The sequence below is a fragment of the Antennarius striatus genome, chromosome 3, assembly GCF_040054535.1.
Source record: "Antennarius striatus isolate MH-2024 chromosome 3, ASM4005453v1, whole genome shotgun sequence".
In the NCBI taxonomy this organism is placed as follows: Eukaryota; Metazoa; Chordata; class Actinopteri; order Lophiiformes; family Antennariidae; genus Antennarius; species Antennarius striatus.
Genome location: NC_090778.1, coordinates 3307377 through 3450076, shown reverse-complemented (window position 1 = coordinate 3450076; position 142700 = coordinate 3307377). Strand labels below are relative to the sequence as shown.

The 142700-nt window shown below is 43.8% G+C and overlaps 4 protein-coding genes across 4 annotated transcripts; all 4 read right to left on the bottom strand.

The window, feature by feature from the left end:
- Window positions 1-29860: 29860 nt before the first annotated feature.
- On the bottom strand, window positions 29861-64992 carry LOC137592137 (sialate:O-sulfotransferase 2-like). Its single transcript, XM_068310062.1, has 5 exons — window positions 64743-64992; window positions 64465-64650; window positions 61092-61202; window positions 60805-61005; window positions 29861-30213 (listed from the first exon to the last, which is right to left on the bottom strand). Exons 1-5 carry the CDS (start codon window positions 64990-64992, stop codon window positions 29861-29863), a joined length of 1101 nt encoding a protein of 366 aa, XP_068166163.1.
- A 2479-nt stretch (window positions 64993-67471) lies between these two features.
- LOC137592136 (sialate:O-sulfotransferase 2-like) lies at window positions 67472-73013 on the bottom strand. The gene is made up of 4 exons (XM_068310061.1): window positions 72971-73013; window positions 70817-70981; window positions 70213-70413; window positions 67472-68371 (listed from the first exon to the last, which is right to left on the bottom strand). The coding sequence occupies exons 1-4, from the start codon at window positions 73011-73013 to the stop codon at window positions 67956-67958; spliced, it is 825 nt and encodes a 274-aa protein (XP_068166162.1). The 3' UTR covers window positions 67472-67955.
- An 18663-nt stretch (window positions 73014-91676) lies between these two features.
- LOC137592135 (sialate:O-sulfotransferase 2-like) lies at window positions 91677-124534 on the bottom strand. The gene is made up of 11 exons (XM_068310059.1): window positions 124431-124534; window positions 123482-123620; window positions 122976-123232; window positions 122581-122712; window positions 111789-111981; window positions 110731-110821; window positions 105976-106097; window positions 105718-105892; window positions 99777-99941; window positions 99498-99698; window positions 91677-92029 (listed from the first exon to the last, which is right to left on the bottom strand). The coding sequence occupies exons 1-11, from the start codon at window positions 124532-124534 to the stop codon at window positions 91677-91679; spliced, it is 1932 nt and encodes a 643-aa protein (XP_068166160.1).
- A 1230-nt stretch (window positions 124535-125764) lies between these two features.
- On the bottom strand, window positions 125765-141523 carry LOC137592134 (sialate:O-sulfotransferase 2-like). The gene is made up of 8 exons (XM_068310058.1): window positions 141325-141523; window positions 140983-141094; window positions 139467-139630; window positions 135681-135802; window positions 135423-135597; window positions 131173-131337; window positions 130894-131094; window positions 125765-126117 (listed from the first exon to the last, which is right to left on the bottom strand). Exons 1-8 carry the CDS (start codon window positions 141521-141523, stop codon window positions 125765-125767), a joined length of 1491 nt encoding a protein of 496 aa, XP_068166159.1.
- Window positions 141524-142700: the final 1177 nt, after the last annotated feature.

The following is a 142700-nucleotide window of genomic DNA, read 5'->3' as shown; positions in this document are numbered from 1 at the left end:
GCTGGAAAAGTTGATTATGAATGCTTTTTATGAAAGACATCATATCTTAGGTTGCTTCCAGGATTAAATATGCTAAGAAGTACTAAACTAATGTAACCCTGTATTGTAACATAGATAGATAGATAGATACTTTATTAATCCCGGAGGAAATTGTACATATCCACTGCTCAGGCATTACATAACAAATAAATACTGGATAAACACCAGGAGAAAAAGAAACACTGACATCACAGGACATACCACAAGACATACACTACACTAACAGACACATGCAGCACTAACAGGATTTAAGACAATCCCAACCCACAAATGACGCTAGTCATCACAACACAAGTGCTCATGAGGTTTGAGTACTTCCTATATGGGTTCCAGAAAGACAACCTGCAGACAAAAGCTGAGTTCCATCCTGTTTGTCCCACAGTGGACATCTGGCCCACAGAACCCACTGACCTAAAGGCATTAAATGCATCTTTAATGTGATGGTTGAGACGGATCCATGTCACAGAATACATAGTGAGTGTGTGATGTGTGACAGTTGTGTTACTGTCCTCTGTGTTCATATGAAGGTGTTTAGAACCGCTTACATCAACGTTTGCTAGTTTGGCATCTCTGAATGTAAAGTGTGTGTGTGTGTCTGTGTGCAGGTGCTCAGGAAGAGAGGGGCTCCGGGGGAGGAAGGTGAAGTACCAGAGAAGCAGAGGACAGTTAAAGGTCCTGAAGAACTCACAGTGCTGCTCAGAGTTAAGGGAGCTAAACCGGGGGATGCGGGGTTCAAGGCAATCAACCCTTTACAAATTGACACGTCACTACGGAGTCAGATAGGCAAGGGTTTTGAGGCCAAGATTCTATTTAGTAGAGTGTTGAAGATCAATTGTGTGAATAGGAAGCAGTATGAGGACGCTATCAGCATGGGGAAAGTGGTGGCCAAAGTAGAGAAGATAAACTTAACTCCTAAAGGGAATCAAGGAGTTAAGGGAGTGGTCTATGGAATGTTTGCTGGTATGTCGGAAAAAGAAATACTGGACAACATTAGAGGGGGACAGGTAACAGATGTACGGAGGCTTAAGAGTAGGGAGGGAGCTAGGGGGGGACACTCCGCTTCTGCTAACATTTCAATCAATCTAATTTTATTTATTTAGCACTTAATCATGGCAACAGATATTTCAAAGCGCTTTAACAGACAGAGAAACCCAACTGAACCCTCCAGGGCAAGCATAAGCAAAAGTGGCGGGGAAAAACTCCCTCGATGAGGAAGAAACTCTGGGCAGGACCCAGACTCTTTTGGGCGGTCATCCACCTTGACCGGTTGGGTGGAAAAGAAATCAAAGGAAGACAAGAACAGGGAAAGAGAAAGAGAGACATATAGAGGGTGGCAGATAGGCCAGATAGAGTCAGTGTCAATGTGGTTAAGGTTATGTTTCCCATTGCTAAAGTCAAGGCACAATTACAGCTGTGTGGATGACTGTATGGCGGCATGGAGGAAGAAGGAAGCAGGGCCCCAGCTGATGGATAGATGAGGGGTGTTAGTGGTGGGCTTGGAGGAGAAGGTCCACAGCACATGGATAGATGGGGCTGACACTGGTGGGCTTGGAGGTGCAGATTGACAGAGGAAGGTCCATAGCGGATGGGTGGATGAGGGGTGAACCTGAGAAAAACCTGTGAGGACATAGAGCACAGAGACTCCAGGGAAGAAGTTTAGTTAGTAGGGTGTGGTTGGAGACTTGGAGAGTGAAATCGGAGAGGAGGAGGAGTAACAGAGATGGTTGGAGAGAAGGAGGAGGAGAGAGGAACTCAGTGAGTCTGGATGTTGAATCTCCAGCAGTGTAGGATTATAAGAGAGAGAGAGAAAAAAGTAGTCTCCTTAGTTGCCTTAATTGTAAAATTTGTGATTTTTTGTTTTAAGTCTAGTCTTAAATAGTGCGTGGGTGTCTGCCTCCTGAACTGAGGTAGGGAGGTGGTTCCACAATAGAGGGGCTTGATAGCAAAAGGCTCTAGCCCCCATCCTACTTTTGTAAATTCTAGGAACCACCAGTAGGCCAGTATGTTGAGAACGTAATGCTCTAGATGGATTATATGGAACTAAAAGTTCCTTCAGATAGGTCAGTGCCTGGCCATGAAGGGCTTTGTAAGTGAGGAGGAGTATTTTAAAATCTATCCTAGCTTTCACAGGAAGCCAGTGCAAAGAAGCCAACGCAGGAGAAATATGGTCTCTGGCACTGGACCTGGTCAGAACATGGGCAGCACCATTCTGAATTAGTTGAAGAGTCTTCAGCAACTTTTTGGGGCAGCCTTAAAGAGTGCGTTACAATAATTTAAACCGGAAATGATGAAAGCGTGGATTCATTTCTCTGCATCACTGCCTGATTTTAGCAATGTTTGGGAGATGGAAAAAGGCCGTTCTAGAAACCTGCTTAATGTGCGTGTTAAACGAGAGCTCCTGATCATAGATGACACCTAGGTTCCTCAGTGGTTTTGGCCTCAAAAGTGATGCCATCCAAGGCTATTACATCACTTGGCACTACATCCCTAACAGTTTTTGGGCCGAGCACAATGACCTCAGTGTTAGCCGAATTGAAATGCAAAAAGTTATTGGTCATCCAATCTTTAATCTCTTTGATACACGCCTGTAATTTGCACAGCTGATTGACTTCATCAGGTTTAATCGGGAGATATAAATGCGTATCATCGGCATAACAATGGAAGTTGATGGAGTGTTTCCTTATCAAATTACCCAGAGGAAGCATGTATAAGACAAACAGTATTGGACTAAAAACCGAGCCTTGAGGAACTCCATAGCTAACTGTAGTTGACTGGGAGGAGTCGTTATGAACGTTAACAAACTGGGAACGGTCAGTTAAATAGGACTTAAACCACTTCAATGCTGATCCCTTAATACCAATTGTTTTGTCCAGTCGTGGCAGAAGAATATTGTGGTCAATTGTGTCAAACGCCGCACTAAGGTCCAAGAGAACCAGTATAGAAACAAGTCTTCTGTCTGAAGCGGTTAGAAGGTCGTTGCTAACCTTGACAAGTGCTGTTTCCGTACTATGTTGTTCCCTAAATCCTGACTGGAAATTCTCAAATAAACTGTTGGATTTAAGGAAATCACATAACTGATTAGCGACTATTTTCTCCAAGATCTTAGATAAAAACGGGAGATTTGAGATGGGTCGATAATTATTTAGAACAGTAGGGTCGCCCTACGAACGCCCCACAAATCCCCTCCTGCCAACATTGATGGGCATACATTGTGCCTTTCAGCCCTGTTGACAACATCCGATGACCAGATGTTCAGGGGAGAGGGGGATGAGGAGGTGTTGGAGGGGGGCAGGGGGAGGGGGCTGCAGCGTGGAGGGATGGGCAAGGGGAGGGGTGGATACCTGATCGAATCTGTTGAAGAATTCATTCAGGTTATCTGCCCACTTAAGGTCCCTAGCGACTTGATGGTCGGGTCATTTATGGCCTGAGATGGTCTTCAAAACCAACATTTTTGAGGTTGCAAGACTGCAAGTCCCTACTGGTGCTTTCGCCCATTAATTGCATGTTCATTTTCAAAGAATGCCAATGTGTGCAAACGCACCATCATGTAGCCAAGTGTGGCCAATATCCAACAACCTTTGCAGTCACTGAAGTATTGTGAGCAGAGCAGCAGTCACACCTCCTTTATTCACCTGCTGTATTACAGATTCCACACAAGCCCAGGTTTCATACCTAGTGAGCAGTGACATGCATTAAGGGAAGCAAGTGGGGCACGGCTTCTGTTTAACTTATGTGCTAATGTGGGTTTGAGCACTTGCTGTGTGAAACATTTTTTCATCTGGACAAACTGGTTCACACATGTTACGCTCGGTCTAGGAGTGCCTGAGCATAACATGAACAGACCCCATCGTCAGCAAGTCCCAAGGAGCCACCAGACGAATGGTTGTGGTATATAATGAAAACCAAGTTTTTATTTACAAGGACTAAATATCAAATAATATGTTGAGCTCACTTCAGGGTGGACTAATGTCAAAATAACAAACAAAACAATCCTATCTGCAAAAGAATAATAACTGACCTAACAGAAAAACAAATGACAGGATCTAACCTTCCTAAATAAATTACACAGGAGAAAAGTACGACCAAATAAACGGCAGTCTAACCCTACTTCTCAACCGAGACTAAGCAGTTCATTTGAAACAAAATGTGGCTGGTTGGAAGCTGGAGAGGATGAGGATCCGCTGCCTGCTGACCCTGCCGCCCGCGAATGACTGACAACTTGAATCTTATATACCTGATGAGGCCTTGGCACAGCCAATCAGGAGAGGGAACAGGTCTGTTTCGCCCAATCACCGTCGAGCGATGGCACAGGCTACTCTGCATACATAAGGAGCAGAAAGAAAAACAGGGAGCAAAAAGACAATCCCAACCCACAAACGACGCTAGTCATCACAACACAAGTGCTCATGAGGTTTGAGTACTTCCTATATGGGTTCCAGAAAGACAACCTGCAGACAAAAGCTGAGTTCCATCCTGTTTGTCCCACAGTGGACATCTGGCCCACAGAACCCACTGACCTAAAGGCATTAAATGCATCTTTAATGTGATGGTTGGGACGGATCCATGTCACAGAATACATAGTGAGTGTGTGATGTGTGACAGTTGTGTTACTGTCCTCTGTGTTCATATGAAGGTGTTTAGAACCGCTTACATCAACATTTGCTAGTTTGGCATCTCTGAACGTAAAGTGTGTGTGTGTGTGTCTGTGTGCAGGTGCTCAGGAAGAGAGGGGCTCCAGGGGAGGAAGGTGAAGTACCAGAGAAGCAGAGGAGAGTTAAAGGTCTTGAAGAACTCACAGTGCTGCTCAGAGTTACGGGGGGGCAAAACCGGGGGATGCGGGGTTCAAGGCAATCAACCCTTTACAAATTAACACGTCACTACAGAGTCAGATAGGCAAGGGTTTTGAGGCCAAGATTCTATTTAATAGAGTGTTGAAGATCAATTGTGTGAATAGGAAGCAGTATGAGGACGCTATCAGCATGGGGAAAGTGGTGGCCAAAGTAGAGAAGATGAACTTAACTCCTAAAGGGAATCAAGGAGTTAAGGGAGTGGTCTATGGAATGTTTGCTGGTATGTCGGAAAAAGAAATACTGGACAACATTAGAGGGGGACAGGTAACAGATGTACGGAGGCTTAAGAGTAGGGAGGGAGCTAGGGGGGGACACTCCGCTTCTGCTAACATTTCAATCAATCTAATTTTATTTATTTAGCACTTAATCATGGCAACAGATATTTCAAAGCGCTTTAACAGACAGAGAAACCCAACTGAACCCTCCAGAGCAAGCATAAGCAAAAGTGGCGGGGAAAAACTCCCTCGATGAGGAAGAAACTCTGGGCAGGACCCAGACTCTTTTGGGCGGTCATCCACCTTGACCGGTTTGGTGGAAAAGAAATCAAAGGAAGACAAGAACAGGGAAAGAGAAAGAGAGACAGACAGAGGGTGGCAGATAGGCCAGATAGAGTCAGTGTCAATGTGGTTAAGGTTATGTTTCCCATTGCTAAAGTCAAGGCACAATTACAGCTGTGTGGATGACTGTATGGCGGCATGGAGGAAGAAGGAAGCAGGGCCCCAGCTGATGGATAGATGAGGGGTGTTAGTGGTGGGCTTGGAGGAGAAGGTCCACAGCACATGGATAGATGGGGCTGACACTGGTGGGCTTGGCGGTGCAGATTGACAGAGGAAGGTCCATAGCGGAAGGGCAGATGAGGGGTTGAACAGTATGATGACTTGAAGGAAGCGAGGCAGCCGGACCCCAGTCAATGGTTAGGTGAGGGGTGATACTGGTGGATGGGAGGTGCAGGTCCACAGCAGATGGTCCACAGCAGATGGTCTACAGCAGATGGGTGGATAAGGGGGGGATCAGTATGGTGGCGCGGAGGCAAAAAGGAAGCCGGACCCCAGCCGATGATTAGGTAAGCGGTGATACTGGTGGGATGAGAAGAGCAGGTCCATAGCGGATGGGTGGATGAGGGGTGAACCTGAGAAAAACCTGTGAGGACATAGAGCACATAGACTCCAGGGAAGAAGTTGAGTTAGAATGGTGTGATTGGAGACTTGCAGAGTGAAATCGGAGAGGAGGAGGAGTAACAGAGATGGTTGGAGAGAAGGAGGAGGAGAGAGGAACTCAGTGAGTCTGGATGTTGAATCTCCAGCAGTGTAGGATTATAAGAGAGAGAGAGAGAGAGAAAAAAGTAGTATCCTAAGTTGCCTTAATTGTAAAATTTGTGATTTTTTGTTTTAAGTCTAGTCTTAAATAGTGCGAGGGTGTCTGCCTCCCGAACTGAGGTAGGGAGGTGGTTCCACAATAGAGGGGCTTGATAGCAAAAGGCTCTAGCCCCCATCCTACTTTTGTAAATTCTAGGAACCACCAGTAGGCCAGTATGTTGAGAACGTAATGCTCTAGATGGATTATATGGAACTAAAAGTTCCTTCAGATAGGTCAGTGCCTGGCCATGAAGGGCTTTGTAAGTGAGGAGGAGTATTTTAAAATCTATCCTAGCTTTCACAGGAAGCCAGTGCAGAGAAGCCAACACAGGATAAATATGGTGTCTGGCACTGGTCCTGGTCAGAACATGGGTGGCAGCATTCTGACTTAGTTGAAGAGTCTTCAGCAACTTTTTGGGGCAGCCTGAAAGAGTGCGTTACAGTAATCTAGTCTGGAAGTGATGAAAGCGTGGATTAATTTCTCTGTTTCATTCAGTTTTGAAATATGCCTGATTTTAGCAATGTTTGGGAGATGGAAAAAGGCCGTTCTAGAAACCTGCTTAATGTGTGTGTTAAACGAGAGCTCCTGATCAAAGATGACACCTAGGTTCCTCAGTGGTTTTGGCCTCAAAAGTGATGCCATCCAAGGCTATTACATCACTTGGCACTACATCCCTAACAGTTTTTGGGCCGAGCACAATGACCTCAGTGTTAGCCGAATTGAGATGCAAAAAGTTATTGGTCATCCAATCTTTAATCTCTTTGATACACGCCTGTAATTTGCACAGCTGATTGACTTCATCAGGTTTAATCGAGGGATATAATTGTGTATCATCGGCATAACAATGGAAGTTGATGGAGTGTTTCCTTATCAAATTACCCAGAGGAAGCATGTATAAGATAAACAGTATTGGACTAAAAACCGAGCCTTGAGGAACTTCATAGCTAACTGTAGTTGACTGGGAGGAGTCGTTATGAACGTTAACAAACTGGGAACGGTCAGTTAAATCGGACTTAAACCACATCAGTGCTGATCCCTTAATACCAATTGTTTTGTCCAGTCGTGGCAGAAGAATATTGTGGTCAATTGTGTCAAACGCCACAATAAGGTCCAAGAGAACCAGTATAGAAACAAGTCTTCTGTCTGAGGCAGTTAGAAGGTCATTGCTAACCTTGACAAGTGCTGTTTCCGTACTATGATGTTCCCTAAATCCTGACTGGAAATTCTCAAATAAACTGTTGGATTTAAGGAAATCACATAACTGATTAGCGACTATTTTCTCCAAGATCTTAGATATAAACGGGAGATTTGAGATGGGTCGATAATTATTTAGAACAGTAGGGTCGCCCTACGAACGCCCCACAAATCCCCTCCTGCCAACATTGATGGGCATACATTGTGCCTTTCAGCCCTGTTGACAACATCCGATGACCAGATGTTCAGGGGAGAGGGGGATGAGGAGGTGTTGGAGGGGGGCAGGGGGAGGGGGCTGCAGCGTGGAGGGATGGGCAAGGGGAGGGGTGGATACCTGATCGAATCTGTTGAAGAATTCATTCAGGTTATCTGCCCACTTAAGGTCCCTAGCGACTTGATGGTCGGGTCATTTATGGCCTGAGATGGTCTTCAAAACCAACATTTTTGAGGTTGCAAGACTGCAAGTCCCTACTGGTGCTTTCGCCCATTAATTGCATGTTCATTTTCAAAGAATGCCAATGTGTGCAAACGCACCATCATGTAGCCAAGTGTGGCCAATATCCAACAACCTTTGCAGTCACTGAAGTATTGTGAGCAGAGCAGCAGTCACACCTCCTTTATTCACCTGCTGTATTACAGATTCCACACAAGCCCAGGTTTCATACCTAGTGAGCAGTGACATGCATTAAGGGAAGCAAGTGGGGCACGGCTTCTGTTTAACTTATGTGCTAATGTGGGTTTGAGCACTTGCTGTGTGAAACATTTTTTCATCTGGACAAACTGGTTCACACATGTTACGCTCGGTCTAGGAGTGCCTGGGCATAACATGAACAGACCCCATCGTCAGCAAGTCCCAAGGAGCCACCAGACGAATGGTTGTGGTATATAATGAAAACCAAGTTTTTATTTACAAGGACTAAATATCAAATAATATGTTGAGCTCACTTCAGGGTGGACTAATGTCAAAATAACAAACAAAACAATCCTATCTGCAAAAGAATAATAACTGACCTAACAGAAAAACAAATGACAGGATCTAACCTTCCTAAATAAATTACACAGGAGAAAAGTACGACCAAATAAACGGCAGTCTAACCCTACTTCTCAACCGAGACTAAGCAGTTCATTTGAAACAAAATGTGGCTGGTTGGAAGCTGGAGAGGATGAGGATCCGCTGCCTGCTGACCCTGCCGCCCACGAATGACTGACAACTTGAATCTTATATACCTGATGAGGCCTTGGCACAGCCAATCAGGAGAGGGAACAGGTCTGTTTCGCCCAATCACCGTCGAGCGATGGCACAGGCTACTCTGCATACATAAGGAGCAGAAAGAAAATCAGGGAGCAAAAAGACAATCCCAACCCACAAACGACGCTAGTCATCACAACACAAGTGCTCATGAGGTTTGAGTACTTCCTATATGGGTTCCAGAAAGACAACCTGCAGACAAAAGCTGAGTTCCATCCTGTTTGTCCCACAGTGGACATCTGGCCCACAGAACCCACTGACCTAAAGGCATTAAATGCATCTTTAATGTGATGGTTGGGACGGATCCATGTCACAGAATACATAGTGAGTGTGTGATGTGTGACAGTTGTGTTACTGTCCTCTGTGTTCATATGAAGGTGTTTAGAACCGCTTACATCAACATTTGCTAGTTTGGCATCTCTGAACGTAAAGTGTGTGTGTGTGTGTCTGTGTGCAGGTGCTCAGGAAGAGAGGGGCTCCAGGGGAGGAAGGTGAAGTACCAGAGAAGCAGAGGAGAGTTAAAGGTCTTGAAGAACTCACAGTGCTGCTCAGAGTTACGGGGGGGCAAAACCGGGGGATGCGGGGTTCAAGGCAATCAACCCTTTACAAATTAACACGTCACTACAGAGTCAGATAGGCAAGGGTTTTGAGGCCAAGATTCTATTTAATAGAGTGTTGAAGATCAATTGTGTGAATAGGAAGCAGTATGAGGACGCTATCAGCATGGGGAAAGTGGTGGCCAAAGTAGAGAAGATGAACTTAACTCCTAAAGGGAATCAAGGAGTTAAGGGAGTGGTCTATGGAATGTTTGCTGGTATGTCGGAAAAAGAAATACTGGACAACATTAGAGGGGGACAGGTAACAGATGTACGGAGGCTTAAGAGTAGGGAGGGAGCTAGGGGGGGACACTCCGCTTCTGCTAACATTTCAATCAATCTAATTTTATTTATTTAGCACTTAATCATGGCAACAGATATTTCAAAGCGCTTTAACAGACAGAGAAACCCAACTGAACCCTCCAGAGCAAGCATAAGCAAAAGTGGCGGGGAAAAACTCCCTCGATGAGGAAGAAACTCTGGGCAGGACCCAGACTCTTTTGGGCGGTCATCCACCTTGACCGGTTGGGTGGAAAAGAAATCAAAGGAAGACAAGAACAGGGAAAGAGAAAGAGAGACAGACAGAGGGTGGCAGATAGGCCAGATAGAGTCAGTGTCAATGTGGTTAAGGTTATGTTTCCCATTGCTAAAGTCAAGGCACAATTACAGCTGTGTGGATGACTGTATGGCGGCATGGAGGAAGAAGGAAGCAGGGCCCCAGCTGATGGATAGATGAGGGGTGTTAGTGGTGGGCTTGGAGGAGAAGGTCCACAGCACATGGATAGATGGGGCTGACACTGGTGGGCTTGGCGGTGCAGATTGACAGAGGAAGGTCCATAGCGGAAGGGCAGATGAGGGGTTGAACAGTATGATGACTTGAAGGAAGCGAGGCAGCCGGACCCCAGTCAATGGTTAGGTGAGGGGTGATACTGGTGGATGGGAGGTGCAGGTCCACAGCAGATGGTCCACAGCAGATGGTCTACAGCAGATGGGTGGATAAGGGGGGGATCAGTATGGTGGCGCGGAGGCAAAAAGGAAGCCGGACCCCAGCCGATGATTAGGTAAGCGGTGATACTGGTGGGATGAGAAGAGCAGGTCCATAGCGGATGGGTGGATGAGGGGTGAACCTGAGAAAAACCTGTGAGGACATAGAGCACATAGACTCCAGGGAAGAAGTTGAGTTAGAATGGTGTGATTGGAGACTTGCAGAGTGAAATCGGAGAGGAGGAGGAGTAACAGAGATGGTTGGAGAGAAGGAGGAGGAGAGAGGAACTCAGTGAGTCTGGATGTTGAATCTCCAGCAGTGTAGGATTATAAGAGAGAGAGAGAGAGAGAAAAAAGTAGTATCCTAAGTTGCCTTAATTGTAAAATTTGTGATTTTTTGTTTTAAGTCTAGTCTTAAATAGTGCGAGGGTGTCTGCCTCCCGAACTGAGGTAGGGAGGTGGTTCCACAATAGAGGGGCTTGATAGCAAAAGGCTCTAGCCCCCATCCTACTTTTGTAAATTCTAGGAACCACCAGTAGGCCAGTATGTTGAGAACGTAATGCTCTAGATGGATTATATGGAACTAAAAGTTCCTTCAGATAGGTCAGTGCCTGGCCATGAAGGGCTTTGTAAGTGAGGAGGAGTATTTTAAAATCTATCCTAGCTTTCACAGGAAGCCAGTGCAGAGAAGCCAACACAGGATAAATATGGTGTCTGGCACTGGTCCTGGTCAGAACATGGGTGGCAGCATTCTGACTTAGTTGAAGAGTCTTCAGCAACTTTTTGGGGCAGCCTGAAAGAGTGCGTTACAGTAATCTAGTCTGGAAGTGATGAAAGCGTGGATTAATTTCTCTGTATCATTCAGTTTTGAAATATGCCTGATTTTAGCAATGTTTGGGAGATGGAAAAAGGCCGTTCTAGAAACCTGCTTAATGTGTGTGTTAAACGAGAGCTCCTGATCAAAGATGACACCTAGGTTCCTCAGTGGTTTTGGCCTCAAAAGTGATGCCATCCAAGGCTATTACATCACTTGGCACTACATCCCTAACAGTTTTTGGGCCGAGCACAATGACCTCAGTGTTAGCCGAATTGAGATGCAAAAAGTTATTGGTCATCCAATCTTTAATCTCTTTGATACACGCCTGTAATTTGCACAGCTGATTGACTTCATCAGGTTTAATCGAGGGATATAATTGTGTATCATCGGCATAACAATGGAAGTTGATGGAGTGTTTCCTTATCAAATTACCCAGAGGAAGCATGTATAAGATAAACAGTATTGGACTAAAAACCGAGCCTTGAGGAACTTCATAGCTAACTGTAGTTGACTGGGAGGAGTCGTTATGAACGTTAACAAACTGGGAACGGTCAGTTAAATAGGACTTAAACCACATCAGTGCTGATCCCTTAATACCAATTGTTTTGTCCAGTCGTGGCAGAAGAATATTGTGGTCAATTGTGTCAAACGCCACAATAAGGTCCAAGAGAACCAGTATAGAAACAAGTCTTCTGTCTGAGGCAGTTAGAAGGTCATTGCTAACCTTGACAAGTGCTGTTTCCGTACTATGATGTTCCCTAAATCCTGACTGGAAATTCTCAAATAAACTGTTGGATTTAAGGAAATCACATAACTGATTAGCGACTATTTTCTCCAAGATCTTAGATATAAACGGGAGATTTGAGATGGGTCGATAATTATTTAGAACAGTAGGGTCGCCCTACGAACGCCCCACAAATCCCCTCCTGCCAACATTGATGGGCATACATTGTGCCTTTCAGCCCTGTTGACAACATCCGATGACCAGATGTTCAGGGGAGAGGGGGATGAGGAGGTGTTGGAGGGGGGCAGGGGGAGGGGGCTGCAGCGTGGAGGGATGGGCAAGGGGAGGGGTGGATACCTGATCGAATCTGTTGAAGAATTCATTCAGGTTATCTGCCCACTTAAGGTCCCCAGCGACTTGATGGTCGGGTCATTTATGGCCTGAGATGGTCTTCAAAACCAACATTTTTGAGGTTGCAAGACTGCAAGTCCCTACTGGTGCTTTCGCCCATTAATTGCATGTTCATTTTCAAAGAATGCCAATGTGTGCAAACGCACCATCATGTAGCCAAGTGTGGCCAATATCCAACAACCTTTGCAGTCACTGAAGTATTGTGAGCAGAGCAGCAGTCACACCTCCTTTATTCACCTGCTGTATTACAGATTCCACACAAGCCCAGGTTTCATACCTAGTGAGCAGTGACATGCATTAAGGGAAGCAAGTGGGGCACGGCTTCTGTTTAACTTATGTGCTAATGTGGGTTTGAGCACTTGCTGTGTGAAACATTTTTTCATCTGGACAAACTGGTTCACACATGTTACGCTCGGTCTAGGAGTGCCTGAGCATAACATGAACAGACCCCATCGTCAGCAAGTCCCAAGGAGCCACCAGACGAATGGTTGTGGTATATAATGAAAACCAAGTTTTTATTTACAAGGACTAAATATCAAATAATATGTTGAGCTCACTTCAGGGTGGACTAATGTCAAAATAACAAACAAAACAATCCTATCTGCAAAAGAATAATAACTGACCTAACAGAAAAACAAATGACAGGATCTAACCTTCCTAAATAAATTACACAGGAGAAAAGTACGACCAAATAAACGGCAGTCTAACCCTACTTCTCAACCGAGACTAAGCAGTTCATTTGAAACAAAATGTGGCTGGTTGGAAGCTGGAGAGGATGAGGATCCGCTGCCTGCTGACCCTGCCGCCCGCGAATGACTGACAACTTGAATCTTATATACCTGATGAGGCCTTGGCACAGCCAATCAGGAGAGGGAACAGGTCTGTTTCGCCCAATCACCGTCGAGCGATGGCACAGGCTACTCTGCATACATAAGGAGCAGAAAGAAAAACAGGGAGCAAAAAGACAATCCCAACCCACAAACGACGCTAGTCATCACAACACAAGTGCTCATGAGGTTTGAGTACTTCCTATATGGGTTCCAGAAAGACAACCTGCAGACAAAAGCTGAGTTCCATCCTGTTTGTCCCACAGTGGACATCTGGCCCACAGAACCCACTGACCTAAAGGCATTAAATGCATCTTTAATGTGATGGTTGGGACGGATCCATGTCACAGAATACATAGTGAGTGTGTGATGTGTGACAGTTGTGTTACTGTCCTCTGTGTTCATATGAAGGTGTTTAGAACCGCTTACATCAACATTTGCTAGTTTGGCATCTCTGAACGTAAAGTGTGTGTGTGTGTGTCTGTGTGCAGGTGCTCAGGAAGAGAGGGGCTCCAGGGGAGGAAGGTGAAGTACCAGAGAAGCAGAGGAGAGTTAAAGGTCTTGAAGAACTCACAGTGCTGCTCAGAGTTACGGGGGGGCAAAACCGGGGGATGCGGGGTTCAAGGCAATCAACCCTTTACAAATTAACACGTCACTACAGAGTCAGATAGGCAAGGGTTTTGAGGCCAAGATTCTATTTAATAGAGTGTTGAAGATCAATTGTGTGAATAGGAAGCAGTATGAGGACGCTATCAGCATGGGGAAAGTGGTGGCCAAAGTAGAGAAGATGAACTTAACTCCTAAAGGGAATCAAGGAGTTAAGGGAGTGGTCTATGGAATGTTTGCTGGTATGTCGGAAAAAGAAATACTGGACAACATTAGAGGGGGACAGGTAACAGATGTACGGAGGCTTAAGAGTAGGGAGGGAGCTAGGGGGGGACACTCCGCTTCTGCTAACATTTCAATCAATCTAATTTTATTTATTTAGCACTTAATCATGGCAACAGATATTTCAAAGCGCTTTAACAGACAGAGAAACCCAACTGAACCCTCCAGAGCAAGCATAAGCAAAAGTGGCGGGGAAAAACTCCCTCGATGAGGAAGAAACTCTGGGCAGGACCCAGACTCTTTTGGGCGGTCATCCACCTTGACCGGTTGGGTGGAAAAGAAATCAAAGGAAGACAAGAACAGGGAAAGAGAAAGAGAGACAGACAGAGGGTGGCAGATAGGCCAGATAGAGTCAGTGTCAATGTGGTTAAGGTTATGTTTCCCATTGCTAAAGTCAAGGCACAATTACAGCTGTGTGGATGACTGTATGGCGGCATGGAGGAAGAAGGAAGCAGGGCCCCAGCTGATGGATAGATGAGGGGTGTTAGTGGTGGGCTTGGAGGAGAAGGTCCACAGCACATGGATAGATGGGGCTGACACTGGTGGGCTTGGCGGTGCAGATTGACAGAGGAAGGTCCATAGCGGAAGGGCAGATGAGGGGTTGAACAGTATGATGACTTGAAGGAAGCGAGGCAGCCGGACCCCAGTCAATGGTTAGGTGAGGGGTGATACTGGTGGATGGGAGGTGCAGGTCCACAGCAGATGGTCCACAGCAGATGGTCTACAGCAGATGGGTGGATAAGGGGGGGATCAGTATGGTGGCGCGGAGGCAAAAAGGAAGCCGGACCCCAGCCGATGATTAGGTAAGCGGTGATACTGGTGGGATGAGAAGAGCAGGTCCATAGCGGATGGGTGGATGAGGGGTGAACCTGAGAAAAACCTGTGAGGACATAGAGCACATAGACTCCAGGGAAGAAGTTGAGTTAGAATGGTGTGATTGGAGACTTGCAGAGTGAAATCGGAGAGGAGGAGGAGTAACAGAGATGGTTGGAGAGAAGGAGGAGGAGAGAGGAACTCAGTGAGTCTGGATGTTGAATCTCCAGCAGTGTAGGATTATAAGAGAGAGAGAGAGAGAGAAAAAAGTAGTATCCTAAGTTGCCTTAATTGTAAAATTTGTGATTTTTTGTTTTAAGTCTAGTCTTAAATAGTGCGAGGGTGTCTGCCTCCCGAACTGAGGTAGGGAGGTGGTTCCACAATAGAGGGGCTTGATAGCAAAAGGCTCTAGCCCCCATCCTACTTTTGTAAATTCTAGGAACCACCAGTAGGCCAGTATGTTGAGAACGTAATGCTCTAGATGGATTATATGGAACTAAAAGTTCCTTCAGATAGGTCAGTGCCTGGCCATGAAGGGCTTTGTAAGTGAGGAGGAGTATTTTAAAATCTATCCTAGCTTTCACAGGAAGCCAGTGCAGAGAAGCCAACACAGGATAAATATGGTGTCTGGCACTGGTCCTGGTCAGAACATGGGTGGCAGCATTCTGACTTAGTTGAAGAGTCTTCAGCAACTTTTTGGGGCAGCCTGAAAGAGTGCGTTACAGTAATCTAGTCTGGAAGTGATGAAAGCGTGGATTAATTTCTCTGTATCATTCAGTTTTGAAATATGCCTGATTTTAGCAATGTTTGGGAGATGGAAAAAGGCCGTTCTAGAAACCTGCTTAATGTGTGTGTTAAACGAGAGCTCCTGATCAAAGATGACACCTAGGTTCCTCAGTGGTTTTGGCCTCAAAAGTGATGCCATCCAAGGCTATTACATCACTTGGCACTACATCCCTAACAGTTTTTGGGCCGAGCACAATGACCTCAGTGTTAGCCGAATTGAGATGCAAAAAGTTATTGGTCATCCAATCTTTAATCTCTTTGATACACGCCTGTAATTTGCACAGCTGATTGACTTCATCAGGTTTAATCGAGGGATATAATTGTGTATCATCGGCATAACAATGGAAGTTGATGGAGTGTTTCCTTATCAAATTACCCAGAGGAAGCATGTATAAGATAAACAGTATTGGACTAAAAACCGAGCCTTGAGGAACTTCATAGCTAACTGTAGTTGACTGGGAGGAGTCGTTATGAACGTTAACAAACTGGGAACGGTCAGTTAAATAGGACTTAAACCACATCAGTGCTGATCCCTTAATACCAATTGTTTTGTCCAGTCGTGGCAGAAGAATATTGTGGTCAATTGTGTCAAACGCCACAATAAGGTCCAAGAGAACCAGTATAGAAACAAGTCTTCTGTCTGAGGCAGTTAGAAGGTCATTGCTAACCTTGACAAGTGCTGTTTCCGTACTATGATGTTCCCTAAATCCTGACTGGAAATTCTCAAATAAACTGTTGGATTTAAGGAAATCACATAACTGATTAGCGACTATTTTCTCCAAGATCTTAGATATAAACGGGAGATTTGAGATGGGTCGATAATTATTTAGAACAGTAGGGTCGCCCTACGAACGCCCCACAAATCCCCTCCTGCCAACATTGATGGGCATACATTGTGCCTTTCAGCCCTGTTGACAACATCCGATGACCAGATGTTCAGGGGAGAGGGGGATGAGGAGGTGTTGGAGGGGGGCAGGGGGAGGGGGCTGCAGCGTGGAGGGATGGGCAAGGGGAGGGGTGGATACCTGATCGAATCTGTTGAAGAATTCATTCAGGTTATCTGCCCACTTAAGGTCCCTAGCGACTTGATGGTCGGGTCATTTATGGCCTGAGATGGTCTTCAAAACCAACATTTTTGAGGTTGCAAGACTGCAAGTCCCTACTGGTGCTTTCGCCCATTAATTGCATGTTCATTTTCAAAGAATGCCAATGTGTGCAAACGCACCATCATGTAGCCAAGTGTGGCCAATATCCAACAACCTTTGCAGTCACTGAAGTATTGTGAGCAGAGCAGCAGTCACACCTCCTTTATTCACCTGCTGTATTACAGATTCCACACAAGCCCAGGTTTCATACCTAGTGAGCAGTGACATGCATTAAGGGAAGCAAGTGGGGCACGGCTTCTGTTTAACTTATGTGCTAATGTGGGTTTGAGCACTTGCTGTGTGAAACATTTTTTCATCTGGACAAACTGGTTCACACATGTTACGCTCGGTCTAGGAGTGCCTGGGCATAACATGAACAGACCCCATCGTCAGCAAGTCCCAAGGAGCCACCAGACGAATGGTTGTGGTATATAATGAAAACCAAGTTTTTATTTACAAGGACTAAATATCAAATAATATGTTGAGCTCACTTCAGGGTGGACTAATGTCAAAATAACAAACAAAACAATCCTATCTGCAAAAGAATAATAACTGACCTAACAGAAAAACAAATGACAGGATCTAACCTTCCTAAATAAATTACACAGGAGAAAAGTACGACCAAATAAACGGCAGTCCAACCCTACTTCTCAACCGAGACTAAGCAGTTCATTTGAAACAAAATGTGGCTGGTTGGAAGCTGGAGAGGATGAGGATCCGCTGCCTGCTGACCCTGCCGCCCGCAAATGACTGACAACTTGAATCTTATATACCTGATGAGGCCTTGGCACAGCCAATCAGGAGAGGGAACAGGTCTGTTTCGCCCAATCACCGTCGAGCGATGGCACAGGCTACTCTGCATACATAAGGAGCACAAAGAAAAACAGGGAGCAAAAAGACAATCCCAACCCACAAACGACGCTAGTCATCACAACACAAGTGCTCATGAGGTTTGAGTACTTCCTATATGGGTTCCAGAAAGACAACCTGCAGACAAAAGCTGAGTTCCATCCTGTTTGTCCCACAGTGGACATCTGGCCCACAGAACCCACTGACCTAAAGGCATTAAATGCATCTTTAATGTGATGGTTGAGACGGATCCATGTCACAGAATACATAGTGAGTGTGTGATGTGTGACAGTTGTGTTACTGTCCTCTGTGTTCATATGAAGGTGTTTAGAACCGCTGACATCAACGTTTGCTAGTTTGGCATCTCTGAATGTAAAGTGTGTGTGTGTGTGTCTGTGTGCAGGTGCTCAGGAAGAGAGGGGCTCCAGGGGAGGAAGGTGAAGTACCAGAGAAGCAGAGGACAGTTAAAGGTCCTGAAGAACTCACAGTGCTGCTCAGAGTTAAGGGAGCTAAACCGGGGGATGCGGGGTTCAAGGCAATCAACCCTTTACAAATTGACACGTCACTACGGAGTCAGATAGGCAAGAGTTTTGAGGCCAAGATTCTATTTAGTAGAGTGTTGAAGATCAATTGTGTGAACAGGAAGCAGTATGAGGACGCTATCAGCATGGGGAAAGTGGTGGCCAAAGTAGAGAAGATAAACTTAACTCCTAAAGGGAATCAAGGAGTTAAGGGAGTGGTCTATGGAATGTTTGCTGGTATGTCGGAAAAAGACATACTGGACAACATTAGAGGGGGACAGGTAACAGATGTACAGAGGCTTAAGAGTAGGGAGGGAGCTAGGGGGGGACACTCCGCTTCTGCTAACATTTCAATCAATCCAATTTTATTTATATAGCACTTAATCATGGCAACACACATTTCAAAGTGCTTTAACAGACAGAGAAACCCAACTGAACCCTCCAGAGCAAGTATAAGCAAAAGTGGTGGGGAAAAACTCCCTCGATGAGGAAGAAACTCTGGGCAGGACCCAGACTCTTTTGGGCGGTCATCCTCCTTGACCGTTTGGGTGGAAAAGAAATCAAAGGAATACAAGAACAGGGAAAGAGAAAGAGAGACAGACAGAGGGTGGCAGATAGGCCAGATAGAGTCAGTGTCAATGTGGTTAAGGTTATGTTTCCCATTGCCAAAGTCAAGGCACAACTACAGCTGTGTGGATGACTGTATGGCGGCATGGAGGAAGAAGGAAGCAGGGCCCCAGCTGATGGATAGATGAGGGGTGTTACTGGTGGGCTAGGATGAGATGGTCCACAGCACATGGATAGATGGGGCTGACACTGGTGGGCTTGGAGGTGCAGGTTGACAGAGGAAGGTCCATAGCGGAAGGGCAGATGAGGGGTTGAACAGTATGATGACTTGAAGGAAGCGAGGCAGCCGGACCCCAGTCAATGGTTAGGTGAGGGGTGATACTGGTGGATGGGAGGTGCAGGTCCACAGCAGATGGTCCACAGCAGATGGTCTACAGCAGATGGGTGGATAAGGGGGGGATCAGTATGGTGGCGCAGAGGCAAAAAGGAAGCCGGACCCCAGCCGATGATTAGGTAAGCGGTGATACTGGTGGGATGAGAAGAGCAGGTCCATAGCGGATGGGTGGATGAGGGGTGAACCTGAGAAAAACCTGTGAGGACATAGAGCACATAGACTCCAGGGAAGAAGTTGAGTTAGTATGGTGTGATTGGAGACTTGGAGAGTGAAATCGGAGAGGAGGAGGAGTAACAGAGATGGTTGGAGAGAAGGAGGAGGAGGAGAGAGGAACTCAGTGAGTCTGGATGTTGAATCTCTAGCAGAGTAGGATTATAAGAGAGAGAGAAAAAAAGTAGTATCCTAAGTTGCCTTAATTGTAAAATTTGTGATTTTTTGTTTTAAGTCTAGTCTTAAATAGTGCGAGGGTGTCTGCCTCCCGAACTGAGGTAGGGAGGTGGTTCCACAATAGAGGGGCTTGATAGCAAAAGGCTCTAGCCCCCATCCTACTTTTGTAAATTCTAGGAACCACCAGTAGGCCAGTATGTTGAGAACGTAATGCTCTAGATGGATTATATGGAACTAAAAGTTCCTTCAGATAGGTCAGTGCCTGGCCATGAAGGGCTTTGTAAGTGAGGAGGAGTATTTTAAAATCTATCCTAGCTTTCACAGGAAGCCAGTGCAGAGAAGCCAACACAGGATAAATATGGTGTCTGGCACTGGTCCTGGTCAGAACATGGGTGGCAACATTCTGACTTAGTTGAAGAGTCTTCAGCGACTTTTTGGGGCAGCCTGAAAGAGTGCGTTACAGTAATCTAGTCTGGAAGTGATGAAAGCGTGGATTAATTTCTCTGTATCATTCAGTTTTGAAATATGCCTGATTTTAGCAATGTTTGGGAGATGGAAAAAGGCCGTTCTAGAAACCTGCTTAATGTGTGTGTTAAACGAGAGCTCCTGATCAAAGATGACACCTAGGTTCCTCAGTGGTTTTGGCCTCAAAAGTGATGCCATCCAAGGCTATTACATCACTTGGCACTACATCCCTAACAGTTTTTGGGCCGAGCACAATGACCTCAGTGTTAGCCGAATTGAGATGCAAAAAGTTATTGGTCATCCAATCTTTAATCTCTTTGATACACGCCTGTAATTTGCACAGCTGATTGACTTCATCAGGTTTAATCGAGGGATATAATTGTGTATCATCGGCATAACAATGGAAGTTGATGGAGTGTTTCCTTATCAAATTACCCAGAGGAAGCATGTATAAGATAAACAGTATTGGACTAAAAACCGAGCCTTGAGGAACTTCATAGCTAACTGTAGTTGACTGGGAGGAGTCGTTATGAACGTTAACAAACTGGGAACGGTCAGTTAAATAGGACTTAAACCACATCAGTGCTGATCCCTTAATACCAATTGTTTTGTCCAGTCGTGGCAGAAGAATATTGTGGTCAATTGTGTCAAACGCCACAATAAGGTCCAAGAGAACCAGTATAGAAACAAGTCTTCTGTCTGAGGCAGTTAGAAGGTCATTGCTAACCTTGACAAGTGCTGTTTCCGTACTATGATGTTCCCTAAATCCTGACTGGAAATTCTCAAATAAACTGTTGTATTTAAGGTAATCACATAACTGATTAGCGACTATTTTCTCCAAGATCTTAGATATAAACGGGAGATTTGAGATGGGTCGATAATTATTTAGAACAGTAGGGTCCAGATTACGTTTTTTGAGAAGTGGCTTAATTACAGCTACTTTAAAGGACCGTGGTACATATCCAGTTGATAATGACAGGTTAATTATATTAAGGAAGTGGTTGCTAAGTAAAGGTAGGGCTTCTTTGATGAGTTTAGTTAGTATTGGATCTAACAGACAGGATGATGCTTTAGCTGAGGAGATTATTTTAATCAGCTGACTGATCTGTATTGGAGAAAAGACATCCATAGAACCAAAGGGTTCAGGAGTCAGCTGTTTGTTTTCCGGAACTAAGGGACCTAAAGAAGGACCAGAGTTTGAGGACAGGATGCCATTAATCTTTTCTCTGATGAGCCGGATCTTATTATTGAAGAAATTCATAAAATCATTGCTGTGGAGACTTGATGGAATACTAGGCTCAAATGCACTGTGGTTCTTTGTCAGTCTGGATAAAGTACTGAACAAGAATCTGTGATTGTTTGTATTTTCCTCGATTAATGATGAATAATAGGCTACTCTAGCGGAACGAAGTGCCTTCCTGTATTTATGTAAACCATCTTGCCACGCAGAGCGGTGTTCTCCTACTTTAGTAGAACGCCATTTCCTCTCAAGTTTTCGGGATTCTTGCTTTAATTGGTGGGTATGAGAATTAAACCAGGGAGCTCGCATCCCCAGCTTTATAGTGTTGTTTTTTAGTGGAACAATTAAATCTAAGGATTTTCACAGAGAGTCTGAAGTAACATCAACAGACTCATCAATTTGAGATGGACTAACATTAACTGAGTTTGGAAAATGACCCACTGTGTAGTTCAGTAGTGGGATTAGATTAAGCATACTTAGGATTTCTTCCCTGAATTTAGAAATAGTATGATCTGACAAATTTCTAGTACAAACTTATTTTGCAGGAAGGGAATTACACAATAGCCGAATGTTGAAAGTTATCAGGCAGTGGTCAGAAAGGATAGGATTATGTGGAAAGATGACTAACTCTTCAATTTCAATCCCATAAATCAGGACTAAATCCAGAGTATGCTTGAACTGGTGGGTAGATTCCTGTACACACTGACTAAAGCCTATGGAGTCTAGTAATGACATAAATGCCCTACTGAGATTAACATTACTGTCGTCCACGTGATTATTGAAATCACCAACAATAATGACCTTATCAGTTTTAAGAATTAAACTAGTTAAGAAATGGGCAAAAAAGTGCTTCACCGAACATGCCACCTACGGACATGTTGGTTATGAGTAAGGAGTCATTTTTGTCATTTGTGGTTGATGTATTGGTTGGAGCTAAGCGCATCTTTCTGTCAAAGACCGCAAATAGATCAGAAATTACGGGAAAGTGGTGGGGGCAGCTGAAAGGTTCCTTGGGGCAAAGCAGGTTCCAGAAAAGTTACATCAGCACATGTCGGAGGTACAGAATAGAGCACAGAGGATGAGGGAAAACAGTGAGGATGAGGATTCAAACATAGCAGATGATGTGGAGGATTGTTAGCATCATAATGTTTTGTATCCTCCAATGGAATGCACGGAGCCTAATTAAAAATGGTCAGGAGTTAAAAAAGTTTGTTGACAAGCTTGAGAATGAGCCAGAGCTGATTTGTATTCAGGAGACATGGTTAAAGCCCAGCTTGGATTTTGTAATCCCAGGATTTGAGTGCCTGAGGTTGGATCGGGCAGAATTGGTAGGTAGAGAGATAGAGGGGATTGATAAATCTCATGGGGGCTGTGTGACCTTTGTTAAAAATGGGCTGCAGTACAGGAGAGTGAATTTAAGTGCTAGTCTTGAGTGTATAGCTGTGGAGGTGTGGGGCAGCAACAGGTACAGTAATAATAGTTGTAAAAATAAAGATAGAGTTCCTGTGATTAACTTCTATAACCCCTGTAATTGTTTGTTATTGTCAGATTTTGATGAGATAATGGAGAAAGTACGGTGCCCTGTTGTATGGACAGATTTTAATGCACACAATCCTTTATGGGGTAGTAAGAAAAGGGACAGCAATGGGGTAGTAGTTGAAGACTTTCTGGATAAGCATGGGTTGGTAGCGATAAATGATGGTAGTCCAACAAGATATGATATTGCTAGAAACACCTCTAGTAACATAGATTTAGCAATAGTGTCCCCCAATTTAGCTAGAATAGGGTAGTGGGAGGTAATGGATAGTTGTACGCGGGGTAGTGATCATTTCCCAATTTTGTGTAGGTTTGGGAGAGAGTTGAGGAAGGAAAGTGGAGAGAGGGTACCCAGATATAACTTTTCCCAGGCCAAGTGGGATGAGTTTCAGGAAAGAACAAATAGCTTAGTAGGAGAGGTTGGCAGTGAGGGCTCTGTGGACAGGTGGAATAGCTCCATTAGTTCCATGATTCATGAAGCAGCTTGTGGCACCATTCCTGAGAAGCGAGAGCTTAAGGCCCAGAAGCGTGCACCGTGGTGGAACAAAAAGTGTGATGAAGCTGTAAGGAACAGGAATAGAGCGTATAGAATATTAAGGAAATATACAATGTTGGTTAATGTTATTGAATTTAAGCGATTGAGGGCCTTGGCAAGGAAAGTCATAAAAGAGCAAAAGAGGAATAGCTAGAGGAAATTTTGTGACACAATAAGTCCAGAGATGCCAGCAGGGCAGTTATGGTCAGCTGTGCACAAAATGTCAGAGGCTTATAGGAGAAGATCTATCCCAGAAAGGTAAGGTTGAGGCAGTGTCAAATAAGGAAGAGGCATTATGTTTGTAGATACTTTTCAGGAGGTGCATAAATCAGAGAATTTGGGGGTTGAGGGGTCTAGGAGGAGGGGAGAGGTGATGTCAGCTAATCGGTGGAAACGGGAGAGGAGCATGGAAAATGAGAGTCCAATTAATTTATTTTTCTCTATTAAGGAACTGAGGGATGCCATTACGGCTGGGGCAAATACCACTCCAGGGCGAGACAGACTGTCATACGAGCTCTTTAAACATCTAGACGACTTTGTGTTGGATGAGATCCTTGCTTTAATGAACACAGTATGGGCAGAGGGATGTCTACCGAAGGAATGGAAGCATGCAGTGGTGGTCCCGATTTTAAAGCAAGGCAAAGAGGTGTCGGATCCAAGTTCTTACCGGCCCATAGCACTTACATCAGTCCTCTGCAAAATAATGGAGAGGATGGTTACAAATAGGTTAGAGTATTTCTTGGAATCAAGAGGGCTTTTTCTTAATTTCCAGAATGGCTTTAGGAGGGGTCGCTCTACAATGGAGTCAGTTGCTTTGTTAGATCAAGAGGTAACACTTTATAATGAGTACACAATATTAAGCATTACTTAAGCATTAATAAATATTGAATTTATCATCTATAACGCATGAATACTCATTAGTATGTAGTTTATAAACGCAGCTATAAATGTTTTACTCATCATTTAGAAGCACAGTAGTTATGGATTAGTAAACACTGAATTCATCATTTATAAAACACGATTCTGACGTAAATACTCATTAGCATGTGGTTTATTAATCACAGTTATAAATGTTTTACTCTTCATTAATAAGCTCATCTATATAAATGATGAATTCAGCATTTCTAAATTAAGTATTACATCACTTACCCACCAGTTAGTTAGGATTTCTCAGTTGTTTGTTGGATCATTTAGAAAGCCTTTACATCACTTACCCACCAGTTAAGATTTCTCAGCTGTTTGTAGGATCATTTAGAAAGCCTATGTAAATAATGAACAATATATTCAGATGTTCATGTCTGCATGCTCTTACATGCCCACTATTCAGACATGTATGTGTGTCTAGTGTGTTAGTAGATGCTTTATAAAATCTCACAAATTCCATTTCCAATGGATGGCTTATAAAGTTATTAATTAAGGAATTTGTGAATTCAGGCTGTTACAAAGTACTTACTACTCGTTAATTAAGCATTTTGTGTGAGCTCATCTAAAGTGGAGATTATCTATGCCTTATAAAGTATTTACAAATGAGATTTTAAGGCTGGCAATGCCTCAAAACTCGCAGAAGTTCCAGACCAAGGAGAGACAAAACACTGGGACATAGAACTTATTGCATTGATATTTATTGGAACTTCCCAACATTGTACCTGTACAATTGAAAAATAGGATAAGCTTAACTAACCATAACTCGAATTGTCATGTAGATGACATGGATATTCCCAGAGCCTGTGCCTTGCTAATGGGGCTAATATATGCACACAACCTCAGTTACCGTAAAAAACCCTTTGGAAGTCTTTCAAAAGATTTTCCTCGAGCTGGATGATCTCTAAGCAAGACCTAAGGTAACGACACTTAAAAATAAGCTGCTGTGCTAAAAAAAATCCAAAAGTTAGAGGTGGTCAAGATATTAAAATTAAAAATTGTGTTTTTATGATAAATATTGTTCTGTAATGTTAATTCTTACGACGCTAGCATCTGCACTAGGAGCTGGCAAATGTGCGAATGTGCACACATATGGTTCAGTACAGTAGTCGCAACCGCGCATAAATGACATTCAAGGCAAAACACAGGAAGTATTGTGAGATTTCTCAATACCGTAAGGCCTTGAAAGTTTTCTCAAACTAAACAATCAGCACTGACAGAGAGCTGAAAATCTGTGCTCTCTGTTTTTTAGCAAACTTTTGAGGAATTACAGTACTCAAGTTACTCAAAAGCTTCCTTAAAAATCAGAGGGCACAGATTTTCAGCTCTCTGTCAGTGTTGGAATTGTTTAGTTTGAGAAAACTTTCGAGGACTTACGGTATTGAGAAGCTGTGTGACAATCTTGCGGTATACTTGCAGTGTTTTGTCTTGACTGTCATTTATGCACGATTGTGACTGTACTGAACCATACGTATGCACATATACCCACATTTGCCAGCTCCTAGCCCGTATATGCTAGCACTTTAGTTAATTGGTTTGGAGACATTTGTCATCCTCAAATTCAGACGACATGTATTTTTGTAGTTCTTAAAGTTTTCTGTATAGGTGTACAGCTGATTTTGCACCTAGTTCAATGGAATGTACAAAAATTTTCACATCTAAATGAGATGTTGGTTGTTTGAATAAACAGGTAAAAAAATTGATTTTTTGTGTGTGGTATATTCTGACTTAGATAAGTTCTTGTACCAAAAAAAAAATTGACGTAACAATTTCCATGGACATTATTTAGTCATAGAATGAAAGGATAATAAGTTAGATTAACGTCAGTCTGTCGCTGAAAGTGCTCCTCTGCTGGGAGACGGTGGCGTGCGGGGGGGGGGGGGGGGGGCTGGTGTTGTTCATGATGGCCCTGAATTTAGACATGGTCCTGATCCCCATAAACTGTCTCCACAGAGTCCAGGCTCAGCCGGACCACTGAGCCCGCTCTGCGGATGAGTCTGTTGAGACGATCCATATCTCTATTCCTGGCTCCGCCACCCCAACACACAATGGCGTATGACAGCACAGTGGAGATTACGGACTGATAGAACATGAGAAGGAGCTTAGGGCAGATGTTGAAGGAGGCCAGCCTCCTCAGGAAGTACATCCTGCTCTGCCCCTTCTTGTACACCCAGTCCGAGTTGAGTGACCAGTCCAGTCTGCTGTCTAGCTGCAGTCCCAGGTACTTATAGTTTCCTACCGCCTCCACCTCACTGCCCTCAATGATCACTGGTTGTGGAGAGGGAGGTGCCCGCCGGAAATCCAGCACCATCTCCTTCATCTTAGAGACGTTGAGCTGGAGCTGGTTCTGTTGGCACCACTCCACGAAGTCAGCCACCAATGCCCTGTATTCCCCCTCATCACCCTCCCGGATACATGCCACAATCGCAGTATCATCAGAGTACTTCTGTATGTGGCATGTATCCGAGATGTGCTTGAAGTCCAATGTGTAGAGGGTGGAGAGAATGGGGGAGAGCACGGTCCCCTGTGGCGCCCCCGTGCTGCTGGTCACCATAGAAGAAAAACAGTCCCCCATTCGGACGTACAGGGGTCTGTCCATTAGGTAGTCCATGATCCAACTCACAAGGTAGGGGTCCACAGCCATGGAGGTCAGTTTGTCCTGTAGGAGCCGGGGCTGGATGGTGTTGAAGGCGCTCGAAAAGTCAAAGAAGAGCACCCTGATTGCACAGCCCCCGGTGTCCAGGTAGGAGAGCACACGGTGGAGGAGGTACAAGACAGCGTCGTGAACCCCAACCTTGGCCTCATAGGCGAACTAGAGAGGGTCCATTGCACCCTGCACCTGTGGACGCATGAGCTCCAGGACCAGTCGCTCTGGGGTCTTCACTACGTGGGAGGTAAGAGCGACCGGTCGGTGGTCGTTAAGCTCAGTAGGGCGTCTTTTCTTGGGTACCGGGACGATGCAGGAGGTCTTCCACAGTGACGGGACCCTCCCCAGCCGCAGACTGAGGTTGAACAGTCGCTGCAGGGGGTCCCCTAGTTCCGAAGCACAGGCTTGGAGGAGTCTTGTGGAGATCTTATCCGGTCCAGCTGCCTTATAGGGACAGAGCCTCCGCAGCGTTGTCGTCACCAGGTCTGCAGTGATGACGGTCTCGGTCGTGGTGGGAGCAGGAAGTTGTGGCGAGGTTGGAAGTCCAGTGGTTGAGGTGGGGCCGTTGAGTTTCGCAGCGCTTGGAGTGGGCTCGGGAGAAGTGGCAGGGGCAGGGGTGGAAGGGGAAGTGGCAGGAGTGGAAGGAGAGGAAGCACAGAAGGAGGGAGCATCAGTGGATCAGTCTGCAGGGTCGGGAGAGGCCTGGGACGAGTAGCTGGGAGTGGTGGGGGAGCTGAACCGATTGATAAAGCTGTTTAGTTCATTCGCTCGTTCACTGTTTCCCTCCACAGTGCTGCGCCCTTTCCCGTGTCCGGTGATGGTTCTCATCCCATTCCAGACCTCCTGCACCTGCTTGTGCCCCAGTTGCTTCTCCAGCTTCCTCCCATACGCGTCCTTGGCCTTCCTCAGGCAGAGTGTCACCTGCTGGGCCTTCTTCATCTCCTCCTCGTTCTTGCTCCTGAACGCCCGCTTCTTCCTGTTCAGGACAGCCTTGACTTCCTTGGTTACCCAGGGTTTGTTGTTTGGGTAACACCTGACTGTCCTGACAGGGGCCACGGTGTCCACACAGAAGTTCATGTATTCTGTAAAACACTGAGCTGCCCCCTCAATGTCCTCCCCATGTGAGCCCGCGATGACATCCCAGTTGGTGGTCTGGAAGCAGTCCCTCAGTGTTTCCTCTGCTTCCGGGGACCACCTCCTGACCTGCCGTGTTGTTGCTGGCAGCCGTTTCAACAGCAGGATTTAGGTGGGCTGTAGGTACACTAGGTTGTGGTCTGGTTTACCTAGTCGAGGGAGGGGGGTGGCGGTGTATGCCTCCTTAGCATTAGTGTAGAACAGATAGATGGTTCTGTTCTTCCGTGTGGGACAGTCTACACACTGGACCATTGTGGGGAGAGATGAGTCCAAGGTGACGTGATTAAAGTCACCAGTGATAATGACGAGCGCCTCCGGGTGCTGGGTCCGAAGAGCGGAGGTGGTGCCACAGATGGTCTCTCGTGCCGTCTCAGGGTCCGCCCGTGGAGGGATGTAGACGGCGAGGACAATAACGTGTGAAAATTCACGTGCCAGGTAGTAGGGTCTGATGCTAACAGCTGTTAACTCCAGATCGCGGTTACACAGTATTGATTTCATCGTCACATGTCCCGGATAGCACCATCTATTGTTGGTATAAATGATTAATCCACCTCCTTTCTTCTTACCGGCGATGTTCGTGTCCCGGTCCGCTCGTACGGAGGAGAAGCCGGTTAGTCCGAAGTTAGCGTCTGGCACGTCGCCAGTTAGCCACGTCTCTGAGAACACAAACAGGCTGGTCTCCCGGTAGCGCTGTTCAGTCCTGCAAAGCGCCGTCAGTTCAGTCAACTTGTTCGGTAGCGAGTTCACGTCCCCCATGATGATGGAGGGGATGGAGGGCTTGACTCGCCTCTGGTTAGTGGCTCTAGCCGTTAGTCTAGTCCTTTCAACGCGACCCGCTCGGCATCCGCAATATCTCCGTTGGAGCTCAGCGGGGATGAGATCGCGTGTTGCTGGGTCTCCTTTGACCCTCATAGACATCAACTCCTCCCTGGAGTACACTAGCATATTACTATACATTATCTAAATTTATGTTCAAATAATATACACAGAAACATAGAAAAAAAAGGCAAAGTCAAGCATAAGAAACTCGCTCAGAGCAGAGGAAACTGCAGCCTGCTTGTGCATGCACAGAGAAACAATGTTCTGATTTTGGATAAGGAGGACAGACCTATGTGCGTTGTCGCTATGACGCCGAACAAACAATCAACTAACAAGTGCGAGCACACACGCAATACACAAACGCAAAACAAAGCACATTTCCCTACATAGCCTAGCATAAGGTGACTTTATTCATGCAGACAGATAATAGGAACGAAAATGTGAGCCCAACTTACGTGTGTTGTAGCTAGAGTTTTTTTGTCCGTACAAACAAAGCAAGAGATCATAGAAAAGCATGAAATAGGGATGCGTTTGGTTGATCTTACCAAAGAATATGGCCGTAATGCATCTACAATCACCACGTTATTAAAACAAAAGGAAGTTTAAGGAGTGTAAGGCATCGCGTGGGTGGTTGGAGAAGTTCAAAAGGAGGACTGGAATTCACTCTGTTGTTCATGGTGAGGCAAGAGGGCATGAGTGAGGACAAACAAGGACAACAAACAATGAGGACAGCAGTTAAAAGGTAACTGACCATCATTTTTATTCTTTATTCTGTTTTTTACGTTATGCACAACTCTCATTTATTGTGTAATAATCTAATTGTAACATGTATTTGTTACATGTTTTGATGCATTTTTATGCTTTATAAAACATGTCTGAATTTTGGGGGGCTTGGAATGGATTAGGGCATTTTCATGCAAAACGTGTCTCTCCTTACAAAATGTTCTACTTACGAAATTTCTTCCAGAACCAATTAATTTTGCAAGTAGAGGTACCACTGTATATCTTTTTTTCTTCTTCTTCTTTTTTTAAATAGAGCAGGTGCGGCTTATTGTCCAGAAATTACGGTACATCACATCACCGTTTTGAAGAGTGATGTAATTACAGTCATTTCTAACCGTTAACAGTCTGTTAGCAGAACAATCCAAACTCAACCAACACATGGATCATTTTGCCATATATTCCTCTGGAAGTCCAGGTTGCTGTTTTTCCTTCAAGGCAGCATCTACTATTCTAATGTATTCACTGATGTTGGCATGCATTTCAGGAGTATAAGGGTTGTATTCAAGGTTTCCTTTCTTTGATCGTTTAAACTCTTCATCTATCTCGCCTTCGACACACAGCAGGCGGTCCTCAGAAACCTTCAATCCCAGGAACTGGACTATTTTCCTCAGTTGGGGGAGCAGATTCCTCTGAAGGTCCTCATAGTAGATCACCTTGATGTTTTTTCCATAACTCAGCCAATTCAATATGTGGGAATGCCACGAATGAGCACCATTCTTCACATACACAGACCATCCTGCAGGACAAAACACAAGACAGAACAGAGTAGTACTTAGAGATGTGAGTCTATTTTGGTGACTGAGCTCGTAAGTCACACAACTCATGACTGAAACATATTTTCCCCATTTAAAATAAGTAAAATTGTTTTAATCCATTGCAGCTTTGTAAAAAGACACATATCCCTCAAAATTTTGAAAAAAAACAACAGCATATTTTGATCAACCAAAAGACATGCATACATTGCCTGTTCATAATTATAAGTTATGTAAGCAATGATAAAGTATGAAAAGAAATGCAAAAGTCATTCAGTTAAACAATCATCCAGTTAACTCAGGATAACTTTTTAAAACTCTGTATGGAGTTATTGAAGCTCCACATTACATTACATTGTAGGTCTTTAATGTCTGAAAAAATCTCTGAGAATAACACAGCAGGAATACCCTGCCATTGACCCTGTTTTTACCTGTAAAAACTATTTTATTGCTCATTGTTACTGTCAAATAATCCATGATGTGAAACCAAAACCATTCTAATACATATATGACGTTTAACTATAGAAGGATTTAATGATATCCTTGAGATGGAGACAAAAACAAATCCAAACTAGAATCAATGCAGTCATGGACTTCGACATCGCCGTGACAGCCCTGACAATAAAGTTAAAATGAACCGGGTCTGTATTTAAAGTACATAAGTAAAAAAAAAAAGTCTTGGTGGCATTTTTATTTTTTTTGTTTTCTCAACGGGGACTTAGAAAAATGAAATTTATCCTAAATTATGGAGTGCGCCATGACATCGGAAGTGACGCAACCGTAGACAACGGGGTGACGCCATATCAATGCAGAAAAAGCTAGCGACAAGGTGAGAGCTGGCATTTTCGTAAAAATTTATCTGAATATCGCCAAAAATAACGTCGTTGTCATCGGAAACTGAAGACGAGTTCCCAGTGAACCCACCTGGGGGTGTGATTATTCCATATAATTACCACCCGATGTACAAGGAGGTTGAGTGTTTGGACATCTAGCGATTGATCCCAGATGTCTTCATCTTAATCACATTCTGACAGAGATATCCAACTAGTTATAATGTCCTGTTTTGGTTACTGTGTGTATGGAAAAGTTAAGCTACCGACCTGGTTTATCCGTGCTCTCAATCTCCTTCGTAGCTTCCCAGAAGGTATTTTAAAGAAGGATAGGTCCTTGTCTTTGTGTTTTCTTGCTGTTGTGTTGACACAACCATTCACATCACAGGTAACCATGATGTTTATTGGGTTAATCGCATCGTTGATCGCATTGTGTTCTATGGCTGCCAAGCTTAGTTTGTCACCAGTGACGTATGACGCCCACGTGACCACTGAATGTGTAAGCTGCTGTGGCACAGATTTTAAAGTTTTCTGACCAAAGGGATGATGCTACACATATAAAATGTATTTTAGATAAATAGTAAATTCATTCTGACTCTTGTAACTATCCTCAATTTATTCTTGTAAGTCACCAGTTCATTAACTTTTTGTACAATGGGACGACACATGCACATCACAGACAGAAGGGGAACATGCAGAGTCCACACACAAAGATTCAGAGTCAGGATTTGAAATTCTGGCTTTGAGGCGACAGTGCCATCTACTGTACTGTACCTCTATTATCATTCTATTATGACATTATTAACACATCAGAAGTCACTATACCTGAGATTGAAATCTTACTTTCATACATCAAAAGTTCCTGAGTTGGAAAAAGAAACAAATACCAAAAAAAATAATGTCACAGGTCCTCACCTGTCCCTATCCAGTCATCCTCGGAAGCAAATCCAGTGTGGTCTGATATGATGGCTTTGTAGGGATTTCGGATCAATTATTGTTAAAAAGACAAAGTAGTTATTTTAAAATTTTGCATCCTTCTGTTCAGCTGTCCATCAGCAAATCCATTGAAAATGATCGCACATCCAATCATGTTATTCCTGGGTCATGTTATGAACTTTTTGTATACAAAAAACTTTAATAAGGCTTAACTATAAGATGGGCCAGTCAGCAAACATAACCTCACGTTACACTTGCTGTTTACATTACACATACCTCGAGGGACAATAGGACTGAGGATGCTGAGACATAGCCGAGGAATCCTGTGGAATGTTCAAAGCCATTTATTCTCACTTTTAACCTTTTGACATATGGTATGGTAGATTAAAATGCTCATGACTTTTGATCTGAAATGGCTATCAGTCACAGTTATGATTAGATGAGAACTTTTATATATTTAACGATACATACATACATATATATATATATGTATACTCTATATATACTGTATATACTGTATATATGAAAAATAAATGTCCCTCTCACCCTTTTGGGGTGGTATCTGTGTGTCATCCTCAAGCTCGGGTCCTCTACCAGAGGCCTGGGAGTCTGAAGGTTCTGTCAGTATCTTAGCTGTTCCTAGGACTGCGCTCTTCTGCACTGAGGCTTCAGATGTTGTTCCAGGAATCTGCTGGAGCCACTCTTCCAGTTTGGGGGTCACTGCCCCAAGTGCTCCTACTACCACGGGGACCACATTAACCTTGACCTTCCTCATCTGTTCCAGCTGTTCTTTCAACCCTTGGTACTTCCTCATCTTTTCGTGTTCCTTCTTCCTGATGTTGGAGTCAGCTGGAATCACCACATCTATCACCACTGCTCTCTTCTGCTCTTTGTCCAGCACCACTATGTCCGGTTTGTTAGCCATTAGCTGTTTGTCGGTCTGGAAGCTGAAGTCCCACAGGATCTTAGCCTTGTCATTCTCAACCACCTAGGGTGGTATGTCCCATTGGGATTTGGGTACTTCTAGTCCATACTGGGTACAGATGTTCCTGTACACTATCACAGCTACTTGGTTGTGCCTTTCCATGTATGCTGAGCTGGCGAGCATCTTACACCCTGCTAGCACGTGCTGGACTGACTCTGGGGCATCTTTACATAGCCTGCACCTTGGGTCAGATCTACTGTGGTAGATATTGGCCTCTATTGCTCTTGTACTTAGGGCCTGTTCTTGTGCTGCCATGATCAGTGCCTCTGTGCTGTCTGTCAGTCCAGCTTTATTCAGCCATTGGTAGGTTTTCTTGATATCAGCCACTTCCTCCATCTGACGGTGGTACATGCAGTGTAGGGGCTTGTCCCTCCATGTTGTCCCCTCCTCCTCCTCTTCCTCCTCAGGTTTCTGCTGTCTAAGGCATTCACTGAGCAGTTCATCTGTTGGGGCCATCTTCTTGATGTACTCTTGGATTTTTGATGTCTCATCCTGGACAGTGGCCCTGATGCTCACTAGTCCTCAGCCTCCCTCTTTCCGCTTAGTGTACAGCCTCAGGATGCTGGACTTGGGGTGAAACCCTCCGTACATGGTGAGGAGCTTTCTCGTCTTGATGTCTGTGGCTTCTATCTCCTCCTTTGGCCAGCTTATGATCCCAGCGGGGTATCTGATGACAGGCAGTGCATACATGTTGATGGATTGGACCTTGTTTTGCCATTCAGCTGACTTCTCAGGACTTGCCTTACTCTCTGGAGGTATTTGGCTGTGGATGACTTCCTTGCGTCCTCCTCATGGTTGCCAATAGCCTGTGGGATTCCAAGGTATTTGTAGCTGTCCTTGATGTCTTCAATCGTGCCCCCTGGTAGGTCGACGTCTTCAGTTCTGATCATCTTGCCTCTTCTTGATACCATCTGGCCACATTTGTCTAATCCGAATGACATCCCTATGTCGTCGCTGTAGATCCTGGTGGTGTGGATCAGTGAGTCAATTTCTCGCTCATTCCTGGCATACAGCTTGATGTCATCCATGTAGAAGAGATGACTAATTGTTGTCCCACTTCGGAATCGGTATGCATAGCCACTCTTTGTGATGATGTGACTGAGGGGGTTCAGGCCTATACAGAACAGCAGTGGTGATAGTGCATCCCCTTGGTATATGCCGCACTTGATGTTAACTTGGGCAATTGGCTTGGAGTTAGTCTCCAGGTTGTCTTCCACTTCCCCATTGAGTTCTTGATGAAGGCTCTTAGTGTCCTGTTGATCTTATGCAGTTCCAGACATTCCAGTATCCACGTGTGTGGCATTGAGTCGTGGATCAGGTTGTTGGTCTCAGTTATGTTCCCTGTGGGGATGGTTCTTATTGGATTATTCAGATCTTCTAGCAGATCTTCTGAAGGTACTTGACAACTTAGCTTCGGGATTTGTTGGAGGCTCCAGGTTTCCATTTGGGTCACGATCTTCTTTCTCAGGTCAGCAGGTCTTGTATTGAAGCTGTGTATGTCTCTTGGGGCTTAGTACCCAATCTCGGATTGTGGGGGGGTGATACCCCCCACAATATATATATATATATATATATATATATATATATATATATATATATATATATATATATATATATATATATTCCTTCTCTCCTTAAGACATTGATTTTAAGAATAATTCACTTTATGTTGAGATGAAAGTGATTTCATCACATTCACCTGATGCACACAATCATCATCATGTAGTTACAGTAATGCATGTATATTACATTTTGAAAATTGTAATATACAGTGATTACAGCTATGATGTCCTCTTTGTGTTAAGGCGTGTTCACGTGCTGATAGACTATGTGCATAGAGCATGATGAGAAGTGCTTTATGGTGAGAAAAACAAGGCTGATAATTAGAGAATAACAAAATAAGGGTATGGGACTTATTTTTTTCTGACTACAACTTCAACTTCATAAAAGCATAATTACAAAAAAACAAGAACCAAAGCAGTCAGAGATTACAACATTCCGCAACATCCAAAATTTTACCTTGACTTACTTGCATAGACCAAAGATCAAAGCTAGTGTTCTGACCTACTTTCATAGATCAAAGCACGCGAAGAGAGCGGCGCACCTTCAGAGCCAACTTGCCCGGAGGATGACAGTGAAACAGAGAGCGAGACTGACGGAGACGGATGTGATGAAGCGCTTTTGGGGCTGTTCAAATCAGACACTGAAGAAGAGGACTTCATGGGTTTGAGCGAAGATAATTAAAGTGACTTGTGATTTCAAACACAGGAGGAATTAAGGTAAATAAATGCTGATCATTTTCTTTACTCCGTGACTGAGGCGTATATCACACAATTCTTGACTGAAACACATTTTCCCTATTTAAAATACGTAAAATTGTTTAATCCATTGCAGCTTTGTAAAAAGACACAAATCCCTCAAAATTTTGGAAAAACAACAGCATATTTTTATCAACCTATAGACATGCATACATTGCCTGTTCATAATTATAAGTTATGTAAGCAATGATAAAGTATGAAAATAAATGCAAAAGTCATTCAGTTAAGCAATCATCCAGTTAACTCAGCATAACTTTTTAAAACTGTATGGAGTTATAGAAGCTCCACTTTACATTACAGTGTGGGTCTGTAATGTCTGAAGTTTCTGAGAATAACACAGCAGGAATACCCTGCCATTGACCCTGTTTTTCTCTGTTAAAACTATTTTATTGCTCATTGTTACTGTCAAATAATTCAAAATTCACTCAGATCATGCTACCGTTCAGCTCATGCCCATGTAGAAAACTGCTCTTAAATCCAGTAAGTCTGTTTAGAAAACTGTCCTGCAGTGGACGGAGGACAGTTTTGAGACTCTGAAAGGTTGCTTCCTAAACACAAATTGGAGCATCTGCCATGACCTTCCTTCACTTTCCTAACAACAAACCATATATCACCAAGGAGGTTAAAGACTGTTAAAACAGCAAGAAAGTGGCTTTTAAAAATGGGGACAGGGGATGTGCGGTTGCGGCCCAAAAGGATCTAAATCGGCTGCTGAGGCAAGCCAGACGTAACCATCGTTCTGCTTTAGAGGATAGTGTCAGATCTATGAACTCCTAAGGTTTGTGGGATTTCATGAAAAAAAAAAAAAAACTTACATGAACCCAAAGCGAAATGATGTCACTCTTGATGAACGTGCTTGTGCAAATGAGTTAAGCGACACTGGTTCGGTTTCTCAGGTACTGGTTGAGCCCTTTGATTTTATTCGTAAGTGTAATGCTTCACATCCCACCATTATTGATCCGTTACAGGTCAAGGGAATTTTGAGCAGGGCTGATGAAAAAAAATCCATGGGGCCAGATGGTTTGCCCGCCATGCTGCTGAAAATTGTGCTCTGAAGAGCTCACGGCAGCCTGGTGCCCTATATTTCAGCAGTCAATTGATACGCACATGGTTCCTGATATCTGGAAAAAATCTATTGTAATTCCTGTTCCTAAAGTGTCTTGTCCTTCAGAGAACAGGGATTATAGGCCGATTGCCTTAACTTGTAGTGTTATGAAATGCTTCGAGAGGGTAATTGTGAACCATCTCAAGTCTGATGTAGCTCCTTTTTTGGACCCACTACAATTCGCTTAAGAGCTGGGAAAAGCACTGAGGATGCTGTAGTCAGCATCGTTCATTTAATTATTAAGCATTTGGAAGACCCAAAAGCCTACGCTCGGGTTCTCTTTGCTGACTTCAGCTCCGCCTTTGATACTGTTTGTCCTCAGCTACTGGTAAAGAAGCTATCAAACATGAATGTCAACCTTTACTCGCTGATTACAAACAGATCCTTAGACAGTCCCAGACTGTTTAGCACTGGTGTACCACAAGGGGGAGTGAGCTCACCTTTTCTGTTTACACTAATGATTGTAGAAGTCAGTTAGTCAGTCATCTTCAGATTACCACCGCTATATTCGCCGCAGCGGGGTCACAGGGAGCCGGAGCTTATCTTGGCGGCATAGGGCGTTAGACACTCCGGGCACGACGCCAGTGCATCGCGGAGCGATTGTAGAAGTAGTCTCCCTAATAACTACATTTTTAAATTTTCTGATGACACTGTTAAACTGAGTCTTCTGAGGGATGACAAGTCTGGTGGGCTATATGCAGAAGATTAAAGGTCCCATATTATGTATGTTTAACTTCAAGGGGCCCTATTATGAAAATCACACTTTTTCATGTCTCTACATATACATAGTGGCCCTTCCTAACCCGACCAACTCCTAGAATCTGGTAAACAAACGGTCCCTGCATCAATAGATATTTGGAGATTTAGGAAGTCATGGCTCTGAATGAATGACTCAAATCGATCATATAGCGCTAGAATAGCCATTCTTGACGTCAGACTATGCACTCTGTGCTATTGAACAGAGTATTAGACGATATGGATTGGTTGACATGCCCAAGGGCGTGGCAATCCCCAAGACGGAGTTCTTTGCGTCAGACGTGAGGCAGCAGTCTGTTAAAATAGCGTCCGTCAGAGGGAGACATGGTAGTTGCTCAGTTGTTGATTGTACAAATCAACACCAGTGTTTATTTTTCATCCCATCCAAAGAAGAACAGGAGAGAGCGTGGTTGCATTTCATTTTTAATGGCACTGTGCCGGCTTCATCGCCTGCACATTTGTTTGTGCGAACCACTCCAGCCTGTTTTAGCAATGAGGGTCAGTACAGACGGGGCTTTGCCTTGAGACTGATCCTCATTCAAGGACCACTCCAAACCATACGGGACCAAGGAACTGCACCCCGGTTACAGGTATGTCTCACCACATTTATCTTTCTTGCAGTTGTCTGTCAGCATGAGTGATCGAGTGCTATTTGGCTAATTAGGTAGTACTGCTTTGTTTCGTATTTGCGTGTGTGTGCGCTCAAAAATGTATGTACATGCTGAACGTACAGTATGTAGGTACAACGCACATAAGTTGGACTCACATTTTATCTTTTATCCTGTTGTCTGTTAGCATGAATGAAGTCACGTTATGCTAGGCTATGTATGGAGGTCTCCTTTGTTTCGCGTTTGCGTATTGCGTATGTGTGCGTCCACGCCCGATCACGTGTGCGTGCTGGATCTACAGTAGGTACAACACACAGAAGTTGGTCTCATATTTTCTCATTGTTTGTTAGCATGAAGTCATTTTATGCTAGGTTATGCAGGCCAATGTGCTTTTTGCGCGTTTGCGTATTGCGTGTGTGTGCGTGCCACACCTACAGTATAAAGCTAAAACGCACGTAAGTTGATCTAATATTTTCTTACTTTTTGTTAGCACTAATGAAGTCATGTTATGCTAGGCTATGTAGGGAGGTCTCCTTTTGTTTCGCGTTTGCGTATTGCATGTGTGCGCACGCTCCAACACGAGTGTGTGTGCTGGCCTACAGTATAAAGTTAAAACACACCTAAGTTGGTCTCATATTTTCTTTCTTATTATCTGTCAGCATAAATAAAGTCAACTTATGCTAGGCTAAGGAGGGAGTTGTGCTTTGTTTCCTATTGTGTGTGTGCGCGCACATGTTAGAGTCTATTGTTTGTTCGGCGTCATAGCGACAACACACACAGGTCTGTCCTCCTTATCCAAAATCAGAAAATTGGTGTCCTGAAATTAGTGTCCCTCTTCCTTGTGCATCCATTCAGCCTACAGCTTCAAGTGTCGTGGCGTGCCAAACTGACCCAGTGGACACCCATACTGTTCATACACAGCTGTCCTTCAGGACTCTTCATTCCCACTATAGAAGTAAAGGTATGTACAAGTCATATTCCATACAATATGTTTTAATAAAATTAAAACTACTTTTAAAATGTTAAAATTACTTTTTGGTGTGAGTTCAGGAGTTATGTCTATTTTCTATGTCCTTGGGAGCATTATTAGACATGGCATGGCTGCCTGCTTTTATTGTCCATTCTTTGGACGATAAAATGGACATGCTTCTTCACAGAGGCTGTTAGACAGCTGAACTCCTGTGGTGCTCTGTAGTCACCCTCACGACGCCCTGAGTGTCACCACAGAGACACGGGGATTCAGTGCAATATGGTGCTTCATCAGGTGCAATAGATTCTGGGCTTGCACTAGGAGCTAGTATGACTAAGCCACTGTGGCTCAGTGTAAAAGAATTGAGCAAGCCACAAAAAGCCACACTCTGTGTCGAAGACAGTGGCGCACGGGCGGACGAGCAACGCTGGGCGTGGGGGGTCCGGGGGCCTCCCCCGGGGAATTTTTTAGAAAATGGGGTTGTTTTCCTGAATTCTGAGGGCAAAATCTTCTGTTCAGTTCACCTACAAAAATACACTAAAGTCAACAGTTCAAGCTGAACTACCTTTATTTCTGTCCTACTTTATGCAGCTATGCATGTGATATTCAACAATTGAAAACTTCCATTCACTATGTGAAGATAGTCATACAAAATATTACTCAATGTTTACTTGTAAGTTTTACTTAGACTAGAAGACATTTCAACTTTGACCACCACCAACACCATTGGTATGCCATAGTTTATTTTATTTTTTTAAATTCAATAACATGATTTTTCATTTCAATTTAAAAAGGCATGAAAAATATCAAGCAAGGTGAATACACATTTACATCATCGCTGGTTATTCCTGTCGGTCATAGGGAACAAAAGTCTAAGACTACAAACGAGTATTGATAATGGGTCCGTTTAGCAAAGCCAGTTTAGTGGAAAACCTGGGTAAGTTAACCCTGAAATCAGGGAAAACCAGGGCTTTCGGTGTCACAAAGGGAGGTAACTTAACCCAGAGTCAGAGGAGTAAACCTAGCCTGTGTGAATCTCTGGGTTTGTTACCACAGTAACAGACTCTCTGAACATTACCTGGTCGGGAGCAGGTTTTATTCCACAAACCCAGGGTTTCTTTTGACTCCGCCCCCTTTCACCGCCACTCGCGCGGCTTCATTTCCTGGTTCTGTCAGACGGAGAGTCTGACCGAAGTAAGGTTTAATAAATAACTCTGTATTTTAGAGGTGTTTTAGAGGTGAACATGTCATGTCCGTTTGACGTGGAGCCCCTTGATGGAGTTTCCGCATTCATTCACAGAGAATTAAATATGTTTGAATCGCGTTCAGATGTACCGTCATATCCAGACAGTTCTCTTTATGATCGGTAAACACACACAAACACATCCATCGTCACATCTGCAGCAGCACTGCGTGTAGCGCTCCGTTCAGTTTTTCATTTTTTATTTGCAAACGGTAATTTTGGTCCCAAGCCCGGATAAATACAGAGGGTTGTGTCAGGAAGGGCATCCGGCGTAAAACTTTTGCCAAATCAAAGATGCGAATCAAACCTATGACTTCCATACCGGATCGGTCAAGGCCCGGGTTAACAACGACCGCCATCGGCGCTGTTGACCTACAGGGCGCTGGTGGAAATTGGATTACTGTTGGTCGAAGAAGGAGAGGAGGAAAGTGCGTTCGCTCGAAGAAAGAGAAGAGGAACACCAAGAGTATAGGACTAAGAGTAGGGACGTTGAATGTTGGAACTATGACAGGAAAAGGTAGAGAGTTGGTTGACAATATGCAGAGGAGGAAGGTAGACATACTGTGTGTACAAGAGACCAGGTGGAAAGGTAGCAAGGCTAGAAGTTTAGGAGCAGGGTTCAAGTTGTTCTATCATGGTATAGATGGGAAGAGAAATGGAGTAGGAGTTATCTTGAAGGAGGAGTTTGTTAGGAATGTCCTGGAGGTAAAAAGAGTGTCGGATAGAGTGATGAGTCTGAAGCTAGAAATAGAAGGTGTGATGTTCAATGTTGTTAGCGGGTATGCTCCACAGGTAGGATGTGAGCTGTAGGAGAAGGAGAAATTCTAGTCGGACTTTGATGAAGTGATGCAGAGCATGCCTAGAAGTGAGAGAGTTGTCATTGGAGCAGACTTCAATGGACATGTTGGTGCAGGAAACAGGTGATGAGGAGGTGATGGACAGGTTTGGTATCCAGGAGAGGAACACAGACGGACAGATGATAGTTGACTTTGCAAAAAGGATGGAAATGGCTGTAGTGAATACTTTCTTCCAGAAGAGGCAGGAACATAGAGTGACCTATAAGAGTGGCAGTAGGAGCACACAGGTAGACTATATCTTGTGTAGACGGTGTAACCTGAAGGAGATCAGTGACTAAAGTAGTGATAGGTGAGAGTGTAGCCAAACAGCATAGGATGGTGGTGTGTAGGATGACTCTAGTGGTGAGGAAGATCAAGAGGGCAAAGGCATAGCAGAAGACGAAATGGTGGAAGCTGAAAAAGGAAGAGTGTTGCATGACTTTTAGGAAAGAGTTAAGACAGGCTCTGGGTGTCAGGAGGTGCTTCCAGATGACTGGACAACTACAGCTAATGTGATCAGGGAGACAGGTAGGAGAGTACTTGGTGTGTCATCTGGAAGGAAAGTAGATAAGGAGACTTGGTGGTGGAATGAGGAGGTACAGGAGTGTATACTGAGAAAGAGGTTAGCCAAGAGGAAGTGGGACACTGAGAGGACTGAGGAGAGTAGACAGGAGTAAAGGGATATGCAGAGTAAGGTGAAGGTAGAGGTAGCAAAGGCCAAACAAGAAGCTTATGATGACTTGTATGCTAGGTTGGACAGTAAGGAGGGAGAGACTGATCTATACCGGTTGGCAAGACAGAGAGATGGAGATGGGAAGGACGTGCAGCAGGTTAGGGTGATTAAGGATAGGGACGGAAGTCTATTGACAGGTGCCAGTAGTGTGATGGGAAGATGGAAAGAGTACTTTGAAGAGTTGATGAACGTGGAAAATGAGAGAGAACAAAGACTAGAAGAGGTGACTATTGTGGACCAGGATGTAGCAAAGATTAGTCAGGATGAAGTGAGGAGGACATTGAAGAGGATGAAGAGTGGAAAGGCAGTCGGTCCTGATGATATACCCTGTGGAGGTATGGAAGTGTCTAGGAGAGGTGGCAGTAGAGTTTCTGACTGGGTTTTTCAACAGGATCTTAGATCATGAGAAGATGCCTGAGGAATGGAGGAGAAGTGCGGTGGTGCCCATTTTTAAGAACAAGGGAGATGTGCAGAGTTGTGGCAACTACAGAGGAATAAAGCTGATGAGCCATACAATGAAGTTATGGGAGAGAGTAGTGGAAGCTAGACTAGGGGGCAGAAGTGAACATTTGTGAGCAGCAGTATGGTTTCATGCCAAAAAAGAGTACTACATATGCAGTATTTGCTTTGAGGATGTTGATAGAGAAGTACAGAGAAGGCCAGAGGGAGCTGCATTGTAGATCTGGAGAAAGCTTATGACAGGGTGCCCAGAGAGGAACTGCGGTATTGTATGAGGAAGTCTTGAGTGGCAGAGAAGTATGTTAGAGCGGTGCAGGACATGTATGAGGACTGTAAGACAGAGGTGAGATGTGCTGTAGGTGTGACAGAGGAGTTCAAGGTGGAGGTGGGACTACATCAGGGATCAGTTCTGAGCCCCTTCTTGTTAGCTATGGTGATGGACAGACTGACAGAGGAGGTTAGACAGGAATCTCCATGGACTATGATGTTTGCAGATGACATTGTGATCTGCAGTGAGAGCAGGGAACAGGTGGAGGAGAAGCTAGAGAGGTGGAGGTTTGTCCTGGAAAGGAGAGGAATGAAGGTTAGCTGCAGTAAGACAGAGTACATGTGTGTGAATGAGAGGGACCCAAGTGGAAGAGTGAGGTTACAGGGAGAAGAGATGAAGAAGGTGGAGGATTTTAAGTACTTAGGCTCAACAGTCCAGAGCAATGGAGAGTGTGGAAAAGAGGTGAAGAAGCGTGTCCAGGCAGGATGGAACGGGTGAAGGAAAGTGTCAGGTGTGATGTGTGATAGAAGAGTTTCAGCTAAAATGAAGGGAAAGGTGTACAAAACTGTGGTGAGACCAGCGATGTTGTTTGGTCTAGAGACAGTGTCCCTGAGGAAAAGACAGGAGACAGAGCTGGAGGGGGCAGAGATGAAGATGCTGAGGTACTCACTGGGAGTGACCAGGAAGTATAGGATCAGGAATGAGTACATCAGAGGGACAGCACATGTTAGAGGTTTTGGAGATAAAGTCAGAGAGGCCAGATTGAGATGGCTTGGACATGTCCAGAGGAGAGATAGTGAATATATTGGCAGAAGGATGCTGAGTTTTGAACTGCCAGGCAGGAGGCCTAGAGGAAGACCAAAGAGGAGGTTTATGGATGTAATGAGGGAAGACATGAAGGTAGTTGGTGTGAGAGAAGAGGATTCAAAGGACAGGGCTAGATGGAGGAAATTGATTCGGTGTGGCGACCCCTGAAGGGAAAAGCCGAAAGGAAAAGAAGAAGAAGATTTAGGTGCGATCCAGTGGGGGGAGAAGGGCACGTCACCAGCTGAGAATGAAAATAAAAACATCGTTCACACAGATAGATAGATAGATAGATAGATAGATAGATAGATAGATAGATAGATAGATAGATAGATAGATAGATAGATAGATAGATAGATAGATAGATAGATAGATAGATAGATAGATAGATAGATAGATAGATAGATAGATAGATAGATAGATAGATAGATAGATAGATAGATAGATAGATAGATAGATAGATAGATACTTTATTAATCCCGGAGGAAATTGTAGATATCCACTGCTCAGGCATTACATAACAAATAAATACTGGATAAACACCAGGTGAAAAAGAAACACTGACATCACAGGACATACCACAAGACATACACTACACTAACAGACAGACACATGCAGCACTAAAAGGTCTTATATACTAAACTGTAACTAAAATATAAACAGTACAAAATTAAAATATAAACAGTATAAAATTTAAAAAATATTACAGTATTAAAATATAAACAGTATAAAATAAAATATAAACAGTATAAAATTGAATTAAAATATAAAACAGTATAAAAAATAAATATATATATAAATATATAAACAGTATAAAATTAAATTAAATTAAATCCATTCAACCCCGTGCTGACCTCGCCACCTCCCCCCCGCTCCTTCTGAGAGAGTCATTGTACCCCCTGATGGCACGGGGCACGAAGGAGGACCTCAGCCTCTCTGTGGAGGTGCTGTGTGACAGTAGTCTGCCGATGATGGTGCTTCTCTGCTGGGAGAAGGTGGTGTGTAGGGGGTGCCTGGTGTTGTTCATGATAGCCTTAATTTTAGACATGGTCCTGCTCTCCAGAAGCATATCCACAGAGTCCAGGCTCAGCCCGACCACTGAGCCCGCTCTGCGGATGAGTCTGTTCAGACGGTCCATATCTCTTTTCCTGGCCCCCCCACCCCAACACACAATGGCGTATGACAGCACACTGGAGACTACGGACTGATAGAACATGAGAAGGAGCTTAGGACAGATGTTGAAGGAGGCCAGCCTCCTCAGGAAGTACATCCTGCTCTGCCCCTTCTTGTACACACAGTTCGAGTTGAGTGACCAGTCCAGTCTGCTGTGTAGCTGCAGTCCCAGGTACTTGTAGTTTTGTACCACCTCCACCTCTCAGCCTTTGATGATCACCGGCTGTGGAGAGGGAGGTGCCCGCCGGAAATCCAGAACCATCTCCTTTGTCTTGGAGACGTTGAGCCGGAGCTGGTTCTGTTGGCACCACTCCACGAAGTCAGCCACCAATGCCCTGTACCCCCCCTCATCACCCTCCCGGATACATGCCACTATCGCGGTGTCATCGGAGTACTTCTGTATGTGGCATGTATCCGAGTTGTGCTTGAAGTCTGATGTGTAGAGGGTGAAGAGAATGGGGGATAGAACGGTCCCCTGTGGCGCCCCCGTGCTGCTGGTCACCATAGAAGACAAACAGTCCCCCATACGGACGTACTGGGGTTGTCCGTTAGGTAGTTCGTAATCCAGCTCACGAGGTAGGGGTCCACAGCCATGGAGGTCAGTTTATCCTGCAGGAGCCGGGGCTGGATGGTGTTGAAGGCACTCGAAAAGTCGAAGAAGAGCACTCTGACGGCACAGCCCCCGGCGTCCAGGTAGGAGAGTATGCGGTGGATGAGGTACAAGACAGCGTTGTCAACCCCAACCTTGGCCTGATAGGCGAACTGGAGAGGGTCCATAACACCCTGCACCTGTGGACGCATGAGCTCCAGGACCAGTCGCTCTAGGGTCTTCATTACGTCCCTCAGGCGAGTCTTACTTCCTGCTGGGCCTTCCTCATCTCCTCCTCATTCTTGCTCCTGAACGCCCGCTTCTTCCTGTTCAGGACAGCCTTGACTTCCTTGGTTACCCATGGTTTGTTGTTGGGGTAACACCTGATTGTCCTGACAGGGGCCACGGTGTCCACACAGAAGTTCATGTAATCTGTAAAACACTGAGCTGCCCCCTCAATGTCCTCCCCATGTGAGCCCACAATAACATCCCAGTCGGTGGTCTGGAAAGAGTCCCTCAGCATCTCCTCTGCTTCCGGGGACCACCTCCTGACCTGTCGTGTTGTTGCTGGCAGCCGTTTCACCAGCGGGATGTAGGTGGGCTGTAGGTGCACTAGGTTGTGGTCTGATTTACCTAGTGGAGGGAGGGGGGTGGCGGGGTATGCCTCCTTAGCATTAGCGTAGAACAGATCGATGGTTCTGTTCTTTTGTGTGGGGCAGTCTACACACTGGACCATTGTGGGGAGAGATGAGTCCAAGGTGACGTGGTTAAAGGCACCGGTGATAGTGACGAGCGCCTCCGGGTGCCGGGTCCGAAGAGCAGAGGTGGTGCCACAGTTGGTCTCTCGTGCCGTTTCAGGGTCCGCCCATGGAGGGATGTAGACAGCAAGGACAATAAAGTGTGAGAATTCATGCGCCAGGTAGTAGGGTCTGATGCTAACAGCTGTTAGCTCCAGATCACGGTTACACAGTGTTGATTTCACCGTCACATGTCCCGGATGGCACCATCTATCGTTGGTGTAGATGATTAATCCACCTCCTTGATGATGAAGTCTGACCACAGGTCAGACTTCATCGTCTCGTTATGGATCCTCCTCATCCTCATTATGTTTGATATTGTACAATAAATATTAAGTGGACGTTTGACTGTTCAGTTGTGTCATGGCCAACATAACGCTCTTTTCACGCACATAAATGCGCTCTCATCTATATCAGGTTCTGTTAAAAAATGAAATACATTAAAACGTTTTATTGTTGTGTAGATGAAACAGTAAATCGACATATGAAAATTTCAAAAACAGTTGAGAAGGATATTCACACCATTGCGTACACCTATATTATCTAAGAACTGAAATCAAGACCTGACATGTAGCTCGTTTGATACAGTAATAGCCAAAACTGCTTTAGTTAATACAACAGTGGCTGTGGCATTGTACTGCTTATAACCGCTTTAAGGTATTCCAGGTTTTATTTTCTGTCTGTTTTAGTCACATGATACACACAGGAGTTAATAATGATTAAAAAAAAGAAAGAAATTAACAAGAAATTGAAGAAAACAAAGGTGGAATAATATTTTATGTTACTGATTGTTCTCTTCCCATTGCTTCACATTCTGGTGGAATACAGAGTGACATTTATCCGCTACTGAAGTATTAACAGATTCTCATCCCTATTTATCAGAGAACTGATAAAGAGAACTGTCCAACAGGATATGACTGGACATCTGAACGCGATACAAAAAAAAAAAATCTCTGTGAATTAATGCGGAAACTCCATCAATGGGCTCCCCGTCAAACGGACATGACATGTTCACCTCTGAAATACGGAGTTATTTATTAGACATTACTTCGGTCAGACTCTCCGTCTGACAGAACCAGGAAATGAAGCCGCGTGAGCGGCGGTGAAAGGGGGCGGAGTCAGAGGAAACCCTGGGTTTGTTGAATGAAACCTGCTCCCGACCAGGTTAAGTTCAGAGAGTCTGTTACTGCAGTAACAAACCCAGAGGTTCAGTTCACCTCGCGTCATGAAACAAGTCAGGGTTACTGCTCTAACCCTGGGTTAAGTTCCCTCTCTTTGTGAAAATGAAAGTCCTGGTTTTCCCTGATTTCAGGGTTAACTCACCCTGGTTGTCCACTAAACCTGCTTTTTGAACGGCCCCATGTCACGAAGCAGGGCTAACGACCCCCGAGTACAACCAGTGGTTCTGGGTTGCCTTACCCTGAACTTGGAAACCCAGGGTTTCCTGTTTCACAAGCGCTTCTCGGGGTTAGTTTCTGTAACCCAGGGTAAGTTGACCTGCAGTTTAACAGGCGCGACGCCACTTTAAAAAGCCCAAATGGAGCCCAGATTCGACGAGTTACCATGACGACGGACGAGACGCGCTCCGCGTTACTTCACACAGTTGAAGTGCAGATTGTAATCTACGTGTATGAAGACTTTGAGGACATGTTATGAAAAGAGGAACAGCGTTACAGCTGTAAAGAAGAATGAGATGACTTTAAACTGCTGCTCAAGTCGATGCGTACGTCTAAACGTAGTCCATCGGACTCACGGTACAATTACGGCTTGAATAATAGTTTATTAAATTATTTTATTAGATGCAATCCAGCGGGGGAGAAGCGCACATGTCAACAGCTGAGAATGAAGTTTAAAAACATCGTTCACACAGGTCAGACTTCTGCATCATCTTGTTAAGGATCCTCTTCCTCATTATAACATAATGACATTGTACAATAAATAATAAGTGGACGTTCGGCTTTTCAGTTGTTTTATCGCCAACAGAATGCTCTTGTCACACACATAAATGTGCTCTCATCTATAGGCATTCCATGTTCAATTCTCTGTGTCTTTTAGTAAAATAATACATAATTGATAAAAAGAAAAAGAAATTAACAGGAAATTGAAGTTAAGAAAGCGGGTCAAATATTTTCTGTTACCGATTGTTCCTATTGCTTAACATTCTGGTGCAATTCAGAGTGACATTTAGCCTCCACTGAAGGATCAACACTTTCTCACCCTTTTTTAACAGAGCAAGCAGGACAGTCCGTCACATCCAATGTACAGATAGACGCTCAGTGAACACCAGCAGTTCTTTCTGTGGCATTCATATGCAACTGTATGTTTTGATGTCCTCCTCCTGTATTTCCAGCTGTTGGTTAGAGAAGTTTATCCAATTCACTTTCTATGAAATACAGACAACAGATAAAAAATGGTTTCTTTGGACCTCCAGATTAGGAGGGCAGATTTGAACATACAAATACAAAGTTAGAGGTGGGTGTTGTTCACAAGTGAATCATGTTGAATATGAGAATGTTCACCACTAAAATGATCTACGAGATAACTTTGTATTTGTAAGCAATAAAGATGACCAAATGAAATGTATATTGTATTTTTTATTGCCCGCTGTGGTAATGGTGAGTTACACACACTCTGAAATGATTCTGGCAGATGGAGTCACTGCTCTGTCACCCTGGATAGCTGGCAGGTGGACGGGGTCAACATCGGGGTGTTCAGTTTGTGAGGTAGGGTGCTGTTCTCCTCTGATAGCGGCAATACTACTATGAAGAACAGAACTGCATCACAGGTCCTGTCAGGAAACATCCTGAGGTGTCATGGACACTGGAAACGGCCTTTCAGCAGAACTATGGTCATCTCCACCCGGGCTCTCATCCTGCAGTGAACCCATTTGAAGTTCTGTTGGAGGCCTGGGTTAGTAAGGGGTCAGCAGCCTCGGTTGGGCAAGTGTAACCCCTGTCTCCCAGAAAACAACCATCAGACTCCTGTGATGGAAAGTAGATTCATTAGAGTGGATTAAACGATGGAGACAAGTGAATTATTGTGCTGATCTTTAGTTACTGCATTAGTCTGTTGCTCAGGTGAGACTCATCATACACCTGTGAGTCAGGAATCGATCAGGACCGCTCCATCTCCACATCAGTATGCTATGCTTGCTCTGGAGGGTTCTGTTGGGTGTCTGTCTGTTAAAGCTCTTTGAAATGTCTGCTGAAGTGATTAGGCGCTATATAAATAAAGGTGGAAAATGTAGTTTGCTGCATCACATGTGATCTGGACAGATGTTAGTTTATCTATAATGCAGTCTTTAACGTGTAGAAACAGTAGTCAATGTACTTGTACCTGCATATATTTGCTGTGAATGGACATCCTCTTCACATCATCACCTTCATTGTGTGAGGGAGCCTTGATGGGAATGTGGGTACCATCTATGGCAGCAAATTACATTGGGACATCCGAAAGAAATTAATGTCTGGGACTGCAGCACAATATCATTAAGAGAACATACTTTCAAATTAATCAGACTTCTACATCATTCACCTGCAGTCCTGTGGAACTCCTCCTTGATGATTCTGACGGATTTCTCTCCAGGGAAATAGAAAAACTGGGGTAAAAGTTTAAAGGCGAGGAGCACTGAGCATCTCCCACATTATATAGGAAAATTACCGTTTGCAAATCTTCTTCTTTTCCTTTCCGCTTTTCCCTTCAGGGGTCGCCACAGCGAATCAATTTCCTCCATCTAGCCCTGTCCTTTGAATCCTCTTCTCTCACACCAACTACCTTCATGTCTTCCCTCATTACAGCCATAAACCTCCTCTTTGGTCTTCCTCTAGGCCTCCTGCCTGGCAGTTCAAAACTCAGCATCCTTCTACCAATATATTCACTATCTCTCCTCTGGACATGTCCAAACCATCTCAATCTGGCCTCTCTGACTTTATCTCCAAAACCTCTAACATGTGCTGTCCCTCTGATGTACTCATTCCTGATCCTATACTTCCTGGTCACTCCCAGTGAGTACCTCAGCATCTTCATCTCTGCTCCCTCCAGCTCTGTCTCCTGTCTTTTCCTCAGTGACACTGTCTCTAGACCAAACAACATTGCTGGTCTCACCACAGTTTTGCACACCTTTCCTTTTATTTTAGCTGAAACTCTTCTATCACACATCACACCTGATACTTTCCTCCACCCGTTCCATCCTGCCTGGACACGCTTCTTCACCTCTTTTCCACACTCTCCATTGCTCTGGACTGTTTACCCTAAGTACTTAAAATCCTCCACCTTCTTGATATCTTCTCCCTGTAACCTCACTCTTCCACTTGGGTCCCTCTCATTCACACACATGTACTCTGTCTTACTGCGGCTAACCTTCATTCCTCTCCTTTCCAGGACAAACCTCGACCTCTCTAGCTTCTCCTCCACCTGTTCCCTGCTCTCACTACAGATCACAATGTCATCTGCAAACATCATAGTCCATGGAGATTCCTGTCTAACCTTGTCTGTCAGCCTGTCCATCACCATAGCAACAAGAAGGGGCTCAAAGCTGATCCCTGATGCAGTCCCACTTCCACCTTGAACTCCTCTGTCACACCTACAGCACACCTCACCTATCTACAAAAACACAATGCAGCTCCCTCTGGCCTTCTCTGTACTTCTCTATCAACATCCTCAAAGCAAATACTGCATATGTAGTACTCTTTTTTGGCATGAAACCATACTGCTGCTCACAAATGTTCACTTCTGCCCTTAGTCTAGCTTCCACTACTCTCTCCCATAACTTCATTGTATGGCTCATCAGCTTTATTCCTCTGTAGTTGCCACAACTCTGCACATCTCCCTTGTTCTTAAAAATGGGCACCAGTGTGGAAGCGAAATAATCCATGTGTAGGTCACATTTCAAATCAGAGGAAACACATTTTCAAGTTTGGCAGCGAATATCCACATTGTCCGAAAAACAGGAAGACAGGAAGCGGGTCAACCTGACATGGGGTGGTTACCTAGGTTTGAACAGTTGCCGGGAACAATTGGTTTCCTGTTTTCTCATGAATAGGACACGAACAAAGCTCACATACACACAAATGAAGGACTGTGACTATAAAAGGGTCAGGAGACATGCATCCAGGGGCTGTTCCCGATTGATCTGTACTGATGATCTGCGTATCAATAAAATAATTCCCGTTTTGGCTGTAACATCATCCTCGTTGTACTTTGGTTTTATTTTGGTATTTTGCTGGACAAAACACTCTCACCACATAATTGGTGTCACGAACAGGATACAGGATCAGGAGGATCTCTGAAAGGAAGGAGAGCAGTCGGTGCGGCTCCGAGGGGCATCCTCTCTGCATGGTGTGACAGGCTAGCTAAAGGTAAGGTCATTTGAATCCCTTACACAAATTTGAATTGGCAAAGTTAAAATATCTAAAGTTTAAGTCACTAAGCGTAGTTGGATGCTCCAAATAGTTGTTCAGAGACCTCAGAGACGTGAGAGGTGTTGCAGCAGAGGGTGTCTTTCGCTAAAACTCCAGGTGCACATGGACAGCTGCTGCAAGGAGAGCCTCACTTAGAGAAGTGAAGCACAGATTGGACTGATTGGCATTACGATTAAAAGGGAACAGCCAGAAATTAAGACAGCAGCTACAGTTTGTGGAGCTTGTGAAGTTTGTGGAGCTTAGTGAAGTTCGTATGTCCAAGTGTGGACTTGTGTTACTGGTCTTGGGAGACCAGGGTGAGTCTATGGGTAGACCACTTTGAGAATACGGTTTTGGAAAACCGGGGTCCAAGAGTGGACTTGTGTTGTTACTGGTTTTGGCAAACCAGGGGGTCCAAGTGTGGACTTCGAGTTTTTTCCAGGGTTTTGAGTTGACAACCCTGGGCCCTTCTACTGCTTCCGGCGGTGAAGCAGCTGTTTTGTTTGTCCATTTGTGTGTCTTTGATTGAGCGCCGGCATTAACTGATAGTGGCATAATTTGACTCTAATATTCAGAAAAGGTGCCAAGAAATAGCATAGTTAAGAGACTGCGCCTATCGTGTCTCTATGATCCAGAAGATAGTTTGAAGAGAAAAACGACCATCAGCTGATATAAAATAAATTAAAATAACCGGCCGGTAAAAAATAGGAAATTAAGTAAAATCATAAGAGTAATATAAGTAAAGGTGATATAAAAAAAAAATTGGGAACCATAATTTGTGAAATAGCGTAAAAAGGCTGCAGCTAAATATAACAATCACTTATGCGCATGAACCTAAAGTGAATCCCATCTAAATTGAAGCCCCCCTCTACACACATGTCCCACTGAAATACAATGGGAGTGTGAGTGCATAAACTGTATAAGTAATTGATATAAACTTGTGGTGAGTCTTTCAGTGTCTGCATACATCCGTGTATACATAGGGGTGCGTTTCTTAAAACGTCACCTGGCTGAAATAAGGTCACCCAGAGTTAGTGTGTGTTTGATAAGATCCAACCATGTGTGTATGGGAAGATCAGAGCGAATGAGAATTTGTGTGACTGATAAGCCCATTGAAAGTACAAGCATACAAATCAAATAATCTGAAGATACAAGCTTGGGATAAAAAAAGTTTTTTTCTTTTATAAGTGTAGAAAACTGTTTGTTTGGACGTCATAAGTGATACTGTATGATTGAGTGAATGATCGCTGAGTGTGTGTGTTGAAAAAACAAAACAAAAACAAAAAAAAGGTCTGTGGTTGACTGTTTGACTGAGATTGAACCGTATGTGCTGTAGATGAAGTAGTAGAAAGTGTGTTAAAGTGTGTTTAAAGCGTGTGTATTTATTTATTTGTGCGCAGTGAAGGAGAAAGTGCGTAGAGTTGGTTTGTGTGGAGAGATCTGCACGCTAGGAGGGTCAAGAAGAGACTGGAAGTTAAAATCAGGAAGCAGACAATCTAAAACAATGAATCCCACACCAGTAGCTCTGGTGGGAACCAAAAACCCAGACATTTTAAAGTATAATAACAAAATTTAAAAGAAAAGTTTAAAGAAGAGAGTTAGAGTTTAAAATTTTAAAAGTTGTTCAAAGAGGTAGACAAATTCTACAGGTCAAAGGTGAGACAGGGACTGAGGACACTACAGAACTACGTAGGCAGAGAGAAGGGACAGAACGAAAACCAACTTAATGCAACAGAATTTGCAGATCTATACCCAAACTTGGAGGGTGGGTTGCATTTTAATGGTAATGTTTATGAACCACAAGAAGAAGAAATATCCCAGATCATTGATAATCACGAGGCTAGGGATGAGATTTAACAATACAACACCTTCAGCTACTGTACAGGTAATGAGTCCAAAACACTGTAGCACTGCTAGGAAGGCTAGACACAGCAGGCCAGGCGTACTGGATCGCTACGAGGGGAGGAAAAGTGCAGTAGGAGAACAATCCTGTAGCTTCTGGATTGATCTGCCCAATAAAGGAATAGACTTGAGAAGGGAGCTTAATTGATACTAATGAGAATAAATCTCTACATGTCCCTGAGTCAATTCAAATTATGAAGGGGAACCAATGGGGGTAATCCTCATACAGGCCCCGCTAGGAACAGTGGGGTACAAATGCGGTTATAAATGTTTCACTTTGGCACCATATCATAAAGAGGGTTTACATTAATAGTTACATTGAACAAGAATTGTTTAGAAAGTTTTGGCCATGTTGATAAGAGAAGGAGAAGAGGTGAAGAGAAAAGAGATGGACTGCTAAGTATGAAGAGAATGTTAATTTCCAAGAGGAGGGATTATGTAATTTCTAAGAGGTTTGCAGTTAAATGAAGTAATGAAGGAAAAAATATGTTTGAAGAGAAGGACAAACAGTCATGAAGGGGAAGAGATAGGATAGGGCTCTGTATCTGTCTTCACTGTCTTCACATCCTGTCTGCAACATTTTTTCTGATACCTAAACACACTCAAACCGACTGTTTTTTCCAAGATGTCCTGTTTCTTCCAGAGTAGCATTCTGGGATACTTTCACAAAGCAAAAGAAATTCAAAGGTGGCAACACCAGGTGCCTATGATGATGTTCACTAAAGACTGGATGTGAGACACGAGTCATGTGTTCATCCAGCAACAAGGCCGTAAATGAAGTAATGAGGAGACAGTGGAGAAAGGTCAGAGCATTGAAGAAAACACACCTATGAACACTTTAGATACAAACACACACATCAACACTATTATGGTAAACATAGACAGACCCACACACGTTATGATTATGATTCTAATGACTGAAGAAGTAATGTTGTCAACAGTTCCTGGTTGTTCATTAGATTATAGTTTGACCTTAGGAACACAGGATTCAGCCCATGATAATGTTTTTTTAGATCAGAAGCAAATCAGGATGTTTTATCTTTTCATTCAATCACTCATGAACCAAAGTGCCTTTTGTTAAATGGCCTAAACCACCACAGAAAACCATATCTTGTCTGTTAAGAACCTATTGGGGGCTGGAAACCAGTGTCAGAGCTAGGAGCGGTAAAGAATCTGTAAATCATCCAGCCCCAGCTGAACTAAAAGGTGAAAGATTACAGTAGACTCCTGTTGGTTAAATGATTGATTAATTATTTAATTTGATAAATGCAAACCTTGACTCACACTTCTACTTGTATTTTTAATGATAAACATTTTACTTTATATATATATTGACAAATGCCACGTTTCTTTTTTCTTGACAATGATATTTGTTTTTGCTCTTTCCGCTCGTGAAACAATCACGTGGGTATTTTAGCCGAATTATTACTCTAGAGGTGTATACGTTTGGTCTGGACCTCGTACAAACGATTGTGAGTGAAAAATGAACATACATGATGCGCTTAAGTTTTTGGATCCATGATTTTACATTACAGATTTGAAGTTGTATATAATTAATTGTCTGCCACCACATTAGTTACTTATGAAAATAGAATTGCTGTTTGTTTTCTGTGGATGCTGTTTGTTTGCTTGCATTCAACAGTTGCTCCTAAGAAGCATCGGTCGGGCGGTGGGCAGACTGGAAACGCCCCCATCATATCAGAAGGCAGAGCGGGAGGCCCTATTGGGGCCCGACTCCAACGAGAGAAGCGCTGCAGACTTTGCCTGTCCAGACATCGTCCGTCCCTCTGATGGAGAGGAGGGCCAGCTTAGTCAGGTTCTACAATTCACATTCACAATGTTGCTAATGCTAATGCTAACACATGATCACGCTGCTGCAGGGACAGTTTTGTTGGTAATTCTGTGCTCATTGCTCATGTGAGGGCTGTGGAGGTAAAAGGGTTGGTAATATTGTCTTAGCTACCACAGACCCCGATAATGAAGCTTTGCTGAGTCCCTAGGGCTCATAGGGAAGGTTAGCTTCCGCTGTTCCAGCTGAAAACACATGGCTATAGACATTTCCATATTGTTACATACACTCTCCACTGCCTGTGGAGCGGGGTGTACGCTAAATCCCTTTGCGGGGGAGGGGGGGGGCACGTCCTCAGCAGTTGGAGTGGACATATAGGATACATATAGGATCACCACACTGAGGTGAGTTGTTGGGAATCTCCATTTAACAATGGAAATGACCACAAAATGCATCTGCTTACACAAATATAGGTAACACAACACGTAGTTCTTGTCTACCACGTAATTTTCTGAACACAAAAGTGGCACAAGCCACGGAGAGAAGGGCCATACACCGTGGTGGGGGCGACCCCAACAGCGGTCCAAGTCGAGGGAAGCACCACATGGTATCACCTGAGCCACTGCACCAAAGAGACAAAGGGCAGTATAACACTGAGAAACAATGAGGAAGATGATGTGGTTGTTGATGGGAGTAATGTGCACCCTGATGTGGCAATCAACAGGCAATCTGGGAACTCAGGGGACTGTTCTGAGGAGCCCAACTCAGATTCTGCAGCCAAAGAACAAGAGACATCCGCTGGAGTCACAGCCGCTCCAGGAAGCACCGCACAGCCATGATCAAGATGAGTATGATGCAACCACAAAATTCCCAATTCACACTGTGTTGAAGCCCATGCTAGCATTCTCATCTCATGTTCATGATGACACACAACCAGTAAATCAGGAGCAAGATGACAGGAGAAGTAAGAGATCTTCACACTATGTGGAAGTGGACAGGAACAGTGATTATTTCTGATGAGATTAGAGAGAAGGGGACAAAATGTGAAATAAGTGTTAAGTTAAATTAAACCATTTTGTGTAGGATGAAATCAGGGGAAGGGCAGATAGGTATGAACAACTTTTCATGTCACATAAACATCACCATAAATCAAGAGCTCGAGATACAAGTAAAATTAGATAGGAGAATGAATTCTAATGTAGAAAAGATGAGAAAGCCACAAACTTTAAAACATACACTAAACTAAATCGAGTGGGTAATATGGATCCAGTTTATCCGACAGAAGCAATGTTAGCGGTAACACTAGTGGGTAAGAGAATAACCTTAAAGATTCCAAGTAAGGATGTAACTGCCAGGGTTACCCAACGAAGACTTAGACTTCTGAAAAATGATATACTGAACCAAGAGCAGAATTTACTATGTGGCACCACACATGATTTACAAGCTAGTGTGAAACTACGAGCAGCGTGGGGAATTGAACACTGTAGGATAACAGTAAAATTTGAACAAGGGGTTTGGCAGGTTCAGCTAGACACAAGTATTGTTAAACCCAACATGACCTATGCGATAGAGATGATCGTAATGGTTGAGGAGGGACAGCAAACCCGTAGGATTTGGCCCTGGGACATTAAATCTTTGACTAAGCTCACAACCACCCCCCACAGATAATTACCACTCCACGTTACTACACAGAATGCAGTAAAAACAACATCGAAGAGCTTTATCATGTCCAAGAGGAGTGAGGCTGGAAGGGGAAGGAGAAAAGGTTACGAAGTACATCCCCTCTAAGAAGCTGACTAGTCACTCGATTCGTAATGTAATCCTCCTTAAAGATACAAAGACTACAGGAAATGAAAACTTCCCATCGTGTGATTGGAGAATACATTTTGAAACTGGGGTAGACGGGAGTTGTTTGGACGAGAATAGTGAGGTTAGAGTTTATGTAGGGAAGGATGTCTGGGTCTACGAGTGTACCAGGGAAACGGTGAGTGATAAGACTCCATCTAAAAGACCTACAGGTTTCAATATGCAGATTAAAATGCCGACACCTATGATAGAAAAACTGCAGCTGCCAGGACAACTTACCCCATGAAAACAACAGAAACTGCCACACAGCTAACTACAGTCAGCACAACAGCTTCCCCAACTACCGTTAAGATTATTAAAAAAGGCCACAACACCTAGTCCAAACATTATTGATCATATGACGCTATATCCATATAGTAGAATTAGTCCAACTACTACTACTACTGTGAAAATAACATCAGCCCCCGTTTAATACAAAAAGCACAATACCTTTTGATAATCTTGAGTGTGTAAAATGTTTGGAACACCTTGTTGTACATTAATCTCAAATAACACGTCACCTGAGGGAACATTTTCTGTTGCTATGAGAAAACCTGAAGCTTTAAAGTTTGAAATGAATGACAATGCTGGTAGGGGTGGAAGCATTAAGTGGGATTGGCTAGAAGAAATTTTTGGAAAATGGGAAGCCGGTTTTGGCTAAATCTGGAATAATTATACTGATAATACTGATACTATTCTCTTTATTGACATGTTGCATCGTGCCTATCCTGAGGGAATGGTGTGTGAGAACAATGGACAAGAGGATGAACCTCATTAAGGATACACTGGAAGTCCAAATGCTAAGTATGCTAACAGCTGACGAACTGGTGCGCAGAATTCTTCTGGCGCAGAGGAGGGAGAACATGCCAGATGTGTTCACAATCTCCAACTATGAGGAAGAACTGTTATAAGGAATGATGGACAGGGGGTGATATGGCTGATATGGATATACATTACAACTATACATTACAACATTACAACCAGCACACTTCTCCATTCCTCAGGCATTTTCTCACTATCTAAGATCCTGTTGAACAACCCAGTCAGAAACTCTACCGCCACCTCTCCTAGACACTTCCATACCTCTACAGGTATATCATCAGGACCGACTGCCTTTCCACTCTTCCTCCTCTTCAGTGCCCTCCTCACTTCATCCTGACTGATCTTTGCTACATCCTGGTCCACAACAGCCACCTCTTCTGTCTTTGTTCTCTCTCATTTTCCACGTTCATCAACTCTTCAAAGTACTCTTTTCATCTTCCCATCACACTACTGGCACCTGTCAATAGACTTCCATCCCTATCCTTAATCACCCTAACCTGCTGCACGTCCTCCCATCTCTATCTCTCTGTCTTGCCAACCGGTGTAGATCAGTCTCTCCCTCCTTACTGTCCAACCTAGCATACAAGTCATCATAAGCTTCTTGTTTGGCCTTTGCTACCTCTACCTTCACCTTACACTGCATCTCCCTGTACTCCTGTCTACTGTCCTCAGTCCTCTCAGTATCCCACTTCCTTTTAGCTAACCTCTTTCTCTGTATACACTCCTGTACCTCTTCATTCCACCACCAAGTCTCCTTATCTACTTTCCTTCCAGATGACACACCAAGTACTCTCTTACCTGTCTCCCTGATCACATTAGCTGTAGTTGTCCAGTCATCTGGAAGCACCTCCTGCCCACCCAGAGCCTGCCTTAACTCCTTCCTAAAAGTCATGCAACACTCTTCCATTTTCAGCTTCCACCATTTCGTCTTCTCTGCCTTTGCTCTGCCTTTGCCCTCTTGATCTTCCTCACCACCAGAGTCATCCTACACACCACCATCCTATGCTGTTTGGCTACACTCTCACCTACCACTACTTTGCAGTCACTGATCTCTTTCAGGTTACACCGTCTACACAAGATGTAGTCTACCTGTGTGCTCCTATAGGTCACTCTATGTTACTGCCTCTTCTGGAAGAAAGTATTCACTACAGCCATTTCCATCCTTTTTGCAAAGTCAACTACCATATGTCATTCTGCGTTCATCCCCTTGATACCAAACCTGCCCATCACATCCTCATCACCTCTGTTTCCTGCACCAACATGTCCATTGAAGTCTGCTCCAATGACAACTCTCTCACTTCTAGGCATGCTCTGCATCACTTCATCAAAGTCCGACCAGAATTTCTCCTTCTCCTACAGCTCACATCCTCCCTGTGGAGCTTACCCGCTACCAACATTGAACATCACACCTTCGATTTCTAGCTTCAGACTTATCACTCTATCCGACACTCTTTTTACCTCCAGGACATTCCTAACAAACTCCTCCTTCAAGATAACTCCTACTCCATTTCTCTTCCCATCTATACCATGATAGAACAACTTGAACCCTGCTCCTAAACTTCTAGACTTGCTACCTTTCCACCTGGTCTCTTGTACACACAGTATGTCTACCTTCCTCCTCTGCATATTGTCAACCAACTCTCTACCTTTTCCTGTCATAGTTCCAACATTCAACGTCCCTACTCTTTGTCCTATACTCTTGGTGTTCCTCTTCCCTTTCTTCGAGCGAACGCACTTGCCGCCTCTCCTTCTTCGACCAACAGTAATCCAATTTTCACCGGCACCCTGTAGGTCAACAGCGCCGATTGCGGTCGTTGTTAACCCGGGCCTCGACCGATCCGGTATGGAAGTCATAGGTTTGATTCGCATCTTTAATTTGGCAAAAGTTTTACGCCTGATGCCCTTCCTGATGCAACCCTCTGTATTTATCTGGGCTTGGATAAAATAAATTAATAAACTATTCTTGAAGCCGTTTACTTCCGTATTTTTACCGTGAGTGCAACGGACTTAGAACTTACGCATCGACTTGAGCAGCAATTCCCTCCCACGACATGTCGCTCTTTTTTGCAGCTGCAACGCTGTTCTGTTTTTTCTGAAAATTTGCTCAAAGTCTTTCTAGTCATAAATTAAAATCTGTACTCCGACTTCCGTAAAGCGTTGCGGTGCGCGTCAAGTCCGTCGTCATGGTGAATCGATGAATCGGGGCTCCATTGATGATGGCTTTTTTTCAAGTTGTCGTGTCAGTTAAACTGTGGGTCAATTTACTCTGGGTTAGAAAAACTAACCCTGAACTGCGTTTGTGAAACCGAAATCCCTGGTTTTTCTAAGTTCAGGGTAAAGCAACCCAGAACCACAGGTTTTCCTCAGGGTAGGTTAACCCTGCCTTCGTGAAATAGGCCCAATATCTTTCATTTACCTTCTGATCGGTCTGTCACCACTCCTACCCCCTCTCAGCATTCACCATTTGTTTAATAATGAGGACTTTAACACAAACTCTACTATAAAACACTGGATTCTTTTGATAGATCGTCCTCACCTTACACCAATTTGCGGGTTCAGCTTGTAAAAAAAACAATATTTTTGTTTTTCATTGGATGAAAGGAGGTGATGACCCCAGTGCATATTTAATGATTGGGAGGGTTCAGGTCACTTTGGCTATTTCCGTTGGCATGCGGAAATAGCGGCGCTAGCGCCGTTTGCTAGCGGAAGTAGCGGCACTAGCGCTGCTCGCTAAAGGAAATAGCGGCGCTCGCTAGCGGAAGTAGCGGCGCTAGCGCCGCTCACTAGTGGAAATAGCCTAACGGAAATAGCGAGCGCCGCTACCGTGCCAAAAAGTTGTACGTTTTAGTCTTTTTTCCGTAAAAATAAGAACGCCACTGTGGCTACACAGTCTAAAAATCTTGTAGCCAATCTGGAATTTACTTTGCCTGTGGCGAAGTGGCGAATGGCTAGCGCAACCCCAGTGATGGAGCACCCACACACTTAAGCTACTGCATTGTAAATAAATTTTTGCTGTTCAGACACTTTACACTTTATATATCTTACATTTTTAACTTTTGTCTGTTCTCTTATTTATCTTACATTTCAACTTTTTTTTCTTGTTTTCCTTAACTTATCTTATTTATCGACCGGCTTACTGGGACCTTCAGAGACGTATTTCATACTAGTAAATGTGAAAACGTGTGTCAGTATGACAAATAAAGACTCTGATTCTGTTATCTGATTGCTTTCTACAAAACCTATTTTTGAGGTTTTCAAATCCACAGTCTGTTCCTTTCAAAGCAAAGTCCCACCTCTATAATTATTACCATATCAGAAGTCACTATACCTGAGATTGAAATCTTATTTTCATACATCAAAAGTTCTTGAGTTGGAAAAAGAAACAAATACTAAAAAAAATATTCTCACCTGTTCCTTTCCAGTCAATCTCGGAAGCAAATCCAGTGTGGCCACCATGTTGTCTGTTAAATTCTAATATGATGGCTTTGTAGGGATTTCGGATCAATAGGATGCTGGAATCAAATTCATCAATACTCTCCTTCGTTTTTTCGTGTGTCTTAACGCAGATCGTTGTCCCTTTCCTCCAGTCTTCCCCTTCTCCTTTAAATTCTATGAAAGAATATTCTCACACAATCACACACAAATAGATGTATGAATCAAGTCAAACAAATGTTGATGCAGACATAACTCTTTACCATGTCTGCAAAGACTTTTGTCCAAGTATATACTGCCAGTGTAGAAGCCAGTGGGGAGCTCTATGAGATGCCGTGTCCAGGTGTTGCCGGATCCAGGAAAACTGGCAATAGCTTATAAAGCTTAACCGCAAAAGCAAAACACAGGTTGATGCATCATAACATTTAGCTTTGAAATCGTTATTTATTAACTGACATCAAGATACTTTTGTTTCAATCAAGGCCATATTTTACTGGGAAGACAGTGGCATCAAACAAGAAGTGTGTTATTTATGAGATTTTCAATGTCACTCACACTATTTTTTCTGACTACTTGAGCAACTGTCTTTCAAAACAAGAAGCTTCATTCAGTGATTTCAGTCAAAATTGAAATCACATGGAGGGTACTTGAACAAACTTTCTAACACCAACTGCAAGTAGGAAAAAAGTGTAAATAAAAGCAGTGTCTAAAAGGAATACAAAAGTACACATTAGCAGCCAACATCAGGAAGGAAGATGTTGATACAACTTCCCTTCTGCATCACATAGCTTCTTCTGGTCTGCTGGACAGAGTGAGAACAGAAAACAGTCAAGTACTCAGTGGTGCCATGAGAGGGCAGACAGATCTTTCAATGCAGGATCCACACTCGAGCTCCTGCTTCAATAAGCACTCGCCCTGCTCTAGTGTTCTTAAACAGGAATCTGAGTCCTTCTTTCTTTTGTCTGATGGCGCTTACTAAAGAATACATTTAACTTTATTCATGAAAAAGGATAACTCATGAAACTGTTCTCAAACTCAATCAAAGTGATCGCAGTGATTAAAAAAAAAGTGTTCAACAATGAATGTGGCAACATTCCACGTGTCTTCACAAAATCCAAAATAGATTCACGCAAAAAGGAATTCACATTCATAAACAATAGTATGACAATAATAACAAACTAAAGATGTAATTGTACTCATACGATGTGGTTTGTTTAGTTTTGCTTTAGTGAAGTATGAATCAATCGAAAATTGGTTTGCTGAACGCTCTGGTAAAAAAAAAAAAATCTTATGAAAAAATGAAAACAGAAAAAGGGAACTGTTGGACATTAAACTAGAATACTTGAAGATTATTATCCAGTACTGTCAGTCAGGATCCTCACACTGATTATTCCCTTCGGATTAATTAGAAAGTGCCTTTGAAATAAAAGATGTTTCACAAGCTAACTAAACAAAATATACATAAATTATATATACATAAATCAGCACAGAACATAAAACATCCTTGCCACACCACAAGTTTGTAAAAATATAGCTCTGTAGTATTTGTGGCGGCAGTGGCTCAGCGGTAGAGCAGATGTCTTGAAGACAGATCGCCCAGCCATCGGTGGATCGATTCCCGCTCCCGCCAGAACATCTCCGGAGTGTGAGCTGACGGTGGGAGGTGTCAGCTCACCTCCCAGCCACTGCAGAGGCGCCCTCGAGCAAGGCGCAGTCCCCCCTACAAGCTGCTCATGGGGCGCACTCCATGAAGCTGCTGCCCGTCACTCTGCCTCCCGATGTACAGCTTGATGTTGTGTATTGTGTACTAACTGCATGCTTACAGGCCCCCTTGTGTGTTGTGGTTGTTACAGGAGCATGTACATACATACATACATACTGTGTGAAAAAAACCAACACAAAAATGTTATAAATGTACAATGTAAATGTAATGTAATTTCCCCGAGGGGATTAATAAGGTATATCTTCTTCTTCTTCTTCTTCTAGTTAATCTTGATTCCAATCCTTGTATAGACACATTCTTTTTATAATGGCTTCTGCCCTGCAGGCTCACGAGAATTCAACCTTTTCTCTCCAACAAGACGGGCTTGTTGAAGCTCAATGAATGTTAGAATTTTCATGTATTAGACTCTGGTGGGTGACTGGAGAAAATAATTAAGTAGAAGGATTTGTTTAAAAAAAGTTTGCCTCTATTCCAAATTGGAATGAAATTAATCATTTTTACTACGATCAGTAATGTTGCTGTACTCCTGTTTCACACACCCACTGTTGAATACAATTATTGTGTTTCTATTGATGGACAGAATAACCGTTGTTTTTTGTTCCAACAATTAAATCTCATTCATTAATGGACTGAAACGAGTCAGAGAGTGTAAATCAAAGTGTCACAAGCCCAGAGACTGCGTTGCCTTTCAGTTGCTGTGAAACATGGAAAGTTGCTTAGAGGTCCTCTGTGGAGTTTTTGACCACCTGTGGAGCAAAACCTCTCGAAGTAAGTGTCTGTTTTATTCACACACACACACACACACACACACACACACACACACACACACACACACACACACACACACACACACACACACACACACACACACACACACCTACACAAACACAGACTTTACATTCAGGAGATGCCAAGCTAGCAAACGTGGATGTCAGCAGTTCTAAACACCTTCATATGAACACAGAGGACTGTAACACAACCGTTACACATCACACACTCACCAAGTATTCTTGACATCATGGATCCGTCTCAACCATCACACTAAAGATGCATTTGAATGCTGCGAGCAATGCAAGTCTTTAGATCAGTGGGTTCTGTGGGCCAGATGTCCACTGTGGGACAAACAGAATGGAACTCAGCTTTCGTCTGCAGGTCGTCTGTCTAGAAACCATGAACCAGTTTTGAGTCTCAAAGCTTGTGATCACTTGCCATCATATATTCTGAGGCCGCGCCTCATGTGCCTCATAACAACACGTCTCTGCTCAGTCAGTGTGAAACCTGAGTCTGTATAGAATCTGTAATATAATCCATCCATCCATCCATCCATCCATCCATCTTCCACCGCTTATCCGTAGTCGGGTCGCGGGGGCAGCAGCTTCAACAGGGAGCCCCAAACTTCCCTTTCCCGGGCCACATCCACCAGCTCTGACTGGGGGATCCCAAGGCGTTCCCAGGCCAGTGTTGAGATATAATCCCTCCACCTGGTCCTGGGTCTGCCCCGAGGTCTCCTCCCAGCTGGACGTGCCAGAAACACCTCCCTAGGGAGGCGTCCCGGAGGCATCCACACCAGATGCCCAAACCACCTTAACTGACTCCTTTCCACGCGAAGGAGCAGCGGCTCTACTCTGAGCCCCTCACGAACATCAGTGTTTCTCACTTATCTCTAAGGGAGACACCAGCTGTACACCTGAGAAAGCCCATTTCAGCCGCTTGTATCCGCGATCTCGTTCTTTCGGTCATGACCCATCGCTCATGACCATAGGTGAGGGTAGGAACGAAGATTGAACGGTAGATGGAGAGCTTTGCCTCGCGGCTTAGCTCCCTCTTTGTAACAACAGTGCGGTAAAGCGACTGCAATACCGCTCCTGCTGCCCCAATTCTCCATCCAATCTCACGCTCCATTGTTCCCTCACTCGTGAACAGGACCCCAAGATACTTAAACTCCTTCACTTGTGGAAGGACCTCATTCCACAATTGAAGAAGGTAGTCCACCGGTTTCCTGCTGAGGACCATGGCCTCAGATTTGGAGGTGCTAATCCTCATCCCCGCCGCTTCACACTTGGTTGCAAACCGGACCAGTGAGCGCTGCAGGTCACAGGCTGATGACGCAAACAGGACCACATCATGTTGACCAACGGGTCAGTTGGGGTAGTTGGATTCATGAGTTTCTCAAAGTGTTCCTTCCACCGACCGACAACCTCATCAGTTGAAGTCAACAGTGTCCCATCTTTGCTGTACACAGCTTGGATGGTTCCCCGTTTCCCCCTCCTGAGGTGTCGGACAGTCCTCCAGAACAATTTTGGTGCTGTCCGATAGTCCTTCTCCATGGCCTCTCTGAACTCCTCCCACACCCTCTGTTTTGCCTCCATCACAGCCGAGGCTGCAGTCCTTTTAGCCCGTCGGTACCTTGCAACTGCTTCAGGAGTCACCAGGGACAACATGCCCCTGAAGACCTCTTTCTTCAGTCGGACGGCTTCCCTGACCACCGGGGTCCACCACGGTGTTGGAGGGTTACCGCCCCTTGAGGCACCCAAGACCTTGAGACCACAGCTCTCAGCTGTAGCTTCAGCAATGGAAGTTTTGAACATCGACCATTCAGGTTCAATGCCCCCAGCCTCCACAGGGATGCACGAGAAGCCCCTTCAGAGGTGTGAATTGAAGGCCTCACGGACAGAGTCCTCCTCCAGACGTTCCCAGTTCACCCGCACTACTCGTTTGGGTTTACCAGGTCTATCCAAAGGTTTCCTCCGCCAATGGACCCAACTCAACACCAGGTGGTGATCAGTTGACAGCTCTGCCCCTCTCTTCACCCGAGTGTCCAAAACACACGGTCGAAGATCAGATGATACGATCACAAGATCAATCATTGACCTCCGACCCAGGGTGCTCTGGTACCAGGTACACTTATGAGCATCCTTGTGTTCGAACATGGTGTTAGTTATGAACAATCCGTGACTAGCACAGAAGTCCAACAACATAACACCGCTCGGGTTCAGATCAGGGAGGCCATTCCTCCCAATCACGCCCCTCCAAGTGTCTCCATCATTGCCGACATGTGCATTGAAGTCCCCCCAGCAGAACAATGGAGTCCCCTGCAGGGATCCCTTCAAGGATCCCATTTAGGGACCCCAAGAAGGCCGAATACTCTGAACTGATATTTGGTGCATATGCACAAATAACAGTCAGAGCCCCCCCCCCCCCCCCCACACACACACACACACACAGCCTTAAGGCGTAGGGAAGTGACCCTCTCATCCACCGGGGTAAACTCTAATACAGCGGCGCTCAGCCGGGGGCTTGTGAGTATCCCCACACCCGCCCTGTGCCTCACGCCTGACGCAACTCCGGAGTAAAACAAGGTCCAACCCCTAACCAGGAGTGTGGATCCAGAACCGAGCTTATGCGTGGAGGTAAGCCCCACCAGATCCAACTGGTAACGCTCCACCTCCAACACAAGCTCCAGCTCCTTCCCTGCCAGTGAGGTGACATTCCACGTCCCCAAAGCCAACTTCTGCCGCCCGGGTCTGGTCCTATCTGGTGCCTATCGTCACTGCCACCCATATGGCAGCGCACCCTACCCCATCGGTCTGCCCTGCGGGTACTGGGTCCACAGGGGTGGGAAGAATCCACGTTGCCTTTTCGGGCTGAGCCCGGCCGGGCCCCATGGCAGACCCGGCCACCAGGCGCTCGCTGACGGGCCCTCCGTCCAGGCCTGGCTCCAGACGTGGGCCCCAGGCTTCCGCCCGGCAGGAGGATATAATACAGCAGGTAAATACTGCATAGCAGGTGTGACTGCTTCTCTGCTCACAATACTTCAGTGATTGCAAAAGTTGTTGGATATTGTTGTTGCATATACGCATCAACATGTTTTGAAAATGAACAAAGCTCCAATAGATGCTTGCAATTTTGCAACCTCAAAAATGTTTGTTTGGTTTTTTTTTACTGTTGTACTTTCACCATTGTAAGTTCAGAGATAAAATGCAGGTGTTTACGTGGATAACTGAGAACCTACACAGACATCATGCAGGTGTTAATATTTAAGAATGGAGAGTAGCCCACTCTTATTCATGCTTTGCTGCTTCTAATCATCCAATCATCAGTCTGTCTGTAATCAGATCATATTGAACCGTCATCATACCACTGAGCTTCTCCTTTCAGTTACCTGCTACTAGGTTACTCAAATTCTGAGTCAAAGTAGTTTACCAAACACCTGCACAACTCATGCCACGTCTCATCACTTGATTTGATTACACATCATATGATTCAGATTACATGTTAAACTTTGACTTGTTAATTTTTATTTCGTTTTCCCTTCAACCCAATAATCACAAACATCATTACACCAATTGTGAGTTAAACACTCGCAGCATGATCAATAATCATTAACTTTCATCATTCACACTGGACACCTGTAGAACAATCACCAACATGTGAATTAATAATCTATCAATCAACCATTTATCAATTGTCAAAACACCTTGATTACATGTGTTACCAAATGCCTTTGTGCCTTTAATATATCTTTAAACATTTTATAGATAAGCAAACAACTCCTGATACATTCCTGAATAATTCACTTTGAATATGTTGAGATGAAAATGATTTAATCACATTCAGCTGAGTGTCTCACTAAATGCACAAAATCATTATCATATAGTTACAGTAATGCATGTATACTACATTTTGAAAAATGTAATATACAGGCTTTATATTACATTTTTGACGTTACAGTTTAACAGTTTATCGAAAAATACCTTAATGACATTAAACTGCATCCAACCTAGAGAGGGATGGGCGCAGCCAGGTTCAATTACCCAAGACACACCATATGATGACGACCGCGGGTTGTCTGGTTTCCAAACAACCCTTTATGGTGAGCAAAACAAGCCTGATAAATAGAGAATAACAAAATAAGGGTATGGGACTTTTTTTTATCTGACTACAACTTCAACCTGTGTGACTTCATAAAAGCATAATTACAAAAAAAACAAGAACCAAGGCAGTCAGAGACTGCAACATCCTGCGACACCCCTGAATTCAAAATTTTACCCTGACCTACTTGCATAGGTCAAAGATCACAGCTAGTGTCTGACCTACTTTCATAGATCAAAGCACTAGCTTTGATCTATGGTCTTACTCACACTGACTTTCTCCCTCATCTTTCTATCTTGTCCAGTTCCTGAGGGTACAAAAGTTAAAATTTGACCTTGACCTAGTTTTCTCAAGGTCAAGGTCATCATCTCATTTTCATCCCCTTGGCCGCCCAAGTAATGTGCTTTTTGTTTCATATTTCTGTCTGCAACAGTTCCAAAAATATTTGGTGGACTAACAGACGAACGAACTCACAAATGCTGACAATTACATTACATCACCGTTTTGAAGAGGGATGTAATTACAGTCATTTCTAACCGTCAAAATATGAGGAACAGTCTGTTAACAGAACAATCCTAACTATGCCAAGATATGGATCATTTGCCATATATTCCTCTGGAAGTCCAGGTTGCTGTCTTTCCTTCAAGGCAGCATCTACTATTCTAATGTATTCACTGATGTTGGCATGCATTTCAGGACTATAAGGGTTGTATTCAAGGTTTCCTTTCTTTGATCGTTTAAACTCTCCATCTTTCTCGCCTTCGACACACAGCAGGCGGTCCTCAGAAACCTTCAACCCCAGGAACTGGACTATTTTCCTCAGTTGGGGGAGCAGATTCCTCTGAAGGTCCTCATAGTAGATCACCTTGATGTTTTTTGCATAATTAAGCCAATTCAATATGTGGGAATGCCACAAATAAGCATCATTCTTCAAATGCGCAGACCATCCTGCAGGACAAAAGACAGGACAGAACAGAGTAGTACCTAGAGATGTGAGTCTAATTTGGTGACTGAGCTCGTAAGTCACACAACTCATGACTGAAACATATTTTCCCCATTTAAAATAAGTAAAATTGTTGTAATCCATTGCAGCTTTGTAAAAGACACATATCCCTCAAAATTTTGAAAAAACAACAGCATATTTTGATCAACCAAAAGTCATGCATAAATTGCCTGTTCAAAATTATAAGTTATGTAATTGATGATAAAGTATGAAAAGAAATGCAAAAGTCATTCAGTTAAACAATCATCCAGTTAACTCAGGGTAACTTTTTAAAACTCTGTATGAAGTTATTGAAGCTCCACATTACATTACAGAGTGGGTCTTTATTGTCTGACAAAATCTCTGAGAATAACACAGCATGAATATCCTGCCATTGACCCTGTTTTTCACTGTTAAAACTATTTTATTGCTCATTGTTACTGCCAAATAATCCATGATGTGAAACCAAAACCATTCTAATACATATATGACGTTTAACTATATAAGGATTTAATGATATCCTTGAGATGGAGACAAAAACAAATCCAAAGTAGAACCAATACAGTCAGACTGCAACATCCCCGTGACAACCCTGAATTCAAAATTTTGCCCTGCCCTACTTTCATAGGTCAAAGATCACAGCTAGAGCTCTGACCTACTTTGAACCTTTTTGGACTACTTTCACAGTCCTGGTAACAACAAAAAACAGTCCTACCTCTGAGGGAACACATGCACACACACACACACGCGCGCACACACACTTTAGTCTCAACAGAATCATCAGTGGCTGACGCCATCTATGTCTGGACTCCTTGGGGATTCATGGTATCACTGCCTTTGGCAGATGCTATTCAGTTACAATGTCCCTGAGGAGTATAAATACCAAATACATTGACTTTTGTAACTACCCCAATTTATTCTTGTAAGTCACCAGTTGATTAACTTTTTGTACAATATGAGGACACATGCACATCACAGACAGAAGGGGAACATGCAAAGTCCACACTGGAAGGTTCAGAGTCATTTGAAAATTGATTTGAAATTCTGGCTTTGAGGCAACATTGCCATCCACCACATCACCTTACCTCTATTATCAATCTATTATGAAACCTCTAGATCTGTTTATTCACATTCCCAGCTTCCTCCACATATTGTGAACCACTGGATAGATTATAAATGCAATATGTTCCATCTGCTCTTTTTCTTTCTGTCTTGACTCTTTTGTCCCTCCTCCTCTGTGTTGTCTCTGTCATTCTCTCGCTCTTTCTGTTTTTGTTTCTTCCTCTATGTCATTGTCTCTCTATCCCTAACTCTCTTTCTCACTTTCTACATTCAATCAGTCAAGGCACCTGGCCTCCCACTCTGAAACTTGCATTCTGTTCAGGGTTTCCAACTGTTACACGAGAGGGGTTTTTTTGCATCTAGTGCCAAAGTGCTTGCTCACGTGGGCCAAATTGGGTTCTATACTTCGGTATTTCCCTGCTCTAACTGGGAAGTGCCTGGAGATAATGTTTTTAAGATTTGGCACTTAACAAATAGAAATTAATTGAAAATTTGAATTAAATTGATTTGAGCTTTAACATTAGTCAGATTACATAGACATAGACATGTGTTATCTGATTGCGTTCTACAAACCCTGGTCTTGAGATTTTCAATTTGTTCCTGTCAAAGCAAAATCCCACCTCTATAATTATTACCATATCAGAAGTTGTTATACCTGAGACTGAAATCTTACTTTGGTGCATCAAAAGTTCTTGAGTTGGAAAAAGAAATAAATACTAAAAAAAAGATTCTGACAGCTCCTCACCTGTCCTTTTCCAGTCATCCTTGGAAGCAAATCCAGTGTGGCCACCATGTAGTCTGTTAAATTCTGATATGATGGCTTTGTAAGGATTTCGGATCAATAGGATGGTGGAATCAAATTCATCAATACTCTCCTTCTCTTTGCTGTGTGTCTTAATGCAGATTGTTGTCCCCTTCCTCCAGTCTTCCCCCTCTCCTTTAAATCCTATGACAGAATGATCTCACATAATTAATCACAAATACATGCATGAATCAAGTTCAGGAATGAGTACATCAGAGGGACAGCACATGTTAGAGGTTTTGGAGATAAAGTCAGAGAGGCCAGACTGAGATGGTTTGGACATGTCCAGAGGAGAGATAGTGAATATATTGGTAGAAGGATGCTGAGTTTTGAACTGCCAGGCAGGAGGCCTAGAGGAAGACCAAAGAGGATGTTTATGGATGTAATGAGGGAAGACATGAAGGTAGTTGGTGTGAGAGAAGAGGATTCAAAGGACAGGGCTAGATGGAGGAAATTGATTCGCTGTGGCGACCCCTGAAGGGAAAAGCCGAAAGGAAAAGAAGAAGAAGACATGCATGAATCAAGTCAAACGAATGTTGATACTTACCCTGACTGTAAAGAGTTTTGTCAAAGTATGCACTGCCAGTGTAGAAGCCAGTTGTGAGCTCTATGAGATGCCGTACCCAGGTGTTGCCAGATCCAGGAAAACTGGTGAGGGCCACAAGTTTGTTTTCCTGAGGAGGCAGGAAACCTCGTTCCAGGCAGCGGTTATCTGACAAAAAATACAGATTTTACTATGAATTCATTGATATTATCCATTGTAATAAACACCATAGCGGCACGGTGGATGGGTAGCACTGTCGCAGCACAGCAAGGCGGTTCCGAGTTCGCGTTCTGCTCTGTGCGGGATGTTCTCTCTATGTCCGCGTGGGTTCTCTTCGGGTTCTCTGGCTTCCTCCCACCTCCAAAAACATACTCTTCAGGTTAATCAGCCGGTCCCAAATTGCCTGTAGGTGTGAGTGTGTGCCTGGGTGATTGTCTTTGTATATATGTGGCTCTGCTGTGTTCACTATGTCAAGCCCAGAGTGTCCCCTGCTTCCCGCCCCAGTCAGCTGGAATAGGCTCCAGCACCCCGCGACCCCCGACGGTGAAGGAAGTATGTTGCTGACATCTCTGCTGCCAGAAGAAGGATGACAGACCAAAACCTATTCTGGAATAATTATACAATACTATATTATGCTATATACTATGCTATAGTGTATTATAGTACCATATTGGCCTGAATATAAGACAGCATTTCTTGCATTGAAATAAGACTGAAAAAGTAGGGGTCGTCTTACATTCGGGGTCTAGACATTATACCCATTCACAACGCTAGATGGCGCCAGATATCTTTAAAGCGAATGCTGAACTTATCTCCCCAGGCCAAAGCGAACCCCTGTCACGAAGAAGAAAAATAAAAATAGCGGTAGCACGAAGAAGAAAAATAAAAGAAAGAAAAGAGAAGAAAATAAAAGAAGAGATAACAGAAACTGGAGAAAAGTAGCGACAATCTGGAGAAAAGTGAGTCGAAGATCGCCCAGGTTAACAGGCAGCTGAGGAGAAGTTATGATGCAGACTTCGAGATGATGGTGATAAATGAGGCAGAGTCTTCAAACAGTTGCAAATCGGCTGTCAAATATGGTGTCACAGAGTGTAATGTACCGAGGTGGAGAGCTCAAAAAGATCACCTAAAAAATGCTCACAGTCAGAGAAAAGCTTTCCGTGTACTGTAATTATTTTCTGTATAAAAATTAAATTTGGTGTTCAAAAAGTCTTTTTTCAAACTTGAGTCTTGAAAAAGACGGGGTTGTCTTATAATCAGGGTCGTTTTATATTCGGGCCAATACGGTAATTGTACTATAATACACTATCACAATGGACTCCATCATAAACACAAGAACAGTCAGTGATACAGTCACATTATGAGGTGTTGTTTTTCATTTGGATCACTTTCAGATGTGTTCACATGTTTAGTCAGTGAAAGTTTTTTTTGTTTTTGTTTATTTTAACAATCAGTGTAAAACTCCTGTTTCATGTACTAGGTTCTAATTTTTCTGATCTGAGCTGCCAACAACATTTTGTCAGTAAATGTAGTAAATGTAAACGTGTAGTCAATAAGTAAATAAGCCCTCAAGCCAAAGGCATTGTTTAAAACACACACACACACACACACACACACACACACACACACACACACACACACACACACACACACACACACACACACACACACAAACAACACAAGAGGCCTGTAGGCATGCAGTGGGTGGAAGAGTGATGGGCAGCTCATTCTTGATGCGCAAGTATATACTTCTGACAAAAGAGAGAGGAAAAAGATGAATTTTATTTGATGTTGTTGCTGCTATAATACCTTTCACCACAGTTGTTCTGGCAACGGAGGACAGTCATGTTTTCATCAACAAAGGAATATCCTCGCAGTGCTTTATTCTGAGTGTTGTCAGGATAGCAGCCTATATACTTTGCTGAAAAAGACAACACAATTTTACACACACGAAGCCTGATGAGCTGAGATGGACAAAGAAACACGTACAAGAACAAGATGAGTGAGATGAGTATTGGACTTGCACGTACAAAGCAGTGCTGCTCTGCAGGGGTTGCAACAGAAAAAGGAAGTACAGTAGTCACATATAGCAGCACGCAGTTTTTTCGTATGTTGAATGTTTGTATGTTGAGGATTTCCTACGTTTGGGTAACTCACTTCTCAGGAGGATCTTGCCCTTATTGTTGTCACTTTTTGCCATGACCTCAATGTTCCTGTAGGTGGTGTTATCTGTCCTCCTGGGCACCCCCTCTCCATGGCTGACACCAGGAAAACCAAAGTGCAGGAAGATGATGGTTCCAGTAGTGAGGAAGAGGACGATGAGGAAGAAGAGGTGCACACGTTTCCCACAGGCAGCCATGATGGTTCCCCTTGGAAAATTAGAAATAATATGACCAAGAGATGACACAACATTTTCCAGAACATTCAAGGGGATAACTCTCTGATTGTCCCAGGACAAATCTACAGAATATTTGTCACCTGAAATCTGCAACTTGAATTTTCATGACAAAGAATACTGCTATTCTCTCTCAACTCAGTTATACGAATATTAGTCGGTTTTCCTTGAATAGACTTAAGTGGGGATTGTTGAAGGTTTTAGAAAATGTTTAGTTGGTGACGAGGAGGAGGAGGAGGAGGAGGGGTCGGATATGGAGGAGGAGGTGAAGTAACAAAGACAAATGGGAAACATTGTATAAAACTTGAGAATTGGACATTTCAACAACAGCTCATTAAGCTTAACCCCAAAAGCAAAATACAGGCTAATGCATCATAACATATAGATTGGAAATTGTTATTTATTAACTGACATCAACATACTTTCTTTTCAATCAAAGTCCAGATTTTAATAGGAAGTAAAACAATAGCATCAAACAAGAAGTGTGTTATTTATAAGAGTTTTAATATTAACATCACACTATTTTTTCTGACTGCTTGAGCGACTTTTTTGTAAAACATGAGGCTTCATTCAGTGATTTAAGTCAAAATTGAAATCACATGGAGGGTACTCGAACAAACTTTGTAACACTAACTGCAAGTATGAAGAAAGTGTAAATGAAAGCAGTGCCATCTCTAAAAGGAATACAGAACTACACATTAGCTGACAGACCTTCCAATGCAGGATCCACACTCGAGCTCCTGAGTCAACAACCCGTCACCCTGCTCTCGTGTTCTTAAAAGGAATCCGAGTCCTTCAGCAGAGCTGTTGTGAGGATAATGTGTCACCTCCTGCAATGAGGGAGAAATAAAAATGGCATTTTCTATTAATTTATAAAGCACTGCAATAAATCCTGGGTAATCCTGGAATGTATGTACCAAAGGCATCAATCTTAACAGTACTGTAAATGTGTATGTCAGCACTCCTGACAGGACCTCAGTTCATTCGGTTATTCCACTCACACTGGCAACTTCAAAAAACAACGAGTAGCTGAGAGGCTGAGGCTGGGGCTTTCCTTTTTCTGACGGCGCTTACTAAACAATACATTTAACTTTCTATTAATTAAATAGAATAAAGAACTCATGAAACTGTGTTCAAACTCATAATCAAAGTGATCAACAAAAAATGCGACCCCACTCACCGTCTCTCCTGCTCTATGGCCACACAGGTGAGGGGGTGCGCCTATTAACCTATATTAACACCCCCCTCCACAACACATACTCTAAACAACATCACAACAACAGTAAACACAATATTAAAACCATCATTCTCCTACAAAATACCTCTAAATCTGTTCATGGCTCCAACACTAGTCTTTTTCTTTCTTGTAATTGATATATGTTGTCATTTCAGAATCCTTCTCATCCTTCCTCCATAAAATCTGCTAATTTCAATTACCTGTGTTGCTCAGCCTGCTCCTGCTCATCATCTAATCAACCTGTTTAGTACTTATACTCTGTTTAGCTGTCAGTCAGATTTGACGTTAATCCCTACTTTAAAGGCTTCCTGTTCTTCCAGTTTAATAAGTCTTATTCAATGAATCATCTCCTTGACAGAATAGTACCTTACTGAACATCAACTTTGGAAATGATCACATTCTATGTTGGTCATTTGAAACTTTTCATGTCCAGTACAATATCTAATGATAGAAAATCTTGCGTAACAGCTGGAAAAATTTATTATGAATGTCTTTTATGAAAGACGTCATATCTTGGGTTGTTTCCAGAATTAAATATGCTTAAAAGTAGTAAACTAATGCAAACCTGTATCGTAACATGAACCGACAAAACATGAACCATATTGATCTCTGTTTATTGTTGATGTTAAAGTTCCATGGTAAAACCTTAAAATGTCATTTGTTATTTTTTTAAGTGGAGAACTCATGAGTAATATGCTGATAAGCATAATGATATGCTTATAATAATATGCTGATAAGCATAATAATATGCTTATCAGCATATTACTGCGGCTCAGCTTGCTCTGGAGGGTCCTGTTGGGGTTCTCTGCCTGTAAAAGCACTTCGAAGTATCTGTTGATGTGATTAAGTACTTTAAAAATAAAAGCAGATTGATTTATGGATAAAATTCAAAGTCCAAGAATTACTGATTTAGTGTGAGGTTTATAACTGTAAACATAACAATAGTATAAACGTGACTATGGTTATTAAATACATTGTCTGATGCAACCTGAACACATCATCAGTCATGTATCCTGGGTTCATGGGGTGTTTCGGGTCTTGCAACAATATACACCTGAACACAGGTCACGGCTTGTGTTCAGGTGGCACTCACTTGCCCCCATGGTTCTCCATTCTGGATCCAGAGCCATCTAAAGGCTCTCTCAGCTGCCTCAGACTCAGGTTATTCAGGTTATCTGCACACTTAAGGTCCGCAGCGACTTGATGGTCGGGTCATTTATGGCCTGAGATCGTCCCCAAAACCAACATTTTTGAGGTTGCAAGACTGCAAGTCCCTACTGGTGCTTTCGCCCATTAATGGCATGTTCATTTTCAAAGAATGCCAATGTGTGCAAACGCACCATCATATAGGCAAGTCTGGCCAATATCCAACAACCTTTGCTGTCACTGAAGTATTGTGAGCAGAGCAGCAGTCACACCTCCTTTATTCACCTGCTTTATTACAGATTCCACACAAGCCCAGGTTTCATACCTAGTGAGCAGTGACATGCATTAAGGGAAGCAAGTGAGGCACGGCTTCTGTTTAACTTATGTGCTAATGTGGGTTTGAGCACTTGCTGTGTGAAACATTTTTTCATCTGGACAAACTGGTTCACACATGTTACGCTCGGTCTAGGAGTGCCTGAGCATAACATGAACAGACCCCATCGTCAGCAAGTCCCAAGGAGCCACCAGACGAATGGTTGTGGTATATAATGAAAACCAAGTTTTTAGTTACAAGGACTAAATATCAAATAATATGTTGAGCTCACTTCAGGGTGGACTAATGTCAAAATAACAAACAAAACAATCCTATCTGCAAAAGAATAATAACTGACCTAACAGAAAAACAAATGACAGGATCTAACCTTCCTAAATAAATTACACAGGAGAAAAGCACGACCAAATAAACGGCAGTCCAACCCTACTTCTCAACCGAGACTAAGCAGTTCATTTGAAACAAAATGTGGCTGGTTGGAAGCTGGAGAGGATGAGGATCCGCTGCCTGCTGACCCTGCCGCCCGCGAATGACTGACAACTTGAATCTTATATACCTGATGAGGCCTTGGCATAGCCAATCAGGAGAGGGAACAGGTCTGTTTCGCCCAATCACCGTCGAGCGATGGCACAGGCTACTCTGCATACATAAGGAGCAGAAAGAAAAACAGGGAGCAAAAAGACAATCCCAACCCACAAACGACGCTAGTCATCACAACACAAGTGCTCATGAGGTTTGAGTACTTCCTATATGGGTTCCAGAAAGACAACCTGCAGACAAAAGCTGAGTTCCATCCTGTTTGTCCCACAGTGGACATCTGGCCCACAGAACCCACTGACCTAAAGGCATTAAATGCATCTTTAATGTGATGGTTGAGACGGATCCATGTCACAGAATACATAGTGAGTGTGTGATGTGTGACAGTTGTGTTACTGTCCTCTGTGTTCATATGAAGGTGTTTAGAACCGCTTACATCAACATTTGCTAGTTTGGCATCTCTGAACGTAAAGTGTGTGTGTGTGTGTGTGTCTGTGTGCAGGTGCTCAGGAAGAGAGGGGCTCCAGGGGAGGAAGGTGAAGTACCAGAGAAGCAGAGGAGAGTTAAAGGTCTTGAAGAACTCACAGTGCTGCTCAGAGTTACGGGGGGGCAAAACCGGGGGATGCGGGGTTCAAGGCAATCAACCCTTTACAAATTAACACGTCACTACAGAGTCAGATAGGCAAGGGTTTTGAGGCCAAGATTCTATTTAATAGAGTGTTGAAGATCAATTGTGTGAATAGGAAGCAGTATGAGGACGCTATCAGCATGGGGAAAGTGGTGGCCAAAGTAGAGAAGATGAACTTAACTCCTAAAGGGAATCAAGGAGTTAAGGGAGTGGTCTATGGAATGTTTGCTGGTATGTCGGAAAAAGAAATACTGGACAACATTAGAGGGGGACAGGTAACAGATGTACGGAGGCTTAAGAGTAGGGAGGGAGCTAGGGGGGGACACTCCACTTCTGCTAACATTTCAATCAATCTAATTTTATTTATTTAGCACTTAATCATGGCAACATATATTTCAAAGTGCTTTAACAGACAGAGAAACCCAACTGAACCCTCCAGAGCAAGCATAAGCAAAAGTGGCGGGGAAAAACTCCCTCGATGAGGAAGAAACTCTGGGCAGGACCCAGACTCTTTTGGGCGGTCATCCACCTTGACCGGTTGGGTGGAAAAGAAATCAAAGGAAGACAAGAACAGGGAAAGAGAAAGAGAGACATATAGAGGGTGGCAGATAGGCCAGATAGAGTCAGTGTCAATGTGGTTAAGGTTATGTTTCCCATTGCTAAAGTCAAGGCACAATTACAGCTGTGTGGATGACTGTATGGCGGCATGGAGGAAGAAGGAAGCAGGGCCCCAGCTGATGGATAGATGAGGGGTGTTAGTGGTGGGCTTGGAGGAGAAGGTCCACAGCACATGGATAGATGGGGCTGACACTGGTGGGCTTGGAGGTGCAGGTTCACAGAGGAAGGTCCATAGCGGATGGGTGGATGAGGGGTGAACCTGAGAAAAACCTGTGAGGACATAGAGCACAGAGACTCCAGGGAAGAAGTTGAGTTAGTATGGTGTGATTGGAGACTTGGAGAGTGAAATCGGAGAGGAGGAGGAGTAACAGAGATGGTTGGAGAGAAGGAGGAGGAGAGAGGAACTCAGTGAGTCTGGATGTTGAATCTCCAGCAGTGTAGGATTATAAGAGAGAGAGAGAGAAAAAAGTAGTGTCCTAAGTTGCCTTAATTGTAAAATTTGTGATTTTTTGTTTTAAGTCTAGTCTTAAATAGTGAGAGGGTGTCTGCCTCCCGAACTGAGGTAGGGAGGTGGTTCCACAATAGAGGGGCTTGATAGCAAAAGGCTCTAGCCCCCATCCTACTTTTGTAAATTCTAGGAACCACCAGTAGGCCAGTATGTTGAGAACGTAATGCTCTAGATGGATTATATGGAACTAAAAGTTCCTTCAGATAGGTCAGTGCCTGGCCATGAAGGGCTTTGTAAGTGAGGAGGAGTATTTTAAAATCTATCCTAGCTTTCACAGGAAGCCAGTGCAAAGAAGCCAACGCAGGAGAAATATGGTCTCTGGCACTGGACCTGGTCAGAACATGGGCAGCAGCATTCTGAATTAGTTGAAGAGTCTTCAGCAACTTTTTGGGGCAGCCTTAAAGAGTGCGTTACAATAATCTAATCTGGAAATGATGAAAGCGTGGATTCATTTCTCTGCATCACTGCCTGATTTTAGCAATGTTTGGGAGATGGAAAAAGGCCGTTCTAGAAACCTGTTTAATGTGTGTGTTAAACGAGAGCTCCTGATCAAAGATGACACCTAGGTTCCTCAGTGGTTTTGGCCTCAAAAGTGATGCCATCCAAGGCTATTACATCACTTGGCACTACATCCCTAACAGTTTTTGGGCCGAACACAATGACCTCAGTGTTAGCCGAATTTAGATGCAAAAAGTTATTGGTCATCCAATCTTTAATCTCTTTGATACACGCCTGTAATTTGCACAGCTGATTGACTTCATCAGGTTTAATCGAGGGATATAATTGTGTATCATCGGCATAACAATGGAAGTTGATGGAGTGTTTCCTTATCAAATTACCCAGAGGAAGCATGTATAAGATAAACAGTATTGGACTAAAAACCGAGCCTTGAGGAACTTCATAGCTAACTGTAGTTGACTGGGAGGAGTCGTTATGAACGTTAACAAACTGGGAACGGTCAGTTAAATAGGACTTAAACCACATCAGTGCTGATCCCTTAATACCAATTGTTTTGTCCAGTCGTGGCAGAAGAATATTGTGGTCAATTGTGTCAAACGCCACAATAAGGTCCAAGAGAACCAGTATAGAAACAAGTCTTCTGTCTGAGGCAGTTAGAAGGTCATTGCTAACGTTGACAAGTGCTGTTTCCGTACTATGATGTTCCCTAAATCCTGACTGGAAATTCTCAAATAAACTGTTGTATTTAAGGTAATCACAAAACTGATTAGCGACTATTTTCTCCAAGATCTTAGATATAAACGGGAGATTTGAGATGGGTCGATAATTATTTAGAACAGTAGGGTCCAGATTACGTTTTTTGAGAAGTGGCTTAATTACAGCTACTTTAAAGGACCGTGGTACATATCCAGTTGATAATGACAGGTTAATTATATTAAGGAAGTGGTTGCTAAGTAAAGGTAGGGCATCTTTGATGAGTTTAGTTAGTATTGGATCTAACAGACAGGATGATGCTTTAGCTGAGGAGATTATTTTAATCAGCTGACTGATCTGTATTGGAGAAAAGACATCTATAGAACCAAAGGGTTCAGGAGTCAGCTGTTTGTTTTCCGGAACTAAGGGACCTAAAGAAGGACCAGAGTTTGAGGACAGGATGCCATTAATCTTTTCTCTGATGAGCCGGATCTTATTATTGAAGAAATTCATAAAATCATTGCTGTGGAGACTTGATGGAATACTAGGCTCAAATGCACTGTGGTTCTTTGTCAGTCTGGATAAAGTACTGAACAAGAATCTGTGATTGTTTGTATTTTCCTCGATTAATGATGAATAATAGGCTACTCTAGCGGAACGAAGTGCCTTCCTGTATTTATGTAAACCATCTTGCCACGCAGAGCGGTGTTCTCCTACTTTAGTAGAACGCCATTTCCTCTCAAGTTTTCGGGATTCTTGCTTTAATTGGTGGGTATGAGAATTAAACCAGGGAGCTCGCATCCCCAGCTTTATAGTGTTGTTTTTTAGTGGAGCAATTAAATCTAAGGATTTTCACAGAGAGTCTGAAGTAACATCAACAAACTCATCAATTTGAGATGGACTAACATTAACTGAGTTCGGAAAATGACCCACTGTGTAGTTCAGTAGTGGGATTAGATTAAGCATACTTGGGATTTCTTCCCTGAATTTAGAAATAGTATGATCTGACAAATTTCTAGTACAAACTTATTTTGCAGGAAGGGAATTACACAATAGCCGAATGTTGAAACTTATCAGGCAGTGGTCAGAAAGGATAGGATTATGTGGAAAGATGACTAACTCTTCAATTTCAATCCCATAAATCAGGACTAAGTCCAGAGTATGCTTGAACTGGTGGGTAGATTCCTGTACACACTGACTAAAGCCTATGGAGTCTAGTAATGACATAAATGCCCTACTGAGATTAACATTACTGTCGTCCACGTGATTATTGAAATCACCAACAATAATGACCTTATCAGTTTTAAGAATTAAACTAGTTAAGAAATGGGCAAAAAAGTGCTTCACCGAACATGCCACCTACGGACATGTTGGTTATGAGTAAGGAGTCATTTTTGTCATTTGTGGTTGATGTATTGGTTGGAGCTAAGCGCATCTTTCTGTCAAAGACCGCAAATAGATCAGAAATTACGGGAAAGTGGTGGGGGCAGCTGAAAGGTTCCTTGGGGCAAAGCAGGTTCCAGAAAAGTTACATCAGCACATGTCGGAGGTACAGAATAGAGCACAGAGGATGAGGGAAAACAGTGAGGATGAGGATTCAAACATAGCAGATGATGTGGAGGATTGTTAGCATCATAATGTTTTGTATCCTCCAATGGAATGCACGGAGCCTAATTAAAAATGGTCAGGAGTTAAAAAAGTTTGTTGACAAGCTTGAGAATGAGCCAGAGCTGATTTGTATTCAGGAGACATGGTTAAAGCCCAGCTTGGATTTTGTAATCCCAGGATTTGAGTGCCTGAGGTTGGATCGGGCAGAATTGGTAGGTAGAGAGATAGAGGGGATTGATAAATCTCATGGGGGCTGTGTGACCTTTGTTAAAAATGGGCTGCAGTACAGGAGAGTGAATTTAAGTGCTAGTCTTGAGTGTATAGCTGTGGAGGTGTGGGGCAGCAACAGGTACAGTAATAATAGTTGTAAAAATAAAGATAGAGTTCCTGTGATTAACTTCTATAACCCCTGTAATTGTTTGTTATTGTCAGATTTTGATGAGATAATGGAGAAAGTACGGTGCCCTGTTGTATGGACAGATTTTAATGCACACAATCCTTTATGGGGTAGTAAGAAAAGGGACAGCAATGGGGTAGTAGTTGAAGACTTTCTGGATAAGCATGGGTTGGTAGCGATAAATGATGGTAGTCCAACAAGATATGATATTGCTAGAAACACCTCTAGTAACATAGATTTAGCAATAGTGTCCCCCAATTTAGCTAGAATAGGGTAGTGGGAGGTAATGGATAGTTGTACGCGGGGTAGTGATCATTTCCCAATTTTGTGTAGGTTTGGGAGAGAGTTGAGGAAGGAAGAGGGAGAGAGGGTACCCAGATATAACTTTTCCCAGGCCAAGTGGGATGAGTTTCGGGAAAGAACAAATAGCTTAGTAGGAGAGGTTGGCAGTGAGGGCTCTGTGGACAGGTGGAATAGCTCCATTAGTTCCATGATTCATGAAGCAGCTTGTGGCACCATTCCTGAGAAGCGAGAGCTTAAGGCCCAGAAGCGTGCACCGTGGTGGAACAAAAAGTGTGATGAAGCTGTAAGGAACAGGAATAGAGCGTATAGAATATTAAGGAAATATACAATGTTGGTTAATGTTATTGAATTTAAGCGATTGAGGGCCTTGGCAAGGAAAGTCATAAAAGAGCAAAAGAGGAATAGCTGGAGGAAATTTTGTGACACAATAAGTCCAGAGATGCCAGCAGGGCAGTTATGGTCAGCTGTGCACAAAATGTCAGAGGCTTATAGGAGAAGATCTATCCCAGAAAGGTAAGGTTGAGGCAGTGTCAAATAAGGAAAAGGCATTATGTTTGTAGATACTTTTCAGGAGGTGCATAAATCAGAGAATTTGGGGGTTGAGGGGTCTAGGAGGAGGGCAGAGGTGATGTCAGCTAATCGGTGGAAACTGGAGAGGAGCATGGAAAATGAGAGTCCAATTAATTTATTTTTCTCTATTAAGGAACTGAGGGATGCCATTACGGCTGGGGCAAATACCACTCCAGGGCGAGACAGACTGTCATACGAGCTCTTTAAACATCTAGACGACTTTGTGTTGGATGAGATCCTTGCTTTAATGAACACAGTATGGGCAGAGGGATGTCTACCGAAGGAATGGAAGCATGCAGTGGTGGTCCCGATTTTAAAGCCAGGCAAAGAGGTGTCGGATCCAAGTTCTTACCGGCCCATAGCGCTTACATCAGTCCTCTGCAAAATAATGGAGAGGATGGTTACAAATAGGTTAGAGTATTTCTTGGAATCAAGAGGGCTTTTTGTTAATTTCCAGAATGGCTTTAGGAGGGATCGCTCTACAATGGAGTCAGTTGCTTTGTTAGATCAAGAGGTAACACTTTATAATGAGTACACAATATTAAGCATTACTTAAGCATTAATAAATATTGAATTTATCATCTATAACGCATGAATACTCATTAGTATGTAGTTTATAAACGCAGCTATAAATGTTTTACTCATCATTTAGAAGCACAGTAGTTATGGATTAGTAAACACTGAATTCATCATTTATAAAACACGATTCTGACGTAAATACTCATTAGCATGTGGTTTATTAATCACAGTTATAAATGTTTTACTCTTCATTAATAAGCTCATCTATATAAATGATGAATTCAGCATTTCTAAATTAAGTATTACATCACTTACCCACCAGTTAGTTAGGATTTCTCAGTTGTTTGTTGGATCATTTAGAAAGCCTTTACATCACTTACCCACCAGTTAAGATTTCTCAGCTGTTTGTAGGATCATTTAGAAAGCCTATGTAAATAATGAACAATATATTCAGATGTTCATGTCTGCATGCTCTTACATGCCCACTATTCAGACATGTACTAATGTGTGTCTAGTGTGTTAGTAGATGCTTTATAAAATCTCACAAATTCCATTTCCAATGGATGGCTTATAAAGTTATTAATTAAGGAATTTGTGAATTCAGGCTGTTACAAAGTACTTACTACTCGTTAATTAAGCATTTTGTGTGAGCTCATCTAAAGTGGAGATTATCTATGCCTTATAAAGTATTTACAAATGAGATTTTAAGGCTGGCAATGCCTCAAAACTCGCAGAAGTTCCAGACCAAGGAGAGACAAAACACTGGGACATAGAACTTATTGCATTGATATTTATTGGAACTTCCCAACATTGTAACTGTACAATGGAAAAATAGGATAAGCTTAACTAACCATAACTCGAATTGTCATGTAGATGACATGGATATTCCCAGAGCCTGTGCCTTGCTAATGGGGCTAATATATGCACACAACCTCAGTTACCGTAAAAAACCCTTTGGAAGTCTTTCAAAAGATTTTCCTCGAGCTGGATGATCTCTAAGCAAGACCTAAGGTAACGACACTTAAAAATAAGCTGCTGTGCTAAAAAAAATCCAAAAGTTAGAGGTGGTCAAGATATTAAAATTGAAAATTGTGTTTTTATGATAAATATTGTTCTGTAATGTTAATTCTTACGACGCTAGCATCTGCACTAGGAGCTGGCAAATGTGCGAATGTGCACACATCTGGTTCAGTACAGTAGTCGCAACCGCACATAAATGACATTCAAGGCAAAACACCGGAAGTATTGTGAGATTTCTCAATACCGTAAGGCCTTGAAAGTTTTCTCAAACTAAACAATCAGCACTGACAGAGAGCTGAAAATCTGTGCTCTCTGTTTTTTAGCAAACTTTTGAGGAATTACAGTACTCAAGTTACTCAAAAGCTTCCTTAAAAATCAGAGGGCACAGATTTTCAGCTCTCTGTCAGTGTTGGAATTGTTTAGTTTGAGAAAACTTTTGAGGACTTACGGTATTGAGAAGCTGTGTGACAATCTTGCGGTATACTTGCAGTGTTTTGTCTTGACTGTCATTTATGCACGATTGTGACTGTACTGAACCATACGTATGCACATATACCCACATTTGCCAGCTCCTAGCCCGTATATGCTAGCACTTTAGTTAATTGGTTTGGAGACATTTGTCATCCTCAAATTCAGACGACATGTATTTTTGTAGTTCTTAAAGTTTTCTGTATAGGTGTACAGCTGATTTTGCACCTAGTTCAATTGAATGTACAAAAATTTTCACATCTAAATGAGATGTTGGTTGTTTGAATAAACAGGTAAAAAAATGTTATTTAGTCATAGAATGAAAGGATAGTAAGTTAGATTAACGTCAGTCTGTCGCTGAAAGTGCTCCTCTGCTGGGAGACGGTGGCGTGCGGGGGGGGGGGTGTTGTTCATGATGGCCCTGAATTTAGACATGGTCCTGATCCCCAGAACTGTCTCCACAGAGTCCAGGCTCAGCCGGACCACTGAGCCCGCTCTGCGGATGAGTCTGTTGAGACGATCCATATCTCTATTCCTGGCTCCGCCACCCCAACACACAATGGCGTATGACAGCACAGTGGAGATTACGGACTGATAGAACATGAGAAGGAGCTTAGGGCAGATGTTGAAGGAGGCCAGCCTCCTCAGGAAATACATCCTGCTCTGCCCCTTCTTGTACACCCAGTCCGAGTTGAGTGACCAGTCCAGTCTGCTGTCTAGCTGCAGTCCCAGGTACTTATAGTTTCCTACCGCCTCCACCTCACTGCCCTCAATGATCACTGGTTGTGGAGAGGGAGGTGCCCGCCGGAAATCCAGCACCATCTCCTTCATCTTAGAGACGTTGAGCTGGAGCTGGTTCTGTTGGCACCACTCCACGAAGTCAGCCACCAATGCCCTGTATTCCCCCTCATCACCCTCCCGGATACATGCCACAATCGCAGTATCATCAGAGTACTTCTGTATGTGGCATGTATCCGAGATGTGCTTGAAGTCCAATGTGTAGAGGGTGGAGAGAATGGGGGAGAGCACGGTCCCCTGTGGCGCCCCCGTGCTGCTGGTCACCATAGAAGAAAAACAGTCCCCCATTCGGACGTACAGGGGTCTGTCCATTAGGTAGTCCATGATCCAACTCACTAGGTAGGGGTCCACAGCCATGGAGGTCAGTTTGTCCTGTAGGAGCCGGGGCTGGATGGTGTTGAAGGCGCTCGAAAAGTCAAAGAAGAGCACCCTGATTGCACAGCCCCCGGTATCCAGGTAGGAGAGCACACGGTGGAGGAGGTACAAGACAGCGTCGTGAACCCCAACCTTGGCCTCATAGGCGAACTAGAGAGGGTCCATTGCACCCTGCACCTGTGGACGCATGAGCTCCAGGACCAGTCGCTCTAGGGTCTTCACTACGTGGGAGGTAAGAGCGACCGGTCGGTGGTCGTTAAGCTCAGTAGGGCGTCTTTTCTTGGGTACCGGGACGATGCAGGAGGTCTTTCACAGTGACGGGACCCTCCCCAGCCGCAGACTGAGGTTGAACAGTCGCTGCAGGGGGTCTCCTAGTTCCGAAGCACAGGCTTGGAGGAGTCTTGTGGAGATCTTATCCGGTCCAGCTGCCTGTAGGGACAGAGCCTCCGCAGCGTTGTCGTCACCAGGTCTGCAGTGATGACGGTCTCGGTCGTGGTGGGAGCAGGAAGTTGTGGCGAGGTTGGAAGTCCAGTGGTTGAGGTGGGGCCGTTGAGTTTCGCAGTGCTTGGAGTGGGCTCGGGAGAAGTGGCAGGGGCAGGGGTGGAAGGGGAAGTGGCAGGAGTGGAAGGAGAGGAAGCACAGAAGGAGGGAGCATCAGTGGATCAGTCTGCAGGGTCGGGAGAGGCCTGGGACAGGGAGCTGGGAGTGGTGGGGGAGCTGAACCGATTGAAAAAGCTGTTTAGTTCATTCGCTCGTTCACTGTTTCCCTCCACAGTGCTGCGCCCTTTCCCGTGTCCGGTGATGGTTCTCATCCCATTCCAGACCTCCTGCACCTGCTTGTGCCCCAGTTGCTTCTCCAGCTTCCTCCCATACGCGTCCTTGGCCTTCCTCAGGCAGAGTGTCACTTCCTGCTGGGCCTTCTTCATCTCCTCCTCGTTCTTGCTCCTGAACGCCCGCTTCTTCCTGTTCAGGACAGCCTTGACTTCCTTGGTTACCCAGGGTTTGTTGTTTGGGTAACACCTGACTGTCCTGACAGGGGCCACGGTGTCCACACAGAAGTTCATGTATTCTGTAAAACACTGAGCTGCCCCCTCAATGTCCTCCCCATGTGAGCCCGCGATGACATCCCAGTTGGTGGTCTGGAAGCAGTCCCTCAGTGTTTCCTCTGCTTCCGGGGACCACCTCCTGACCTGCCGTGTTGTTGCTGTCAGCCGTTTCACCAGCAGGATTTAGGTGGGCTGTAGGTACACTAGGTTGTGGTCTGGTTTACCTAGTCGAGGGAGGGGGGTGGCGGTGTATGCCTCCTTAGCATTAGTGTAAAACAGATAGATGGTTCTGTTCTTCCGTGTGGGACAGTCTACACACTGGACCATTGTGGGGAGAGATGAGTCCAAGGTGACGTGATTAAAGTCACCGGTGATAATGACGAGCGCCTCCGGGTGCTGGGTCCGAAGAGCGGAGGTGGTGCCACAGATGGTCTCTCGTGCCGTCTCAGGGTCCGCCCGTGGAGGGATGTAGACAGCGAGGACAATAACGTGTGAAAATTCACGTGCCAGGTAGTAGCGTCTGATGCTAACAGCTGTTAACTCCAGATCACGGTTACACAGTATTGATTTCATCGTCACATGTCCCGGATAGCACCATCTATCGTTGGTATAAATGATTAACCCACCTCCTTTCTTCTTACCGGCGATGTTCGTGTCCCGGTCCGCTCGTACGGAGGAGAAGCCGGTTAGTCCGACGTTAGCGTCTGGCACGTCGCCAGTTAGCCACGTCTCTGAGAACACAAACAGACTGGTCTCCCGGTAGCGCTGTTCAGTCCTGCAAAGCGCCGTCAGTTCAGTCAACTTGTTCGGTAGCGAGTTCACGTTCCCCATGATGACGGAGGGGACGGAGGGCTTGACTCGCCTCTGGTTAGTGGCTCTAGCCGTTAGTCTAGTCCTTTCAACGCGACCCGCTCGGCATCCGCAATATCTCCGTTGGAGCTCAGCGGGGATGAGATCGCGTGTTGCTGGGTCTCCTTTGACCCTCATAGACATCAACTCCTCCCTGGAGTACACTAGCATATTACTATACATTATCTAAATTTATGTTCAAATAATATACACAGAAACATAGAAAAAAAACGCAAAGTCAAGCATAAGAAACTCGCTCAGAGCAGAGGAAACTGCAGCCTGCTCGCGCATGCACAGAGAAACTATGTTCTGATTTTGGATAAGGAGGACAGACCTATGTGCGTTGTCGCTATGACGCCGAACAAACAATCAACTAACAAGTGCGAGCACACACGCAATACACAAACGCAAAACAAAGCACATTTCCCTACATAGCCTAGCATAAGGTGACTTTATTCATGCAGACAGATAATAGGAACGAAAATGTGAGCCCAACTTACGTGTGTTGTAGCTAGAGTTTTTTTGTCCGTACAAACAAAGCAAGAGATCATAGAAAAGCATGAAATAGGGATGCGTTTGGTTGATCTTACCAAAGAATATGGCCGTAATGCATCTACAATCACCACGTTATTAAAACAAAAGGAAGTTTAAGGAGTGTAAGGCATCGCGTGGGTGGTTGGAGAAGTTCAAAAGGAGGACTGGAATTCACTCTGTTGTTCATGGTGAGGCAAGAGGGCATGAATGAGGACAAACAAGGACAACAAACAATGAGGACAGCAGTTAAAAGGTAACTGACCATCATTTTTATTCTTTATTCTGTTTTTTACGTTAATGTAGCCGCAAGAGGACACAAGCCAGTGTCTTATTGTGCCGGTCCCAAGCCCGGATAAATACAGAGGGTTGCGTCAGGAAGGGCATCCGGCGTAAAACTTTTGCCAAATCAAATATGCGAATCAAACCTATGACTTCCATACCGGATCGGTCGAGGCCCGGGTTAACAACGACCGCCATCGGCGCTGTTGACCTACAGGGCGCCGGTGGAAATTGGATTACTGTTGGTCGAAGAAGGAGAGGAGGAAAGTGCGTTCGCACGAAGAAAGAGAAGAGGAACACCAAGAGTATAGGACTAAGAGTAGGGACGTTGAATGCTGGAACTATGACAGGAAAAGGTAGAGAGTTGGTTGACATGATGCAGAGGAGGAAGATAGACATACTGTGTGTCCAGGAGACCAGGTGGAAAGGTAGCAAGGCTAGAAGTTTAGGAGCAGGGTTCAAGTTGTTCTATCATGGTGTAGATGGGAAGAGAAATGGAGTAGGAGTTATCTTGAAGGAGGAGTTTGTTAGGAATGTCCTGGAGGTAAAAAGAGTGTCAGATAGAGTGATGAGTCTGAAGCTAGAAATAGAAGGTGTGATATTCAATGTTGTTAGCGGGTATGCTCCACAGGTAGGATGTGAGCTGGAGGAGAAGGAGAAATTCTGGTCGGACCTTGATGAAGTGATGCAGAGCATGCCCAGAAGTGAGAGAGTTGTCATTGGAGCAGACTTCAATGGACATGTTGGTGCAGGAAACAGAGGTGATGAGGAGGTGATGGGCAGGTTTGGTATCCAGGAGAGGAACGCAGAAGGACAGATGGTAGTTGACTTGGCAAAAAGGATGGAAATGGCTGTAGTGAATACTTTCTTCCAGAAGAGGCAGGAACATAGAGTGACCTATAAGAGTGGAGGTAGGAGCACACAGGTAGACTACATCTTGTGTAGACGGTGTAACCTGAAAGAGATCAGTGACTGCAAAGTAGTGGTAGGTGAGAGTGTAGCCAAACAGCATAGGATGGTGGTGTGTAGGATGACTCTGGTGGTGAGGAAGATGAAGAGGACAAAGGCAGAGCAGAAGACGAAATGGTGGAAGCTGAAAAAGGAAGAGTGTTGCATGACATTTAGGAAGGAGTTAAGACAGGCTCTGGGTGGTCAGGAGGTGCTTCCAGATGACTGGACAACTACAGCTAATGTGATCAGGGAGACAGGTAGGAGAGTACTTGGTGTGTCATCTGGAAGGAAAGTAGATAAGGAGACTTGGTGGTGGAATGAGGAGGTACAGGAGTGTATACAGAGAAAGAGGTTAGCCAAGAGGAAGTGGGACACTGAGAGGACTGAGGAGAGTAGACAGGAGTACAGGGAGATGCAGCGTAAGGTGAAGGTAGAGGTAGCAAAGGCCAAACAAGAAGCTTATGATGACTTGTATGCTAGGTTGGACAGTAAGGAGGGAGAGACTGATCTATACAGGTTGGCAAGACAGAGAGACAGAGATGGGAAGGACGTGCAGCAGGTTAGGGTGATTAAGGATAGGGATGGAAGTCTATTGACAGGTGCCAGTAGTGTGATGGGAAGATGGAAAGAGTACTTTGAAGAGTTGATGAATGTGGAAAATGAGAGAGAACAAAGACTAGAAGAGGTGACTGTTGTGGACCAGGATGTAGCAAAGATTAGTCAGGATGAAGTGAGGAGGGCATTGAAGAGGATGAAGAGTGGAAAGGCAGTCGGTCCAGATGATATACCTGTAGAGGTATGGAAGTGTCTAGGAGAGGTGGCGGTAGAGTTTCTGACTGGGTTGTTCAACAGGGTCTTAGATAGTGAGAAGATGCCTGAGGAATGGAGGAGAAGTGTGCTGGTGCCCATTTTTAAGAACAAGGGAGATGTGCAGAGTTGTGGCAACTACAGAGGAATAAAGCTGATGAGCCATACAATGAAGTTATGGGAGAGAGTAGTGGAAGCTAGACTAAGGGCAGAAGTGAACATTTGTGAGCAGCAGTATGGTTTCATGCCAAAAAAGAGTACTACAGATGCAGTATTTGCTTTGAGGATGTTGATAGAGAAGTACAGAGAAGGCCAGAGGGAGCTGCATTGTGTTTTTGTAGATCTGGAGAAAGCTTATGACAGGGTGCCCAGAGAGGAACTGTGGTATTGTATGAGGAAGTCTGGAGTGGCAGAGAAGTATGTTAGAGCGGTGCAGGACATGTATGAGGACTGTAAGACAGTGGTGAGGTGTGCTGTAGGTGTGACAGAGGAGTTCAAGGTGGAGGTGGGACTGCATCAGGGATCAGCTCTGAGCCCCTTCTTGTTTGCCATGGTGATGGACAGGCTGACAGACGAGGTTAGACAGGAATCTCCATGGACTATGATGTTTGCAGATGACATTGTGATCTGTAGTGAGAGCAGGGAACAGGTGGAGGAGAAGCTAGAGAGGTGGAGGTTTGTCCTGGAAAGGAGAGGAATGAAGGTTAGCCGCAGTAAGACAGAGTACATGTGTGTGAATGAGAGGGACCCAAGTGGAATAGTGAGGTTAGAGGGAGAAGAGATCAAGAAGGTGGAGGATTTTAAGTACTTAGGCTCAACAGTCCAGAGCAATGGAGAATGTGGAAAAGAGGTGAAGAAGCGTGTCCAGGCAGGATGGAACGGGTGGAGGAAAGTGTCAGGTGTGATGTGTGATAGAAGAGTTTCAGCTAAAATGAAGGGAAAGGTGTACAAAACTGTGGTGAGACCAGCGATGTTGTTTGGTCTAGAGACAGTGTCACTGAAGAAAAGACAGGAGACAGAGCTGGAGGTAGCAGAGATGAAGATGCTGAGGTTCTCTCTGGGAGTGACCAGGAAGGATAGGATCAGGAATGAGTACATCAGAGGGACAGCACATGTTAGAGGTCTTGGAGATAGAGTGAGAGAGGCCAGACTGAGATGGTTTGGACATGTCCAGAGGAGAGATAGTGAATATATTGGTAGAAGGATGCTGAGTTTTGAACTGCCAGGCAGGAGGCCTAGAGGAAGACCAAAGAGGAGGTTTATGGATGTAATGAGGGAAGACATGAAGGTAGTTGGTGTGAGAGAAGAGGATTCAAAGGACAGGGCTAGATGGAGGAAATTGATTCGCTGTGGCGACCCCTGAAGGGAAAAGCCGAAAGGAAAAGAAGAAGAATTCTGTTTTTTACGTTATGCACAACTCTCATTTATTGTGTAATAATCTAATTGTAACATGTATTTGTTATATGTTTTGATGCATTTTTATGCTTTATAAAACATGTCTGAATTTTGGGGGGCTTGGAATGGATTAGGGCATTTGCATGCAAAACATGTCTCTCCTTACAAAATGTTCTACTTACGAAATTTCTTCCAGAACCAATGAATTTCGCAAGTAGAGGTACCACTGTATATCTTTTTTTCTTCTTCTTTTTTTAAATAGAGCAGGTTCGGCTTATTGTCCAGAAATTACGGTACATCACATCACCGTTTTGAAGAGTGATGTAATTACAGTCATTTCTAACCGTTAACAGTCTGTTAGCAGAACAATCCAAACTCAACCAACACATGGATCATTTTGCCATATATTCCTCTGGAAGTCCAGGTTGCTGTCTTTCCTTCAAGGCAGCATCTACTATTCTAATGTATTCACTGATGTTGGCATGCATTTCAGGAGTATAAGGGTTGTATTCAAGGTTTCCTTTCTTTGATCGTTTAAACTCTTCATCTATCTCGCCTTCGACACAAAGCAGGCAGTCCTCAGAAACCTTCAATCCCAGGAACTGGACTATTTTCCTCAGTTGGGGGAGCAGATTCCTCTGAAGGTCCTCATAGTAGATCACCTTGATGTTTTTTCCATAACTCAGCCAATTCAATATGTGGGAATGCCACGAATGAGCACCATTCTTCACATACACAGACCATCCTGCAGGACAAAACACAGGACAGAACAGAGTAATACCTAGAGATGTGAGTCTAATTTGGTGACTGAGCTCGTAAATCACACAACTCATGACTGAAACATATTTTCCCCATTTAAAATAAGTAAAATTGTTGTAATCCATTGCAGCTTTGTAAAAGACACATATCCCTCAAAATTTTGAAAAAAAAACAACAGCATATTTTGATCAACCAAAAGACATGCATACATTGCCTGTTCATAATTATAAGTTATGTAAGCAATGATAAAGTATGAAAAGAAATGCAAAAGTCATTCAGTTAAACAATCATCCAGTTAACTCAGGATAACTTTTTAAAACTCTGTATGGAGTTATTGAAGCTCCACATTACATTACAGAGTGGGTCTTTATTGTCTGACAAAATCTCTGAGATAAACACCGCAGGAATACCCTGCCATTGACCCTGTTTTTACCTGTAAAAACTATTTTATTGCTCATTGTTACTGTCAAATAATCCATGATGTGAAACCAAAACCATTCTAATACATATATGACGTTTAACTATATAAGGATTTAATGATATCCTTGAGATGGAGATAAAAACAAATCCAAACTAGAACCAATGCAGTCAGACTGCAACATCCCCGTGACAACCCTAAATTCAAAATTTTACCCTGACCTACTTCTTCTTCTTCTTTTCCTTTCGGCTTTTCCCTTCAGGGGTTGCCACAGCGAATCAATTGCCTCTATCTAGCCCTGTCCTTTGAATCCTCTTCTCTCACACCAACTACCTTCATGTCTTCCCTCATTACATCCATAAACCTCCTCTTTGGTCTTCCTCTACGCCTCCTGCCTGGCAGTTCAAAACTCAGCATCCTACTAATATATTCACTATCTCTCCTCTGGACATGTCCAAACCATCTCAGTCTGGCCTCTCTGACTTTATCTCCAAAACCTCTAACATGTGCTGTCCCTCTGATGTACTCATTCCTGATCCTATCCATCCTGGTCACTCCCAGAGAGAACCTCAGCATCTTCATCTCTGCTACCTCCAGCTCTGTCTCCTGTCTTTTCCTCAGTGACACTGTCTCTAGACCAAACAACATTGCTGGTCTCACCACAGTTTTGTACACCTTTCCTTTCATTTTAGCTGAAACTCTTCTATCACACATCACACCTGACACTTTCCTCCACCCGTTCCATCCTGCCTGGACATGCTTCTTCACCTCTTTTCCACACTCTCCATTGCTCTGGACTGTTGAGCCTAAGTACTTAAAATCCTCCACCTTCTTGATCTCTTCTCCCTGTAACCTCACTCTTCCACTTGGGTCCCTCTCATTCACACACATGTACTCTGTCTTACTGCGGCTAACCTTCATTCCTCTCCTTTCCAGGACAAACCTCCACCTCTCTAGCTTCTCCTCCACCTGTTCCCTGCTCTCACTGCAGATCACAATGTCATCTGCAAACATCATAGTCCATGGAGATTCCTGTCTAACCTCGTCTGTCAGCCTGTCCATCACCATAGCGAACAAGAAGGGGCTCAGAGCTGATCCCTGATGCAGTCCCACCTCTACCTTGAACTCCTCTGTCACACCTACAGCACACCTCACCACTGTCTTACAGTCCTCATACATGTCCTGCACCGCTCTAACATACTTCTCTGCCACTCCAGACTTCCTCATACAATACCACAGTTCCTCTCTGGGCACCCTGTCATAAGCTTTCTCCAGATCTACAAAAACACAATGCAGCTCCCTCTGGCCTTCTCTGTACTTCTCTATCAACATCCTCAAAGCAAATACTTCATCTGTAGCAGTCTTCATCTCTTTTTTGGCATGAAACCATACTGCTGCTCACAAATGTTCACTTCTGCCCTTAGTCTAGCTTCCACTACTCTTTCCCATAACTTCATTGTATGGCTTATCAGCTTTATTCCTCTGTAGTTGCCACAACTCTGCACATCTCCCTTGTTCTTAAAAATGGGCACCAGCACACTTCTCCTCCATTCCTCAGGCATCTTCTCACTATCTAAGATCCTGTTGAACAACCCAGTCAGAAACTCTACTGCCACCTCTCCTAGACACTTCCATACCTCTACAGGTATATCATCTGGACCGACTGCCTTTCCACTCTTCATCCTCTTCAATGCCCTCCTCACATCATCCTGACTAATCTTTGCTACATCCTGGTCCACAACAATCACCTCTTCTAGTCTTTGTTCTCTCTCATTTTCCACGTTCATCAGCTCTTCAAAGTACTCTTTCCATCTTCACATCACACTACTGGCACCTGTCAATAGACTTCCATCCATATCCTTAATCACCCCAACCTGCTGCACGTCCTTCCCATCTCTGTCTCTCTGTCTTGCCAACCGGTATAGATCAGTCTCTCCCTCCTTACTGTCCAACCTAGCATACCTACTTCTATAGGTCATCACAGCTAGAGCTCTGACCTACTTTCATTGATCAAAGCACTAGCTTTGATCAACGGTACCTGAGAGCACAAAAGTTGAAATTTGACCTTGGCCTACCTTCCTCAAGGTCATGGTCAGCATCTCACATTCTGAAATGTCACTTTTAGCACTTTGAAAAATTATTATAGGCCATTTTATTGTAAGTGATTACAGTAAATAACATATTAAAAACATATCTTGCAAACTGAATGAAGAGAGGAATTGAGAAATTTAATGCTCAGCTTTACGTTACTATGCTCTGTGAATGTTGATTCAGTCATTCAGTTAATTCTGCATGTTTATGTAGCTGATATAATGCCATTATTGTTATTATTAAGGCACTACCTATAATAAAAATCTGATCATTAAAACACAATATGCACAAGTATTTACTTTACAGACGAGGTTTTAACCAGTTAACTCTGTCTCAGTACCAACAAGATATTTTTAGATCAGATATAAACGAACTTTCCAAACAAAATGGGTTAAAGGGACAGTAAAGTTAAAATGAAACGGGTCTGTATTTGAAGTACATAAGTTAAAAAAAAAAGGCTTGGTGGCATTTTTATTTTTTTTGTTTTTCAATGGAGACTTAGAAAAGTGAAATTTATCCTAAATTATGGAGCGCGCCATGACAGCGGAAGTGACGCAACCGTAGACAACGGGGTGACGCCATATCATTGCAGAAAAAGTTAGCGACAAGGTGAGAGCTGGCATTTTCATAATAATTTATCTGAATATCGCCAAAAATAATGTCGTCGTCATCGGAAACTGAAGACGAGTCCCCAGTGAACCCACCTGGGCTGTGATTATTCCATATAATTACCACCCGATGTACAAGGAGGATGAGTGTTTGGACATCTAGCGATTGATCCCTGATGTCTTCATTCTTGGAACTATCCTCAATTTATTCTTATAAGTCACCAGTTCATCAACTTTTTGCACAATGGGACGACACATGCACATCACAGACAGAAGGGGAACATGCAAAGTCCACACAGAAAGGTTCTGAGTCAGGATTTGAAATTCTGGCTTTGAGGCGACAGTGCCATCTACTGTACTGTACTTCTATTATCATTCTATTATGAAACATCTAAATCTGTTTATTCACATTCCCAGATTCCTCCACATATTATGATCCACTGGAGAGATTATAAATGCATTATGTTCCATCTGCTCTTGTTCTCTCTGTCTTGCCTTTTTTTCATGTACAAATATATCTTAGCTGGTGTGTTTGTGCAGCAACTCCTATTCCTTTTCAGCTGGGAAGCTGAATTGTGCCTCAAAGGATCGCTGTTACACTCCATTTTAGGAGGGTATTTTCATTGACACTAGTAACAGTCAAGACAGCCTAACAATTGGTATCCTTATTAAAATATAGTGTACATATTTTAAAAATGAACAATTTACAATTAAACTACTCCGGTCATCCAGATTATGTGCGTGATTGTCTGTATGTGGTCGACTGGGAGGAGTGCTGATTGTATAGTTTGATGGCTGTCGGCAGGAAATACCTGCGATAGCGTTCAAGTATTTTGGGTGAAGCAACCAATCGCTGAAGGAGCTCTCCAGTGATCATAATGTGCCCAGCAGGGGGTGGAAGCTGTTCTTCATCACTGATGACAGTTTGGCTGTCATCCTCCTTTCTCCCACCACCTCCACTGAGTCCAGGGGGCAACCTAGGACAGAGCCTGTCTTGCTGATCAGCCGGTCCAGTCTTCTCCTGTCGGCGGCAGTGATGCTGCTCCCCCAGCACACCACCCCATGAAAAATAGCTGAGGCCACCACGGTCTCGTAGGAGGAGGGATGAGCAGGAGGAGGGGTGGATCGAATCTGTTTAAGAATTCATTCAGGTTATCTGCCCACTTAAGGTCCCCAGCGACTTGATGGTCGGGTCATTTATGGCCTGAGATGGTCCTCAAAACCAACATTTTTGAGGTTGCAAGACTGCAAGCATCTACCGGCGCTTTCGCCCATTAATTGAATGTTCATTTTCAAAGAATGCCAATGTGTGCAAACGCACCATCATGTAGCTAAGTCTGGCCAATATTCAACAACCTATTGTGAGCAGAGCAGCAGTCACACCTGCTTTATTCACCTGCTGTATTATAGATTCTATACAAGCCCAGGTTTCATACCTAGTGAGCAGTGACATGCAGTCATGGGAGGCAGGTGAGGCACGGCCTCCGAATAACTTAATAAGTATTTGAGCACCTGTGTATGAAACATTTTTTCTTCTGGACAAACTGGTTCACACATGTTACGCCCAGTCTAGGAGTGCCTGAGCATAAATGAACAGGCCCCCTCGTCAGCAAGTCTCAACGAGCCACCAGACGAATGGTTGTAGTATTTGGAGAAAAAAGATTGAAGTTCTTTTGAGCCTGCAGTGCAGAAGCTATTTTAAAAAGAATGTCTCGAACAAGGATTGGAATCAAGATTAACTACTTCAGAGCTATGAAGGATTTAAATACTTTTACAAACTTCTGGTGTGGCAAGGATGTCTTATGTTCTGTGCTGAGTGAGAATCTTGTGTTCAGCCATTGCTTGAATTAATTTATGTATATTTCTTTTAGTTAGCTCGTCAAACATCTTTTATTTCAAAGGCACATTCTAATTAATCCGAAGGGAATAATCAGTGTGAGGATCCTGACTGAGATACAGTACTGCATGTAATGATCTTCAAGTATTCTTGTTTAATGTCCAACAGTTCACTTTTTCTGTTTTCATTTTTTCATAAGATTTTTTTTTTTTTTACCAGAGCGTTCAGCAAAACAATTTTCGATTGATTCATACTTCACTAAAGCAGAAGTAAACAAACCACATTGTATGATTACAATCATATCTTCTTTACTTTGGTATTATTTTCCTACTATTAATTCTTTTTGAATATGAATTCCTTTTTGCGTGAATCTATTTTGGATTTTGTGAAGATGCTTTTTTTTTTATCAATGTGATCACTTTGATTATGAGCTTGAGAACAGTTTCATGAGTTGATTATTTGTTTTCATGAATAAAAAGTTAAATGTATTCTTTAGTAAGCACCATCAGACAAAAGAAAGAAGGACTCAGATTCCTGTTTAAGAACACTAGAGCAGGGCGAGTGCTTATTGAAGCAGGAGCTCTAATGTGGATTTGTTTTTACTTTCACCTCATGCTGCATCTCCCTGTACTCCTGTCTACTCTCCTCAGTCCTCTCAGTGTCCCACTTCCTCTTAGCTAACCTCTTTCTCTCTATACACTCCTGTACCTCCTCATTCCACCACCAGGTCTCCTTATCTACTTTCCTTCCAGATGACACACCAAGTACTCTCCTACCTGTCTCCCTGATCACGTTAGCTGTAGTTGTCCAGTCATCTGGAAGCACCTCCTGACCACCCAGAGCCTGTCTTAACTCCTTCCTAAAAGTCATGCAACTCTCTTCCTTTTTCAGCTTCCACCATTTCATCTTCTGCGCTGTCTTTGTCCTCTTCGTCTTCCTCACCACCAGTCATCCTACACACCACCATCCTATGCTGTTTGGCTACACTCTCACCTACCACTACTTTGCAGTCACTGATCTCCTTCAGATTACACCGTCTACACAAGATGTAGTCTACCTGTGTGCCCCTACCTCCACTCATACGCAGGGCTTGAAATTGCACCCATTTTGGTCGCATATGCGCCCAAAATCTTATCAGTGCGACTTAATTATATTTGGGAGCACCGGTGCGACTAGGGAAAAAAATCTGGTGTGCCTTTTTTTGTGAGACCGCGCTCCTGCGGTCCTGCCAGGAACCAATGAGAGAGCAGCTGTGGCTGCTGTCCTGGGCGAGGGAGAGAGGAGGAATGGAGATGGACGGAGCGTCTCTATCACTCTGTCACTGGCTTGCTTTTGGGTAGGTGCTCCTAAAGTCTTTGCTGGTGCTACTAACTTCTACATTTGGGAGCACCAGTGCTACCAAGAAAAAAAGTTAATTTCGAGCCCTGCTTATAGGTCACCATATGTTCCTGCCTCTTTTGGAAGAAAGTATTCACTACAGCCATTTCCATCCTTTTTGCAAAGTCAACTATCATCTGTCCTTCTGCGTTCCTCTCCTGGATACCAAACTTGCCCATCACCTCCTCATCACCTCTGTTTCTTGCACCAACATGTCCATTGAAGTCTGCTCCAATGACAACTGTCTCACTTCTAGGTATGCTCTGCATCACTTCCTCAAAGTCCAACCAGAATTTCTCCTTCTCCTCCAGCTCATACCAACAGCATACCCACTAACAACATTGAACATCACGCCCTCTATTTCTAGTTTCAGACTCATCACTCTATCTGACACTCTTTTTACCTCCAGGACAATTCTAACAGACTCCTCCTTCAAGATAACTCCTACTCCATTTCTCTTCATATCTACACCATGATAGAGCAACTTTAACCCTGCTCCTAAACTTATAGCCTTGCTACCTTTCCACCTGGTCTCCTGGCCACACAGTATGTCTACCTTCCTCCTCTGCATCATGTCAACCAACTCTCTACCTTTTCCTGTCATAGTTCCAACATTCAATGTCCCTACTCTCAGTCCTAAACTCTTGGGGTTCCTCTTCTCTCTCTTCCTACGAACACACTTTCCTCCTCTCTTTCTTCGAACAACAGTAGTCCAATTTCCAACGGCATCCTGTAGGTCAACAGCATCAATGGCGGTTGTTGTTAACCCGGGCCTTGACCGATCCGGCATGGAAGTCATTGGTTTGATTCGCATCTTTGATTTGGCAAAAGTTTTACGCCGGATGCCCTTCCTGACACAATCCTCTGTATTTATCCGGGCTTGGGACCGGCACAATAAGACACTGGCTTGTGTCCTCTTTTGGACACAAGCCAGTGTCAAGGCCACAAAACCTGCTCTTCAGGTTTTCAATTTGTTCCTTTCAAAGTAAAATCCCACCTCTATAATTATTACCATATCAGAAGTTGTTATACCTGAGATTGAAATCTTACTTTGGTGGATCAAAAGTTCTTGAGTTGGAAAAAGAAATACATACTAAAAAAAAAGATTCTGACACCGCCTCACCTGTCCCTTTCCAGTCATCCTTGGAAGCAAATCCAGTGTGGCCACCATGTTTTCTGTTAAATTCTGATATGATGGCTTTGTAGGGATTTCGGATCAATAGGATGCTGGAATCAAATTCATCAATACTCTCCTTCTTTCTGCTGTGTGTCTTAATGCAGATCGTTGTCCCCTTCCTCCCGTCTTCCCCCTCTCCTTTAAATCCTATGGAAGAATGATCTCACATAATTAATCACACACAAATACATGCATGAATCAAGTCAAACGAATGTTGGTGCTTACCCTGACTGTAAAGAGTTTTGTCAAAGTATACACTGCCAGTGTAGAAGCCAGTGGTGAGCTCTATGAGATGCCGTACCCAGGTGTTGCCAGATCCAGGAAAACTGGTGAGGGCCACAAGTTTGTTTTCCTGAGGAGGCAGGAAACCTCGTTCCAGGCAGCGGTTATCTGACAAAAAATACAGATTTTACTATGAATTTATTGATATTATCCATTATAATTAACACCATAGTGGCACGGTGGATGGGTAGCACTGTCGCAGCACAGCAAGGCGGTTCCGAGTTCGCGTTCTGCTCTGTGCGGGATGTTCTCTCTATGTCTGCGTGGGTTCTCTTCGGGTTGTCTGGCTTCCTCCCACCTCCAAAAACATGCTCTTCAGGTTAATCAGCCGGTCCCAAATTGCCTGTAGGTGTGAGTGTGTGCCTGGGTGATTGTCTTTGTCTATATGTGGCTCCGCTGTGTTCACTACATCAAGCCCAGAGTGTCCCCTGCTTCCCGCCCCAGTCAGCTGGGATAGGCTCCAGCACCCCGCTACCCCCGACGGTGAAGGAAGTATGTTGCTGACATCTCTGCTGCCAGAGGAAGGATGACAGACCAAAACCTATTCTGGAATAATTATACAATTCTATATTATTCTATATATTATGCTATAGTGATGCTATAGATACTATGCTTCGGAACTAGGGGACCCCCTGCAACAATTGTTCAACCTCAGTCTGCGGCTGGGGAGGGTCCCGTCACTGTGGAAGACCTCCTGCATTGTCCCTGTACCCAAGAAAGGACGCCCTACTGAGCTCAACGACCACCGACCGGTCGCTCTTACCTCCCACGTAATGAAGACCCTAGAGCGACTGGTCCTGGAGCTCATGCGTACACAGGTGCAGGGTGCTATGGACCCTCTCCAGTTTGCCTATCAGACCAAGGTTGGGGTTGACGATGCTGTCATGTACCTCCTCCACCGCACACTCTCCTACCTGGAAGCCGGGGGCTGTGCCGTCAGAGTGCTCTTCTTCGACTTTTCGAGTGCCTTCAACACCATCCAGCCCCAGCTCCTGCAGGATAAACTGACCTCCATGGCTGTGGACCCCTACCTCGTGAGCTGGATTACGGACTACCTAACGGACAGACCCCAGTACGTCCGTATGGGGGACTGCTTGTCTTCTATGGTGACCAGCAGCACGGGGGCGCCACAGGGGACCGTTCTATCCCCCATTCTCTTCACCCTCTACACATCAGACTTCAAGCACAACTCGGATACATGCCACATACAGAAGTACTCCGATGACACCGCGATAGTGGCATGTATCCGGGAGGGTGATGAGGGGGGGTACAGGGCATTGGTGGCTGACTTCGTGGAGTGGTGCCAACAGAACCAGCTCCAGCTCAACGTCTCCAAGACAAAGGAGATGGTTCTGGATTTCCGGCGGGCTCCTCCCTCTCCACAGCCGGTGATCATCAATGGCAGTGAGGTGGAGGTGGTAGAAAACTATAAGTACCTGGGACTGCAGCTAGACAGCAGACTGGACTGGTCACTCAACTCCAACTGTGTATACAAGAAGGGGCAGAGCAGGATGTACTTCCTAAGGAGGCTGGCCTCTTTCAACATCTGTCCTAAGCTCCTTTTCATGTTCTATCAGTCCGTAGTCTCCAGTGTGCTGTCATACGCCATTGTGTGTTGGGGTGGGGGGGCCAGGAAAAGAGATATGGACCGTCTGAACAGACTCATCCGCAGAGCGGGCTCAGTGGTCGGGCTGAGCCTGGACTCTGTGGATATGCTTCTGGAGAGCAGGACCATGTCTAAAATTAAGGCCATCATGAACAACACCAGGCACCCCCTACACACCACCTTCTCCCAGCAGAGAAGCACCTTCTGCGGCAGACTGCTGTCACACAGCGCCTCCACAGAGAGGCTGAGGTCCTCCTTCGTGCCCCGTGCCATCAGGGGGTACAATGACTCTCTCAGGAGGAGCGGGGGGGAGGTGGCGAGGTCAGCACGGGGTTGAAAATGGATTTAATTTAATTTAATTTAAATTTAATTTTATACTGTTGTATATATATATATATATAAAATTTATTTATTTATTTTTTATACTGTTTTTATATTTTAATTCAATTTTATACTGTTTAGAGTTTATTTTATACTGTTTATATCTTTATACTGTAATATTTTTATATTTTATACTGTTTATATTTTTAGTTATAGTTTAGTATATAAGTCCTGTTAGTGCTGCATGTGCCTGTCTGTTAGTGTAATGTATGTCTTGTGGTATGTCCTGTGATGTCAGTGTTTCCTTTTCTCCTGGTGTTTATCCAGTATTATTTGTTAAGTAATGCCTGAGCAGTGGATATATGCAATTTCCTCCGGGATTAATAAAGTATCTATCTATCTATCTATCTATAGTGTATTATAGTGCCATATTGGGCCGGATATAAGACAGTGCTTCTTGCATTGAAATAATACTCAAAAAGTAGGGGTCGTCTTACATTCGGGGTCTAGACATTATACCCATTCACAACGCTATATGGCGCCAGATATCTTTAAAGCGAATGCTGAACTTATCTCCCCAGGCCAAAGCGAACCCCTGTCACGAAGAAGAAAAATAAAAAATAGCGGTAAGAAAGAAAAGAGAAGAAAATAAGAGAAGAGATAACAGAAACTGGAGAAAAGTAGAGACAATCTCGAGAAAAGTGAGTCGAAGATCGCCCAGGTTAACACGCAGCTGAAGAGAAGTTATGATGCAAACTTCAAGATGATGGTGATAAATGACGCAGAGTCTTCAAACAATTGCAAATCGGCTGTGAAATATGGTGTCACAGAGTGTAATGTACCAAGGTGGAGAGCTCAAAAAGATCGCCTAAAAAATGCTCACAGTCAGAGAAAAGCTTTCCGCGTACTGTAATTATTTTCTGTATAAAAATTTAATTTGGTGTTCAAAAAGTCTTTTTTCAAACTTGAGTCTTGAAAAAGACGGGTTGTCTTATAATCAGGGTCGTCTCATAATCGGGCCTATACAGTCTTCTTCTTTTCCTTTCGGCTTTTCCCTTCAGGGGTCGCCACAGCGAATCAATTTCCTCCATCTAGCCCTGTCCTTTGAATCCTCTTCTCTCACACCAACTACCTTCATGTCTTCCCTCATTACATCCATAAACCTCCTCTTTGGTCTTCTTCTAGGCCTCCTGCCTGGCAGTGCAAAACTCAGCATCCTTCTACCAATATATTCACTGTCTCTCCTCTGGACATGTCCAAACCATCTCAGTCTGGCCTCTCTGACTTTATCTCCAAAACCTTTAACATGTGCTGTCCCTCTGATGTACTCATTCCTGATCCTATCCTTCCTAGTCACTCCCAGAGAGAACCTCAGCATCTTCATCTCTGCTACCTCTAGCTCTGTCTCCCGTCTTTTCTTCAGTGACACTGTCTCTAGGCCAAACAACATCGCTGGTCTCACCACAGTTTTGTACACCTTTCCTTTCATTTTAGCTGAAACTCTTCTATCACACATCACACCTGACACTTTCCTCCACCCGTTCCATCCTGCCTGGACACGCTTCTTCACCTCTTTTCCACACTCTCCATTACTCTGGACTATTGAGACTAAGTACTTAAAATCCTCCACCTTCTTGATCTCTTCTCCCTGTAACCTCACTCTTCCACTTGGGTCCCTCTCATTGACACACACGTACTCTGTCTTACTGCGACTAACCTTCTCTCCTTTCCAGGACATACCTTCACCTCTCTAGCTTCTCCTCCGCCTGTTCCCTGCTCTCACTGCAGATCACAATGTCATCTGCAAACATCATAGTCCATGGAGATTATCTGTACTTCTCTATCAACATCCTCAAAGCAAATACTGCATAGTCTTTGTTCTCTCTCATTTTCCACGTTCATCAACTCTTCAAAGTACTCTTTCCATCTTCCCATCACACTACTGGCACCTGCCAATAGACTTCCATCCCTATCCTTAATCACCCTAACCTGCTGCATGTCCTTCCCATCTCTATCTCTCTGTCTTGCCAACCTGTATAGATCAGTCTCTCCCTCCTTACTGTCCAACCTAGCATAAATGTCATCTGCAAACAGTTTGGCCTTTGCTACCTCTACCTTCACCTTACGCTGCATCTCCCTGTACTCCTGTCTACTCTCCTCAGTCCTCTCAGTGTCCCGCTTCCTCTTAGCTAACCTCTTTCTCTCTATACACTCCTGTTCCTCCTCATTCCACCACCAAGTCTCCTTATCTACTTTCCTTCCAGATGACACGCCAAGTACTCTCCTACCTGTCTCCCTGATCACATTAGCTGTAGTTTTCCAGTCATCTGGAAGCACCTCTTGACCACCCAGAGCCTGTCTTAACTCCTTCCTAAAAGTCATGCAACACTCTTCCTTTTTCAGCTTCCACCATTTCGTCTTCTGCTCTGCCTTTGCCCTCTTGATCTTCCTCACCACCAGAGTCATCCTGCACACCACCATCCTATGCTGTTTGGCTGCACTCTCGCCTACCACTACTTTACAGTCACTGATCTCCTTCAGATTACACCGTCTACACAAGATGTAGTCTACCTGTGTGCTCCTACCGCCACTCTTATAGGTCACTCTATGTTCCTGCCTCTTCTGGAAGAAAGTATTCACTACAGCCATTTCCATCCTTTTTGCAAAGTCAACTACCATCTGTCCTTCTGCGTTCCTCTCCTGGATTCCAAACCTGCCCCTCACCTCCTCATCACCTGTTTCCTGCACCAACATGTCCATTGAAGTCTGCACCAATGACAACTCTCTCACGTCTAGGCATGCTTTGCATCACTTCGTCAAAATCCGACCAGAATTTCTCCTTCTCTTCCAGCTCACATCCTACCTGTGGAGCATACCCGCTAACAACATTGAACATCACACCTTCTATTTCTAGCTTCAGACTCATCACTCTATCCGACACTCTTTTTACCTCCAGGACATTCCTAACAAACTCCTCCTTCAAGATAACTCCTACTCCATTTCTCTTCCCATCTATACCATGATAGAACAACTTGAACCCTGCTCCTAAACTTGTAGCCTTGCTACCTGGTCTCCTGTACACACAGTATGTCTACCTTCCTTCTCTGCATCATGTCAACCAACTCTCTACCTTTTCCTGTCATAGTTCCAACATTCAATGTCCCTACTCTCAGTCCTAAACTCTTGGGGTTCCTCTTCTCTCTCTTCCTACAAACACACTTTCCTCCTCTCTTTCTTCGACCAACAGTAGTCCAATTTCCACCGGCATCCTGTAGGTCAACAGCACCAATGGCGGTCGTTGTTAACCCGGGCCTTGACTGATCCGGCATGGAAGTCATAGGTTTGATTTGCATGTTTGATTTGGCAAAAGTTGTACGTGGGATGCCCTTCCTGACGCAACCCTCTGTATTTATCCGGGCTTGGGACCGGCACAATAAGACACTGGCTTGTGTCCTCTTGCGGCTACATTATTCGGGCCAATACGGCAATTGTACTATAATATACTATCACAATGGAGTTTGTGGTGAAGACGTTTAACTCCATCATAAACACAAGAACAGTCAGTGATACAGTCACATTATGAGGTGTTGTTTTTCATTTGGATCACTTTCAGATGTGTTCACATGTTTAGTCAGTGAAAGTTTTTTTGTTTTTGTTTATTTTAACAATCAGTGTAGAACTCCTGTTTCATGTACTAGGTTCTAATTTTTCTGATCTGAGCTGCCAACAACATTTTGTCAGTAAATGTAATAAATGTACATGTGTAGTCAATAAGTAAATAAGCCCTCAAGCCAATGACATTGTTTAAAACACACACACACACACACACACACACACACACACAGACACACACACACGCACACACACACACACACACACACGTGGCTCTTGTCTAATGAGAAACATCAAAATATCAAACACAGAGGACAGTCAAGCGTTACTTTGATCAAGCCTTACCTTGAATCTGTATCCGATACACAACAAAGTACTCATTGTTCCCACACCTCTCAAACTCTCCCCCCGGGCAGTGGGGGAGACACATGTCTTCATTCTGCAGCTCATGAAGGGAGAAGAGATGAGTTGGAAAACCACAGTGACAATGATCCCCAGCCAGAACAGCCAATGATTGATCCTGAAATAGAGAAGCCATTGGTAATGGAATACACGCATGTGTTCCAATGTCCCAATGTATTTGTCAGTGGACATTTTTCCAACCTTCTCTGTGCACATGACCACACATTTGTCCACAGACATGTTTTGGATGACTGTACTGATAGGAAATGCAAGAGTGATGTTGTCTGGCCTGTGGAAACATCCTTTGAAAATGGGCTTTTCATCTGGAAGGTAGAGGAGCAAAACATCACACAAGTCCAGTTTTATGGTCACTGAAGAAGTTGAAAAAAGTTGAGACCCCAATGATGAGACAGAGAGGAGACAGTCAGCAGACACAGGTGAGAGTCTGTTCAATGCCCTTGATTGTCCTGAAGCCTCTTCAAACCAAAAATATACTGTACATGTGTGAGTGTTTGTGTGTGTGTGTGTGTGTGTGTGTGTGTGCGTATACAACAGAGAGAGACAGAGGTAGTCCTAAACAGACAAATATTCAACTTCGAAACATTCGGATATACGGACAAGCATGGACCTATATGTGTTATAGGAACCACACGCAAATCACGAATTCCGCCATATAGTGGCGAACTGTTTATCTTGTTATTTACGGTAATTTAAACATTTATGAACCCTCCCCATACTGATATTAAACCATCTTCTATCTGTGTCACCTTTCCCCACACTCTGATAGACTGTTTAAGGCGCTTTTTGTCTCATGAAAGTAGGCACTGTATTTTACTTTTGTTCCGCTTTTTGCCACATCCCCGGCTGAGCAGCACCGCTGCATTTGCACAGCTCCAAAACTCGTCTCCACCTCTTGTTGTTTGTTGTTGCCTTTGTCTCAGAGCATCAGGCTCTGTACTTGTATACTTTTTATCATGGATGATAAAACAAAGACTAGTGATGACAGTGGTAGTGGTGAGAATCTTCCTGATGACAACTCTGTCTCTCACCGGCAATAACTTCCCTATCTTCCTCCTTTGCGCTAAAGGTGAGCTATATGCTACATGCTTTTGCACCATATAGTGGATTGTGAACATCAACAGCTAACTCTGGCAATTGTTTTTGGATGGTCTTAAAGAAGTGGTTGAGATTTCATTGAAATGTTTTCTTCTTCTCCTCAAGGATTAAATAATGAGTAAATTTTACCGTGAATTAATCTGAATTAAAAGAAATTGCGTGAATCACGAGTGCCGCTTAATGGTAGATATTTTAATCATTCATTCATCTTCATCCTGTCATCCGTAGTCGGGTCGTGGGGCCAGCGGTTTCAACAGGGAACCCCAGACTTCCCTGTCCGCGGCCACACCAATCAGCTCTGACTGGGGGTCCCAAGCGTTCCCAAACCAGTGTTTAGATATAATCCCTCCACCTGGTCCTGGGTCCTCCCCAAGGTCTCCACCTCCCCAGGGAGGTTCCCTGGTGGCATCTGCACCAGATGCCCAAACCACCTCACCCGACTCCTTTCTACACAAAGGAGCGGTGACTCTACTCTGAGCCTAATGTATAGCAGTGTTTCTCACCCTGTCTCTGAGGGAGACACCAGCTACCTGCCTGAGAAAGCCCAATTCGGCCGCTTTACCTGCAATCTCGTTCTTTCTTTATTCTTTCTTGTTCCTGTTTCACTGTCTCACCTGGAGAAGCCGGGGAGCACTGTGAGGATCATGTTTTTTTATTTCTTGAGCGCTTTAAATACAATACAACCGGCACTGTTTTGGGACAAACTGGAGATCACCGGGTTGGACCACCACCTCACAGCCTGGATACTGGACTACTTGACCAACCACCTGCAGTTTGTGACGACTCGGGACTGTGTGTCAACCACGGTTGTCTGCAGTACGGGGGCACCGAAGGGAACGGTTCTGGCTCTATTCCTGTTCACCCTCTACACTGCAAAAAATACGACCCCACTCACCGTCTCTCTCGCTCTACGGCCACACAGGTGAGCGGGTGCGCCTATTAAACTATATTAACACCCCCCTCCACAACACATACTCTAAACAACATCACAACAACAGTAAACACAATATTAAAACCATCATTCTCTTACAAAATACCTCTAAATCTGTTCATGGCTCCAACACTAATCTTTTTCTTTCTTGTAATTGATATATGTTGTCATTTCAGAATCTTTCTCATCCTTCCTCCATAAAATCTGCTCATTTCTATTACCTGTGTTGCTCAGCCTGCTCCTGCTCATCATCTAATCAACCTGTTTACTACTTATACTCTGTTTAGCCGTCAGTCAGATTTGACATTAATCCCTACTTTAAAGGCTTCCTGTTCTTCCATTTTAATAAGTCTTAGTCAATGAATCACCTCCTTCACAGGATAGTACTTTACTGAACTTCAACTTTGGGAATGATATCCTTCTATGTTGGTCATTTGAATCTTTTCATGTCCAGTACAATATCTAATGATAGAAAATCTTGCGTAACAGCTGGAAAAGTTGATTATGAATGTCTTTTATGAAAGACGTCATATCTTGGGTTGTTTCCAGAATTAAATATAATTAAAAGGACTAAACTAATGCAAACCTGTATCGTCACATGAACCATGTTGATCTCTGTTTATTGTTAATGTTAAAGTTACATGGTAAAACCTTAAAATGTTATTTGTTATTTTTTTAAGTGGAGAACTCATGAGTAATATGCTGATAAGCATAATGATATGCTTATAATAATATGCTAATAAGCATAATAATATGCTTATCAGCATATTACTGCGGCTCAGCTTGTTCTGGAGGGTCCTGTTGGGGTTCTCTGCCTGTAAAAGCACTTCGAAGTATCTGTTGATGTGTTTAAGTACTTTAAAAATAAAAGCAGATTGATTTATGGATAAAATTCAAAGAATTACTGATTTAGTGTGAGGTTTATAACTGTAAACATAACAATAGTATAAATGTGACTCAGCTGCCTCAGAGATATTCTTGATGGCTCAGTCCTTGCTATTCCCATAATGCCCAATGCGCTCAGGGTCTTGCGGAGCGAATGCCCCACAAATCCCCTGCTTCCAACATCGATGGGCATAGATCTTTGATACACGCCTGTAATTTGTACAGCTGATCGACTTCATTTAATCGAGAGATATAATTGTGTATCATCGGCATAACAATGGAAGTTGATGGAGTGTTTCCTTATCAAATTACCCGGAGGAAGCATGTATAAGATAAACAGTATTGGACTAAAAACCGAGCCTTGAGGAACTCCATAGCTAACTGTAGTTGACTGGGAGGAGTCGTTATGAACGTTAACAAACTGGGAACGGTCAGTTAAATAGGACTTAAACCACTTCAATGCTGATCCCTTAATACCAATTGTTTTGTCCAGTCGTGCCAGAAGAATATTGTGGTCAATTGTGTCAAACGCCGCACTAAGGTCCAAGAGAACCAGTATAGAAACAAGTCTTCTGTCTGAAGCGGTTAGAAGGTCGTTGCTAACCTTGACAAGTGCTGTTTCCGTACTATGTTGTTCCCTAAATCCTGACTGGAAATTCTCAAATAAACTGTTGGATTTAAGGAAATCACATAACTGATTAGCGACTATTTTCTCCACGATCTTAGATAAAAACGGGAGATTTGAGATGGGTCGATAATTATTTAGAACAGTAGGGTCGCCCTACGAACGCCCCACAAATCCCCTCCTGCCAACATTGATGGGCATACATTGTGCCTTTCAGCCCTGTTGACAACATCTGATGACCAGATGTTCAGGGGAGAGGGGGATGAGGAGGTGTTGGAGGGGGGCAGGGGGAGGGGGCTGCAGCGTGGAGGGATGGGCAAGGGGAGGGGTGGATACCTGATCGAATCTGTTGAAGAATTCATTCAGGTTATCTGCCCACTTAAGGTCCCCAGCAACTTGATGGTCGGGTCATTTATGGCCTGAGATGGTCTTCAAAACCAACATTTTTGAGGTTGCAAGACTGCAAGTCCCTACTGGTGCTTTCGCCCATTAATTGCATGTTCATTTTCAAAGAATGCCAATGTGTGCAAACGCACCATCATGTAGCCAAGTGTGGCCAATATCCAACAACCTTTGCGGTCACTGAAGTTTTGTGAGCAGAGCAGCAGTCACACCTCCTTTATTCACCTGCTGTATTACAGATTCCACACAAGCCCAGGTTTCATACCTAGTGAGCAGTGACATGCATTAAGGGAAGCAGGTGAGGCACGGCTTCTGATTAATTTAAGTGCTAATGAGGGTTTGAGCACTTGCTGTGTGAAACATTTTTTCGTCTGGACAAACTGGTTCACACATTAGTGATGGGCAAATGAAGCTTTTGTGAAGCACTGAATCACTTGAGCCAACTGGTTTTGAAAATGGGTTCATTCATCGAAGTTTCAGTTATAGTGACCTCTCCTGGCAAAGTTCAAACCCTGCACTGCAAGTTCGTTTGACAAGAAGCTTTCAGCTACACACATGCACAATCACCTCCTTTTTGCTTGCACTTAAAGTATCTTTCATTTTAAATGTTGATATACCCTAGACTAAATATTATATTCTATGCACTTATAATAATTGACAAATCTGTGGAGTGTTGTTGAGTAGAGAATGCAGGGAAAATCTGGTATTGGTTGGGTGTGCTAGTGCAACTATGGAAGGGCTGATAATTTGGGATGAGGGTGGTCAAAGATTTTTATTGAGATACATAATTTTTTCAACAGTATTTGGGTTAAGTCTGTTTCTTTTCTTGGTGACAATTTCTCCACATTTGGAGAAGACTCGTTCACATGGAACAGATGAAGCAGGTGTGCATAAATTTTTTTTCGCCAGTTTAAACAAATTAGGATAAACACTCTGGTGGTTCTTCCAGTAATCCACTAGGTCTTCTGACCTGGCCAGTGGTGGTTCGGTCAAGTACTGCTGCACCTCCACAGTTGCGTCTGCAGTCGCATTCCTTGCCCTCCTTGCATCCGAAGCATCTCGATCCAGCGTTTCCCAAAGGTTCCTATCTGAGAGACAAACATGACAACAATCATCAGCATTTTAACTTATTAGAAAAAAAATACTATTCATAATATTACTTGTTGATGTTAGAGTTTCAGCAGATGCTGGTTGAGCCGATGTGGAGGGCTGTTCCTCAGAGACTGTGGGGAGGGTGGTTTTGTTCCTTATACATTCGAAGCACTGTGCTGTCAGTTGCCTCACTGCTGCCTGGGCCTGTCCTTGATTGTAGAATCCAATAGTTTTAAATCTTGGATCCAGCAGCGTCGACATTGTCAGTACCGTTTGGCTTTCCGCGGTCTCAAATTTATTTTGCATCATACACACTAAGTTTTGTCCCAGTTGTTTCGCTGTTTCATGGGTTGTTTTTCCCGTAGTGTCAAACAAATACAACATAAGCATTTTTACCATTGGGATCACTTTGGACACTGACACTCTCTTTTCCTCAGAGAGTTCGACCGTTGCCTGGTGAAAGGGGGAAAGTAATTGGAGGCATGTTGCTGTCGTGTCATATTCATCAGAAGACAGTGGGATGACATCATTTTTTAGTGTTGCCAGAGCTTCACCCACTGACTGTCTCTCTTCGTATAAGCGTTGCAGCATGAGGAAGGTGCTGTTCCAGCGTGTGTCCACCTCTTGAATGAGTTTTTTGACAGGAATGCCCATCTGCTCTTGAACTTCTTTCAGCTTTTCTTTGGCTGTTGTGCTGGCTCTAAAGAAAGACACCACCTTCCGTGCCCTTGTGCGTAGTTCGTTGAGGCCAGGGGTTGCATCCAGAGACTTTTTAACGAGCAGATTCAAAGAATGTGCAAAACAGAGTGCATGTCTCAAGTTAAGCATTCTGACAGAAGCAAGCATATTGGCTCCTGCGTCAGTCACAATTGAGGTCACTTTTCCCTCAAGGCTCCATTCCTCCATCAGAGATCTTGTGGCTGCACTGATGTTAGCTGCAGTATGTGCTTCAGGGAACGGCACCACTCCCAGGAGCACTGTGTCCAGCTTCATCGGGTCCTCCATGTAGTGGCAGGTCACTGCAAGATAGGCCTCCATGTTAATGGACGTCCACATGTCAGCAGTGAGACTCACAGCCTCCACCCTCGCCATGACAGCTTTGGCCTTGGTCTTCTCCTCCTCATATCTCTGAAGCACCATGCTCTTGAGAGCTCGCCTGGATGGAAGAACATATGTGGGATCAAGCAATCCCACAAACTCCTTGAAGCCACAGTCATCCACGATGGAAAAAAGTAGCGAGTCTTTCACCACCATATTTACCAGAGCTTCATCCAGCTCTCGCTTCCGGTCCACTATGACAAACAGAAATAAAAAGTAAATGATTAAAATAATACCATAAGATTAATGTGAAACTACACTTAAGTTAAGCTGGCCTACGACTCATGAAACACAGCCAGACCACATTGTGTTAGTGTGTCTAATAATATAATAATATAGCCAACCTTGATTTGCGGTCCCCTGATTTCCAGCAGCTCCATGTTTGGCAGTGAAGTGCCTAATCATGGAGGAAGTATTCCCATGATACTTCAGCTCAGCAGAACACACCAAGCACTGGACCTGGACAGAAAGTTATTTGTTAATAATAATACAGTTTGACTCTATAAAGTTGTCACATTAACAGCATAATTTATTATCAGTAATCAATATACACGGATGATAGACCATAGCTGTAGCTAGTTACTGTTAGACATGTAACTTCCTTCATTACAGATGTGACAGTACACCTACCTTATCTGCAGCGATCAGAATGAAGTGTTCCCACATTTCAGAACAACCTCTCTTCCTGGCTGGCTCCATAATGATCAAATGATCCAAAAAAGCAACGCAACGCAATAACAACAACAACAACAACAACTCTCCGACAAAAACCCACAAACGGTGCATTTTTCAGAGCGTATATAAAGGACTTTTGGCGCTAACATTCAAAACTGTCACAGGTGAGGAGGCGTGTCAGTGAATGACATCCTTGGACCGCGAACCAGTCGGGTGGTTCCCTCGGGAAACGAAGCAGTTGCTGCTTTGGACGTCATTGTCACGTGACTATCTTCCGCCCCAAAGCAAGCTCCGAAGCAGTGGTTCTATTGAATTGTAGTTCTAGGGTTTGAAACGTGTAACGAAGCTTCAGTGTCGAACTGCCATCACTATCACACATGTTACACCCAGTCTAGGAGTGCCTGAGCATAACATGAACAGACCCCATCGTCAGCAAGTCCCAAGGAGCCACCAGACGAATGGTTGTGGTATATAATGAAAACCAAGTTTAGATTTACAAGGACTAAATATTAAATAATATGTTGAGCTCACTTCAGGGTGGAATAATGCCAAAATAACAAACTAAAACAACCCTATCCGCAAAAGAATAATAATTGACCTAAAAGAAAAACAAATGACAGGATCTAACCTTCCTAAATAAATTACACAGGAGAAAAGCATGACCAAATAAACGGCAGTCCAACCCAACTTCTCAACCGAGACTAAGCAGTTCATTTGAGACAAAATGTGGCTGGTTGGAAGCTGGAGAGGATGAAGATCGGCTGCCTGCTGACCCCGCCGCCCACGAATGACTGACAATTTGAATCTTATATACCTGATGAGGCCTTGGCGCAGCCAATCAGGAGAGGGAACAGGTCTGCTTCGCCCAATCACCGTCGAGCGATGGCACAGGCTAATCTGCATACATAAGGAGCAGAAAGAAAAATGGAGTAAAAGGACAATCCCAACCCACACATGACGCTAGTCGTCACAACACAAGTGCTCATGAGGTTTGAGTACTTCCTATATGGGTTCTAGAAAGACGACCTGCAGACAAAAGCTGAGTTCCATCCTGTTTGTCCCACAGTGGACATCTTGCCCACAGAACCCACTGACCTAAAGGCATTAAAAGCATCTTTAGTGTGATGGTTGAGACGGATCCATGTCACAGAATACATAGTGAGTGTGTGATGTGTGACAGTTGTGTTACTGTCCTCTGTGTTCATATGAAGGTGTTTAGAACCGCTTACATCAACGTTTGCTAGTTTGGCATCTCTGAATGTAAAGTGTGTGTGTGTGTCTGTGTGCAGGTGCTCAGGAAGAGAGGGGCTCTGGGGGAGGAAGGTGAAGTACCAGAGAAGCAGAGGACAGTTAAAGGTCTTGAAGAACTCACAGTGCTGCTCAGAGTTAAGGGAGCTAAACCGGGGGATGCGGGGTTCAAGGCAATCAACCATTTACAAATTGACACGTCACTACAGAGTCAGATAGGCAAGGGTTTTGAGGCCAAGATTCTATTTAATAGAGTGTTGAAGATCAATTGTGTGAATAGGAAGCAGTATGAGGACGCTATCAGCATGGGGAAAGTGGTGGCCAAAGTAGAGAAGATGAACTTAACTCCTAAAGGGAATCAAGGAGTTAAGGGAGTGGTCTATGGAATGTTTGCTGGTATGTCGGAAAAAGAAATACTGGACAACATTAGAGGGGGACAGGTAACAGATGTACGGATGCTTAAGAGTAGGGAGGGAGCTATGGGGGGGACACTCCGCTTCTGCTAACATTTCAATCAATCTAATTTTATTTGTTTAGCACTTAATCATGGCAACAGATATTTCAAAGCGCTTTAACAGACAGAGAAACCCAACTGAACCCTCCAGAGCAAGCATAAGCAAAAGTGGCGGGGAAAAACTCCCTCGATGAGGAAGAAACTCTGGGCAGGACCCAGACTCTTTTGGGCGGTCATCCACCTTGACCGGTTGGGTGGAAAAGAAATCAAAGGAAGACAAGAACAGGGAAAGAGAAAGAGAGACATATAGAGGGTGGCAGATAGGCCAGATAGAGTCAGTGTCAATGTGGTTAAGGTTATGTTTCCCATTGCTAAAGTCAAGGCACAATTACAGCTGTGTGGATGACTGTATGGCGGCATGGAGGAAGAAGGAAGCAGGGCCCCAGCTGATGGATAGATGAGGGGTGTTACTGGTGGGCTTGGAGGAGAAGGTCCACAGCACATGGATAGATGGGGCTGACACTGGTGGGCTTGGAGGTGCAGGTTCACAGAGGAAGGTCCATAGCGGAAGGGCGGATGAGGGGTGGAACAGTATGATGACACGAAGGAAGCGAGGCAGCCGGACCCCAGCCGATGGTTAGGTGAGGGGTGATACTGGTGGATGGTAGGTGCAGGTCCACAGCAGATGGTCCACAGCAGATGGTCTACAGCAGATGGGTGGATAAGGGGTGGATCAGTATGGTGGCGCGGAGGCAAAAAGGAAGCCGGACCCCAGCCGATGATTAGGTAAGCGGTGATACTGGTGGGATGAGAAGAGCAGGTCCATAGCGGATGGTTGGATGAGGGGCGAACCTGAGAAAAACCTGTGAGGACATAGAGCACAGAGACTCCAGGGAAGAAGTTGAGTTAGTATGGTGTGGTTGGAGACTTGGAGAGTGAAATCGGAGCAACTCAGTGAGTCTGGATGTTGAATCTCCAGCAGTGTAGGATTATAAGAGAGAGAGAAAAAAAAGTAGTATCCTAAGTTGCCTTAATTGTAAAATTTGTGATTTTTTGTTTTAAGTCTAGTCTTAAATAGTGCGAGGGTGTCTGCCTCCCGAACTGAGGTAGGGAGGTGGTTCCACAATAGAGGGGCTTGATAGCAAAAGGCTCTAGCCCCCATCCTACTTTTGTAAATTCTAGGAACCACCAGTAGGCCAGTATGTTGAGAACGTAATGCTCTAGATGGATTATATGGAACTAAAAGTTCCTTCAGATAGGTCAGTGCCTGGCCATGAAGGGCTTTGTAAGTGAGGAGGAGTATTTTAAAATCTATCCTAGCTTTCACAGGAAGCCAGTGCAGAGAAGCCAACACAGGATAAATATGGTGTCTGGCACTGGTCCTGGTCAGAACATGGGTGGCAGCATTCTGAATTAGTTGAAGAGTCTTCAGCACCTTTTTGGGGCAGCCTGAAAGAGTGCGTTACAGTAATCTAGTCTGGAAGTGATGAAAGCGTGGATTCATTTCTCTGTATCATTCCGTTTTGAAATATGCCTGATTTTAGCAATGTTTCAGAGATGGAAAAAGGCCGTTCTAGAAACCTGCTTAATGTGTGTGTTAAACGAGAGATCCTGATCAAAGATGACACCTAGGTTCCTCGCAGTGGTTGTGGCCTCAAACGTGATGCCATCTAAGGCTATCATATCCCTTAGCATTACATCCCTAACAGATTTTGGGTCGAGCACAATGACCTCAGTGTTAGCCGAATTGAAATGCAAAAAGTTATTGGTCATCCAATCTTTAATCTCTTTGATACACGCCTGTAATTTGCACAGCTGATTGACTTCATCAGGTTTAATCGAGAGATATAATTGTGTATCATCGGCATAACAATGGAAGTTGATGGAGTGTTTCCTTATCAAATTACCCAGAGGAAGCATGTATAAGACAAACAGTATTGGACTAAAAACCGAGCCTTGAGGAACTCCATAGCTAACTGTAGTTGACTGGGAGGAGTCGTTATGAACGTTAACAACCTGGGAAGGGTCAGTTAAATAGGACTTAAACCACCTCAATGCTGATCCCTTAATACCAATTGTTTTTTCCAGTTGTGCCAGAAGAATATTGTGGTCAATTGTGTCAAACGCCGCACTAAGGTCCAAGAGAACCAGTATAGAAACAAGTCTTCTGTCTGAGGCAGTTAGAAGGTCATTGCTAACCTTGACAAGTGCTGTTTCCGTACTATGATGTTCCCTAAATCCTGACTGGAAATTCTCAAATAAACTGTTGGATTTAAGGAAATCACATAACTGATTAGCGACTATTTTCTCCAAGATCTTAGATAAAAACGGGAGATTTGAGATGGGTCGATAATTATTTAGAACAGTAGGGTCCAGATTACGTTTTTTGAGAAGTGGCTTAATTACAGCTACTTTAAAGGACCGTGGTACATATCCAGTTGATAATGACAGGTTAATTATTTTAAGGAAGTGGTTGCTAAGTAAAGGTAGGGCATCTTTGATGAGTTTAGTTAGTATTGGATCTAACAGACAGGAGGATGCTTTAGCTGAGGAGATTATTTTAATCAGCTGACTGATCTGTATTGGAGAAAAGACATCCATAGAACCAAAGGGTTCAGGAGTCAGCTGTTTGTTTTCCAGAACTAAGGGACCTAAAGAAGGACCAGAGTTTGAGGACAGGATGCCATTAATCTTTTCTCTGATGAGCCGGATCTTATTATTGAAGAAATTCATAAAATCATTGCTGTGGAGACTTGATGGAATACTAGGCTCAAATGCACTGTGGTTCTTTGTCAGTCTGGATAAAGTACTGAACAAGAATCTGTGATTGTTTGTATTGTCCTCGATTAATGATGAATAATAGGCTACTCTAGCGGAACAAAGTGCCTTCCTGTATTTATGTAAGCCATCTTGCCACGCAGAGCAGTGTTCTCCTACTTTAGTAGAACGCCATTTCCTCTCAAGTTTTCGGGATTCTTGCTTTAATTGGTGGGTATGAGAATTAAACCAGGGAGCTCGCATCCCCAGTTTTATAGTGTTGTTTTTTAGTGGAGCAATTAAATCTAAGGATTTTCACAGAGAGTCTGAAGTAACATCAACAAACTCATCAATTTGAGATGGACTAACATTAACTGAGTTCGGAAAATGACCCACTGTGTAGTTCAGTAGTGGGATTAGATTAAGCATACTTGGGATTTCTTCCCTGAATTTAGAAATAGTATGATCTGACAAATTTCTAGTACAAACTTATTTTGCAGGAAGGGAATTACACAATAGACGAATGTTGAAAGTTATCAGGCAGTGGTCAGAAAGGATAGGATTATGTGGAAAGATGACTAACTCTTCAATTTCAATCCCATAAATCAGGACTAAATCCAGAGTATGCTTGAACTGGTGGGTAGATTCCTGTACACACTGACTAAAGCCTATGGAGTCTAGTAATGACATAAATGCCCTACTGAGGTTAACATTACTGTCGTCCACGTGATTATTGAAATCACCAACAATAATGACCTTATCAGTTTTAAGAATTAAACTAGTTAAGAAATGGGCAAAAAAGTGCTTCACCGAACATGCCACCTACGGACATGTTGGTTATGAGTAAGGAGTCATTTTTGTCATTTGTGGTTGATGTATTGGTTGGAGCTAAGCGCATCTTTCTGTCAAAGACCGCAAATAGATCAGAAATTACGGGAAAGTGGTGGGGGCAGCTGAAAGGTTCCTTGGGGCAAAGCAGGTTCCAGAAAAGTTACATCAGCACATGTCGGAGGTACAGAATAGAGCACAGAGGATGAGGGAAAACAGTGAGGATGAGGATTCAAACATAGCAGATGATGTGGAGGATTGTTAGCATCATAATGTTTTGTATCCTCCAATGGAATGCACGGAGCCTAATTAAAAATGGTCAGGAGTTAAAAAAGTTTGTTGACAAGCTTGAGAATGAGCCAGAGCTGATTTGTATTCAGGAGACATGGTTAAAGCCCAGCTTGGATTTTGTAATCCCAGGATTTGAGTGCCTGAGGTTGGATCGGGCAGAATTGGTAGGTAGAGAGATAGAGGGGATTGATAAATCTCATGGGGGCTGTGTGACCTTTGTTAAAAATGGGCTGCAGTACAGGAGAGTGAATTTAAGTGCTAGTCTTGAGTGTATAGCTGTGGAGGTGTGGGGCAGCAACAGGTACAGTAATAATAGTTGTAAAAATAAAGATAGAGTTCCTGTGATTAACTTCTATAACCCCTGTAATTGTTTGTTATTGTCAGATTTTGATGAGATAATGGAGAAAGTACGGTGCCCTGTTGTATGGACAGATTTTAATGCACACAATCCTTTATGGGGTAGTAAGAAAAGGGACAATAATGGGGTAGTAGTTGAAGACTTTCTGGATAAGCATGGGTTGGTAGCGATAAATGATGGTAGTCCAACAAGATATGATATTGCTAGAAACACCTCTAGTAACATAGATTTAGCAATAGTGTCCCCCAATTTAGCTAGAATAGGGTAGTGGGAGGTAATGGATAGTTGTACGCGGGGTAGTGATCATTTCCCAATTTTGTGTAGGTTTGGGAGAGAGTTGAGGAAGGAAGAGGGAGAGAGGGTACCCAGATATAACTTTTCCCAGGCCAAGTGGGATGAGTTTCGGGAAAGAACAAATAGCTTAGTAGGAGAGGTTGGCAGTGAGGGCTCTGTGGACAGGTGGAATAGCTCCATTAGTTCCATGATTCATGAAGCAGCTTGTGGCACCATTCCTGAGAAGCGAGAGCTTAAGGCCCAGAAGCGTGCACCGTGGTGGAACAAAAAGTGTGATGAAGCTGTAAGGAACAGGAATAGAGCGTATAGAATATTAAGGAAATATACAATGTTGGTTAATGTTATTGAATTTAAGCGATTGAGGGCCTTGGCAAGGAAAGTCATAAAAGAGCAAAAGAGGAATAGCTGGAGGAAATTTTGTGACACAATAAGTCCAGAGATGCCAGCAGGGCAGTTATGGTCAGCTGTGCACAAAATGTCAGAGGCTTATAGGAGAAGATCTATCCCAGAAAGGTAAGGTTGAGGCAGTGTCAAATAAGGAAAAGGCATTATGTTTGTAGATACTTTTCAGGAGGTGCATAAATCAGAGAATTTGGGGGTTGAGGGGTCTAGGAGGAGGGCAGAGGTGATGTCAGCTAATCGGTGGAAACTGGAGAGGAGCATGGAAAATGAGAGTCCAATTAATTTATTTTTCTCTATTAAGGAACTGAGGGATGCCATTACGGCTGGGGCAAATACCACTCCAGGGCGAGACAGACTGTCATACGAGCTCTTTAAACATCTAGACGACTTTGTGTTGGATGAGATCCTTGCTTTAATGAACACAGTATGGGCAGAGGGATGTCTACCGAAGGAATGGAAGCATGCAGTGGTGGTCCCGATTTTAAAGCCAGGCAAAGAGGTGTCGGATCCAAGTTCTTACCGGCCCATAGCGCTTACATCAGTCCTCTGCAAAATAATGGAGAGGATGGTTACAAATAGGTTAGAGTATTTCTTGGAATCAAGAGGGCTTTTTGTTAATCTTCAGAATGGCTTTAGGAGGGGTCGCTCTACAATGGAGTCAGTTGCTTTGTTAGATCAAGAGGTAACACTTTATAATGAGTACACAATATTAAGCATTACTTAAGCATTAATAAATATTGAATTTATCATCTATAACGCATGAATACTCATTAGTATGTAGTTTATAAACGCAGCTATAAATGTTTTACTCATCATTTAGAAGCACAGTAGTTATGGATTAGTAAACACTGAATTCATCATTTAAAAAACACGATTCTGACGTAAATACTCATTAGCATGTGGTTTATTAATCACAGTTATAAATGTTTTACTCTTCATTAATAAGCTCATCTATATAAATGATGAATTCAGCATTTCTAAATTAAGTATTACATCACTTACCCACCAGTTAGTTAGGATTTCTCAGTTGTTTGTTGGATCATTTAGAAAGCCTTTACATCACTTACCCACCAGTTAAGATTTCTCAGTTGTTTGTAGGATCATTTAGAAAGCCTATGTAAATAATGAACAATATATTTAGATGTTCATGTCTGCATGCTCTTACATGCCCACTATTCAGACATGTACTAATGTGTGTCTAGTGTGTTAGTAGATGCTTTATAAAATCTCACATTCCATTTCCAATGGATGGCTTATAAAGTTATTACTTAAGGAATTTGTGAATTCAGGCTGTTACAAAGTACTTACTACTCGTTAATTAAGCATTTTGTGTGAGCTCATCTAAAGTGGAGATTATCTATGCCTTATAAAGTATTTACAAATGAGATTTTAAGGCTGGCAATGCCTCAAAACTCGCAGAAGTTCCAGACCAAGGAGAGACAAAACACTGGGACATAGAACTTATTGCATTGATATTTATTGGAACTTCCCAACATTGTAACTGTACAATTGAAAAATAGGATAAGCTTAACTAACCATAACTCGAATTGTCATGTAGAGGACATGGATATTTCCAGAGCCTGTGCCTTGCTAATGGGGCTAATATATGCACACAACCTCAGTTACCGTAAAAAACCCTTTGGAAGTCTTTCAAAAGATTTTCCTCGAGCTGGATGATCTCTAAGCAAGACCTAAGGTAACGACACTTAAAAATAAGCTGCTGTGCTAAAAAAAATCCAAAAGTTAGAGGTGGTCAAGATATTAAAATTGAAAATCGTGTTTTTATGATAAATATTGTTCTGTAATGTTAATTCTTACGACGCTAGCGTCTGCACTAGGAGCTGGCAAATGTGCGAATGTGCACACATATGGTTCAGTACAGTAGTCGCAACCGCACATAAATGACATTCAAGGCAAAACACCGGAAGTATTGTGAGATTTCTCAATACCGTAAGGCCTTGAAAGTTTTCTCAATCTAAACAATCAGCACTGACAGAGAGCTGAAAATCTGTGCTCTCTGTTTTTTAGCAAACTTTTGAGGAATTACAGTACTCAAGTTACTCAAAAGCTTCCTTAAAAAACAGAGGGCACAGATTTTCAGCTCTCTGTCAGTGATGGAATTGTTTCGTTTGAGAAAACTTTCGAGGACTTACGGTATTGAGAAGCTGTGTGACAATCTTGCGGTATACTTGCAGTGTTTTGTCTTGACTGTCATTTATGCACGACTGTGACTGTACTGAACCATACGTATGCACATATACCCACATTTGCCAGCTCCTAGCCCGTATATGCTAGCACTTTAGTTAATTGGTTTGGAGACATTTGTCATCCTCAAATTCAGACGACATGTATTTTTGTAGTTCTTTAAGTTTTCTGTATAGGTGTACAGCTGATTTTGCACCTAGTTCAATGGAATGTACAAACATTTTCACATCTAAATGAGATGTTGGTTGTTTGAATAAACAGGTAAAAAAATTGATTTTTTGTGTGTGGTATATTCTGACTTAGATAAGTTCTTGTACCAAAAAAAAAATTGACGTAACAATTTCCATGGACATTATTTAGTCATAGAATGAAAGGATAATAAGTTAGATTAACGTCAGTCTGTCGCTGAAAGTGCTCCTCTGCTGGGAGACGGTGGCGTGCGGGGGGGGCTGGTGTTGTTCATGATGGCCCTGAATTTAGACATGGTCCTGATCCCCAGAACTGTCTCCACAGAGTCCAGGCTCAGCCGGACCACTGAGCCCGCTCTGCGGATGAGTCTGTTGAGACGATCCATATCTCTTTTCCTGGCTCCGCCACCCCAACACACAATGGCGTATGACAGCACAGTGGAGATTACGGACTGATAGAACATGAGAAGGAGCTTAGGGCAGATGTTGAAGGAGGCCAGCCTCCTCAGGAAATACATCCTGCTCTGCCCCTTCTTGTACACCCAGTCCGAGTTGAGTGACCAGTCCAGTCTGCTGTCTAGCTGCAGTCCCAGGTACTTATAGTTTCCTACCGCCTCCACCTCACTGCCCTCAATGATCACTGGTTGTGGAGAGGGAGGTGCCCGCCGGAAATCCAGCACCATCTCCTTCATCTTAGAGACGTTGAGCTGGAGCTGGTTCTGTTGGCACCACTCCACGAAGTCAGCCACCAATTCCCTGTACTCCCCCTCATCACCCTCCCGGATACATGCCACAATCGCAGTATCATCAGAGTACTTCTGTATGTGGCATGTATCCGAGATGTGCTTGAAGTCCAATGTGTAGAGGGTGGAGAGAATGGGGGAGAGCACGGTTCCCTGTGGCGCCCCCGTGCTGCTGGTCACCATAGAAGAAAAACAGTCCCCCATTCGGACGTACAGGGGTCTGTCCATTAGGTAGTCCGTGATCCAACTCACAAGGTAGGGGTCCACAGCCATGGAGGTCAGTTTGTCCTGTAGGAGCCGGGGCTGGATGGTGTTGAAGGCGCTCGAAAAGTCAAAGAAGAGCACCCTGATTGCACAGCCCCCGTGTCCAGGTAGGAGAGCACACGGTGGAGGAGGTACAAGACAGCGTCGTGAACCCCAACCTTGGCCTCATAGGCGAACTAGAGAGGGTCCATTGCACCCTGCACCTGTGGACGCATGAGCTCCAGGACCAGTCGCTCTAGGGTCTTCACTACGTGGGAGGTAAGAGCGACCGGTCGGTGGTCGTTAAGCTCAGTAGGGCGTCTTTTCTTGGGTACCGGGACAATGCAGGAGGTCTTCCACAGTGACGGGACCCTCCCCAGCCGCAGACTGAGGTTGAACAGTCGCTGCAGGGGGTCCCCTAGTTCCGAAGCACAGGCTTGGAGGAGTCTTGTGGAGATCTTATCCGGTCCAGCTGCCTTATAGGGACAGAGCCTCCGCAGCGTTGTCGTCACCAGGTCTGCAGTGATGACGGTCTCGGTCGTGGTGGGAGCAGGAAGTTGTGGCGAGGTTGGAAGTCCAGTGGTTGAGGTGGGGCCGTTGAGTTTCGCAGCGCTTGGAGTGGGCTCGGGAGAAGTGGCAGGGGCAGGGGTGGAAGGGGAAGTGGCAGGAGTGGAAGGAGAGGAAGCACAGAAGGAGGGAGCATCAGTGGATCAGTCTGCAGGGTCGGGAGAGGCCTGGGACGAGGAGCTGGGAGTGGTGGGGGAGCTGAACCGATTGAAAAAGCTGTTTAGTTCATTCGCTCGTTCACTGTTTCCCTCCACAGTGCTGCGCCCTTTCCCGTGTCCGGTGATGGTTCTCATCCCATTCCAGACCTCCTGCACCTGGTTGCGCCCCAGCTGCTTCTCCAGCTTCCTCCCATACGCGTCCTTGGCCTTCCTCAGGCAGAGTGTCACTTCCTGCTGGGCCTTCTTCATCTCCTCCTCGTTCTTGCTCCTGAACGCCCGCTTCTTCCTGTTCAGGACAGCCTTGACTTCCTTGGTTACCCAGGGTTTGTTGTTTGGGTAACACCTGACTGTCCTGACAGGGGCCACGGTGTCCACACAGAAGTTCATGTATTCTGTAAAACACTGAGCTGCCCCCTCAATGTCCTCCCCATGTGAGCCCGCGATGACATCCCAGTTGGTGGTCTGGAAGCAGTCCCTCAGTGTTTCCTCTGCTTCCGGGGACCACCTCCTGACCTGCCGTGTTGTTGCTGGCAGCCGTTTCACCAGCAGGATTTAGGTGGGCTGTAGGTACACTAGGTTGTGGTATGGTTTACCTAGTCGAGGGAGGGGGGTGGCGGTGTATGCCTCCTTAGCATTAGTGTAGAACAGATAGATGGTTCTGTTCTTCCGTGTGGGACAGTCTACACACTGGACCATTGTGGGGAGAGATGAGTCCAAGGTGACGTGATTAAAGTCACCGGTGATAATGACGAGCGCCTCCGGGTGCTGGGTCCGAAGAGCGGAGGTGGTGCCACAGATGGTCTCTCGTGCCGTCTCAGGGTCCGCCCGTGGAGGGATGTAGACGGCGAGGACAATAACGTGTGAAAATTCACGTGCCAGGTAGTAGCGTCTGATGCTAACAGCTGTTAACTCCAGATCGCGGTTACACAGTATTGATTTCATCGTCACATGTCCCGGATAGCACCATCTATCGTTGGTATAAATGATTAATCCACCTCCTTTCTTCTTACCGGCGGTGTTCGTGTCCCGGTCCGCTCGTACGGAGGAGAAGCCGGTTAGTCCGACGTTAGCGTCTGGCACGTCGCCAGTTAGCCACGTCTCTGAGAACACAAACAGGCTGGTCTCCCGGTAGCGCTGTTCAGTCCTGCAAAGCGCCGTCAGTTCAGTCAACTTGTTCGGTAGCGAGTTCACGTTCCCCATGATGACGGAGGGGACGGAGGGCTTGACTCGCCTCTGGTTAGTGGCTCTAGCCGTTAGTCTAGTCCTTTCAACGCGACCCGCTCGGCATCCGCGATATCTCCGTTGGAGCTCAGCGGGGATGAGATCGCGTGTTGCTGGGTCTCCTTTGACCCTCATAGGCATCAACTCCTCCCTGGAGTACACTAGCATATTACTATACATTATCTAAATTTATGTTCAAATAATATACACAGAAACATAGAAAAAAAAACGCAAAGTCAAGCATAAGAAACTCGCTCAGAGCAGAGGAAACTGCAGCCTGCTCGCGCATGCACAGAGAAACTATGTTCTGATTTTGGATAAGGATGACAGACCTATGTGCGTTGTCGCTATGACGCCGAACAAACAATCAACTAACAAGTGCGAGCACACACGCAATACACAAACGCAAAACAAAGCACATTTCCCTACATAGCCTAGCATAAGTTGACTTTATTCATGCAGACAGATAATAGGAACGAAAATGTGAGCCCAACTTACGTGTGTTGTAGCTAGAGTTTTTTTGTCCGTACAAACAAAGCAAGAGATCATAGAAAAGCATGAAATAGGGATGGGTTTGGTTGATCTTACCAAAGAATATGGCCGTAATGCATCTACAATCACCACGTTATTAAAACAAAAGGAAGTTTAAGGAGTGTAAGGCATTGCGTGGGTGGTTGGAGAAGTTCAAAAGGAGGACTGGAATTCACTCTGTTGTTCATGGTGAGGCAAGAGGGCATGAATGAGGACAAACAAGGACAACAAACAATGAGGACAGCAGTTAAAAGGTAACTGACCATCATTTTTATTCTTTATTCTGTTTTTTACGTTATGCACAACTCTCATTTATTGTGTAATAATCTAATTGTAACATGTATTTGTTACATGTTTTGATGCATTTTTATGCTTTATTAAACATGTCTGAATTTTCGGGGGCTTGGAATGGATTAGGGCATATGCATGCAAAACATGTCTCTCCTTACAAAATGTTCTACTTACGAAATTTCTTCCAGAACCAATGAATTTCGCAAGTAGAGGTACCACTGTGTATCTTTTTTTCTTCTTCTTCTTTTTTTAAATAGAGCAGGTGCGGCTTATTGTCCAGAAATTATGGTACATCACATCACCGTTTTGAAGAGGGATGTAATTACAGTCATTTCTAACCGTTAACAGTCTGTTAGCAGAACAATCCAAACTCAACCAACACATGGATCATTTTGCCATATATTCCTCTGGAAGTCCAGGTTGCTGTCTTTCCTTCAAGGCAGCATCTACTATTCTAATGTATTCACTGATGTTGGCATGCATTTCAGGAATATAAGGGTTGTATTCAAGGTTTCCTTTCTTTGATCGTTTAAACTCTCCATCTTTCTCGCCTTCGACACACAGCAGGCGGTCGTCAGAAACCTTCAATCCCAGGAACTGGACTATTTTCCTCAGTTGGGGGAGCAGATTCCTCTGAAGGTCCTCATAGTAGATCACCTTGATGTTTTTTCCATAACTCAGCCAATTCGATATGTGGGAATGCCACGAATGAGCACCATTCTTCACATACACAGACCATCCTGCAGGACAAAAGACAGGACAGAACAGAGTAGTACCTAGAGATGTGAGTCTATTTTGGTGACTGAGCTCGTAAGTCACACAACTCATGACTGAAACATATTTTCCCCATTTAAAATAAGTAAAATTGTTGTAATCCATTGCAGCTTTGTAAAAACACACATATCCCTCAAAATTTTGAAAAAAAACCCCAGCATATTTTGATCAACCAAAAGACATGCATACATTGCCTGTTCATAATTATAAGTTATGTAAGCAATGATAAAGTATGAAAAGAAATGCAAAAGTCATTCAGTTAAACAATCATCCAGTTAACTCAGGATAACTTTTTAAAACTCTGTATGGAGTTATTGAAGCTCCACATTACATTACAGAGTGGGTCTTTATTGTCTGACAAAATCTCTGAGATAAACACCGCAGGAATACCCTGCCATTGACCCTGTTTTTACCTGTAAAAACTATTTTATTGCTCATTGTTACTGTCAAATAATCCATGATGTGAAACCAAAACCATTCTAATACATATATGACGTTTAACTATATAAGGATTTAATGATATCCTTGAGATGGAGACAAAAACAAATCCAAACTAGAACCAATGCAGTCAGACTGCAACATCCCCTTGACAACCCTGAATTCAAAATTTTACCCTGACCTACTTCTTCTTCTTCTTTCCCTACGGCTTTTCCCTTCAGGGGTCGCCACAGCGAATCAATTGCCTCCATCTAGCCCTTTCCTTTGAATACTCTTCTCTCACACCAACTACCTTCATGTCTTCCCTCATACATCCATAAACCTCCTCTTTGGTCTTCCTCTAGGCCTCCTTCCTGGCAGTTCAAAACTCAGCATCCTTCTACTAATATATTCACTATCTCTCCTCTGGACATGTCCAAACCATCTCAGTCTGGCCTCTCTGACTTTATCTCCAAAACCTCTAACATGTGCTGTCCCTCTGATGTACTCATTCCTGATGCTATCCATCCTGGTCACTCCTAGAGAGAACCTCAGCATCTTCATCTCTGCTACCTCCAGCTCTGTCTCCTGTCTTTTCCTCAGTGACACTGTCTCTAGAACAAACAACATCGCTGGTCTCACCACAGTTTTGTACACCTTTCCTTTCATTTTAGCTGAAACTCTTCTATCACACATCACACCTGACACTTTCCTCCACCCGTTCCATCCTGCCTGGACATGCTTCTTCACCTCTTTTCCACACTCTCCATTGCTCTGGACTGTTGAGCCTAAGTACTTAAAATCCTCCACCTTCTTGATCTCTTCTCCCTGTAACCTCACTCTTCCACTTGGGTCCCTCTCAGTCACACACATGTACTCTGTCTTACTGCGGCTAACATTCATTCCTCTCCTTTCCAGGACAAACCTCCACCTCTCTAGCTTCTCCTCCACCTGTTCCCTGCTCTCACTGCAGATCACAATGTCATCTGCAAACATCATAGTCCATGGAGATTCCTGTCTATCCTCGTCTGTCAGCCTGTCCATCACTATAGCAACAAGAAGGGGCTCAGAGCTGATCCCTGATGCAGTCCCACCTCCACCTTGAACTCCTCTGTCACACCTACAGCACACCTCACCACTGTCTTACAGTCCTCATACATGTCCTGCACCGCTCTAACATATGTCTCTGCCACTCCAGGCTTCCTCATACAATACCACAGTTCCTCTCTGGGCACCCTGTCATCAGCTTTTTCCAGATCTACAAAAACACAATGCAGCTCCCTCTGGCCTTCTCTGTACTTCTCTATCAACATCCTCAAAGCAAATACTTCATCTGTAGCACTCTTTTTTGGCATGAAACCATACTGCTGCTCACAAATGTTCACTTCTGCCCTTAGTATAGCTTCCACTACTCTTTCCCATAACTTCATTGTATGGCTCATCAGCTTTATTCCTCTGTAGTTGCCACAACTCTGCACATCTCCCTTGTTCTTAAAAATGGGCACCAGCACACTTCTCCTCCATTCCTCAGGCATCTTCTCACTATCTAAGATCCTGTTGAACAACCCAGTCAGAAACTCTACTGCCACCTCTCCTAGACACTTCCATACCTCTACAGGTATATCATCAGGACCGACTGCCTTTCCACTCTTCATCCTCTTCAATGCCCTCCTCACTTCATCCTGACTAATCTTTGCTACATCCTGGTCCACAACAGTCACCTCTTCTAGTCTTTGTTCTCTCTCATTTTCCACGTTCATCAACTCTTCAAAGTACTCTTTCCATCATCCCATCACACTACTGGCACCTGTCAATAGACTTCCATCCCCTATTCTTAATCACCCCAACCTGCTGCACGTCCTTCCCATCTCTGTCTCTCCGTCTTGCCAACCGGTATAGATCAGTCTCTCCCTCCTTACTGTCCAACCTAGCATACCTACTTCTATAGGTCATCACAGCTAGAGCTCTGACCTACTTTCATTGATCAAAGCACTAGCTTTGATCAACGGTTCCTGAGAGCACAAAAGTTGAAATTTGACCTTGGCCTACCTTCCTCAAGGTCATGGTCAGCATCTCACATTCTGAAATGTCACTTTTAGCACTTTGAAAAATTATTATAGGCCATTTTATTGTAAGTGATTACAGTAAATAACATATTAAAAACATATCTTGCAAACTGAACGAAGAGAGGAATTGAGAAATTTAATGCTCAGCTTTACGTTACTATGCTCTGTGAATGTTGATTCAGTCATTCAGTTAATTCTGCATGTTTATGTAGCTGATATAATGCCATTATTGTTATTATTAAGGCACTACCTATAATAAAAATCTGATCATTGAAACACAATATGCACAAGTATTTACTTTACAGACGAGGTTTTAACCAGTTAACTCTGTCTCAGTACCAACAAGATATTTTTAGATCCGATATAAATGAACTTTCCAAACAAAATGGGTTAAAGGGACAGTAAAGTTAAAATGAACCGGGTCTGTATTTGAAGTATATAAGTTTAAAAAAAAAAGGCTTGGTGGCATTTTTATTTTTTTTGTTTTTCAATGGGGACTTAGAAAAACGAAATTTATCCTAAATTATGGAGCGCGCCATGACAGCGGAAGTGACACAACCGTAGACAACGGGGTGACGCCATATCATTGCAGAAAAAGCTAGCGACAAGGTGAGAGCTGGCATTTTCATAATAATTTATCTGAATATCGCCAAAAATAATGTCGTCGTCATCGGAAACTGAAGACGAGTCCCCAGTGAACCCACCTGGGCTGTGATTATTCCATATAATTACCACCCGATGTACAAGGAGGATGAGTGTTTGGACATCTAGCGATTGATCCCTGATGTCTTCATTCTTGTAACTATCCTCAATTTATTCTTATAAGTCACCAGTTCATCAACTTTTTGTACAATGGGACGACACATGCACATCACAGACAGAAGGGGGTCGCATATGCACCCAAAATTTTATCAGTGCGACTTAAATATAACTAGGGAAAAAAATCTGGTGTGCCTTTTTTTGTGAGACCGCGCTCCTGCGGTCCTGCCAGGAACCAATGAGAGAGCAGCTGTGGCTGCTGTCCTGGGCGAGGGAGAGAGGAGGAATGGAGGTGGACGGAGCGTCTCTATCGCTCTGTCACTGGCTTGCTTTTGGGTAGGTGCTCCTAAAGTCTTTGCTGGTGCTACTAACTTCTACATTTGGGAGCACCAGTGCTACCAAGAAAAAAAGTTAATTTCGAGCCCTGCTTATAGGTCACCATATGTTCCTGCCTCTTTTGGAAGAAAGTATTTACTATGGCCATTTCCATCCTTTTTGCAAAGTCAACTATCATCTGTCCTTCTGCGTTCCTCTCCTGGATACCAAACTTGCTCATCACCTCCTCATCACCTCTGTTTCTTGCACCAACATGTCCTTTGAAGTCTGCTCCAATGACAACTGTCTCACTTCTAGGTATGCTCTGCATCACTTCATCAAAGTCCAACCAGAATTTCTCCTTCTCCTCCAGCTCATACCAACAGCATACCCACTAACAACATTGAACATCACGCCCTCTATTTCTAGTTTCAGACTCATCACTCTATCCGACACACTTTTTACCTCCAGGACAATTCTAACAGACTCCTCCTTCAAGATAACTCCTACTCCATTTCTCTTCATATCTACACCATGATAGAACAACTTGAACCCTGCTCCTAAACTTATAGCCTTGCTACCTTTCCACCTGGTCTCCTGGCCACACAGTATGTCTACCTTCCTCCTCTGCATCATGTCAACCAACTCTCTACCTTTTCCTGTCATAGTTCCAACATTCAATGTCCCTACTCTCAGTCCTATACTCTTTGGGTTCCTCTTCTCTCTCTTCCTACGAACACACTTTCCTCCTCTCTTTCTTCGACCAACAGTAGTCCAATTTCCACCGGCATCCTGTAGGTCAACAGCACCACTGGCGGTCGTTGTTAACCCGGGCCTTGACCGATCCGGCATGGAAGTCATAGGTTTGATTTGCATGTTTGATTTGGCAAAAGTTTTACGCCGGATGCCCTTCCTGACACAATCCTCTGTATTTATCCGGGCTTGGGACCGGCACAATAAGACACTGGCTTGTGTCCTCTTTTGGACACAAGCCAGTGTCAAGGGCACAAAACCTGCTCTTCAGGTTTTCAATTTGTTCCTTTCAAAGTAAAATCCCACCTCTATAATTATTACCATATCAGAAGTTGTTATACCTGAGATTGAAATCTTACTTTGGTGCATCAAAAGTTCTTGAGTTGGAAAAAGAAATAAATACTAAAAAAAAATATTCTGACAGCTCCTCACCTGTCCCTTTCCAGTCATCCTTGGAAGCAAATCCAGTGTGGCCACCATGTTTTCTGTTAAATTCTGATATGATGGCTTTGTAGGGATTTCGGATCAATAGGATGCTGGAATCAAATTCATCAATACTCTCCTTCTTTTTGCTGTGTGTCTTAATGCAGATCGTTGTCCCCTTCCTCCAGTCTTCCCTCTCTCCTTTAAATCCTATGGAAGAATGATCTCACATAATTAATCACACACAAATACATGCATGAATCAAGTCAAACGAATGTTGGTGCTTACCCTGACTGTAAAGAGTTTTGTCAAAGTATACACTGCCAGTGTAGAAGCCAGTGGTGAGCTCTATGAGATGCCGTACCCAGGTGTTGCCAGATCCAGGAAAACTGGTTAGGGCCACAAGTTTGTTTTCCTGAGGAGGCAGGAAACCTCGTTCCAGGCAGCGGTTATCTGACAAAAAATACAGATTTTACTATGAATTTATTGATATTATCCATTATAATTAACACCATAGCGGCACGGTGGATGGGTAGCACTGTCGCAGCACAGCAAGGCGGTTCCGAGTTCGCGTTCTGCTCTGTGCGGGATGTTCTCTCTATGTCTGCGTGGGTTCTCTTCGGGTTGTCTGGCTTCCTCCCACCTCCAAAAACATGCTCTTCAGGTTAATCAGCCGGTCCCAAATTGCCTGTAGGTGTGAGTGTGTGCCTGGGTGATTGTCTTTGTCTATATGTGGCTCCGCTGTGTTCACTACATCAAGCCCAGAGTGTCCCCTGCTTCCCGCCCCAGTCAGCTGGGATAGGCTCCAGCACCCCGCTACCCCTGACGGTGAAGGAAGTATGTTGCTGACATCTCTGCTGCCAGAGGAAGGATGACAGACCAAAACCTATTCTGGAATAATTATACAATTCTATATTATTCTATATATTATGCTATAGTGTATTATAGTACCATATTGGGCCGGATATAAGACAGTGTTTCTTGCATTGAAATAATACTCAAAAAGTAGGGGTCGTCTTACATTCGGGGTCTAGACATTATACCCATTCACAACGCTATATGGCGCCAGATATCTTTAAAGCGAATGCTGAACTTATCTCCCCAGGCCAAAGCGAACCCCTGTCACGAAGAAGAAAAATAAAAATAGCGGTAGCACGAACAAGAAAAATAAAAAATAGCGGTAAGGAAGAAAAGAGAAGAAAACAAGAGAAGAGATAACAGAAACTGGAGAAAAGTAGCGACAATCTCGAGAAAAGTGAGTCGAAGATCGCCCAGGTTAACACGCAGCTGAGGAGAAGTTATGATGCAAACTTCAAGATGATGGTGATAAATGACGCAGAGTCTTCAAACAATTGCAAATCGGCTGTGAAATATGGTGTCACAGAGTGTAATGTACCAAGGTGGAGAGCTCAAAAAGATCGCCTAAAAAATGCTCACAGTCAGAGAAAAGCTTTCCGCGTACTGTAATTATTTTCTGTATAAAAATTTAATTTGGTGTTCAAAAAGTCTTTTTTCAAACTTCAGTCTTGAAAAAGACGGGGTTGTCTTATAATCAGGGTCGTCTCATATTCGGGCCTATACAGTCTTCTTCTTTTCCTTTCGGCTTTTCCCTTCAGCGGTCGCCACAGCGAATCAATTTCCTCCATCTAGCCCTGTCCTTTGAATCCTCTTCTCTCACACCAACTACCTTCATGTCTTCCCTCACTACATCCATAAACCTCCTCTTTGGTCTTCCTCTAGGCCTCCTGCCTGGCAGTGCAAAACTCAGCATCCTTCTACCAATATATTCACTGTCTCTCCTCTGGACATGTCCAAACCATCTCAGTCTGGCCTCTCTGACTTTATCTCCAGAACCTTTAACATGTGCTGTCCCTCTGATGTACTCATTCCTGATCCTATCCTTCCTAGTCACTCCCAGAGAGAACCTCAGCATCTTCATCTCTGCTACCTCTAGCTCTGTCTCCCGTCTTTTCTTCAGTGACACTGTCTCTAGGCCAAACAACATCGCTGGTCTCACCACAGTTTTGTACACCTTTCCTTTCATTTTAGCTGAAACTCTTCTATCACACAACACACCTGACACTTTCCTCCACCCGTTCCATCCTGCCTGGACACGCTTCTTCACCTCTTTTCCACACTCTCCATTACTCTGGACTGTTGAGACTAAGTACTTAAAATCCTCCACCTTCTTGATCTCTTCTCCCTGTAACCTCACTCTTCCACTTGGGTCCCTCTCATTGACACACATGTACTCTGTCTTACTGCGACTAACCTTCTCTCCTTTCCAGGACAAACCTTCACCTCTCCAGCTTCTCCTCCGCCTGTTCCCTGCTCTCACTGCAGATCACAATGTCATCTGCAAACATCATAGTCCATGGAGATTATCTGTACTTCTCTATCAACATCCTCAAAGCAAATACTGCATAGTCTTTGTTCTCTCTCATTTTCCACGTTCATCAACTCTTCAAAGTACTCTTTCCATCTTCCCATCACACTACTGGCACCTGTCAATAGACTTCCATCCCTATCCTTAATCACCCTAACCTGCTGCATGTCCTTCCCATCTCTATCTCTCTGTCTTGCCAACCGGTATAGATCAGTCTCTCCCTCCTTACTGTCCAACCTAGCATAAAAGTCATCTGCAAACAGTTTGGCCTTTGCTACCTCTACCTTCACCTTACGCTGCATCTCCCTGTACTCCTGTCTACTCTCCTCAGTCCTCTCAGTGTCCCGCTTCCTCTTAGCTAACCTCTTTCTCTCTATACACTCCTGTTCCTCCTCATTCCACCACCAAGTCTCCTTATCTACTTTCCTTCCAGATGACACACCAAGTACTCTCCTACCTGTCTCCCTGAGCACATTAGCTGTAGTTTTCCAGTCATCTGGAAGCACCTCTTGACCACCCAGAGCCTGTCTTAACTCCTTCCTAAAAGTCATGCAACACTCTTCCTTTTTCAGCTTCCACCATTTCGTCTTCTGCTCTGCCTTTGCCCTCTTCATCTTCCTCACCACCAGAGTCATCCTACACACCACCATCCTATGCTGTTTGGCTACACTCTCACCTACCACTACTTTGCAGTCACTGATCTCCTTCAGGTTACAACGTCTACACAAGATGTAGTCTACCTGTGTGCTCCTACCACCACTCTTATAGGTCACTCTATGTTCCTGCCTCTTCTGGAAGAAAGTATTCACTACAGCCATTTCCATCCTTTTTGCAAAGTCAACTACCATCTGTCCTTCTGCGTTCCTCTCCTGGATACCAAACCTGCCCCTCACCTCCTCATCACCTCTGTTTCCTGCACCAACATGTCCATTGAAGTCTGCTCCAATGACAACTCTCTCACGTCTAGGCATGCTTTGCATCACTTCATCAAAGTCCGACCAGAATTTCTCCTTCTCCTCCAGCTCACATCCTACCTGTGGAGCATACCCGCTAACAACATTGAACATCACACCTTCTATTTCTAGCTTCAGACTCATCACTCTATCCGACACTCTTTTTACCTCCAGGACATTCCTAACAAACTCCTCCTTCAAGATAACTCCTACTCCATTTCTCTTCCCATCTATACCATGATAGAACAACTTGAACCCTGCTCCTAAACTTCCAGCCTTGCTACCTTTCCACCTGGTCTCCTGTACACACAGTATGTCTACCTTCCTTCTCTGCATCATGTCAACCAACTCTCTACCTTTTCCTGTCATAGTTCCAACATTCAATGTCCCTACTCTCAGTCCTAAACTCTTGGGGTTCCTCTTCTCTCTCTTCCTACGAACACACTTTCCTCCTCTTTTTCTTCGACCAACAGTAGTCCAATTTCCACCGGCATCCTGTAGGTCAACAGCACCAATGGCGGTCGTTGTTAACCCGGGCCTTGACTGATCCGGCATGGAAGTCATGGAAGGTTTGATTTGCATGTTTGATTTTGCAAAAGTTGTACGTGGGATTCCTTTCCTGACGCAACCCTCTGTATTTATCCGGGCTTGGGACCGGCACAATAAGACACTGGCTTGTGTCCTCTTGCGGCTACATTATTCGGGCCAATACGGCAATTGTACTATAATATACTATCACAATGGAGTTTGTGGTGAGGACGTTTAACACCATCATAAACACAAGAACAGTCAGTTATACAGTCACATTATGAGGTGTTGTTTTTCATTTGGATCACTTTCAGATGTGTTCACATGTTTAGTCAGTGAAAGTTTTTTTTGTTTTTGTTTATTTTAACAATCAGTGTAAAACTCCTGTTTCATGTACTAGGTTCTAATTTTTCTGATCTGAGCTGCCAACAACATTTTGTCAGTAAATGTAATAAATGTACATGTGTAGTCAATAAGTAAATAAGCCCTCAAGCCAATGACATTGTTTAAAACACACACACACACACACACACACACACACACACACACACACACACACACACACACACACACACACACACACACACACACACACGTGGCTCTTGTGTAATGAGAAACATCAAAATATCAAACACAGAGGACAGTCAAGCGTTACTTTGATCAAGCCTTACCTTGAATCTGTATCCGATACACAACAAAGTACTCATTGTTCCCACACCTCTCAAACTCTCCCCCCGGGCAGTGGGGGAGACACATGTCCTCATTCTGCAGCTCATGAAGGGAGAAGAGATGAGTTGGAAAACCACAGTGACAACGATCCCCAGCCAGAACAGCCAATGATTGCTCCTGAAATAGAGAAGCCATTGGTAATGGAATACACGCATGTGTTCCAATGTCCCAATGTATTTGTCAGTGGACATTTTTCCAACCTTCTCTGTGCACATGACCACACATTTGTCCACAGACATGTTTTGGATGACTGTACTGATAGGAAATGCAAGAGTGATGTTGTCTGGCCTGTGGAAACATCCTTTGAAAATGGGCTTTTCATCTGAAAGGTAGAGGAGCAAAACATCACACAAGTCCAGTTTTATGGTCACTGAAGAAGTTGAAAAAAGTGGGAGCCCAATGATGAGACAGAGAGGAGACAGTCAGCAGACACAGGTGAGAGTCTGTTCAATGCCCTTGATTGTCCTGAAGCCTCTTCAAACCAAAAATATACTGTACATGTGTGGGTGTTTGTGTGTGTGTGCGTACACAACAGAGAGAGAGAGAGAGGTAGTCCTAAACAGACAAATATTCAACTTAGAAACATTCGGATATATGGACAAGCATGCACCTCCATGTGTTATAGGAACCACACGCAAATCACGAATTCCGCCATATAGTGGCGAACTATTTATCTTGTTATTTACGGTAATTTAAACATTTATGAACCCTCCCCATACTGATATTAAACCATCTTCTATCTGTGTCACCTTTCCCCACACTCTGATAAACTGTTTAAGGCACTTTTGTGTCTCACGAAAGTAGGCACTGTATTTTACTTTTGTTCCGCTTTTTGCCACATCCCCGGCTGAGCAGCACCGCTGCATTTGCACAGCTCCAAAACTCGTCTCCACCTCTTGTTGTTTGTTGTTGCCTTTGTCTCAGAGCATCAGGCTCCGTACTTGGATGCTTTTTAACATGGATGATAAAACAAAGACTAGTGATGACAGTGGTAGTGGTAAGAGTCTTCCTGATGACAACTCTGTCTCCCACTGGCAATAACTTCCCCCTCTTCCTCTGCGCTAAAGGTGAGCTATATGCTACATGCTTTTGCACCATATAGTGGATTGTGAACATCAACAGCTAACTCTGGCAATTGTTTTTGGATGGTCTTAAAAAAGTGGTTGAGAGTTCATTGAAATGTTTTCTTCTTCTCCTCAAGGATTAAATAATGAGTAAATTTTACCGTGAATTAATCTGAATTAAAAGAAATTGCGCGAATCACGAGTGCCGCTTAATGGTAGATATTATAACTATCCATTCATCTTCATCCACTCATCCATAGTCGGGTCGTGGGGCCAGCGGTTTCAACAGGGAACCCCAGACTTCCCTGTCCGTGGTCACACCAACCAGCTCTGACTGGGGGTCCCAAAGCATTCCCAAACCAATGTTGAGATATAATCCCTCCACCTGGTCCTGGGTCCTCCCCAAGGTCTCCACCTCCCCAGGGAGGTTCCCTGGTGGCATCTGCACCAGATGCCCAAACCACCTCACCCGACTCCTTTCTACACAAAGGAGCGGTGTCTCTACTCTGAGCCTCATGTATAGCAGTGTGTCTCACCCTGTCTCTGAGGGAGACACCAGCTACCCGCCTGAGAAAGCCCAATTCGGCCGCTTTACCTGCAACCTCGTTCTTTCTTTCTTCTTTCTTGTTTCACTGTCTCACCTGGAGAAGCCGGGGAGCACTGTGAGGATCATGTTTTTTTTATTTCTCCAGCGCTTTCAATACAATACAACCGGCACTGTTGAGGGACAAACTGGAGATCACCGGGTTGGACCACCACCTCACAGCCTGGATACTGGACTACTTGACCAATCACCTGCAGTTTGTGAGGACTTGGGACTGTGTGTCAACCACGGTTGTCTGCAGCACGGGGGCACCACAAGGAACGGTTCTGGCTCTATTCCTGTTCACCCTCTACACTGCAGACTTCTCCTACAACTCCCCCACATGTCACCTGCAGAAGTTCTCTGACGACTCTGCCTCATCACTGATGGGGACAACAGATAGTACAGAGAACTGACCCAGGACTTTGTGGACTGGTGCCAGCGGAACCGCCTCCAGATCAACGCAGGTAAAACCAAGGAGCTGGTGGTGGATTTCCGCGGGCGATCACTCTGCCCGGTTACACCGGTGAATATCCAGGGTAAGGACATCGAGGTGGTGTCCTCGTACAAGTACCTGGGTGTTCATCTGAACAATAAACTGGACTGGAGTACCAACACTCACTCTCTCTATAAAAAGGGTCAGAGCAGACTTTATCTGCTCAGGGGGCTGAGGTTCTCTGGAGTGCGGGGGCCACTCCTAAGGACTTTCTGTGACACTGTGGTAGCCTCAGCTATTTTTCATGGGGTGGTCTGCTGGGGCAGCAGCATCACTGCGGCCGACAGGAAGAGATTGGACAGGCTGATTAGGAGGGCGGGTTCTGTCCGAGGATGCTCCCTGGAACTCAGTGGAGGTGGTGGTGGAGAGGATGATGATGAAAAACCACTCCCACCCTCTACAGGGCACACTAAGATCACTAGAGAGCTCCTTCCATGATAGGTTGCTTCACCCAACATGCGTGAAGGAACGCCATCGCAGCTCCTTCCTGCCCATGGCCGTCAGACTGTATAACCTGCAATCCTCCCAGCAGACCACTGAAAGAACTCAAAGAACAAAACATTCTAAATCTGGATGACCACTGTAATCTACAGTTCTGCAGTCTGTACTGTATAATTTTTGCAGTGTAAATATAACTGTAAATTTCTGATAATATATGTTAATATGTTTACAATATGTAAATATGTATATTTCATTTGTTGTATGTTAAATGTATGTATATTATTTATTTATGTATGACCCCCCCCCCCCCGCTGCCACGATCGCACAAATTTCCCCACTGTGGGGCAATAAAGGATGATTATTATTATTCTTTTGGTCATGACACATCATTTATGACCATAGGTGAGGGTAGGAACAAAGATTGAAAAGTAGATGGAGAGCTTCGCCTCTCAGCTTTGCTCTCTTTGTTGCAACAGTGCAGTAAAGCGAGTACAATACCGCTCCTGCTGCTCCTCTGTCCACAAGTTCCATTGTTCCCTCACTCATGAACAAGACCCCAAGATACTTAAACTCCTTCACTTAGGGAAGAGCCTCGTTCCCCAGTCGGAGAAAGCAGTCTACCGTTTTCCTGATAGGAACCATGGCCTCAGATTTGAAGGTGTGGATCCTTATTCCGGCCGCTTCACACTCGGCTGCAACCTCATAGGCCTATGATGCAAACATGGCAACATCATCTGCAAAAAGCAGTAATGCATTCTTAGCCCACCAAACTGTGAACCCTCCTCAACATGACGATGAATCAATATCCTGTCCATGACAATCACGAACAGAATTAGTGACAAAACCCTCTGGTCCACCACTGTGTTTTAATATATTATATGTTTTTATTCTTATTTGTTGTAGAGTAACATGATATTATGTGCCTTTAATGGTTTTCTAGGGTTTTTTAAGGTCCAATACTTGTGGTAGACGAGTGAAATGACATGAATTTGATTGTTTTTCTGCGTACTTTTTTGTAAACCAACAGATAATCGAGAATGACTTAACTCAAAACAACTTGTATTTTATTTTGTTATGCATTGTTTTTATGTTATTGTTTCTGGTAAGTCTTAAATACTTCCATATTTAGAGGAGTAATGGCACTTAAATGGCCTCAATGGTGATTGTAGATTGAAATTTAATGAATAACAACTTAGGAACAATTCAACTTATGACCAACCTCACGGAATCACTTGGGCTCTATGTTGAGGACTACCGTGATGTATGTATATGTGTGTACATATATGTATGTGTGTGTGTGTGTGTGTGTGTGTGTGTCTGTATACAGTATGTTTTGATAAGAACAGGGTTTTTTGCCGTGCTTTCTTTTCCAGCTTTCTGTTTTTACATTGCACAGACTCACAGCGACTCATCAGCTTGAAGACAGACAGTCGGTTGACTCCTCCACACAGGGTTGTCTCTCCTCTACAAAACATTTTGCAATCTCTGTCTACTGTGGTGTGCGTGAAGACGAGGTTACCACAGAAGCACATGGTTCCAGCCTCCAGACCTGCATATTTGTAACCTCTGGGGGAAGAGAAAGGAGAAAAGATATGTAATGTAGATCAATAAAAGCTGGGAGGTTTGACCCATTGCTTCATGACATATGAGGGATGAAAGATGTTGAAGTTGAGATAATGACATATCAAAATACATTATGGAAAATTTTACTGTTAAAGATGATTTACATTACACTTTTTAGGTGGATGTATGAGAGGAAAATGGAGAAACATGTAGTACAGGAAATGGCAAGATAAATGTTTTGAAAGCAGGAGCATTCATTACACATTTTGTCCAGAGCAATGGAGAGTGTGGAAAAGAGGTGAAGAAGCGCATACAGGCAGGATGTAACGGGTGGAGGAAAGTGTCAGGTGTGATGTGTGATAGAGGAGTTTCAGCTAAAATGAAAGGAAAGGTGTACAAAACTGTGGTGAGACCAGCGATGTTGTTTGGTCTAGAGACAGTGTCCCTGAGGAAAAGACAGGAGACAGAGCTGGAGGTAGCAGAGATGGAGATGCTGAGGTTCTCTCTAGGAGTGACCAGGATGGATAGCATCAGGAATGAGTACATCAGAGGGACAGCACATGTTAGAGGTTCTGGAGATAAAGTCAGAGAGGCCAGACTGAGATGGTTTGGACATGTCCAGAGGAGAGATAGTGAATATATTGGTAGAAGAATACTGAGTTTTGAACTGCCAGGCAGGAGGCCTAGAGGAAGACCAAAGAGGAGGTTTATGGATGTAGTGAAAGAGGACATGAAGGTAGTTGGTGTGAGAGAAGAGGATGCAGAAGACAGGTTTAGATGGAGGCAACTGATTGGCTGTGGCGACCCCTGAAGGGAAAAGCCGAAAGAAAAAGAAGAATCGTTCATTACACATTTTAGCTCAATCCGTAAATCACAACTGAAACTGGAAAACTTGATTATCATGTATCTTCTGATTAAAATATCCATTCTTTCATCTTCCTTAAATATAAGATGATCGCTGATCTACTTTGTGGGTCACAGGTTTAACTGGAACCTACCCCACTTGGCTATGAGAGAGAGGTGGTGAACACCCCGGATGCATCGTGGGGCCACGCATAGACAGACAACCACTCATGCACAGACGATTTTGGTGTGAACAATTCACTCAAGGCGAGAGGAAACCGGAGAAGACAGATGTGGTGATACATACATACAAACTCAGTACACAGAACTTTCTTGCAGTGCAGCAAGAGTGCTACAAATTTCATGGCATATCAGTCCATCAAGAAAATTCTGGAAAGATGTTTGTAGTTATTAACTTTCATTCAGCATCAGTATGAGCATTAACATTGGTGACAATGCCTGACTCTACAGAAAACCACAACTGCAATTTGATGTTGTTGCTGCTATAATACCTTTCACCACAGTTGTTCTGGCAACGGAGGACAGTCATGTTTTCATCAACAAAGGAATATCCTCGCAGTGTTTTATTCTGAGTGTTGTCAGGATAGCAGCCAATATACTTTGCTGAAAAAGACAACAAAATTTTACGAAGCCTGATGAGCTGAGATGCACAAAGAAACATGTACAACAACAAGATGAGTGAGATGAGTATTGGAGTTTCACATACAAAGCAGTGCTGCTCTGCAGGGGTTGCAACAGAAAAAGGAAGTACAGTAGTCGCATATAGCAGCACGCAGTTTTTTCGTATGTTGAATGTTTGTATCTTGAGGATTTCCTACGTTTGGGCAACTCACTTCTTAGGAGGAACTTGTCCTTGTTATTGTCACTTTTTTCTTTGACCTCAAGTTTCCTGTAGGTGGTTTTATCTGTCCTGGGCACCCCCTCTCCATGGCTGACCCCAGGAAAACCAAAGTGCTGGAAGATGACGGTTCCAGTAGTGAGGAAGAGGAAGATGAGGAAGAAGAACTGCACACGTTTCCCACAGACATCCATGATGGGTCCCCTTGGAGAATTAAAAATAATATGAGCAAGAGATGACACATAATTTTCCAGAACATTCAAGGGGATAACTCTGATTGTCCCAGGACCAGAGCTTTGAAGTGGTTCATGGAACGAAAAGGAAAACCGGAAACTTTTGGTATTTTGGCAGGAACCAAAACGAAACTGAAAACTTTATATTTTTTAATGTTCTGGAACAGAATCGGAACAGAAAATAATCGTAAACCAGTTAATACCGGGTTTTTTTTCGTTCTTGAAAAAAATATTTGACCTCATGTTTCACTCCCTTTCATTCACTGGACGTGGGATGAGAGCAGAGAGAAGTAGCGGCTATCAGCAGCAGCTCAGAAAAGGGCAGTCTCCCAGTCACCATTTAATCATAACATGTAAACACTGCAGTATGTCAATCTGAAAAATGTATGATTTAGACATGAACTCACTGGCTGTGTGTCCCCGTACTACCAGCGCTTTGTAGCAATGTTGAGCTATGGGAGAAGCACAATGAAGATCTGTTGTTCAGCAATGCATGATATGGTGGAAGTTATTCTTGTCTTATGTCATGTAGTGTCTAAGTAGGAGGCATAAGCCTTAACTACAGTGATATAACTGTCATAAAGCAGAGGTGTAGTGCTGTGGTACTATTTACTGTAGGGTAGGGATATATCTATAATTGTAGTATATAAACTAATTGCCTTAAGTTACTGTATTTTGCGCACCATTCGGCTCATTGTACAAAGAGGCGCAGTCTAAATAACGGAGTTTATTTCTCGACTTTAACCAGACACACGGTACACCTTATTGTTCGGTTCATGCTTTTTAACAGAAGCAAAAAGGTGACTGTGGTTGGACTGTGTTGTACTATGTATTTAAATTTCAAAAAATACACCGACATTTTGTAAATATGTTTTGATTTCTTTATTTTTTGATAAATCTGTGCTAAATCCTTGAAGTCCTCATCATCGGTCTGCACAGAACATCTCGGTAGTTTCAACATCGCTGATCGTCTGGTTCCCGGGTGTCTGTCCGGTATTGATGCCGGCTTTAGAGAAACATCGGACAAAAGTCTGAGCAGACACGTTAGTCCAGGATCCACAATCCACCACATATTGTGGGGGTGTTCACGTCTCTCATCCATCGCTCCACGACGCCCCAGCTTAACTTTGAAGGCTCT

What these genes read in the sequence shown, in the direction of transcription:
- LOC137592137 (XM_068310062.1), bottom strand. Translation starts at nt 64,992, where the DNA reads ATGTTGTCCCTGGTGACTCCTGAAGCAGTTGCAAGGTACCGACGGGCT. An exon ending in TTCAACTGATGAGGTTGTCG is followed by an intron (nt 64,651 to 64,742) that starts GTCGGTGGAAGG and finishes TTGCGTCATCAG; the next exon opens with CCTGTGACCTGCAGCGCTCA. An exon ending in TCTTGGGGTCCTGTTCACGA is followed by an intron (nt 61,203 to 64,464) that starts GTGAGGGAACAA and finishes AAGCTTTATAAG; the next exon opens with CTATTGCCAGTTTTCCTGGA.
- LOC137592136 (XM_068310061.1), bottom strand. Translation starts at nt 73,013, where the DNA reads ATGGCAAAAAGTGACAACAATAAGGGCAAGATCCTCCTGAGAA. An exon ending in GGGCAAGATCCTCCTGAGAA is followed by an intron (nt 70,982 to 72,970) that starts GTGAGTTACCCA and finishes ATTTTTTGTCAG; the next exon opens with ATAACCGCTGCCTGGAACGA. An exon ending in CAAAACTCTTTACAGTCAGG is followed by an intron (nt 70,414 to 70,816) that starts GTAAGTATCAAC and finishes ATTCTGTCATAG; the next exon opens with GATTTAAAGGAGAGGGGGAA.
- LOC137592135 (XM_068310059.1), bottom strand. Translation starts at nt 124,534, where the DNA reads ATGGGGAACGTGAACTCGCTACCGAACAAGTTGACTGAACTGACGGCG. An exon ending in CTGCGGCTGGGGAGGGTCCC is followed by an intron (nt 122,713 to 122,975) that starts GTCACTGTGGAA and finishes CTGTGCAATCAG; the next exon opens with GGTGCTCTTCTTTGACTTTT. An exon ending in GCAACTGTGGAGGTGCAGCA is followed by an intron (nt 106,098 to 110,730) that starts GTACTTGACCGA and finishes TCTACCTTCCAG; the next exon opens with ATGAAAAGCCCATTTTCAAA.
- LOC137592134 (XM_068310058.1), bottom strand. Translation starts at nt 141,523, where the DNA reads ATGGATGTCTGTGGGAAACGTGTGCAGTTCTTCTTCCTCATCTTCCTC. An exon ending in GGACAAGTTCCTCCTAAGAA is followed by an intron (nt 141,095 to 141,324) that starts GTGAGTTGCCCA and finishes TGTCTTTTTCAG; the next exon opens with CAAAGTATATTGGCTGCTAT. An exon ending in CTTCAAGCTGATGAGTCGCT is followed by an intron (nt 135,803 to 139,466) that starts GTGAGTCTGTGC and finishes TCTACCTTTCAG; the next exon opens with ATGAAAAGCCCATTTTCAAA.